This window comes from Opisthocomus hoazin, chromosome 9 (genome assembly GCF_030867145.1).
Source record: "Opisthocomus hoazin isolate bOpiHoa1 chromosome 9, bOpiHoa1.hap1, whole genome shotgun sequence".
Classification (NCBI taxonomy): Eukaryota; Metazoa; Chordata; class Aves; order Opisthocomiformes; family Opisthocomidae; genus Opisthocomus; species Opisthocomus hoazin.
Window position 1 is genome coordinate 34,605,701 of NC_134422.1, and position 143,464 is coordinate 34,749,164.

A 143,464-nucleotide genomic window follows, 5' to 3' on the forward strand; every position below is an offset into this window, starting at 1 on the left:
CTGGAGGAAAAAAAAATCCCTTCATTTTTTAGTCATTACTAGCCATAAAACATCAGTGAGATGATTTTAGAAAGTCAGAATTTGTCCTGTTGTGACCGGAGACTCTGATCAAGAAAGGTCAGAACATAAAGAAGGGATCACAACTGATTATGAACGCAGGGCATAGAGGATAACAGCCATTCAGAAAGCACAAGAAACTCCTGGGGAATGCAAAGCCATTGAGTTTTGAACACAGAAAAGAAACAACATTTATTTTCATTTTTTTCCCCCCAATTCTTCATTAAAATGTTATCCATGTTTCTAAAGCCAAAATACAGTGACCTGGTCCAGTTTCTTGAGAGAAAAAAAGGAGTAAGTGATCTACGAAAAAACATTTCACTCTTTCCTTCTGTTTTTTTTGTCATTAAAATTGGACCATCTGTAAAATCAGCAAAAAGTGAAAATGGATGAATTGCTGCAACTAAGAACATCTTATATTAGAATAAAATTATCTGGCAGTTAGAGACTGCTCCAAGCCTTCGCTGGCTGTGGCACTGACTGCTGTGTGATGCTGGACATGTCTCTTCATACAGCTCGGAGTCTTTTTCCATCCTCCTATCTAGCCATGATTTCTATTCTGATCACAAGGTCTTGCGGCAAGACCCATTTTTATCCTACATCCTAGCTCTCTGGGGTCTGGATCACAGTTAGCTCTAATGTAACACACATAAATAACCACGTATGACAGTCTTTCCTGGAGAGCGTCCTTGTGCTGTCTTTGGCAAGCTGCCGTTTTTTCAGACGTGTTGCAAAATGGCAGCTCTGTCTGCATTTGCTGCCAGGTCTCCTGCGAGGCTGTTAGCAATCTGACAGGGTTTCCTGGGTCCCCCAGTGAGCTGGAAATGAATACAGGGTCACACATTCGCCCTTCCCTGTAAGCCAGCTCCTGGATATAAGACAGAAAGGTGAGCAGAAAGTTTGATGGAACTAAGTGATGGAGTTTGTCCCGAAACCCTTCAAGGGCAACATGGGCTAGTCTTGCACTTTTTCCTCCCTGTTTCCAGAGCCTCTCTCTTCCCTAGACAAGTCTCTCACGGATTACATGAACCAAAGATGACTGAGGCTGGACTGCTATATGAAATGCCTGTGTTCCTTCTTAATCTGTTGCAGGTTCTCTTGCCAGGCTTCACTAATTTCCAGATGCTTCTTGATGCTTCACAATCAGCCTTGACTCTATTTGCATTGTGTACTAAGGAGAACTCCTCGATGGTGATCTGCTTTCCTTTTTGCTGTGGACACCCCTCCACAGCAGATGATGCCTGGTAGACAGTAAAACTATGTCACCTATCCCTCCAGGCTCTCGCTGGGAGACAGAAGTGCACCCCACCCAGGGAGCATGTCGTCATCTCCCAGATCCTGTCGGAGCAAATTCCAAATATCTGGGGAACTACAATGAATTAACATGCAAATTGAATCCTAAGCCAAGATTCATGTCACTGTCATCTTTATGTATTAGATTGTAGATCACGAAAGGAATTATGCTCCAGCTTGCTAATTACGTAAACATGAAGCAAAAGAGAGCAGATGAGGGTTAGGGTCTAGGAAACTGGGTTCAAGTAGTGGCTGAGGCAGAAAATTCTTGTGTGATGATGGGCAAGTTTGTTAGGGGCAATTCTGAAATGCACAAATGACAACAGGAGGCCATTAATGGGACCCTGAGATGGACTCTTCTCCTTGTCAAAGTACAACACAGATTGTAACTTTCTCTGCCATACATAGCAGTTAGCTAAAACAAGGGCACTGTGAGATGAGACAAGTTAAATAAAAGGCTTGAGAACAAAGCTTCTCCCTGCCCTCTGTGTACAGCCTGGGGTCCTCCAAAAGGTCTTTCCCAGCACTTAGCCCAAACCTCAGTGCACTTGAGCAGCTACAGCTGGCTTTGCAGCACACTTCAGCCTCATCCGGGGAAACCGTAGGCAAAAGACGAGGGAACTTGCCAGATTCCTTTTTTTTTTTTTTTTTTTAAAAAGGTGCCATGTCTTACATAGGCGTTTTGATGGTTCCACTCCGATGCCAGAAGAAAACCATCCCCATTTTAACTGTCCGAGCGCGCTCTAGTGGGAGCCCGTTCGCTGCAGAGCTGGGCAGCATCCCAGCAACGCGGCTCTCCCAGCCGCAGCCGTCCACGCCACGGCACAAAGTTACCCCACGCGGGTGTCCAAAGAAGGGGGGGGCGAAGGGAGACGACTGTAAAACCAGCTCTGCTGGGAAAGGGTCGGTGATTTCCATGGTCAAATTAGAGAAAAGGTAAAACAGCCTGGTATTATTTCAGGATAATGCCGTTTCTTTGCAACCACACCAAAAAAATCCCCAACTGCAAACCCCGTATTTGCAATTACACACAGACCTGTTCAGCCACACCCTTCAAGCGTCATCTTCCTCCCACAGCTGCACCCCGTACATCAGTAATGTACCACCACCTCCACCTCCATCTTGTCCAGCTGAGGCTGTTCTGAGGGCACACGACCTTGCTGTGCAGCACTGCTTTGCCCCTTTGCTTACACATCATAGGCTGCTTCCTCACCCACCGATACAGGGTTTCATGGTCTGGGATTCATTGTCTCACTGCATGGCAGTTTCAGACAATAGAGGAAGAACCAATTCACCAACAAGAGAAACTATTTCTTGCCTTTTTATTATTATTCTATGTTTGGATAGGAACAAGCCCCTGCGAGGAAAGGAATGGGGACATTTAGAAAATAAATTGTTATTCGGTTTATGCACCCTTGGGTCTCATTCACAATCCAGGGCATTACGAGAACAAGTCAGGTTGAAATCCGCAATATTTATTCTATTACGAGGAAATAGTTTCTTTTGCAGGAAAAACATGAGACAGTGACATCAAAAGGTTTGGCAAAGCTGACCGCTTATGTTGGTGCTTGAAGGGGGGACATAACGTCCAAACCTCAGGTCAAACTGTAGATGCAAAGCTTTTTGGTGTTTTTGAACCTTAGCTAACAGGCTAGTCATCATCTCTGCAGCTACATGGGTCCCTGATCACAGATTTACAAGCTGACAGACAGTACACCAGCCCAAGTTTGTGATTTAAATGGGACCTCCAAGGAACACAGTAAAACAAAGGCTGCTCCAAGCTGATAAGGGCTGAAAAAGAAACTCATGCTGCATCAGAGCTCTTGAGTCTCTCAGTTATTGTGGAGTACTCCTGGCTACCCCGTTCAGCAGCGTAGCTGCTGGAATTACCCCAGCAATTTGGTAACTAGTGGCAAGTGACACGAGCAGTCTGATGCAGCTGTCAGAAAAGGTTCAACAGAGCAATACTTAGCAGCTCTTTTTCTCCTGGAATATACCAAACAGATTTCATCCCACAGTTCTTATGAACACTTCAAGCAAAAGGCAGATAAACCAAAAGACTGGACATAGCACTAACCCATTGAGAAGTAGCCTGTACTAAAGTCCATTCCCATCTCTACCGTTGTGTAACATTTGAGACAGGGTATTTGAAGCCTGCTTGAGCATACACCTCCCCAAGTACTCAACTTTGCAGTAAGTAATCCCATAATACTGAGCATAGGGGTATATACAAGTGCTTGCAAGACTGTGGTCTCTGCAAGACTGGAGAACCTGAGGCCCACTGTCTGGCAAACAGCATCCTGATGGAAGATACCAAAACAACACAGATGATGGAAGTGCCCCTTGTAAATGTAAGATCTTCCTCACTTATACTTCCTCTCTTCCCATTTAAATAGCTGTCAGTGAAGAAAACAGGAGTTTGGGTAGGACAGAGATGTATTTGTCTTACATCATGCTAACTACCACCATGCCGAGACACTGCAACTTTTGCTTGAAGACAGCTCGGAAAGAGCATAAAAGAGGCAAGGGGTTATTTGCATGTGAATAGGATGTGGGGAGATATATGAGTGAAAGCAGGGCCTGGTTAAGGAAAATAAACTTGATATGATGAAGAATTTCAAAGTTGAAGACTGTTTTTATACAGGCAGAGGTGCCCATAATATCATGCTTTTCCAAAGCAGCCTCATGGCAACGAGACGCATTTCCTGGGGTAGGGCAGATCCAGATCAGACTGTTGCTGTAACACTCACCACGGATGCCACTTCATTTCTGAAGCCAGGGTTGCCCCAAACCAGACCAACCAGGGACTTACACTTTAGTTTCCTCCATTTTGGCTGCATCTTCCTTGGTGTACTGCCAGGCCCAGCCCACTGCTCTGCTAGCCCCCGCGCAGCTCCAGTATTAGCTGGAGAATCCTAGCTTGTTGGCTTCCTACCCTAACAAATTAATACATGGCCAAATTAACCTGTTTTCTCTACACTCACCTTGGTTTGCAACATGGAAAAAAACCCAATAGAGAACAGGCTTACAGCAGGGACTCACAGCCACCCGAAAAAAAACACTGCTACTACTCCCTACACTCTTAAGCGAAGCATTGTCCTTACAATAGCAAAACCAGCAATGCCACCCCTTTTGTATGTCTCTAATCAGCTTCATCCTCTTTTTACATCTCTTTATTAACGCAACAGAGAACATTGCTAATTAAGCCTGATTTTTCTTTCTTGGATGTAGGCCCTGGTATGATTTAGAAATAACCTTAATCTGGTATTTGTAACACTAGTATTTACCTCTTCCCATGATTTCCAATATGATGTTACTGCATTCTTGGCTCAAGACAAGCTTCTGCAATGGTTTAAAACACCAGGCAAAACTCCAGCGAGACCTCAATCCTATTGAATAAATGATGGGACATGAGCAGAGCACGGGATGTTTGAATATCCTCTAAATATCACCAAAACCAGTTAATTAGTTAAGCTCTGTAAAGCAAAACTAAATCTTTGGGGAGGCAGACAGTTTGTTTCCCCTGCATGGCCATCCCAAAACCAGGACATTATCTGTCACATCCAAACTCATACACCCCTCTAGCACACAGCCAGAAATGCCCCTTCTCGGACTTCAATCCAAAAGAGGACACGGTAAACCCAAACTGCCCTCCTGCCACGCAAGCCCCTGTGCAAACAGAAACCTCGTCTCATGTGCCAAGGGACAACAAACTGCCGCAGAAGCTAAAAAAGCAAATGCCACTATTGACGCTGGTAACGTCCCTCCGACAGTCTGAAAGCAGTAGCAGCCCTGTCCTCTTGTGCATAGGCTGACAGGGCCACCTGCTCGCATTCAGCTTCTGCAGTATCACAAAACACCCTGCTTCACAAACAGCACGCGTGCTGTTGCTTAGCTTGTCAGACGCTGCACCAGAATACACAATTGCTCTCCAACATTGGATAAATATGCAGAGCTGTGTCAAATTTTTCATTTTCACATACATTAATCATCCCCAAAGCCCACCTCAGCTGTACAGATCTGTACTCTTTGTACAACTTTTTTTCTCTCAAAGGTGTGTATTTTCATAATGATAGTGCTCATGTACCACTTAACAGTATATTTTCATTAGGCCCCAGCCACACTTCTGAACAGTAATTTATTACTGCTTGTCACTAGCTGCTACTAAGAGTAATACATATACTGGGTTTATTTAGTATGTTTAGTATTTCTTGCTTGACTCTTTCTTACACAGACAATACTGCCCAAGCCTAGAGATTCACAAATCAAAACAGCCAAGTTTCTGGGCCTTCTGGTTGCAACTTATTTTGTGCTTCCCAGCTTTTTGTCTGCAATATGTAGAAACTTTCATTTATTTGTTCTTTCTTAAAGAAAGTGGGGAGCCTAATGCAGTCTGCCTGCTCCAGGAGCTGCAAGTGTACAGTGAACACCTACGTGGATGTATGTGGAGATGTCCAGAGGTACAGAAGAGGCCACAAAGATGACCCGAGGGCTGGAGCACCTCTCCTGTGAGGAAAGGCTGAGAGAGTTGGGGCTGTTCAGCCTGGAGAAGAGAAGGCTGCAGGGAGACCTTACAGCAGCCTTCCAGTACCTGAAGGGGCCTATAGGAAAGATGGGGAAAATACTTTCAGCAGGGCCTATTGCGACAGGACAAGGTGCAATGGCTTTAAACTAAGGGAGGGTAGATTAGACTGGATATATGGGAGAAATTTTTTAGAATGAGGGTGGTGAAACACTGGAACGGGTTGCCCAGAGAGGCAGTGGAGGCCCCATCCCTGCAAACATTCAAGGCCAGGTTGGATGGGGCTCTGAGCAACCTGGTCTGGTTGAAGATGTCCATGCTTGCTGCAGGGGCGTTGGGCTAGATGACCTCTAAAGGTCCCTTCCAAACCAAAGCATTCCATGATTCTATGATTCTGCAGCTGAGAAGCCTGCCCACACTGGCTTCATTGTTTAAGGACCTGACCCTACACCCACACACCAGGCGCCCACTACCCCAGAGGTAACACGCATCAGGGACGTGGATGTCACACGAAGGCACCCTTCTCCCAGCCAGCTGGACCTGATACCTGCAAAACGCCAGCCCTTTTGCTGGGCAGTGCTACCTGCCGGGCAGGGCAGCAGGCTGGGTGACAGCAGGGACTCTGCTGCCAGCCGCCTGCAAAGCGGCGCGGGCTGCTGCCAGCCAGCTGCTGCACCTCAACCCTGCCGGGGCGTACAGGGGCACGGCACAGACTTTAATTGGTGACATTCAAACCAGCGTGTTCTGTCAGTGCCACCTGTCACCCACCAGCCAGAACAAAACCAGGAAAAACTCTTTTGCAAGGAGTTCCAGGAAATTCGAAGGCCCAGAGGGGACAAAAGCTCCCTCCCGTTAATTTCCCTCACAGAGTAAAATAAAAAAATCAATAAAGGGAAGAAAAGCATCATTTTACTATTCGCTAGCTGAATTTTCTCCTCTGACTTGGTAAACGAGTGTTTCGCCTTTGCCCCTCACTCTTACCGGCGCAGCGCGCGGGTTTCCCGCCACGCCAGAGGCCCCAGGGACACCCGCCCCCGGCCTGGGGGCGCTCGCACGGCCCCGCCGCCCGCCCCGCCCCGCCCCGCCCCGCCCCGGCCGGGCCGGCCCCTCTGCTCCCGCCCGCCGTGCCCCAGGCGCCCGAACCCCGCCGGGCCGCTGCTCGCTGCTCTCCTCCCCGCGCACGCACCGACGGCGCCATGGCCGCCCGGCAGCAGCTCGGTAACGCGGGGGGGCGGCGAGGCCCCGGCAGCCCGCGCTGGGCTGCGGCCGCCGGGGGGAGTGCAGGGGGGGGCTGCCCTCCCGCCAGGCCCCGAAATGGCCGTCCGGCGAGTGGGCCGGGGTCAGCTAAACAGGGCGGCCCCGGAGGGCGAGGGGCGGCCGGGTGCCGCTGGTCTCGGAGCGGAGCCGCCGCTTCCAACCCGGTAGTTCCCGTGCCCGGAGGAGGAGGGGGGGAGCGCTTCCTTCCCCCAGGCTGGTTGTACCTGGGCTTCGGTCCGAGCTGGCTGCGTGAAAGGGGCTTAAACTCCTGGAGAGAGGGGGGGAGAGAAGCGGGAAGGACGGTGAGGGGCTGTCCCGCGCCCGGAGCCCTGAGGCAGAGGCAGCGCGCCCCCCCCCCCCCCCCCCCCCCCCTCCCGCCCAGCCCCTGTCTCGCCTGGGCTCGGGGGGGCTGGCGGTCACCTCCTCTCTCCCGCCCCCGGCCGCCTCACATCAGAGGAGATTCCCAAGTTACAGAACTCAGAAAGGCTTCCATCTCTTCATCCTGTTGGGTTTCTTTTTCTGTTCCACTTTTAAAACCAAAATACTTGTGCTCTTCCCACTGTCAGCTCTACTCAGCGTCTCTGACAAGACCAGCCTGGTGCAGTTTGCGAAGAGTCTGGATGCTCTTGGCCTGGGTCTGATTGCTTCTGGAGGAACAGCCAAATCCCTGAGAGATGCTGGCTTGCCCGTCAGGTACAGACACTTTCCTGGACATCTCCACCAGAAATGCTCATCTGGCTCCTGAGGTTGCTTAAATTGTTGTCTCCATCTGCGAGCAAAAATTATTGAAATCTGGTCTGAAAGCAAGTATTCCCTTCCAAAAAAAAAAAAACTGTCCCAAAGCAAACTTCAGAGCTTTCTTGGCCCAAAATTGGCTGACTGAGGCCGAAGAGCGTTACTGTGCAGGTCAGCACACAGAGGGGTGGCGGGAGCATTGCATAGGAGACAAGGCCTTGTCTGCCTTGAGCCGGCTTTTTCCCTGTGAGACAATCCGTTGTCTTGAAATTCATAATCTGACCCTAGCGCTGCTCTTCAGTCAGATGAAAGCTGATCTTTGCCTGGTCCTGGGACAGGACTGACATGTGTCAGGAATATCTTGAAGCTCACTGGAGATCATTTGTCACAAATAATTTTCCCAGCATGCTGGCCAGCTTTTTCAGACAGAGTGTGTAAGTGTTGTGTATCCATTGTTGGAGAAGGGGCACATACAGTCACCGGCTCTTTTGGCCCATGATTCCAGCGATACTTGGCTTAGTTCCTTCCGTGCTGTGATTAAAAAAACAGCTCTGGCTAAATAAAAATAATTTTCAGTACAGTGATGAAAAATTTTTCAGGAATTTGGCAGGGTGGGTGACTGTGACTGTTTTTTTAACTTATAGTGAGCGCAGTGATAGGCCCCTGGGACACATCAGCATCAATATACACTGCCTCCAGAGCTCCCTGTCCTCGCTGTTACCCAGCAGTTGGTTGTGTCTCTCTGACTTCTTTGCTTGGCTGTGCTATCAGGGAAGCCTGAAGCAAAGGATGGTCACATTTCCCCTTCCCTCTCCGATTTATTGTTCTTTTACCATCATAAACAGTCACAGGGAGTGGCAAAATTTTAATGTTTTGGCTACGCTGGGAAGAGGAGTTCTGAGGTATGGCTTCTTTTGAGGATGGTCTTCCATTCTCTCTGTAAACTGTATTGACTTGGGGTTTGATGATCTTGGTTATTTCAGTGTATTCGAGAAATAACCATACTGTTTAGTTGAGTGTGACCCATAGACTTTGTGCGTTTTGTAGTGAAATTTATACAATTTTTTGTTTTGGGTCACTGACTAGAAAGCAGTGTCCTGTCTTCTGTCAGACATAGCTTTTGCAGGAGATACTGATCAACATCTTGTGAAGAGTGAGAGAGCATTAAACCAACGTTTGGGCTGTTTCATGGAAAGGTGGTGTTTGTTTTTTGGTTTTTTTTTTATAAACAGATGGACCTAAAGAAAGCTAAGTTTATTTCACCTCCTTGCTGCCTTCAGAACTTCTAGGTTTTAAATCTTCCAGTAAAACAAACATTGCCAGTAGATATAAATTACTGCCCTGAATAAACATCCAACCTATAGATTAAGTCATATGGCACATCTGTTATCATACTGTGTTTTCTTGTTGAGCAGAGATGTTTCAGACCTGACAGGATTCCCTGAGATGTTAGGTGGGCGTGTGAAAACCCTTCATCCTGCAGTCCATGCTGGTATGTTTCTGCTGATACATTTTCAGTCTAAAAGAGAAATCCGTGGGCAGTGAGGGTGGGAAGAAGCGGTTGCCAGATGTATTTTTTTGTTTTTAAGGGTTATATGGAAGAACTGGGTAGTGAAAACAGATTTGCTCTAGCAGCAGAAGGAGGGGTGAAAAGCACACAGTGGAGAAGTGCACGGTGGCTGAATTACTTCCTCTGTTGCTATGCTGGCATTTATGCAGTTTGCAGAGCTTTTCCTCCCCAGGGCTGCAAGTAACAGGGCTACTCTGTAAATGCCTTTGTACATTCTTTGCAGAATCAATTTCAGACCTGTTCAGGCAGAGAGCTCTACTGAATTTAACCTGCGGATGAATCTGGTGTGCAGCATAAGGAACGCAACAGCCTGATCTTTAGTGGGTGATTTCTGCATGTCTAATCTTCCCTGGCTCCTCTTAAACAAGGAAGATGTCTGATAATTAGTCAATCTGCATATTCACCCATCTGCTTTCTCATCTCCTGTTACGGTGCTTGAGATCCCTCAAATTGTTCCTGTTGCCTGTCATACATGAGGGCTGGAGACAATCTCCTCTGACAGCCTGGAACCCAAGATTGTGCTGTTGCTTCCTCTGTACCAGCCAGTCACCTGTATGTTTCTCTGAGTTCCTAGACCTCAGCCAGCCACCTGCACTGCTCAGCTAGAGGTACAGCCTCTCTTGCTTCTGTTGGTTCGTAGGCTTTGTGTGTTGTTGGCTGACGAGCAGCGGGTACCCTTTTCCTCTCTGTGAACTCCTTAATGACAGTTTTAGTGTCTTAAGGGTAGCAGTTGAGTGCTTAGAAAGTACATTTTTGCAGTTGCTATTCAACACTTGGAATGCTCTAGGATTGAGCATTGGGTGGGGGGAAAGCCTGTCAGTATGGAATTTGAACAGCCAAAGAGTCAGTAAAAATGGAATAAAGGTAGAGGAGTAGGGCTGAGGACTGTTGTCTGAACTAGAATCAGCAAGCTTATGATAGAACATCTCTGAGGAAATGCACAGTCTGAAGGAAGATGCTGAATTAAAAAAAGTATTGGTGATTTAGTTCTTTTTTAATAAAGATGTACTGTTTTTTGTAACTAGGCATCTTGGCTCGCAATATTCCAGAAGATAATGCTGATATGAACAAACAGGATTTCAGCCTTATAAGGTAGATGTTGGGGAACATGATGCAATTTGTCAGTAATCAAAAATGAACATTGGAGACCAGTCAACACCAGTGAATGGGAGCAGCAGGGATTGTAACATCTGCACACCAGAAGATCTGCAATCTTCTTCCTTTTCCCTTGTCAGGAGAAACTGTGTTTTTAAAAATACAATTTTGTACAGATGCATCTTGATTACTTGTAGTAAGAGAAAACTAAAACAAGAAAGTTACACTGTGTTTTCCACAGGGAACAGAGGTTTTAATTTCTTCTGGTTATCTGGGAATTTTGACACTTTACATTTAGTCAATGTTGGGCCACATTACATTTCTTGCAAAGTCGAATTCAGTGCTTTAGAAGCTGGTGCATCTCCCCTCTACTTGGCTTTGGGTGTCTGATCAGATGACAAGTCCTGATTTTGAAATACTTGCTTAGTAAATATACCCTTTGCTATTTGCATGATATTTACTGAGTTTCAACACATAAATAAAGAGTAGATGTGAAAAGTGGGTCAGGATCACACGTTGTTTGTACAGTCAGAAAACACGCAGATAACAAACAGAAAGCTTACTTTGAGAGCCGTCACAAGCGCAGGTGAGCTGCAGCCAGAAATTGAAAGTTACACAGTTTCTGTGCTAACCTACCAAAGATTTTTTTTTTTTTTCTGTTTTTGTTAGAATGTAGTTTACTCAGTGCACTCACACAGGGCAGTCTGGGACTGTGTTTAACTAATTGGTTTTAACATCTAACTAGTGATTTTGAGTAACCAATTCCATGTCAGCGGGTAGCTCCCTGTTTAGAAATGAATGGCTGAATTGAACATAGTAAAGCCAGGATGGGAGGTGTAGTTTGACTGTGGCAATTGGGCCAGAATGCATCTTAGCTTTTGAATTACTTTTAAAATCTGATGTGCCTAGGATGAATGGATTTCCAGAATGAATTTGAAAACCTGAAATTTAAAACCACAGGAATCCTCATAGATGGCTCAGCAGTGGTGACTCTTCAGAGTGCACTGCATATTAAAACAGGCTCTGCTGAATTGCAGGGGAGGGACATGCCTTTACATCAGTGACTTACAGTGCACTTGCATCCAGAGTAATAATTTGGGTTTGGGTTGTCTGACGTAAAGTAGAAGGAGCTGGTCCTCAGCAGGAGTGTCTTTGCATAGTTGCATAAAATTTACAGACTGTAGTCAAGGTAGGAAGCCTTGATATTTATCTTGATTTCCACAGATAAGAATGTTAGCAGTGTTAAAGTCCACAGATTCCTGATGGTTTGTAACAGGTCAGGAGAATGAATGGATTGAGGGGCACGGGGTATTAGAAATAGAACAGACAGCAAAAGACATCATAGGATATTCAGACATGGGGGATTCTGAAAACCATGCTTGAAGCTGATCAGCCCTTCCACTAGAGTTCATCACACAGCGTGGAAACAAAGGAATATTAGATGTTGGACACAAGTCTATGCATCACAGCAATTTGCTGCCAGTACTGGGTATGCATTGGAGTTTGATATCTTAATATAATTCATATCAAGAGAGTAGATTAATTCTCTTGACTTAAAAACATTGTTTGTGAAGGTCAAAACATACTTCCTTTTACTACAGTTCATGTGGCGCTGGTAGGATGGGACAGAGCAAGTTATTACTTTATGCTTTCTGGAACAAAGACTGCGCCTTCTTCCAGATCAGATCAAGAAACTAAGTCCAGTAAGGTCCAGTCTTGCCTTGAAAGGGAAATTCAGTTCTGCCTGCTTTCATGTGCCGCAGAGGCTTTATGGGATCCAGTGTTAAAGATTTTACTCTCACGCGAGTGCGTTACACTAGGTATCACTCCATAAAACATTTAATAGAGCGCTCTGCTGGGCATCATTTGGAGTAAACTACTGCAAGAAAATTCAATCCCAATCCAGAATCTACGTTCTAGTTCTATGATTTTATTCTATTCTATAATCAATCTTTATAATCAATCTCTAACATCCAGGCTCTGCACTCAGGTTTCATGTGCTGTTGGTATTTTAAAAGTCTAGAAGGTGATATGTAGGTTGTTTTCTGCTCTTGAAGAAGTTGCAGAAAATTAAGACTGTTCGTGCTTTGTTTGCAGTGGACCTTGCTCTGGGTGCTTATTCTCTTATGAAAGCTGGTGGATGCCTATTTTCAGTACTGCTGAGAGCCCGCTTTAAAGTCCTTTGAAATGGCTCAAGCTGCGCACCAAAATCACGAAACATTTGAACACAGGCCCACGTGTTTAAAGAAACTCTTCTTTTTAACTAACTTCTGTAAATTGTGATTCTATCTGCTGTAACATCGTTTAATGCAGAGAGTTCAGTTAAGTTGTGTAATGCATGCACTGTTTCACCATTGTACCATCACTTGGCCTTTGGCTGAACACCACTGACTCTTAAGCCTTTTGAAGCAAGAAGCCTTGGCCACAGGGTTTTATGTTGGTTCCTGATTTGAGAGACAACACCATAAAAACACCGTTAGTACCTTGTGCATTCCAAGCCCAGTTCGGCCTTTTTATTTCTTGTTGAGTAACCCTGCTTTTCCTCTTAATTCTCAGAGTTGTGGTGTGTAACCTCTACCCCTTTGTGAAGACCGTATCTTCTCCGGATGTAACTGTGCAAGAGGCAGTGGAAAAAATTGATATTGGTAAGTTAAAGGAAGAGCAAATCCATTCTCCAGGCAGACTTGATGGTTCTGGTCTCTTAAGTGGTCTCAGGTCTTTTGTTTTTCTTTGGTGGCCTTGCACACCTGTAAAGGAAGTCTGCTAAAGAGCACGAGAGTTGCAAGGAGCAGACTGAAAGCATGATTGGGTAAACCTCACTGCTTTTAAGCTGACCTACAATTAAAACAGTGAGTGGCTGTAGTAACAGGCTAGCAAGCCATGCACTGCCCAAAGGAACAAGCCTGATGTACTATAGAAGGCTGTGCTAGGAAAGGCCACATGGAGCATTCTTTCTACTGAAACCCAGAGAGCAGATTAAACCTCTTTTGCAGCCTCTGGCAGCGTAATAAAAATGAAAAACATGAGCTTTGGAGAGAAAAAGCTGAAAACTGGAAGTGCTCTAGAGATTGCTGGAAACTTCACTGCAGGAAGCCATTTCAAGGAAAGGGGTTGGTCTGCATATGTGCGAGAGTAGTTAGTACCTGAATTTGGAAGCGTGGATGCCTGTATTATCAGCAGTTTTGCTCTTACTGCTAGTTATTAACCCCAAAAGGCGTGCTGTTCCTTCACTGCAGCATCTCTGCTTAGCAGCTTGTGAACAGTACAGGCATGGGTTTGTGTCATGAGGTTGGATTGGGACTGAATTTTCTTGCAGTAGTTTACTCCAAATGATGCCCAGCAGAGCGCTCTATTAAATGTTTTATGGAGTGATACTCTCTCTGCACGTAGCAGTGCCAGTCTCTACTTTTCATTTGCAATAGCCTAGTATCTTATATGATTTAAAGTGTTGTAATAGCTGTGCAGAGTCAGATTTAAGGGGGCAGTGTGGCATTTTATCTTACACAGGGGACCTGGGCAGGATTCATTAATATTTGCAGAGAGATTTGGGAACCTCAGTTGTTTGGCAGTGTAGAAGTAAATCTTCCTATAGACCCTTCCTTAACCCAATGTTGCAGAGGCTGTTGCTTAAGCGGTATGTGGAGACAGCCGTCCCTGCGGCTGTGCTGCTTGAAGGCATTCTTGCCCCAGTATTTCATCGCAGCCCGTGCATGACCTGTTTTCTTGCCCCTGCAGCTCTGCCTGTGTCTGCAAAAGCCGCATGATGTGCACCTTCACCAGTGGGTTGAGTCAGCCTCACCAGCTTTGTGCATTTTGAAGAGCACTCTAGCAGTCCCTCCTCATTGCTGGAGAGAGGGGGAGCGCATTCATCTGGCACAAATAATGGATCGGTGCATGTCGCTTCTTGGCTTCAGATGCAGATCTCTGCTGTGCTGTGTCTGGAAGGGAAACGCTTCATGCCTCCATCCTTCTCTTGCAGGAGGAGTTGCCTTGCTGCGGGCAGCTGCTAAGAACCATGCTCGCGTGACAGTTGTGTGTGACCCTGCAGACTACTCTTTAGTAGCTAAGGAGATGGCAACATCAAAGGACAAAGACACCTCTGTGGAAACCAGGTGTCACCTTGCACTGAAGGTTGGTTGTGTTTGCTTGCAGCAAAGGGCTAGGCCAGACTTCTTTGCCATTTATTCATTCACCTCGTTAAACACCAAATCTTCTGTACATTGATGTTTGTAAGTTGACCGGTGTCCTCCATTCTGTCCCCAGGCTTTCACCCACACTGCTCAATATGATGCAGCCATCTCTGACTACTTTAGGAAAGAGTACAGCAAGGGTGTGTCACAGCTGCCCCTGAGGTATGGCATGAATCCTCACCAGACTCCTGCGCAGCTCTACACGACGAGATCCAAACTTCCCCTGACAGGTGAGGCTAGGCCATGCTGGCCAAAAGGGAGCTCTGGGATAGCTAGGAAAGGAGGTGGTTGGGCATGTCTCCCGGTTGTCTTTAAAACTGAAATACCATCTTGGACCTTAGTCCAAGGGATGGCCAGCAGTGGCTGAACAACTACTTTATTGCTGAGTGGCACTAGCTTTGCGATTAAAAGGTTTTTTTCTTTTTCCAGTGTGAGACAGAAGAGCTTGTCTGCTGACCCCCGTAAGACTTATTGTAGCTCCACGTTCTCTGTTGATGTAAGATTGTGTGTCCACACTGCAGACACTTTGGGCAGATTTGCATGGTGCATCTTCTGCTTGACATCAGCTCTCGATTTTGCAAAGGAAAACCTTGTCATCCTTTCAAGATGCTTTGCTCCTTCCCATTTTCCTTATTTAGTACCTTCCCAATCTTTTTGTGTCACCATTTACTCTGTCTAGAAGCCAAGCTGTTGTTCTCTGGGTCTGAATGGAGTTGGTCCTTTTTTTCTCTTTGATGGTTTTGAGCAGAGGTTTATTACCTTAGTTTTCTAGAATGCTGCTTCTGCCAAAGGTGGGAGAGGGAAGGGATACTAGTCTCACTTGCAAGAGTTTGGGACAGGTCTGGTGTGTTTCTGCCATTTTACAGGGTGTGCCACTCATCACAGCATTGCTACAGTGAGGGAAACCCCTGTTTTGGAGAGAAGGAATGCCTGGCTACTCTTGTTCTTGAGATTGCTTTTAGTTTTGGTGAAAAGCAACTCTACCTTGTGTGCAGACATTGTCCTGTTGAACAGAGAATGAAGCTTTGTGTTGCAGAGTTTTTCTTATTTCAATTCTGGGATCTCGTAGGAAGCTTTTCCATGCCTGCGCTGGAAGTTGATTTGCTTGCAAGCCTGTCTCCCAGTATGGCAGCAGGACAACACTATGTACACTTGTTCTGGCCATGGACTATTGCTAAAATGACATTTTCCTTGTATCTCTTGAAATGCTTACAGTCCTGCCATGTCAGTACGAGGAGTTCTTGCAGGGCCAGGGCAAAAGGTTTTGAGAGGAGACTTTTGAATGACCGTTAATCTTGGCATGGATTTCTGATGGAGGACTACATGAAGCAATTTGCTAAAAGCTTGCGCCGAATTTCACGGCTGCAAGTGGTTCTGTTGACATCAGTTAGAGACAACATGCTTACAGGTTGGCTAGTGCCGGAGTACTTTGTTGAATCAGAGCCATAGTCACTATATGAAGTTTATTTACTAGATTTGTAAAGAAATCTACCCGCTAGGGAGCAGAGGATGTGCTCTTTGTGTTCTTTGCCAACAGCACTGCCTGTGCACCTTGGTCAATATGAAACTCTGGTAGGCTCCCTCAGAAAGAGATAGCTCATGTTCGAAATGGCTGCTAGTTGAAGAATGTAAGGGGGAAATGTTCTTTTTTTTGTTCCTCTTTCACAACAGGGGAGGTGCACGGGGTCAGTCTATGTCTTGCTCCGAGGTTGTGTCAGGACCTTCTGGTAGTAAAGAGAACTGTATTTGCATCTCCTGAGTCTCAAGCCTGTACATTCCTCACAAGTCACTGAAGCTTTTCAGGGCACTTAACCAGTTGCTGAGAAGCCAGGGTCATTTAACAAGAACAAATTTGTAGTGATTTCAACTCTTGGTGGGAGAAATCTCTTCTGCTTGCTCTCCAGACCCTGGGGAGAGAGGACTGCCTGCTTCAATGTGTGTATTCCTGTGCTGTGTTTGCAGTTGTGAATGGCTCTCCAGGGTTTATCAACCTGTGTGATGCTCTCAATGCCTGGCAGCTGGTGAAGGAACTTAAGCAGGCATTAGGCATCCCTGCTGCAGCCTCCTTCAAGCACGTCAGTCCTGCAGGTAGGGTGGCTTCTTGGTGCCATGCTTTTCAAACAGACTGGCTTTTGGCAGGCCCTGCCAGTGAAGTGTCTGCGACCCTTACCCTGGCAGTCTGGGGAGGTCCCAGGGGCAGGGACCAGTGAGAGGCTGTGGTCTGAGTGCCCTGGCTTGTATTCCCACTAGGTGCTGCTGTTGGAATACCTCTCAGCGAAGAGGAGGCTCAAGTCTGCATGGTGCACGACTTCCACAAGACCTTAACACCCTTAGCGTCAGCCTACGCCCGCAGCAGAGGTGAGAAGCCCGGGGATAAACTGGCGTGTTCAAAGAGCTGAGCTGAATTCTTGGCACCTGAGCAGCATGCTTACCTTAGCGCTTCGCAGGCTGTTCCCATTGCACTGGACTTCTCCTCCAGAGGGTTTCTCTCCGTGATGATCACACTAACTAAATGAACTGACTGCCTGTTGAAAATTGTTCTCCAGCTGAGCAGACCTGGTATATTGTTTCAAAGAGGCTAAAAGTATTTTGGATTCTATTCCTTGATGTACATGGAAGACCTGTAGACTTTTTTTTAATTTAAATGACTATACACACACATAAAAAATCTGGGGGGTTTTGGCTGAAGGATCTGGATAAACAGCTGTGCTGGTAGCACACTCAGCCTTTCAGTGCAGATGGGGTGCTCAAGAATGCTTAACTTCAGTAAAAATTTTTCTGCCTGATACTTGGTGGGTGGTTTTTTAATGCTTTTGTACTGCAGAGCTCACAGAAAAAGCTAAAAATAAGTAAATGTAAATAGCTTCCTATGCTTACCTAAGATACTTTCTCTCATTCTCCATGGCATTCCTAGAAAATTTGCACAGACTGTAGAAAACAAAGCAAATTTGTTAAGGGTCACAGAGGCTTGCATTCATTTTTCACCACTTTAGGAATCACCTTTGAACATTGCATGGTTGGTAGAAAAAGCAAACCTTTAGAAAGGCAGGAACAGAAGAATTAACCTTGCTAAGTAGTAGAGCATCTGTTGTGGGAGCTAAGTGCCATGAATTGTTCACCTTAGCCTATGCCATTCAATATAGAGAATATTTATTAAAAAAAAAAAAATTCTCTGAGCTACATTTCTGGAACTGGTTTCTTGCAGGAAAAGCCAGATGGGAGCACAGGCATCTAAAAGCTTTCCTCTTTTTCCAGCTGTCTCCCATCTAAAATCTTTCTGCATGATCCTTGCCTCTCTTTGTCCTCTTGCCACCATGGCAACAGCAGAGCTGCTTGCAGTAGTGGAGGTAGTCATTACAGAGTTAAGCTTTGACAAATGCAGTGAAGAAGGAAGAATATCTGAACTATGGAAATATTTAAAGGTGCATGTATTTGAGGTAGGATTTTCCATCCTAGTTGCTCTTATATGGCCTTTTTTTTTTTTTTTGCTGTGGGAATAAATTATTAGCTCTCTTGGAAATTGACTGGATTGGAGGAGCAAAGACTTTTCTTTATATTATGCCGTAGTTTGATAAGTTACTAAAAATATGATTTTGCAGGTGCTGATCGAATGTCTTCTTTTGGTGACTTCATTGCCCTGTCTGATATCTGTGATGTGGCTACTGCCAAGATTATTTCCAGAGAGGTTAGTTAAACAGCAGCAAATCATTCGAGTGGAAAAAAGCGAATCACACTAGATGGAGTCATTGGTTTGTAACAGCCATTCTGTTTGAATTTGACCCATTTACCAAAGACTGTTTATTGGTCCATTTGTGTAATTCAGTATCCGGAGTGCAGAATTTACGCCTATCTTTTGATGCGTTTTTCCTCCTACCAGTTAAAACCTGGCTGTGTGGGAGAGCCTGTGAAATAGCAGTGCTTGAAATGCTGCCTTGCAGAAGGTGATTGCAAACCTCTGCCTCTGAGCAGGCCTCCGGAAATGAACCCTGATTACGCTGTCACAAGCATCGGGTTGAACGGCTGCAATCGGACGGGAGAGCTGATGGCCGGCCTCTTGCCCGAGGCAGGAATGTGGATGTAGATTGCCGCCTGCCAGTTGATACAAGTTATGTGTAGGCTCAGCCACTTTCCAGGCTGCACTTTTAACTTCGCCAGATTCAGTGTTAATGCCATAGGTGAAGGCATTGCACAAGTCACTGGTTTAAATGCAGAGTTAAACAACTGGGAGTTAATGTTTTACCAAACTCGTTCATCCTGTTACACGTTGCTCACGATTTTTTTGAGAGAGGGAAGGCACGATGGAAAGGGCTGTCGTATATGTTGGAGACTTCTTTTCAAACAAGAGAAAGAGCACGTTTAACTGGTTTGTAAGGAGAACATTTGGTATACTATTACTTAAAAAACCCAACAAAACCAAAACAAACCACCCACGTTGTAGGATAAGAACAGGAAAGTTTTTTATCATGGCACTGATGAATGTAAACTCTTCTCAGTTTCAGTGCTGTTAACAGCTCTTCTGCCAATACTGTGGTCTCATCAGGAGTGTTGCCGTTGAAATTTTAAGCCACGTTTGCTGTTAGGGCTGAGAAGTGGAGATGTCCTGCACGAGCTGTTTCCCCCTGGAGGGAGATATTAGTTATTAGCTCTGTTCAGTTTAAAGTGATGGCAGGATAATTTTTACTAAATCCTGCTAAGAGCTTATGGTGCTCTACTGTTTCCAGGACGGAAAACAATATTGTAATGGTGCCTTTGGTATAGTACAGACCCAGAGAGATGTGCCTTCAGGTGCCTTTCTGGAAATGGCAGGTGGAGTTCTCAGTACTAGCCTCTCTTTTTTCATGTGGAAGCTGAAATGTGTGTGTGTTGCAGGTGTCTGATGGTGTAGTAGCTCCTGGTTATGAGGAAGAAGCTCTAAAAATCCTTGCCAAAAAGAAGAATGGTGGTTACTGTGTCCTCCAGGTTTGTACTGCTCCACTCTAACCCTCTGCTGCTCTTCTCATACCTGCTTTTCAGAGACCTTAGTGTTCAAATAGCTGGGGGGCTAATTCACGCTCCACTGCAGTGCATGGAAGTGTTTCCTTTGGGTCTTCGGGGTTTCTGAGGTGGAATTCCACCAGCAGTGTTGTGGTCATGTTCAGCCTATAGTCCTAGAGTGAAGTATTTTCATAATGCCTTCCTTGGCTTTCAAAGTGATGTGGATTTAAAGTAGTTAAATCTGTGAACCAGCAAGAGTACTTCAAAGAAATGGAATTTCTGGGCTCTCTTTCCACTCTCTGCCGGCTTTCCTCTCCCTTTGCTGAATTTGTTTCCTCCCTGAATTCTTTCTGTCTAAGATACAGTGCCTCAGTGATGTTGTGAGTCTTGGCAGTGAAAAGCATGTGTAGTGTATCACTGGGGGAAGCCTTGTTCTGGGCATGTGGCGTTTGTAGGGCAGTCTTTAGGACAGTCAGTGATGAAGGCAGCGGCACAGGCAGAGTTTGGAACTGGGATGATGCACCTTTACATGCTGCAACCAGGATGCTTGTCGAGGAATATTAATATAGTGTCATAAAGTCTGTGTTGGGTTGCCTTCCTAGGTCCTGCGGTGATTGTTGGGACCTCAGAACTGTCCGGTTTTGGTGAACATGACTAACGGATAACAATGCTGTCAGAGCAGCCAGACAGGTCCAAGTTCTGCCTGACTCTGAGAGACAAATAAGCAGAGAACTTTGCTATAACATTACAAAAAGAAAATCCAAGGCTTAGCTGAAGTTGCAAGCGTAGTGTTACTACCAGGGGAGCTGTAGAAGATGGCTTAGGAGCTTCAGGCAAGAAGGAATGAAATTGCAGACAATCTTGGCAACTGGTTACCTCCTGAATTCAATTAGCTTTGCGAGGATGAGGTCATATTGGTTAAGCCTGTATCTTCAGGGCCTGTCTGCAGAGGGATGCTAAGGAAGGTTGATCTGAACAAATGTAAATGGATTAGGGAAACTACATAAAGCGTGTGCACACTCCTGTTTAGAGCTGGTAGCCTTAATCCAGTTTACCTCCTGTCTCAGTAACCTGAACTGGGGCTACCAGATTTCTAAATAAGCCCCTGCATGGGTAGACCTGAATGCAGTTTAACAGTTCCATTAAACTTTACCCCTTACACTGGTGTAAATTAACTGTGCTGCATGCTTGTTTGGAGATGTGCCCCTAGAGAGTGCATCTCTGGAAATAATTGCATTCACTGTTTTCTTTAATGTCAAAGAGGGTTGGGAGTTGTACCTTGAGGCATGTATGAAGCAACTCAAAATATTTCTACCTTCCTGTGGAAGACTCTTTTTGTGTGGGTGCTTTTCCCTTTCTGTGAAAGAGTAGAAGACTTGGTAGATTGTTGTGGCTGGCAACACGGACATTTGTATATAAGCATCTATACTTTATTGCCTCTCTTTGCCCTGTAAATGTCACTTCATGCTGTTGAGACATTGCTGCTCCAGTTAATTCTAATTACTTCTGATGATTTGACATTGCTTTCTATAAATAGTTCACTTCTTTTGGGTTCTGTGGATAATATGTTTTAACCTACACTATTACTGGACATTGGCTTTGAAGAGCTCTAAGAATGTTTTATTGGCCTATCCTTTGGCTTTTAGATGGATCCCCATTATGAGCCAGATGACAGTGAGGTTCGAACCCTTTATGGATTGCACCTCATGCAGAAGAGGAACAATGCAGTCATCGACCAGTCATTGTTCAAGAACATTGTTACAAAGAATAAAAATGTAAGTGTCGGAAGATAAATGGCCTTAAAGATTGGTGGGATGAACTGGGTGCTTTCATCAAGGAAGTCATCGTTGTTCTATTTTAGGAGCTCTTAAAATATTTTAATGAGATTTAACTGGCTTTCAAATGCAGCAGACTTTCTGGACCGAATATGCTTGGGGAGATCAGGGTAGTTTGCCTTTGTTTTGATTCCTTACATAAATAATAAGAGCTGGACCTTGCCCTTTATCTCCGACTACCAAAATATTTGAATTTCTTATAAATAAGAAGCTACCTTGTGTATGTTCTTATGGGAGAGACAGCCATGTGCTAAGGATCCATCGTGATGTCATTCTGACTCGCTGTTTACTTCTCCCTTTTGTGTGCAGTGCACTGTATAAACTGGCCTTGCTGATATTGCTCATCATTTAGAGTTCACATCATCAGAAAGTTAGCATTTGTTTCTTTGTCTCAGATCTTGTTCTCATTAAAAAACAGATGTTGATGAGCACATGATTAGTCATGGGCTCAGAAGCAAGTTGAGACACTGAGGTAACAAAAATCGTTTTAATAGATTAGTAATGGAACGGACCTAAAAATAATACTTAATGCAGATATTGGGACCGGTTACTGTTGTTGTGGTCCTGTGTATGCTTAAGCACATGCTTAGCTGTTTGCCTAGGAGCACATCTGATGACAGTGAGCAAATACAGAAGGCTTTGCAGGCTTAGGGTCAGTGATGGAGCCCTCTTGACTTGGTAAGATTGAGTCTTATCCCTGTGAGCTGTGAGATTAGCTGCCAAGCCAATCATTTACAGTTTTTAATCTAAACAAAATTTACTGGTAAGTGAGCAAAACAGGATATTTTAGTGATCCCGTTTTCCCTTTCTACGATACAGTACTTGTGAAGGCTTTGGGGCCTTGCAGATCACTAGCCAGTTGGCTAGTCATGGTCGTTGGGATGGGCCGTTGACCATGGCGTTTTGTTGCAGCTGTCGGAGTCTGCGGTCCGAGACCTGATTGTTGCCAGCATCGCTGTCAAATACACGCAGTCCAATTCGGTGTGCTACGCCAAGGATGGGCAGGTAACCAAATCAGACAGCTCCGCGGAGTGTGCTCTCACAGCCAGGCCGGTCAGAGTGTGCTTTTGTCAGGCATGAGTTTTAAAATCATTTAGCATGCAGGAAGCTATTAAACAGGTACAGACAAACTGCCCTAACCAGTGCCGTGAAGAACAGTAGCTAAACCTGTGTTTCACAAGAGGCTGCTTCAAAACCTCGGTGTAATTTTTTTCATGGTAATGACAGGGCTGGCTCTGTCAATGAAAGGGTTGGAAAAGCTCTTAGGTGCTTCTGCAGGTTTGGCCCCGAGTCATTTCTTTCTAACTACTCTGTCCTTTAAAATCCTTTTTTGAGGGCATATGCATATGTTGTATCTGTATAGGGCCTTAGGAAATGACAGTATTTTTCACAGCTGGATTCTGACTGGACCAAATGGTTCTTAGTTTTATTTTCTTTTTTTATATCAGAAATATGGGATGTGCTTTCTTTTTTTCCCTTTGGGGCATTCTCCCTGTTTGTTTTGTTAAAAGCCTGTGATGGATGTTGGAATTTACAGGGGCATTATCAAATGCATAGTTGAGATATGAATCTTGAATTTAAAAAAAAAAAATACTTTCTTTCCATGTTATCACTAGGTGTTCAGCTTAAATCAGTTATCCAAAAGTTGTTGTAAATGTATTAAAAAATGTGGGTTTGCCCAGCGGCTCATTCTCACTATGCTGTTATGTAGCTGGTTCTCTGCTCTCCATTGTAACTTTTCCGTACACCTGGATTATGTAAAAAAAAAAAATACAGAAGAAAAAGATAAAGAATGTTTTTAATCTTGAGCTTTGGTCGATCATTAATCAGCAAAGCAGATCAAACGGTGTACTGACAGGTACACACTGTGAATGAACTGCAGCACTGTCCTTTTTGCATTGGTCCTTACCTGCATTTGTCAGATTGTTGTTACAGCCTGAAAACATTGCTGCGCTGTCTCACAGCGCTTTTCAGGGGTTGTGCGCTGTGTGGTTCTTGAAAACGTGCCTCAGGAGGTCTGGCATTTTTCTTCAGCTTTGGGGTTTTTTTCTTGCTTTTAGATGGTTCTCTGTACTCAAGAGTGTTAGTTCTTGTAGCCCCAGAACAAAGGTGTCACTATCTTTGCTCCTTTTCCCTTATTACAGCAGCAATTTCCCCAGTGCTTTTGCAAGTGTGGACTTAACGTGGTGCTGCAGATGTTTCTGAAATGTGTGTGGTAATGCGTGTACCATATGGAAGGGAGAAGGCATGAGGGAGGAGTGAAAAGCAGCGTGGGCAGGCAGGGATTTAACTAGCCGGGCTTCAGTGAGGTTTTGCGTATTTGCAGGCATACATTTTAATCAAATATAAATGTGGCTTGTTGTATACGTGGCAGGGAAGGCCAAGATCAGAGGTCTGTGTACTGCACTGAGAAACAACTGACTTTGTTAACGGTAAAGATCAGCAGCCATTACAATCACTTACTCAAGGAGGTGGTGAATCTGTGTTGGGTTCTTCAAATCAAAGCCTGATGTCTTCCTAAAGAGACTCATTACTGTCCATTACTGCAGAAAGAGCAGCGTGGCGGGTACAGACGGGGAAGGAAATAAGGTCCGCTGAAAACCAGCCTTACTAAGATAGCGATTAGTTCCCATTCTCCTTGGTGATGCTGTGCAGCACTAACTCTGGTGATACCACCTACCAAGACATAACATCAGAGGTGTACAGGAATAGTTGGGTGCAAACCGAAAAATAGCACAAATCAAGAACCAAGGGGTGGAAAGTAACTTCCAGACTGTTACACTTCAAATGCTTTTCCAGGATCTGACTTGGTTTGGGTTACATGAGCCAAGCCTGGAAAGTCCAGCTTGTGTGCAGTTCCATTGCTTTTGGTTTTCCCGGGGTTATTTCAGCCTCACAGCATCCCCATTGCATAGCAAAACTCTTACGTGTCAGACATCCAGAACGTTTTTGACAGCTTGGCTTCGTTGGGTTTGTGAGGGGATTGGCCACTACAGCAAGGGGTGGTGCTGGTGTTAATAAGTTCTAGGAACCAGGGAGTGGGAGGATGTGTTTATGGACTTGAGTGTCAGTTAATTTGCGGGAAGCCAGCTGCCACTAATTGCAATAAACACTTTCACTTGTTTTGTCTGACTCAGCACCAGCAAAGCCAGTCTGTAACATGTTGCTTTACACTTTCCTTAATGATACAATCATGTTTTAAATTAGCAATTTTAAGTTACTCTCTCTCTTTATTCTCTGCACAGTAGGATAAAACAAACCTGTTAATTTACTTTACTGTTTTCCACCGATGGTGCAGACATTTGTCAGTAACTTCATTGTTTGTTTGTCTTCTCAATTGTAAAGTCCTTTATTTGGTTTTTATAATTCCAAATGTATTTCTGTTTTCACTCGTTACTCGGGGTAAATCTGAGTAAATCCAGGCCAATCTGGATCATTTTGCAAGGATCCTGTGGGAATTACCCATCTCATCCACTCCATGCTTTTGCATAGTATTCCAGCTACGGGCCATGTTTGGCTCTCCTGCGAGCCAACGTGTTTTGGTCAAGTAGTTCTCAATTTTCACCGAAGTTTTTTTTATTAAGTGATGTTTCTACTCACCCTATATTACTGTCTCCTTTCACTCCTCACGCTTAATAGGTTCTGCTTAAGCACTTTTGATTCCCAGGAGATTAAACTCTGAAAGAAACGTGGTTAATTTTTTGTGTAGAAAATAGGCAGAAAATAGAGGGGGAAGGATTTCTTTGTGGAGGATTTTGAGGTTTCAGCTGTATTTTCGTGTGGGAGAAAGCCACCATTTGAGGAAGGGACAGATGAGGTGTAGGAAGGATTTTCACTTCACACAAAGTGAAAAAAGCGGAGAATGGGTACGTTCAGACAGGCCAGTGTGAAGAGAGATTCAGATACAAGTCTATAGTTTGCATTAAGCAGAAGCCCAGCCTTCCTATTTCTCCTCTTTAGACCAGAAATTCCAAGCTAGACTGAAGAAATCTTCCCCAGCAGTGTTGCATCAAAACACATTTTTCTACAAAAAAGTATTTTGCTTTCCCTGGATCAGCATTTTCCAGTGAAGTGCAGCTTACTAGCATGTTCTTCTCAGGCTGTAACTGTGAACCTTCTGCTAGAACAGTGTGGGCTTATCGGGAGGAGACACAGAGTAGCAGCTTTTATATCCTCTTGCCTGTTAAGCCATTATAAAATTGGTTCCATGTGTTGCAGATAGTGTATCTGTAGATTTGGGGATGCCTGTGAAGACTTCACAGGATACATCACCTTGTTTAACTGAAGTATGAAGCTCCTGCCATTTCGGAGTTGTTGAGTACAAGCCAAAGTTCAGTTATGCATCTTTTGACAAAATTCAGGTCGTAAAATATGTAAAATGTTTTGAGTAGATCATATAAAAAAAAGCAAATGTTCTTTTTGAGAAGTGTGCTTGGGTGCTGACAGGTAGGAGAGCTTGATTTCTGATGTGTTCCCATGAAGGAGCCGTGTGTGTTTGGGGCTGCGTTGGCCTGGAAACGCTCTCTCCAGTGCTGTTGCCCTTGCTGGCGGAAGGCCAGGGCTTGCAGCGGGCTGGCCAGTTCCATCACAGGAGAGCAAGGCCGCAGCTCACAAGGGCGTGATGAAGAGGAGGCACCATTCTGGCTGGGAAGGGGCACAGGGCACTGCACTTCGGGCACGTGACATCACATTTTTTAGAAACTTTGGAATGTTTCGTGGTATTTTGGCCCCGGCTACCAGCAGTCTGTCCAGTACCCTACTATCTGCATCACCAGCTAAAAATCTCTGCCTTAGCCTAGCCTAGCTTGCTAGGCCCAGTCTTAGGGGCTGGGTGGCAGTCCATGGCGTGCAGCGTATGGCTGTTTTAAGCCCTCTCCTTTGTCTAGGGAGAGAGGAAAAACCTCTGTGGAAGAGACGATACGATATAGCTACGTGCAGCTGGCGTTGAGCTCCCGTGAGACGCAGGGTCCCCTGCAAGTTAAACAGGGTGGATGCGAGAGTGGAGGTTGGACGTCAGGAGTGTTGGGGGGGAAGGGGGAAGGTGTCGCTAAGCCATGAGAAACTTTGCATCTATTTAGTATTTATGATAATACAAATATCCTTGGGGGTTTATTAAGCACTGATGGCTTCAGCTATAGCTGAGCGGAGGATATTAGACAGCAACCCAAGTCTTTCATTTGCTCCTTGGGGGAATAGTATCCAGCAACACGTTTTATGGTTCTGGTAAGAGGTGAAGTCATTGTGTCTTGATGAATGAGAAGACAAATGATTCATTCCTCTGAGGGCAGCCTTTGACTTATAGCTTTACCATCTGTTTCAGTATGAGCTGGAAACTGAGGCATTGGCCAGAACCGCTAGCCTCAACACAGTGTCCCTGGAGCTGCCCCCCCGTGCGAGCAGTCTGGTGAACAGTTCAGCTGTGGCTCCGTAGGAGAAGGAAATTGTGGGAGGGAGACTTGTTTTCCATCAGATCTCTGATATGAAATGGCAGGAGCTCTCTTTGGAAAGCAGGACTCAAGGCTCAGGAAGCTCTGGACAGAAGTTACCGGCTGAGTTTGACAGCCATGGTGGCTAGGTCTGGCCTTGGTGTGCCTGGTGTTCTGTCACAGCAGAGGCAAAGCTGAGGGACAGCAGATGGTCCGGAGCCCAAGAGACCTCAGCTCAGTCCCTTGCATTTGCGCATTGTGACTGCAGGCAGACCACAGCTGCAGGGGTTGTTCTGCCAGTGTCCCGTAAACAAGATGTCCCCAGCCACATTTCATCTTCAGTGATGTCAGCACCTAAGAGTTGGCTTTGTCTCTAGAGGCTGACCAGCCCAGGCAGGATGCAAAAGCTTGCTTGCATTGTGCGTTGAACTGTGACGAGTGGCTTGTAGAGTTACCTGACCACCAGACTCCAAGGAGTCTCTTCGTAGTTTCATCTACAGCGGACTTGAAAAAATTGACAGGGGTTGAATGTGTCTGATAAGAACTCCAAAGAAAGCAGTCTGAAAAAAGCAAATGGGAACTGAGCGAATACCATATTTTCATAGCAGCTTCCTTGAGGGGAAAAAATCACTGTTTGGATTTTGCTTCCGGAAGCACTAGGTCTGGTTGATATTAAGCACAAGTGCTATTAAATAAGCTTAGCAGCAGCTATTTTAAAAATCCTGGACTCTGGCAGATGGCAGAGTAGGAAATGTGTTGGTAGCTCCAGGGCCTTGATAATTCGTGCGATGTAGTGGTCCTGCTTGCCAGCCTTCCTGCTTGAGCAGTGGATTTACTTCATTATCAGCCTTGACAGACAAACCGCCCTGTAATCCACCGCGTATCACAGCTGATCTGTTCAAGCTGTGTGTGCCTGGCCCACCAGGAAAGATGATGATGTGCGGGTGACCTGGGCTCAGGCTTCACCCCTCTCACTGAAGTGCCCTCTCCAAGAACAGGTAGACAGCCTGCCATCTCTTAGCGGTCACGCTTGTTCTGCAACCTATGGGATTTTGTTTTGCCTTGAACAAAAGCCGTAACTGTATCTCTCCTGGGGTTAACAGTTTGATGGCTGGGGCTGTGTTACTTAGAAAGATGACAGAATGTGGTGTCCTCCTAGTGACTGTCAGTCAGCTCCGCAGAGCCGTGGAAGTTCACAGTGCAGAGAGCTGTCCCTGAAACCAGTTTACAGGATTGGGGTTGCAGGTATTTTCAAAGTTTTCCTCACTAAGTACCTACACTCTCTCTCTGCTTCAGTGAGGAGCAACTAATTAGTGGGAGGTCTTTCCTTCCTAATTGCATGGCTTGGAATGCAGCTCTGACTGTGATCTCTGTGCAGCAAGGCCTGATTGTGCTTTGCATCTATACGCCTCAGGTCATAGGTATTGGAGCCGGCCAGCAGTCCCGGATCCACTGCACTCGTCTGGCTGGTGACAAGGCAAACAACTGGTGGCTCCGGCACCACCCGCGCGTGCTCTCCATGAAATTCAAAGCCGGCGTGAAGAGAGCGGAGATCTCCAACGCCATTGATCAGTATGTCACTGGCACCATTGGTGAGGTAAGGGCTGGATGAGAGGCTTCCCCGAGAGTCCAGCTTCTGAGAAACAAAGTCTTGACGTAGTACTGAAGCCTGGCTTGAGTTCTGTGTGTGGGTGTCAGTAACAGATGGTCCCAAAGAGCCGGGGGATCAGGTGGCCAGGGGCGCAGGATGGTGACCTCCCCAAGGTCATTTCACGGCCCAGTGGCAAAGTGTCCTGACTTGCCCCTGCGGTGCTGCACCCACTGCCCCAGGAGCTGGCACCTGCCCTGCGCGTTGCTGTGCGGTTGGTTTCATCTGGTAGCTGCCCCCAGCAGTAAGGAAGGGCTAAAGCTGCAGTGAATGTTTCAGGGCAGCTGTCCTTCCCTGTTCACGTGGTGCTGTTTGCTTGTGTGGCATTTTGGATTCTCAGAACCGCTCTGACCTCCCTGTTAGAAGCAGTAGTGAGACAAGAAAATAGCATGTCCTTTTTAAGTATCGAAAGCCAAGAGCTGGACTGGGGACCTTGTGAATCATCTCTGTGAGCAGTTGCCTGTTTAAGGGGGTAAGAACTGGAGCAGTTGCTGTTTCAGAAGGTGAATCATAAACCAAGCTGCTGTTTGTCATGTGTGAAGTCATCTACCAGATCCTGTTTGTGTGTGCTGGCATTTACACAGAGCAGCACGCTGCAGGCAGGCCAAGCAGAGCACCTTGGAATTAACGGGGCGGGGGGGGGGGAGGGAATCCCTCTGGCCCTGGGGTGAGGAGGGGGAAGGAAAGGAGTTAAAAGGGTGCAAAAAGAGCTGATGGAGGCAATGTGTTCCCACCACCACTTGGGATTTTAAAATCCCTGATATGAAGCTTCCAGCAACAGAGCTGTGGGAGCAGAAAGCACAGCTGAGCTGCTGGGTGTCACAGGGATGGTGCTGTCTTTGCTCCTCGTTAGGGGCTCCTGGCAGGCGGCTGCCGGGAGCCCGTGCTTTGGGTCTGAGCTGGCTGCTCTTGTTCCCGCAGGGTGAAGACCTGGTGAAGTGGCAGGCGATGTTTGAAGAGGTGCCTGCGCAGTTAACGGAGGCGGAGAAGAAGCAGTGGATTGCCAGGCTGACCGCTGTCTCTCTCAGCTCCGACGCGTTCTTCCCTTTTAGGGATAACGTCGACAGAGCTAAACGGGTAAGGTCATGGCACGGCCCGGGTGTCAGGGTGGCTCCAAGGAGACGTCTGCGCAGCCTGGGCTTTGTGTTTGAGTTTTGTGCAGGCTGCCGAGGAACATCTCTGCTCTGCACTGCTGGCTGGCAGAGCACAGCCTGGGAAGGATATTTCTCGTGGTTACTGGTCTCGCGTGGATAGTAATTATCCAGCCATTGCTCAGTTTGTTGATTTGGGATGAATAGAGGATTACAGTTTATTAAACTGTTTAAGAATGTCAAGACAAGGCCTATTGCTTCCAGAGGAACCATTTTACACTTATTTCTGAGCTGTGGAGAGAACTGACTGCTCACGTGAGGAACTCCCCTGGGAATGCCTTTGGGCAGCGGAAGCCTCTTTTTGTTCAACGCTTGGTGTTGTGGGATGCGGATGCAGGGCTGGGGCTGCCAGCTCCTTTGCAGGGGAATTTTTGTTTTCCATCCTCTAATCCTTCCGCTTATCTCTGTCTTTGTTCAGAGCGGAGTACAGTTCATCGCTGCCCCGTCGGGCTCGGCTGCCGACGAGGTTGTGATCGAAGCATGCAATGAGCTGGGGATAACGCTCATTCACACCAATCTTCGGCTGTTTCATCACTGAGTTTGCTGTGGGCTGTTGTGGTCCATCTTTGGTCACAGTCTCACCAGGAGCAGCGACTGGAACATCACCAGCTTAATTGGGAGGCACCTGCAGTCCGTGCTTAGCAAGTGTTTGTGAGAGCTGTAAATGAGTTCTTCCTTGTGTTAACAGAGAATGAAGGCACAAGAAGTTGGCCTCCAATGTAGAAAATAAATCTCTTTTGCAAATAAATGTACGGTTCTTAGCTATGTGGAGTCTGTGGTCTTCTGTCACCCAAATCCTGTGTCCTCAGGAAAAAGGTTTAGTTTTGAGGTAAAATTTATGGTCCGGACTTCACTAATTCATGAGAAGGCCTATGGAATGGCAGGAAAGCCTGCCTTATGCCCAACTTCTTAATGAACTGATAGATTTTTTTTTTTTTTGAATCAGCAGGTAGTTTTCCTCGGGTGCTTCTGGTCCATTCTCCTCCTCCCCTGTGAGGAGAGGGGAGCAGGTCCTTTGTGCAAGGCAGATCTGGGTTTGGTGCTCCGAATCCTGCGCTAGATGACGTGCTTTGGGCTGAGAGGCAGTGTCAGGTTGCTTCCTCAGAGGTAAAAGACTCATTCCTGCGAGTTTTGAGTTTGTCATACCGGGGAGGGAGTTCGGTTTGGAGCTCGTGGGCAGGCATCTGGGAAGCATCTTGCCTGAAGCCACTTCCGTTCTCCATTGTGCTCAATTTGCATTAAGCAGATTTGAACTCTGATTAGACAAACAAAGTGAAAATCTGGAGCACATCGAGATGAATGAAGTAACAGCCCAGACACTTTTTTCTGGCAATCACTGGGACCATTTCAAAGGGATTTTTTTTTTTTTTTTTTGGTTCCATTTCATAAAATCTGTTCAGTTTTGGCACGGAATGGTCCACAGTTTTGCAATAAACGCTTCTGTCGCGGCTCTGCTCTCAGCTGGTACGGAGCAGCAAGCCTGCGTGTGTTCCCCTCGCTCAAGCAGTCTCAGGGGCGCGCAGGCGAGAGATGGGCCTGGCAGAGGGGGAGTTCAGGTTGTGTTCCTGGCTCTCCTGCCGACTTGTCTGACTGAGGGCATGTATTTTATTTTACCTGACTGCCTGTTTGATCCAGACTGGTTGGAACTGAGCAAGGCAAAGATACTTCCTGCGGGATGTGAGCTGTTCAAGAGACCATACTCTATGTGCTGGTTTTACCTGAACGCGTGCATTCATTCCATCGGCTCTGTGTACGCGTGCTTCCTTGTGTCTCAGGCCACTGTGTGCCCAGCGCTGCCCTGGCTCTGGCCGGGAAGGGAGCAGTCGTCTCTCTCTGCTAATCAGTGGATTATTTTTTCTTTTCTGAGCTCTGCACTGGGCTATTTCCAAGCAGCTGGTTTAGCCAGGACAGGGTAGAGAGGGTTGTGCTTGTTGGGCCCAGTAGTCCAAAATAAAAATGGTGCTTTGCTAGATGGCTTGCCTCGTTGGCTGTACTGACCCCAGCCTGGCCCTGGCCCTGGCTGCTTCTGTGCCGTTGCTTCCCATGGATTGTCAGTGTTTGGAGTCTTCTGTGGTTTTATTACCTTATACTTCAGAAGGTGAGTTTTGGACATTCTTTCTTCCACTGTTCTTCTATTCCTCACGTGTCTTTTCCATCATGCTGTTTTGACCATGGCTGGTACATACCGTGCTGTGAGGTGCTCTTGGGAATCTGTGGGCCTGTTCTTCACCTGCATGTTCTAAAGGCTTGGCTAAAACAGAGACTGGTAATACACATCTGGCTGCTCCTGTGCTGACGTATTCCTGCTTATCATTTACCCTTTGTTTGCTGTCCTTGGGGCACTGTTTACTGATGGGGGTTAATAGGTACGAATCTTCCAGCAGAGATCTCTGCATGAGATGCTAGTAAATGTCTAACTAAGTGGTATCTCTCTAGGGCCTCTCTGCTGCGTTACTTGTGCTGAGCAACTTGCAGTCTACACACGCAAGGTCTCACAGCGTCTGCAGAGGGATGCTTTTGCCTCCTGCTGTGCCCGTGGTAAGGCTAAAGGACGTACAGGAGTCAGGCAGAACTGGGGAAAGGCACCCAAGTGTCCAGCGTCCCAGGCAAGTGTCCTTGATGACCCTGCCTGACTTGTCTGGTCGATAAAAAACACTGGTCTAATTCCAGGTGTAGAGTGACCTCATAGGAATGCCCTTCAGGGTGGCTTGTCACCTGGGCTGTGGTGACCATTTCAACCAGCCTGCAGCTGTTCCCTTGAAGGAAACGGGCAGTGTGTGAAGCCCGGCACTCAATGGGCTCCTGTTCTGGGCACGGAGCCACGGGTGTCCTTCGGGCAGGAGCAGGCAGGTTTGGAAGCAACGTCTCCAGCACTGCTCTGCGAGGTCAGGTCAGGAGCTGCTGTCTGAAGCTGCTGAGAGATGCCCTAAAGAGGGGATCCAGTCCCTGAGGGTAGCAAGTCCCCGCTGACAGCCGGGCTCAAGAGCCGTGAGCCTTCTGCCCGCGCAGCAGGCCAGAGGGGTGGTTCTCTGTAAGAATGGGCTGTGTCGGTCCGAAACAGCTCCTCGTGAGGATGCTGAGCTCCTGCTAGTTCACTGAATGACTTCTCCCTTTGATGTTTACCATGATTAAAAGCGAACTGCGTTGCTCTGCTTGGTGTCTGTTTCCTGTAGGAAAGGGCCTGTCTCCTCTCACACGGGGATAGGTCTGCTCCCCTCAGCCGATGCTTTTTGCAGAGCGGGCTGCTGACCGGCTGTTCTGTGCCATCGCCGTATGGCGCCTTGCCCCTGGCAGGTCCCGTGCTGGCGGAGCGAGAACCGCTCCCAGAAGCGTGGAAGTAAAGGGAGGGCAGGGGGGAATCATTTGCAGCCTTCGCTGTCAGGAAAAGCCGATCTTTTTTCTTCTTTTTTTCCTGCATCCACTCCATTCCTTGCTGGAATTGAGTCCTGAGGCTGGTTGTTCCCATGCTCTAACCGAAGCTGCGTGTTAGCTGAGAAGACAAACCATGTGGAGATGTGTCTCTTCTTCCAGAAAAGAACAGCCAAGGGCTGAAATGCCACTGGGCTCGATGTAGCCGTGGGCGCCTTGTCTGGGAGCCTGAAAGCTCCACCCCAGATATAAATCCATCCGGTGTTTCGGGGTCCAGCTGCTGTTCTGTTGCCATTTCACGCACTTGGGCCTGGGCGAAGCACGGGAACCTTCGAAAACCTCGGTTCCTTTTGTTGCTGATTGTTTCTAAAGGGAACGACTTGTGGCTGGTGCTTTGGCTCTCACAAGTTTCTGCTGCCTTTGTGCTGTGCTCTGCTAGCGCTTTTCAGGTGTAACTGGAAATGAAAGATTTAGCTGAATATGAAATACCCAGCATTAAGGTTAAGCAGAAATTGCCAGCAATGTAAACCCTCCTGCTTTGAGGCCGGGAGAAGCCGCTACAGAGAGCTTAGGCAAACGCACCGTTTAAATCCTTTCGCCTCACGTCGGTTACTGCGGGGAGGGGGAGGTATTGTTGCTGTTACAGGCGATGGCACCTTGGAGTGGGGAGTTCAGATGGACTGCACTGCGCGTCCCCTTCAGCTGGGCGATCCCGCGTGTCTGTGAGGTGAATTGCTTAGGGGCAAAGTGACTAAGGAGGGATCTTTGCAATTGGTCTCTGGTCCAGAATATATACCCTCACATGAGAAAGACAAATGAATAAAAATCTAGTTTAACAGGAAATTATTCTTCTGTGTCTGTCTGTACCATTTTTAGTTCTCGTCTATTGTAGATACTCATTTGGCTCAAACATTGGTGGGACAGAACTGATTTCTGCTGCAATCATTTCACTATTTGCAAATGTTTTGGTTGCTCTATAGATAGCAGTCTGTGGAAACAACTGCCATGTGTGTTTCTCATGTCAAGAAGCCAAATTCTATTTTCATGCTGTGCTTTATTCAATCCAGAGAAATCCATTGACTTGAGTAATACAGTGCTTTTGTAGCCAAGAGAGGAATGTGGCCTGAGGAACCTTTTCCCTATTTGCAAAAGCTGTACAGGTTTTTGCAGCATTGGCAGCGCAAGCTAAAAGGACTTCTTGCTAACTTTGTGCATTCTAATTAAGACTGGCTTTGTTTTAAAAAAGGTTTTGAAGAGAATTTCATTTACCGCCCTCCCTACCGCACGAGGCAGAAGCACAGCAGACGTGGCGGCAGTGTTTGCCCATAGCATACGGGCAGAGACCCAGGTGTGCTCTATCCCCCTCTGGTTTTTGAGGCTTTCTATGGAGACAGGGAAGGATTCCTATGAGGGTGCTGGCACCCAGGCAGCCTGCATTCTGCGTTTTGTTACTTGAATTTACCACGTTGCAAACACAGATGGAACAGCTGAGAGCTGAAAGGAGGGTGCGATAGCCCCTCTGCAGCCCCTTTCCCTGGTCACAGGTAAGTGATCCTCCACTGCAGAGAGGGGTGACCTGTGGTCCGTCCCAGGGGCAAGGCTTGGAGCAGGGTCTCAGAGACCCCACATCCATCTGGACCTGTGGGAGGGTCACTGGGTCCCAGTACAGTTAAGCTTGGAACACAGGTGTGGATGGCCTCGCTAGTTTTGGCAGCTCAGACACCGAGAGCACATTTGATTCTGGGTACCTAAGCATCTGGCTGGATTGAGGACGGTCTCTACCTCAGCTCTTGTCCAAAGCAGGGAGTATTTTCCTCTCCCGTCCCCTTCCCCTCTCCTCCACCTGTTCCCACAAAGCAAGCCTCTGCTCCTGCAGCGTGGCATACATACTCAGAGTGTCTCTGCGCTCTACAGGGGCAGGGGGGCAGCTGGAAGTCTTTAATTAACAAGCTGCTCTACAATGATTCTCTTGAGGTTTACTTCACGCTTCATTGAGATGTTTGTTCCATCTTGTTTCAAGGCAATGTTACTCCAGCTCAGAATAATAATCTTCATCCTAGATTCCATGGTAGCAAAGAGAATCGCTTAAACTACATGTCTGGTTTGTAAATCTTTTTATTAAAAGAGTTGTTTTTTCTTTTCCACAGTAGTAAAGCTTTGGCACTTACAGTATAAAAATAATCACTGATCATAATTACACCAAATTCCTCTTTGTCAACTGCATACTAAGTGTCTTCAATACATTTTATTCCCATATAAAAACACTTGAAGGTCAGGGGAACAAAACTGATAAATAACAGTATGAGATATAAAGATACAGCTAGAAAAATACTAGGATTGTTGAGAAAGAATTAGGACTGTGCATATTTTAAATATCACAGTGATTGGATTTGCTGTTCCTATCTTATTGCTGGCTGCACGCTTATGTGAAAGCAGAAGTGTTTGGTGGACTTTCCTGTCACTAAACTTCAGTAATGTTGTACTCAAATGTGCTTTGCATAGCATGGGAACCTTGAATTTCTACACCCTCCCACCCCCTTAATATTTTGATCCCCCACCAATTTGTGATTTACCACCTCCCTCCCTTTTTTCTTTAAATTTGAGAAGCTGGGCTGGTATTCAACACTTTGAGCAAAACCAAGACAATCGCTATCAATCAGGAGAAAAGTCTGAAACACTCCAAGAGTGGCGCTTGGAGAAGCTGTGAGTTGAGCTTAAGCTGGGAAAATGGCTCCAGAGCAGAGGGCCATTCTCAAAAGATGCAGTTTTGCTAGCATCACTCCAGTTTGGATGGTAACCGTGGCAGACGGGTATTAGTACTTTGGCTTGTCTGTTGCCATGGCCGCAAGAAGTCTTGCTGGATGTTACTTTCCCCGTGGATGTTGTGTGTCTGCCTGTACATCTAGGGGCATGAAACACTCAATTGGGCAGTTGACATTCTGTCAGGAGGGAAGGAAATCAGTTAGCGCTCGGTCCTGTAAGGACGGACACTTCTGTGGTGTGGTTTGGGCTGAGAACTGTTGCCAGCCCGTGCGGCTGTTTCGCTTCCTCAGCAGAAAGCACACAGCCAGTGCGCAGCAGCAAGGGAAGACCATGAAACCACTACACACACTGCCGCCTCAGCCAGAGCATGCAGGCGCGTCCCGGGGCTGGCGCGCGAGGAGCCCCGCTGCCGGCAGCGTGCCACTGAACGTGGAAGCGCGAGCTCGGGCGTGCACTCTGTGCTCTGAGGAGTGATGGTTTGCTGGGTCAGTGGCTGTCATGCATTTCTGCCCGAGCAGAAAAAGCTGCACGCTACTCTCAGCCCTCGAGCCCTGTACAGACCCCACCTATCTGTGCCATGGGCCAGACTGACAGTAAGGGAGGGCAGAGAAGGAAGGTGTACTCACGGTGTTTGTGGCCTGGTGGTATCTCTGTGTAAACTGTGTGTAGGTATGGCCGGCAGAGCCTTCAGGGGCCACCTCCACGCTGGGTCTGCGGCAGTTGTCACAGCGCCAGCCCTAGAGACACAGAACACACACGCTGGTCAGACCACACTGATGCGGACAGCCGAGGGGCTGCCAGTATTCATACACGTGGGTACAGTTCCACCCACACCAGTGGGGTTGCTCCCATTTTATACCACGCAGGCCCCAACTCCAAGTCCCTGGAAGTACTTCAGCTCTCCTACTGGTTATTTTTCTTCTTATATGGGCCTGTTTTGGCCGGGCATCAGACACCATCTGACCTGAAACCAGCAGTCTTAGGACTGCACTGCAGCAGAGCCTCCTCTCCTCCTTCCCTGTGTTCAGCCTGTCAAGGCCCTGCTGCTTACCTGCTGTCCTCCGTAACAAGTGCAGGAGCAGATGGCCCCAAAGTACTCCTTCTGCCACTGCTCTCCAACTTGGTACATCTTCCCATCATCGTAGCACGTGGTCTCATCTGTGGAGGGACAGGCAGAGCTCAGTTGCATGGCCTGTGCTTGGCTTTAAGTGTTCGCAGCGCAGCTGGGTGATCAGAACAGGAGCCTCTGACCGGTTCGCTCTCCCCGTTTGACTGGAGGCTCGCTGACTGGGAGGGGCGACATCAATCCCTTTTACAGCTCCCCAGACACTTTAAACTAGAACGTGAGGGTATTCGCCTGACAAAAGCAGTGTGGTTTAATTCATAGTGTGAAGCCTAGAGGATCTTAGGGGACAGACCCTGCAGAAAAGTCCTGTATTGCTGATTAGGGTAATCTACACCACTTAGCACAGGAGTATGTCCCTCTTGTGTGGCTCCAGGGCCAAAGGCAAAGAGCTGCTGAGTGTGCTGTGACCTTAGCTATCAAAAGAGGGTTTTCTTCTTTTTAAGCTTGGGGATGCGAGTTTTATGCCTTCAGCTCTTGAGAACAGCTTCAATCTGTCACTGAACCAGACATACCGATAGTCTGCCGGCCCCCATGGCAGGACCTTAATGGGAACAAGCCCTGAGATACTGAAACTTCCTGAACAGGAGCTCAATTAAATTAACACCAGCAGGAGACTTACGAGGTTCACACTTGAACTCTCCTTTCCCATTTCCAAGGCAGGTGCAGCTCATCATCTGGCCATTCTCACCCTGCCGGTCCCACTTCTCCCCGATCTTGTAGTTTACGCCATTATCGTGGCACCACTCTGGAGAAGGCAGAGGAGCAAGAGAAGCAGGAGTTATCTATCCCCCATGCTGCAGTGACATAGTGGGAGGAGAAGAGCTTGGGGTTGTCTCAGGAACCAAGAGGGGTGGGAGAAAGAATCTTTTTATCTCTCGTAAGTCCCAAGGGGGAAAGGGGTCCAGCTCCTGCAGCTTTTAGCTGCTGAGGACTGCTACGGCTCTAGGAAATGGCTAAAGGCTCTGAGGAAAAGAGTAAATAGGATGTGACAAAGACTGGGGAGGAAAAGAGGAAGAGGAATAAAAGGGAATTTAATAGACATAGGGCAGGGAGAGAAGAATATTTTAAATGCTCTTTTTTGAGCAAATATCCAGTAAAACTGTATCACAGAGACTGTACAACACAACAGGTAAGCCATGTGTATCAAATGATGAAATATAAATACTAATCCTGTAAAATGAGTGTCTTCCCTGCAGTCACTCCTCTGAGTCTGTGCAAATTGCAGAAATACCCTCTTTGCTTAGCTTACTCCGCAATTTAAAAGCATAATTTAAATTAGTTGGATACGTGTTGTGTTAAACCACTCAACCACAGACTTTTGTTCCATTCCCTTACATGAAGGTTGATATTCTTCCATGTAAACCACAGTCCTGCAAAGAATAAAACTTAGTGCCCCGGCAGAGGTGTTGCCTGCTCGACACAGCTTCAAAAAGCAGTTGAGAAAACTAGAAAAAAAAACAGGAAAACTCGTTCCGTGAGACACTTTGCAAAGGCTGTCTGTAATGCAAACCAGACTTGGCACTGGCTGTAATACCCACAGAAATCCACCTAAGTTCTGTCTGGGCCACTGCAACGATGTACATAATTAGGAGATGAAGATTCAACCATAATTCAGTATTCAAAGCTGTCTTCTTAAATGGCTACTCAGATACTATCGTTTAGGCATCTTGCCTATCTCACTTCTACATGTTACTAGATGTGGCTGGCAAGGGTAGGGAACATAAAGAAAACATTTCACTTTGGTGAATACTTCATTCCGTATCAATACAATATTGATTGTTGCTGATGCAGTGAATGGCAATACTGGATAAGCTGCGCAGCTCAGAAGTAACCAAAGTTTTCCATCACTTCTAATGATGCAAAACACTGTTTTGATAAAAACTTAAGAGCCTGCATTCATTTGCATCATGTTTGGATTAGGTTGGTTCTGTCAAACATGCTGTTAGAGCTCAGGGAGCTTAGAGACAGGGATGGTCAAAAGCAAGCTACTCACTAGAAGAATCGCATCTGAAATGACCACTGCCAAAGCCTAAACACTGACACCAGAGTTTAAAGCCAGTTTCAGATAACCGCTCCCATTCCTCGCCAATGGAATAGAAGGAGCCGGTGTAGGTATCAAAGCAGGTATCGTCAGCTGGCTGGTTTAGTCCTTCAGACACTGGAACAGAAAAAAAAAAGAAACAGGCATCACACACAGCAATAGGAACAACTGAAAGACAGCGTGATTTTCACTGAACACGTGCTTTTTTTTACTTCTTACAATACCCTGGCAGTAATGGAGCTACCCCATGGGCATATACTTGATGGTTCTGTCAGCAGTCCAGACTCCCTGTGATTTATTTTCCATTTGCATGTGTCAGAGCAGTTGAATGATAAAAAAACCTGACACAAAGGCTATTTTCATTTCGATTTGCCAAGTTTCAAGCAAGTGTGAGTTCTTGTATTTGCTGCTGGAGAGCAAAAACCTGATTTAGCCTGCTTTTAAGAGAAATGTGCTGTGCGATGCTGGGAAACAGCACAGGGTTGGGGTAGCTGCACATGCACTTTTTGGGGGCACTTCAGATTCCAGATCGTGGCAGGGAGCTGGAAGAAGGAGACCAGACCTTGCTGTTGGGCAGAGTGATTTCCACCTTAGGTGCATGCCTTGACTGGATGGTGGGTGTTTCACAACCACCAGTTCAGTGTGTGATGATCAGGGTCAAGAGCTAACGCTCTTCGTTCCGTCTGCGACGAACACAAGGCAATTGGGCTGCTGGAAGGGGAGAAACAGCCTTATTTCCCTGGGAGGTGGGCACTGTAGGGGGATGCATGGAGAGGCCTACTGGGCAGACAACGTAAATCCTTAACTCTTCGTTTCTTCTTCTACCATCCTGCCCTCTTCTTTTTGACTTCAGAATACACACAGGATGAGACAGAGAGAGAGAAAAAGTTGTTGACCAGCCCCCTGTGCTGGTAAAAGCCCAGGTCCCACAGGGCGTGTGTGGGCTCTGGGCTTTCCAGCTGTGGCAAGTGCTGTCTCTGACCACAAGTACTTGTGGTTGGTCACATGGCTTCCAAGTGCTGCCTGTTTGTGCTTAATCAGCACAGGCAGCCTGCCCCGCTGCTGGACCTTCAGGATGGTCTAGCGGTGCTGCTGGGTAACCAACACAAAAGCAGTGGCAAATGACTGGCAGAGCAGTTAAGCGGGCCACCAGCACCTTCTCATAAGCATGATGTGTTTCTGTACCAGCAGATCCTCGCTGCTGGGCAGGAATCTGCGACACTAGCATGATCCCCAACTTCGAGACCACTAAATACCAGATCTCTCGGTTTCTCTCGGGCACTAACCCTGGACAACTGTATGGGGCTTCAAAGCACATTCTTCACGATTACACAACATATCAGAACAGCTCTAGTCACACCATCAGAATATCAGTGATCCAAAACCAGTGGACTTCACAAATCACTTGTCCCAGTGCCCTGCTATGAGCCCTCCTGGTCAGGAGAAGTTTCCTTTCTGAACTGTTCTCAAGCCTGGCCACCAGGCAGGTTGTCTTGAGTAAGGGAAATGAGGCAAGGACAGCACAGGTTCACCTAGACTCCATAAAGCTTTTACTTACCAGTATTGCCAACTGTCACCACCTCCTCCAGCACCTTTTGTCTCCGGTGATCTTTCAAGGCTTCCACTATGATGTTGTAGGTGGCCCCTCTTGTAAGACCAGTGAGCGTAGCACTGGAGGAAGTGCCGGGAACCCTGAACTGCAACAAGAGGCAATGCCAAGTCACCGGAAACAGAAGCGTGATTGCTCCTTAGGTGTCACCCCACTCATAGGAAAGACAGGGTGTTTCGGTTGACTTCTATGCTCTATACCATAAGGGAGCCAGCCCATTCCCCTCAGACATTCCGAGAACTTCAAACAATACCAAGTTAAACTTGACTACTCGGGACTGCGGTTCATGGGGGATATGTTATTGCTGCCATTTCAGGGAAACAGAGACCAAGAGAGACAAAGGAGAAGGGCTAAGGGAGTCTTCGGCTTGGAGAAGCAGCACCTCAGTCTTGTAAAACTCCCAATTGTTTCCCTGACTGCCCCCCTCCCTGGTGAAATGTTAATACTTTAAGGGCATTTCAAGGGCTTTCTGCCTCAGCAATTTTATCCTGTAGGTTTCTCCATGAAGCAGAGAAAGGAGGCATTTATCCTGCTCTCAGCTACGTGTTAGAAAGACTCTTCAAACCAACTCCAACTGCCACCTCCTTAACACAGCAATGGGACTGGACTCCCAAGAGACATCTGCTGCCACAGGGGAGGCTAACCCCGTTCCTGTGCTAAGACAGTTCAGTTACCTGCAGAGTGTCTTCATCCTGGCTGACTGGCTGACATGAGATGATGTATTCGGAGCTCTCCAGCAACGGCCTCCAAGAGATGGTTGTTTGAGAAAGAGCTTCTTGACCGGTGGTGTCGTTGCGCCTGGGCCCACGGGAGTGAGGGTATGAAGGTTCGACTATGATAGGCACTTGGTACCCAGGGATTTCAATTGCTTCATCTACATTTGGTGGTTGCCGCCTTGACCCCGGCCTAAGGGGAGTTGCTGTAGTGGGTACAGGCCGTCTGTAGCCGTGCTCCTCAAAGAAGACTTGTTGACCCTGGTGTCCTATTGTCTGTGGGTGCCCAGAAGTGCCTGGAAGTTGGATACCGTTTCCATTGTCATACCTATTGTTTGTGAGGTAAGGGGTCCCCTCGTCAATGGAAGGTACGTCGAGAATGTCGGGTTGGTTGGGATGCGGTCTGGTAATCAATGTGGGAAGCTCATCTAGCCAAAGAAAGGTTAGAAGCCATAAAGCAAAGCGTGGCAAATTAACAATGGTAAATTAAACAGCTAGAGTGAACGCTGTACATCACTCCAAGCATCAAAGATTAGCAACCATCCCAAGATGCAACACACTTTTTATGACCTCATTGTGATTGTGAAGGTATTTTCTATTGCTGTATATATTTATATATAAATATACAAATAAAAAATATATAAATGTGTATCTGTCACATATAGGCATAAGAAGTGTGTTGGTATGAAGTTTTCATACAGCTGAGCAACAGTTTTGAACACTGCAACCCAAAGAAGCCACCACTGCTCAAATTGAGAAGAAATTATTACAAGAGACATTCACAGGTGATCAGTTTAAGAGAAATCACTGGTATGCAGTGAGAAACTACCTCCTTGATCACAGTCACAGAATCACAGAATTGCAGAATGGTAGGGGTTGAAAGGGACCTCTGTGGGTCATCTAGTCCAACCCCCCTGCCGAAGCAGGGTCACCTACAGCAGGCTGCACAGGACCACGTCCAGGCGGGTCTTGAATATCTCCAGAGAAGGAGACTCCACAACCTCCCTGGGCAGCCTGTTCCAGTGCTCCATCACCCTCAGAGTGAAGAAGTTCTTCCTCATGTTCAGACGGAACTTCCTGTGCTTCAGTTTGTGCCCATTGCCCCTTGTCCTGTCGCTGGGCACCACTGAAAAGAGTCTGGCCCCATCCTCCTGACACCCACCCTTCAGATATTTAGAAGCATTTATTAGGTCCTCTCTGAGCCTTTTCTTCTTCAGGCTGAACAAGCCCAGCTCCCTCAGCCTTTCCTCATAGGAGAGATGCTCCAATATGCAGCTGGTATTTTGATTACTACAGATATCTCAGTCTTGCACTGTGGAGGGTGTAAAGTAAGAGAAATGCAACAGGCAACAAATGAATGGATTCTGCCTTTGATGCCATCATGTGCTAGACGGAAATGTGAGTGTTAACCCTAATTTAATTATCAGTTAGGTAGCCAGGCAAGAATCAAGCACCAAGTCACCAAGTGTGTTGTTCTGTTCTGTGTCCAAATGCAGCTAAATGTGGTTAATGTAATTTCAGAATCTTACCTCCTGCATCCTAGAAAGGCAAATCTCCTTACAAAGCCTATTTGACTCATAAAAACAGTGTGACTGAATGGTGTGAACAGAATATTTTAAACAACATTAATATTATATCAGTCCTGACATTGTATTCCCCAAGTGGAAGACATCATCTCCAGTTGGCACACAACAATCCAGAACTTTGTTTTACCTGTCCTTTTTCGGCCAACCAGTGGTTCACTCTTTTGGTTGTTCTTCACAGCAATGATGTAGATGATGTATTCAGTTCCTGGTTCCAAACCTAGGGAGGGAGGAAGGACATAAACTCTTAAACTCAAGAATTGCTTTTCTTTTTATGATTTTGTGGGGGACCTAAGGCAGAATGAGAGTGGGTATGGCTATAGTATGGGTATGTGCGTTTTCGATCTGAGGTTTTCAGGGCAGTACAGAGAGTCCAGCCTCCTGCTGCTCAGAGTTTGAAATCTGACAATGTCAGCTGGGATCATGGACACGGCAGACACAAAACATAATGAGCTTTCAGAATGTGTGACTGATGGGGTGCTGGAGTCATGGGCTTTTTTTGTTGAATGGATGACAGTTGTGGTGGCAGTGGAAACAAACATCTGTGGATTGTTCAGATCTGATGGTTGATCTGATCAGAGAAGTGCATTGTGTTAGTAGGACAGCTGTGTTTATAAAGCTGCTGTCTGTCATTGGAAACCACAATAAAGGAACAAAACTTTGTCTTAGCTGACCATCAACACATTTTGTAATTAGGACTTCCCCCTCTCTCTTCAAATTTAAGTTTCAGGCAAAGAGCTCCCAAACAAACCAGAGACAGGTACCAGTAATAGTAGCCTCAGTGGTGCCAGGCCGAGGGCGAGGCAGAACCTCCTTGACTGGTGAGCCAGGCTTCTCGTATCTGATGATGTAGCCTGTGATCTTGGCTCGTGGAGCCTGCCAGGTAGCCAGGAGGGAGTTGCTTGTGGTTGTAAGGAAGCGCAGGTTAGAAGGAGCATCAATAGCTAGGTGAAAACAAAAGGAAACAAGTCAAACGCAGTAAAGGCAAGCATATTCTTCACCTGAACTGCATCTTCTGACACCCCTCTCAAACTCAGGAGTAAAACCTATTGCTGTAAGTAAATACTACATATAATTAGGTAAAGACAACTTCTGCCTGACCATATGCGACTACTGTATGTTAGCATGAGCAGAAAAATCAGACAAGATCATTACCAGTGGAGGCATCAATCACTACTGGGGAACTGCGTGCATTCTCATTCAGAGTGTAAAGGTAGATCTTGTAGTCATTGCCAGGTTGCAAGCCTAAAACGAAATTGAAACAGATGTTAGCTAATCTGAGGTAGCCATCTAAAAGGGACATCAAATGACTTTCAACAGCAGCTTCTTGGAGACTAGTCTTTATGACTCAGATATTTTTTCTTCCCTTTTGTTCCCATACTATTTCTCATCAAGGAAATGCAACTACTAACTAAGATCCCAGCATACCTTCCGATACGACCCTGGAAGCTCCTGCACATGCAGAAGCCCTTCACTTACCAGTGATAGTGTAAGTCCTAACATCAGGGCTGATGGTCCTTTGAATGGGGTTCTGGCCACTTGCTGGAACAGCATCAACTTGGAAGCCAGTGATGGTCTCAGTCTTGGTTCTCCAGGTAATGGTGATGGTTGTCTCAGTGGCATCTGTCACACGGGCCCTGCGAGGGGGACTAACATCTGTACCAGAAAGAAAAGGTCTCCCATCAATACTGCAGGGATTGTAGATCTTTTCAGCTAAATGTTTGTGAAGGTCTTTGCTGGAGCTTTGCATGGAGCCCTACTCTTGACACAGAGTAGGATCTCGGACTCTGCACCCAGCACAGTACTAACTGGTCAATTGTGGAGGATCACTACTTACTTTCAAGGGTGGTGACCACTCCCTGGGCTGGTCGGCTGGTCAGGGAGTCCTTCAGCGCATACACGCTCACTTCATACTTGGTTGCTACCTAGAATGGACACAGTTATACCATGTTATGAGAAGAACCTGGCATAGTGGGGGATACTCCTGCCCTCATTCAGTGTTTGTTGGAGCCACGTTTCTTGCTCACCAGTTACTGAAGTATGAAACCTTAAAATAACTCAAATCAGTGAAGGATTGACTGGATAATTCTAATTATTTCCAGCTGTAATCAAAGAGTAGACATGGTCCCTAACAAACAGTGCTGTCAGTAATAATGTGCACACCCAGGAGCAGAAGAAATCCTGGAAGAAGCTTATTTGTCATCCCTCATTTTGGAATCTGCGCTTCAGAGCTGATTCTTCAGAAAATAAATAGTTTACATCCTGTTTTTTTTCTGGGGTTAATGGATGCCACTTGCTATGATAAAATGCTCTTGCTGTGAAGAAAAGAGAATGGTGGAAGTTACAGCATGGTCTTTCATCCATAACTGCATCAGACAAGGAGTCCACTTTGATTAGAATGTTTTTTAAGTCTCATTTTCTAAAATGATTCATAAAAATCCTTAAAAACAGATCAGGAACCATAAAAGCAGTGATTTTCAGCTTTTTCCAGTTCAGGAACTCCTGAAATGTTTCGAGTGGAGAAGATGGCTATGTCGCAAATTTAAGCCCACTCACAAAAGACTTGCATTTTTTACTTACATTTTGCAGATGACTTAAAAATAGGCAATAGACTGCCAGAGCTCCAGTATCACAGCTTGAAAACCTCTGCATTAGGTCACTTTATCTGACCTCTTTTGTGAAAGATGAGTAAAAGCATTTTACTGGGTTACTGTTGATTGTGAACCTGATAATTTGCATTTGATTAAGGCATCCAGTCTCTCTGTGCTAAATGAGGAAGGGGAAAGAATGCAGACTCAGAAAGCCAATTCCTTGCTTTTTAAAAACTATGGTAATGAGTAGTTACAGCTGATGACTAGTCAGACTTCAAACAGAGTCAGACTCTGAGGAGCTGTCACCTACTCCAGCTGAGATTCCTGACCCAGGCATTTGGAATCGCTTCAAGTTCTCAACATCTTCCCACAACACAGTCTGCATTACACAAAGAAAAGAGTTACCATTAATCCAGACACGACAGCAGATGTACTGTCTGGGGAAAGGTTGATCTCTTTCATAGGACCAGTCTTTTCTTTGGGGTTCACTCTGACTCTGTAGCCAGTGAGGCGGACGTTTGGTGCATTCCAGTTGACGTTAAGACTGGTGGGAGTTACCTGAGTAAACTTCAGGTTTGTTGGAGGTGGAATTGCTGCAAAAATCCGGATTGGCACATGGTTAGTTTAAAGAAGATAAGTCTTGGGTAAAACAATATGCTCTTCTGAACATGAGACAGGTTTAGGCCTGAAATACATGGGCAGGGAAGTGGCGTGCCTTCTGCATACACAGGCATAAGGCACCGTGGAAGGGGACAAGGTATTCATTCATTCTCAAATCTACAGTAACATTTTTCAACAGAAATAAGGAGATCTATGCCTCAACCTTGAAGTTAGGTGAGTAACAACACTTGCTGTGATGTAAGGTGAAGGCTTTGGGAGGCGCTTAAATCTGTAGTAGGCCACTCTGTTTAAATTCTTCTGCCTGTTTCTGCTTTTCATCACACAGCTAATAGTTTAGTCCTGCTTCACTCACCTATCCCTGTTCATTTCCAAAATATGACTGATGATTTACAAAAGTAAGTAGGAAGCAGGCTCAGAAATTGCATAGAGGATATAAAAATACTGCAAATGCAGAGGGGAAGCATTTTACAGCCACTTACACAAGTGTAAATTACTACACAGAGAGCAAGGCAATGGAAAAGCAGAGCTGTGGTGGCCATAAGGCTCATCACGCAAGAGTCTGTTCATGAGCTAACACATCTGATCTCTTTAAAACCAAATGTTTGCATAAAAAAGGAACATCCATTGAAACACTTTCTTGCCTTACTGTTGGTAATCCTTGGGCTGTAAACAGGGGGGAAAAGATGTACCTTACCATAGTGCCCACTATTATCACGTTGCTGTGAAGTTTTCTCATTTTATAAAGTGGAAATACAAGATAATTATCCCTGGTTGCTTTGCTCAGAGTTCAATCTAAAGCCCATGCAAGTCAACAGAAAGTCTTGAATGACTTCAAATACTCTTTTGAACAGCCCACAAAGGGTAAACCACAGAGAGCGGGGTTTAAAAATTACTATATTTGCATTTCTGGCAGGTAGTCAGCCAGCTGTTTCACTCATTACAGCATTTTGCTTCAGTTTAGTGTAGCAATCTGTACACTAGGAACCACTGTCTTTATTACATCTCTGGAATTATAGTGCAAACTTTTCATCCACTAATGAAAACGGGAGACCTTTATTACAAAGGTGCTACTTTTATAATAAAGGCACATCTGGTAATGCTGGAAGCTTTGCAATGGATTCCGTATTGCTGGAAGTAATTTTATCTCGAGCAATTAGCTTCCTTTTCTTTTTTCATAAAGGAATTTTAAATGTGTTCTACACAGAGTTGGATCAGACTGGCACATATGGGAAGGGGCTCTCCTGAAAAGAGCATGTCCTCTTCTTGCGGAGGTGATGTGAGCGCAGGGTATGGGCATGCACATGGCCTGCAGTCCTCAGGGCAGTGCCAGTAAAGGAGCCAGAGGCTCTGTGAGACCTGAGGGTTAAGCAATCTCCTAGCCCTTCACGCTGATCTTTTGCTCCATCCAACAGCAAGGACTCTGGGGGATGAAAGCTACCCTAATCTCTCTGGCTTTGGTAACTGCCTCTGCTGGCAGGTGCCCTATATCCCAAAGACAAAACAGCGGCGTTGTGAGAACGTGGTCACCACGAATTAAGCTCCATGACAAGGGACTGAACATTCCTGATCCACTTGAGGACTGAGAGGTGGTGATAAGGTAACGCCTCTCCTTTCTCTAGAATCTGCTCCTTCAATCCTGCTGATCTTTCCTGTGTTCCCTGCCTTCCCCAATGTGTATGCAGGCTGACTCCGCTGGCAGCCAGTTCTCCAGCATCAACTAAGCCCTCTCTCAAGCGCAATCACATCCCCTTGGCTGCCCCTGGGGCTTCCCCGGCACGGAGCACCAGTTGCACATGGAAGCACACTTTACCCAACAGGGCAGAAGCCGCTGCTGCCATGGCCTGCTGCGTGGTGTAGTTAAAGGTGTACCTGTGGACTGGGTCCCAGTGAGGGGCAGGCTCTCCATGTCATCGTATATGGCAACGATATTGATAGTGTACTCAGAACCTGGCCTGAGGCCATGCAGCTCAGCAGTGTCTTCTTCGCCACCTGGGGCCGGCAATAGCTCATGGATTCCATCCTCAGGGCTTGAGTAGGTCACCTTGTACGTGGTGACTTGCCCCTGCGGGCTTTCCCAAGCAATTTTGATGGAATCAACATCCACATCAGTGAATGTTAGTCCTTTAGGGCGGTCAATGTCTGTTAGGCAAATTAACGGTAAGAGGTTATGTGATAAAAAGCAGGTTGTGGGTGAGGAAAATAAAAAGCATTTCTATCACATGCAAAGCAGTTTTCGGTTTTGTGTGGGAGAGGGGCTACTTGATTCTCCTCTGTGCTGCACCTTGCACACGTGCTTGCACCCCTGCAGAGTCAGGCTGAGAATTTGTCGGTGCCAGACAGCAGGAAGGCGATCTTGGCCTTGCTGAAACCAAAAGGACTTGCATTACCACCTTCAAAGCAGCCAGGACACCAACCTTTACGTATTTTTTACTCCCCCTGGCACTGAAACTCCTTTTACACAACTCTAGCAGCATTAAGCTACCTTAAAGTCGTCAAGCAAAAAAAAGAAACAGGAATTTTAAGACCTGTTTCTACCATCAGTCAGTAACTGGTTCCTAGTGCTACAGGCAGCCAGATAACTCACCTGACTCAGTAAGTTTGGATTCATGCTGCATTCGCTTTTCACTATTGTAAGCTGCTGTGCAAAGTGCCAGTCCAAGGAGAATCAGTCCCACTATTTTCTTTCATAAATTAATATCCAATTAACACACTTCTCAAGAAAGCAAATTACTCTGTACATTGTATTTTAAAATCAGTTTGAAAAAAAACTTTTCAGTTTTGTATTGAGTGCACAGGGAACCTCCACAAGTGCAACTGGGTGATACGCACACTTCCTAATTAGACCAATTAATCAGATTTTCCTAGAAAGGTGGAAGCTCAGTGCTAGACAGCAAGGTAAGTGAGCTTTGCTCCACAGAAGTCTGGTGTGGCTAATTTCAACTATTTTATTTGCCGTGTTATATTAGTCCTGAATTTTCTACATTTTCCAGTTGGCAAAGGTGATTTTTGTCCAGGAATTTTGTTGGATTGAAATTGCTGTGGACTCTTTTCCCACCCCACAAAGCTTCAGAGAAGCTCCTGTTGTCTTTAGGACAATTCCGTAAGTATTTGGGGCTGAGCTGCAGTTTTGAATATAAGCCTGCACAAGCAAGTAATGTGCACACAAATCCCTACCCCAGAGGTGTCCCTGAAAAAGGCACTTTACATCAGAGATATCCCTCTGAGTTACACGTTCCCTCTTGCCTCCTCTCTGTGTCCAGAGCAGTACTGCTCTTTTGTACAGGCAGACAGAGCAACTCGAGGGCTGATCTGTCCTTGCTGTTGTAGTGCTTCATCCAAAGTTCTTGATATAACTCATGTGGTTTCCTTTACTCCCTTGCACAGGGCAAGTGCTCCCAAGCCCAGTCCAGTCCCTTAACAGTAATCACCTTTGCCACCTAGCTCCAGAAAGGAGATCTTTGCACATTTTCTCCACTGATTGGCTGAAGGCAAACAAAACCCAAAAACATTCTGCAGCTTTAGTGAAAGAAAATCAGAAGCACAGCATTTTGATGGTGTGGGGAATTGCATTTTGCCAGTGTTTGAGGGAGAGGGATTGCATTTTTGCTAGCATCTGCAGTTGAGGCGCATGGTACTTATCACAGGGCAGACCATCTTGCATTCCCCTGGAGACTAGGCACCTGCCACTTGCTTTCATGGAGAACGTGATACTGCATGGTAGGTCAGACATCAATAGATAACGTATGTTTTGTTACCGTGAAGTGAAATACATACTGGTGACAGCTGTCTCAACCAAGGGGAGGCTCTCTCCATTCTGATTCTGAGCGTAGACACTGACCATATACTCAACTGTGGGCTGCAGACCTTCAATAGTGACTTGTGTTTGATCTGGCAGGAAAGAACAACGTTCGTCAGTAAAATGAGATGGGATTGACATATCACGTTTGGCTTTTGCTTGCACTGTGCTTCTCTGGCAGTACGCAGGAAGGCGTCTGCCATTTGTGCCTGCTCGAAGGCCCCACAGCTAAAAAGGGCAGGTTAGCACAGTAGAAAAAAAGCAAGAGAAGATGATCAGCTTTCCTCATTTTCTGGGATAAGACTGATCATTAACCTAGCTGCATCACAAGCATCCCTGAGTGCTAATCTCTGCAGATCCCACAAAACGCACTGCGCTCCTGAAAGCAACCTGAGACCTGACTTGGCAGTGTGTATGGTAACAAAGTCAAGCCTGTAGCGTACGTGACTGAGTCCATGCTATGACCAAAGGTCACATTGTATGACCTTCAGAAGGATTTCAGAGGAAGTTTTGCTGGATGCTGGAAAATCCAATGGCACTTCTTTGAAATCCAGGTCCCTTACAGAGAGACTGAAGCTGCCAAGAACAAACCTTTGCAGCACAGTGTTGTCAAATAAATGTGAAGCTTTCGGAGCAGAACTTTGCCCTAGCTTCCCCTGGATGAGACCCAAGTGAAGTCAGCAGGATGGCAACAAAGGGTACAAGCAAGAGAAAGTTTGGCTTCCAGCATATGCCTAGTGCCTGATAGTGCTGATTCTAGTGGTTACATCTCGAATTCTTAACAGATCTGCTGAAGGATGTTATGTCCTCTTACCTGCAGGGACATTTTTAGTTTTTGTGGGCCCATGCCCTTTCTTGGGGACAGCTGTCACTCGATAGCCTGTAACTGGGGATGTTGAAGGGAGCCATCTGATGCTGATGCTGTTGTCCTGAACGTCGGTAACTTGCATCTGGGATGGTGTGTCTATTTCTGGGCAAAAGCAGTTTTTTCTGAGTATGTGGGTACAGGAAACCCTCCCTCCACTGTCACCTCCTAGCTGAATTTTATTCTGCTCTTCCTTTTCTAGGCTGTGCTTCTTAGAACAGAAAACACATGTTTCTATTTATTTGTCCCTCATGCTAGCCCAGAGCAAAAAAGCCTTAACCATGACGTGTGGGTGACTGACCTCGTATCAATGTTAGTTGCAGATTTTTGTTGTTTAAAAGGCTAGTAACTGCCTTTATCTGCAGCTGCAGTAGGATTAGGATTAAGTTATGTCCAGATCAGCAGTGAGATGACAGTCCTGGAGTTAGAAAGTCAGGTCTCATCAGGATCACATAATATGACAGTGCACCAGAGTAAAGCCAACAGTGACCCCGTGATATGAGAGCCCAACGGGATTTCCATTCTACAATAAGCAGTCAAATATTGCTTGTATCCCCATCTGGACTCCACGTGATCTCCCTCCTCCAAAAGTGCAAGTCCACAATCCCCTTCTGTGTCATGTCATTGTCACGCCGGGCCACCATGATATGCAGCTCCACTGAAAATGCTTACAACATAGCTCATGACTTCTAAAAGAAACCAGGGATCAGTGATACAAATTTACAGGGATAATTGAACACAAAGCTGTAGGGGTTTTTGTTGTAGGTTTCTTTGTTTTGTTTGAACAGGTCTTACCTGTTTTGTAGGTGACAGTGACTGGCTTGCTGCTGGCAGGGCTGTCTCCACGGCCAGTGACAGCATACACAGTGATGGTGTAGTCTACGCCAGGTTTGAGGCCAGTGATGGTAGCTGTGGACATGGTGCCAGGCACTGTAAACTCCTGCACAGGGCTGCTTCCACCTAAGGAGGGTAAGGTGGAAAAAACAAAATTTAATGGATCTCTAAAGTATACACTTTAAATTGTTACAAAAACCAGAACAATCCTATATGCATCAAGTTGAAGAGAGGACCTTGTTGATTTCAGTGGATCTGGGGTCAAAGTCTTTTTCAGACCAACCCAAGGAGAAGAATGACGTATGTACACAGAACCACCTTTAAAATGATTGGAGTGCTCCAGATGCTCTTTCTTTTTGGTAGACAAAAAAAGATTTGCTCTCCTTAGAAAAAAAAAACAAAAAACGCAGCTATATTTAACAATCTTCTCTAAATATGCTGCAAGAATCTCAGAGGTACAAGAGTTTGTCTGCTGTAGTCAAACTTGCCTGTGCTATTTTCTGTGCCTAATGGCCTCAGAATAGAGTTTCTGGTCTGTAACTGGCCATAGCAGCCTGCCCTCACCTGTTTCACCGTAAGTGATCCGGTAGTATCTGACTGTCACTGCAGGAGCATCCCAGGAAATCACAAGGCTGGTCGGGCTGGTAGGGGTGACTTCCAGGTCCCTTGGAACATCAGACACTAGAAAAACAGAGAACATAAAGAGAGTTTAAACACAGTTAATGTACATCAGCTACATATTCCACCTATCATACCATGCTTCTCTGCTACTCATCTGCCTTAGTTCTAGCCCAGTGCACACACTTCTACAAGTGATGTATCTGGTTAAAAACATCACACATTGGACTAGATTCAATGAAAAAAATTCTGCTGGCCCCAAAGACATCTGACTTGATCTGAAAGCAGCACGAGTCCTCCATGCCTTTTTCTAAATCAGGCCCTATCTCAGTATCACAGGCACTTTCCCCATGAGTGGCTTCACCAGCTGGCAGAGATCATCTGGTTTAACAGCAACTACTTTGCTAGAGGGCACCCAAAATCCTCGCAGTAACTTTTAGCCAGCATTCTCTCAAGGCTTACCCGTTGTTTGCTGGCCAACCAAGGGCACACTCTCCTCCTTGCCATAGATGGCGATGATGCTGACCACGTACTCAGTCCCTGGAAGCAGGTTGGTAAGGGTGATGGAGTTCCGTGAGGGAGGCACGCGGTCCTCCTTGGGCCTGCCACCACCATGCTCTGGGTGATGCCGGATTTTGTAGCCCAGAATGGTAGCACGAGGAGCCATCCAGTGGACAATGAAAGAGTTAGCAGTTATATCCGAGAAGTCAATGCCAGTGGGAGAATCAAGACCTGGGTATTTCAAAGAGACAAGAGACTGAGCTCAACCAAACTACCAGTCATCATCACCACCACCATGTTTCATTAAGCTCAATACAACGACGCTGCCAGATCCTGAGCCAAATACTATTCAGCCATGGAACTAAACAAATACATGTTCAGGATAAGAGTGAGATAAACAAAAGCTAGAATGCAACTGCAGGAAAAGCGTATGGCACACACAGACAACACAGCATAAAACAATGCACATGACCAGCAAACTCAGTGACACAGTTATGAAACAAGAAAGCCTCAGTGACAGATATGATAGGCTCTGCCTAGGCTTGTTCTCAGGCAGACACTGTTGGTACATTCACACCAGGGTCTACAATGCTCTACTGAAAACCAACATTCTGGCTCTCAGACATAATGAAACACAAAATTTCTTAGTGTTTCCCAAGATGTAAATCTGCATTGCTCTTTGATACCTTGCTAATGACCCATCAACGAGGTGGCAATACACAAGAGCAGCAAAGTCCTGTTAACAAATGCTTAATGGATGGCATTAATCGCACCTGTGTCTCAGGGTGCATCTAATTACCTGTTTTCTGGATTCCAGACAAAGGTGCACTCTCATGTTGCTCAGACACACTGTAGACTCTCACCAGATATTCAGTACCAGGGAGCAGATCTGTGGAGTTCAAGTACAGGAATTTAGACAAATTTCTCTACTAATAGTTAGAAGTCACTCAACCTACACAATTTTAACTGTGTTTCTTAAGGGAGGTACCCAGGTTTTGTTTTATGGAAGATCTGAGCCTCCAGGACAGTTAAAAATTTAGATCAGTTCTTTTTGTGGTATTATGGTTGCTTGCAATGTTTTCGCCCAGAGGAGCATGGTATCCCACACCATTGCTTCATTAGTTTGTGGAGACCAGCTAGAAGCAATTAGTTTTCTACAAGGTTCCTTATAGTTACCTAGTAGTTTAGTTATGCACCAGGCCAAATTTTAGCTGATGTAAACTGGAACAGGGCCAAGGATTTCCAACACAGCTATTCTAACTCAGATGAGCCCCAGATCTGGTCTCTTACTCTGAAAGCGGGTATTGTCTCTCAACCAATCTGGTGCTAGGACAGAGAAAAAAAAATCTGCAAATACAACACACCTTTTGCACAAGCAAAAAGTAATGTCAGCTTTTTGAAAATGAGCACGTTCTGTTGCCTTGTACTGTAAGGTTCCAATCAGTATTTATTTTCTGGTCCTGAGCATACAAAGCCAAAGGAGCAACGACCTTTTGCACATTCAGATCCTCTTCCTGTACCTCTGCACTGCAAGTCCTTGACATTTTTGGCAAACCAGGTGTGTAATATGTATTTAGTCTTAATACCTAACCAGGCTGCAAATCAATGCAATTGCCCCATAGTCTGATCCATCACTGTCCTTGGACTGATGGGAAAAGCTTTCCTGTGGTTTTGCTTTAACTTGTATACAGTAAGTGGCCAAACCCCATTTAGTGTGAGTTTGTATGAGGCTACTTCAGCATCAACTTAGATCCGCTGAGAATTTGGCCAGTTACTCTTCCAGCAAGCAATTTTTCTTTTGTCTCATCTTATGTCATATATAAGGGGCCCCATATATTTGTTTAACTTAAGTAGGTAATTCACTTACTTGTTAAGATCACCATGTTGTCTGAGGGTGAAATTGTGAGCTCTGCAACATCTTCCTCCTTCTTCACAGGTGAGTAGCGCACCAAGAAACTGCTCAGCACGATGGAAGTTGGTGGGGTCCAAGTCACTCTCATAGTATCAGGCCCGACGTTAGTGAAGCGGAGATCAGTGGGAGGAGGCACAGCTACATAGCAAAGAACAAATACATCTTAGTTCTCCGACTCGTAAAAGTTGATCAAGATGTACGTTCGGGGAATCACCAGAGAAAGTCTCTCATGCACAACAGACTCCTATGTCAGACCCATGCAAACAGACTTCTAAACTACATTTGGTTCTACTATAGTTAAGAGAAAAATACGTCTGTACTACTGTCAGGCTCCTTTACCCTCTTGGCAATTCCTGATACTTTAAAATATACCCTGTAGGGCTAATTTGAAAACAAGGTAGCAAGTTTCAGTAACGTGCTTCTTGCAGCTGGATTTTGTATTACAGATGCGGAGCCAAGAGAGGTTTAAAGTTGCCTTACAGCAGCTTACAGATGTAAAAGTAATCTCATCTAGAATTCATACATGCACACACAGGAGAGGAAAGGGTATATCACTAGTTTCCTATGACACTACTTCTACTTGTGTCGAAGGATTCACAGCCTCAGGATTTTCAAACACAGTAGGATTTCATGCAAGAACCAGTTTTCAGCTCGCCTTCTGCTCATGCACTATAGAGACCCTTGACGGTGTGGCATGGCTGTCAGTGGCATGTATTCAGGGAGTGACATTTCATTTGCATCCTTTGGGGCATTGTGGAAAGAGTGGGGCCACGACTGAAACAGACTGCTGGAAGCTCAAATAGCTATCAAGGCTGGAGGGTGTCTGCTGAACTGCTCTGCTCTTTGGCACTCTTATTTTGGGAAATTACAGTTTAAAAGTCTGGTAAATATACAGCTCACGTTTCAGGTTCTTGATTCCAACTGGATCCCAGAAATCTGATTAGCAGAAGGTGAATGAGCCTGGCAAGTCTGCAGCCATTCATAGTATTAAAATGCCTCAAATTAGAAAAGTGAGCAGCACGTATCTGTCCCCAGCTGCCATTTAGAAAAAGGAGAGAGCTGGGTCTGCCTGGCTTCCCTCCAGCAAGCAGCTCGATTCCTCTTTGGACAAAGCCCCGTCATCCCAACAGCCAGTGACAGCATGAAACACCGTCCATGTCACAAAACACAGAAGTTTTCAAAATTCACCCGTTTGCTGTGTCAGAGTGGTAGGGGCGCTCTCTCCGCCATTAATGAGCGTGATTACACTGATGTCGTAATCAATGCCTGGCTCCAAGCCTGTGACTGTGTAGTATCCTACTGAGGAGTCCACAAAATCTTCAAAAATAGGGACACTTTCTCCTGCCGCAACTACTGTGATACGGTAACCAATAATGGCGGAGGCATTTAGCGGGGTCCACCTCAGGCCGATGCTTGAGTCAGTTATGTCAACAAAGCTTAGGTCAGTGAGTTGGGGCACCTCTAATGAGTTAAAGAGCAAATGGGAAAGGCAAAGACATACAGAGGCAAAAGAAAGACAAGGGAGAAAAAAGCAGTGTTCATCACTATTAACATTGACAGAACTTTAGAAGCAATTGCGGTGATATGCAGAATTTCTCTCAGGGTTTAGGGGAAAGGGAAGTTTTGGGGGGGGTTGTTTTTTTTTGGGGGGGGGGCTTGTGTGGGGTTTTTTTTTTCTTGTCATATCGTACCCTTCAATGTAGTATCCAGCTGCCTCCCTGGGCAGACAGAAGCTGAAACCCCCATCTCTTGAGACAATGCACTTCCACTTTAGACATATAATTTTCGAAAACGCCTACAAGAGGCACTTAACTTGCAACAAATTTACTTTGAGCAATGACAAGCCATAAAGACACATCATTTTATGATGAAAATAGAAACAGAAAAAAACATACCCCTTTTCTTTTGCAGGTAGAAAACACGAGATCAAAGTCTGTGAACGTGTAAATAAATCAACTCCTCTGAAATAACAGTTGATTGACTGTCTAGAATTTTTGTCTTGTTCAAATGGTAAGTCTAACTTTCATCACTGGGATCATAAAAATATCAACTTGTCTGAAGGGACTAAATCAGCCTACATGCTCAGCTAGTGAGAACCATCAAAGCTTCAGGGTGGATCATCCACTACCCTAACTATTTACACTGGACTTGGAACAAAGGTCTCAAATCCCTTTAACAGCTTGAGGATCTGGCCCAGAATTCCTGAAGTTCTACTTACCACTAACTGTTGCAATGTATGTGCTAAAAAACAGACGATACAGAACAGTGAGTAATAAAACACTTTCTTGGAAAGACGGCAAATTGTTAAAAATGACCGTTAGGTAAGTATTCTGTAAGAACGACAATGTCCCCATATTCAGAGGTTATGCCCAGCACATCCTGTGGCCAAGAGTCTGATTTAATTTGTTGGCTAAACTGTTCAAAAGTCTCAGAACTGAGCCACTGAATTAAGATCATCTTCTAGATATTGCCTAAGTTTCTGTATGGCAAACAACCACAGCTGTGACTGTTTTCCCTAAGGATATTATTCCTGTAGCAAAGTTGTTCTTTTCCTGCATGTTAGGACCAACAGAGTTGGGCAAGGGGTGGTGAATGTTAGATGCATCTTTAATTGGCACTGGCCAAACCCTCAGCTGCTCAAGTCAAAAGCCACAAGATTTGTCTATGTAACTTTAGCAGGGCGATCCTGAAATCATTGGGAGCTAATGGATGCTGTTCCTCCCTCAGGATCAGACACCAGCAGGTGAGTGAAAGATGCAGGACTCTATATCCATTCTGTTGGATCATTACAAGTTAGCTTGAAAAGGAATTATGGGACAGTAATATTACAAAAGACTGGCTTTAATAACAGTGGTTATGTTCTCTTTTCATGTCTTTCTAGGAAAAGACTTATTTTACAGAACAGATGCAAAAAAAATATGCCAGTTTTCTGTAAAATCATTGTTTATCCACATGGAATGCATGTACCATATCACCTTTAAACAGTGCTAAAAGCCAGAGACATACATTCTTAGCTTTCCCCCACCAGAAGATGGAAAAGGGCTAAAGCTATTACTGCTTTAATTATGCAGTATCACGGTATTAGTTCACTCCCAGGGAGCACACAGCACTTCAGTGAAGCATAGAAATTTTAAAGCAGTGTTATAAGAGCAGGCAAACAGTAGCTGGCATCATTTCAGGGCTGAGCAGAAACAAAAACAAACAAACAAAGCCCTCACAAAGGAAAATGAAATGAAACCATTTGGGAAGATGCATATTAATTTTGCTACTGTGGCTACAAAGGTAGTTTCTGCAGTCATGTAATGTGAGGTGGCACATACCACTTTGTGTCCCAGAAGCGCTACAGTGATGGACCTTTCAATCCTGGCTTTCGTCTCCATTGTGCTGAATTGATCTTCTGCCACTATTGCTGCCAAAATTTCTCCTGTGCTTGCCTCCCACTCCTACCTCTCTTCATGTACTTCCCATTCCCACCAGCTGTGCTCCAGATGCCAGGGCACTGGAGGGCCAAGTTAAATCTCTGTTGCTCTTCAGCTCAGTGTACTGACACAACACATCCAGCTCCTTACCACCACCCTGTTGACAATGTAGGCTGCCCATGCAGAGAAGTACACGGGTATAAGAACTGCTCTGTCACATGCTGGCACATGGCTATTCTGCTTCTAAGTCTAAGCCCTCTGCCATCAGACTAATAGGAATTCTGCAATGTAGAGCTCTCGGGCTGAGCAATTTGACTTTGAGTAGCTACAACTGCTGCTCATCCTTTCGTTACCTTGTGTGATGGTTTCAGAGATAGGAATGCTCTCCTGGTCATCCTTGACTGAGTAAACACTGACGTTGTACTCCACACCAGGGTTCAGGTTTTCAAATGTGCAGGTAGTCTGATCTGCACCTACTACTTCCTCCAAGGTAGAGCCCTGCTGCCCATTGGTAGGAGCAGTGGTCACTCGGTACCCACTGATGCCTGAAATACAGATATACCAGTATGCAGCAATCCCATGCTGTATTGATTATATCACGTTTCAGTATAAACAACTGAAGCATTACATTTTACAAGTGATTTTGCCACCCTGAGCCCAAGCACGTAAGAGGCTGCTTTGTCAAGCACCCTGAAACGAGCTTCCCAGGAGATAGCCATGCCCTTCTCACAGCATAACTTCAGTTCCCTTTGAGACCTTACCAAACTGAAAATGTCATGACACATCAAGAAAAGATACATCTACAGACTGAGAGTGGGGTTTTCAAAAGCTTTCAGTCCTTGTTTTACAAAAGTCAATTGTACAGCTATCATCAGCTATTGTTGGAGAAGAGTTCATCTAGAAAACTTTCAGAACTTCCACGCTTACTTTCAATGACATGAACTCATTCTTCACTACCAGAAATCTTTTTGGTCTATTATGCTTTACTTCCCTTGGGCTTTTTTTAAACCACTGGGGTATTTGAAGAAATCCTTCAAATCCCTAAAACAGATGAAATGTTTAAACACATTCACACTCCAAAATTGCATTTTACATGGAATGTAAATCATGAAGAGTCCTATGGCAACCTATACTTCACTGTAAATTATATCCTTGAATATATCTAGAAATATGTACATTTTTCCTTGAATGCCTCAACAGCAAGCTTCCTATCAAAGTCTCCTTAACGAATTGCAAGGAACCACAGAACAAAAGTTAGCAATCCGATACTACAGGAGTTTTGAGTGTAGTGTGAGTTCACATAGTTACCTGGAGTTGTGCTTCTATCCCAAGAGACTACCAGAATCCCAGTATCAGGATTGGGTTCCAGGCGCAGGTTGGTTGGTGGAGACAATGCTGCAAGCATTCAAACAAATGAGTTAGTTATGGCACTGAGAATCACGCCAGCTCCCTCAGCATCCCTCCTCCCCAGATAGCAGCACTAGCTCATGCAATGCAGGGTCACAACTTCAGGAGAATATTTTTTAGCTAATTCTGCAGGGTGAGGATACAGTCAGCTATGCGCCAAACAGACACCTTCCATACCATGACAGGAGGAAAAGACTAGAACTGACTCCCAGAAGACAGACGTTCATCTGGCGAGCACAGGGGAAGCAAGCAGAAGAAGGAATAATTGTGGAAAAGCAAATGGGTCGTACGTGTAATCACTCTCCTGATGATCGGAGTCTCTCTCTCCTGGCCGTCCATCAGGACTGTGAGGCTGTAGGTGTACTCCACTCCTGGGGTCAGGCCAGATATCACGATGCTGCCAGAATCAGAGATGACTTCCCGGGGAGCCTCTCCACCTTGGCTTGGGCGCACACCCAGCTGCAGAGAAGCAGCAAAGTTTGCTTTTCAGTCGCAAATATCCCTATCCCAAGTAACTATCAGCATCTAGACTTATCACCAACATCAGTATCATGGGCCTGTACGCTTCACGCCGACTGTTAATTCTGTAACTTGTGTTTTAGATATCCCACTGATGAACTTGACCTGAAGCCCAGGGGACATGCTTGCACTGACTTCTGTGACCTAGACCTGCCCCCTGTAAGCTGCATGCCTTTTGCACCTCTTTCCTTTGTGCTGCTATCTTCACTGCAGGTCACAGTAACCAGCTTTAATCTGTCCTCCCTGTCACAACGAAGCATGAGGAAAAAGAAACATGAGACTTCAGTTTCTGCTACCTTGAAGCCAATCCTCGGGGCAGGTGTCCAGGTGATGACAATAGAAGTCTCAGTCACTTCTGTGTTAAAAGGAGGAACAGAGCCAGCAGGCTGATCTGTGAAGTGAATTGACAGAGTTGAAGGCTAGCTGCTGCAATAGCACCAAACAATTAGAAAAATTGACCTATCTCGATCCAAATAGCAAAAGGTATGTAATGAGCGCTGAACTATATTACTTTTGAAAATCCAGTGATTTGGGAGGGATCCGACAGATGACGTCTGTCTGCTGCTGGGCTTGACAGACACAGTATGCAAGTGGTCTAATCATATGCAGCGTTTTTGTTGTTCCTGAGGACAACTGAAATATTGAACTGGGCCTTGTAAGCCCTCTACATATCCAACCCCAAGAATGTGGGGAATATTGTTCTTGGCATGATACCTAAAGTGTTCCTCAAAAAGCAGATGTTTTTCCTTCACCCACCATATGCCATTATATCAGCAGAACACTACACACTTGTCTGTCATCCAGCAGTCCCAGCCAGGACCATCTCATCCCTCACCAACATCTTCAACTCTTTTGAAGACAGCAGAGTTAAAGGGAGCTCAAAATCAATCTGAGGAATCTGTGGTCTCACTGACATCTGTCAGGAGCATCATGCAGAAGCCAAAGCCTTTATGTACCCCACAATCAGTCTAAATAACTCCAGTGAGTTTAATCTAAATTGAACTCATTATTAATGAGGAGACTTTGTTTATTAATCTATACTTAAACTGGACTGGTTTCATTCAGATGAGCCATAATTTGAAGGCAATATTCATCTAAGATATCCAATCACATCCTAATTGTGAAATATTTATAGATAAGGCTGTCTGTCAGCAAAAAGAACCTTGCCAACGTCAACAGTGTTACTCTGATTAAAAGGTCAAACCCTTATTTTAATTTCACATTGTTCTAAAAGAAACCACATTCTCTTTTGAAAAGAGGATGTGGTTCTGGGCTTGGATAGCTTTGAATTTTGTTAGTTTATATGACAGCTTCATCGTTATTTAAACAGCGAATATACTTGTTCTTTCTGCAAGTATGTGTGAGTTCTTACAGAACTCCCTTTCCTCCCAAAATTTGCTTAAAATTTCTTCCAAGTCAGCAGCACTATTACAGATGAGTGAAATATAGGGAAAAAGAAAAAAAAAAAAAAAAGGGTAGAACGCAATGTTTGCGCCAGTTTCTGTAACTGCAGTTGAGCTGCCTTAGAAAGTATGATTGGGCTTGAGAAATGACTGCCTTCAGCTTTATACAGATGACAAACTAATTATTCCTTGCCCGTTTTAAGGGAGCTGTTTGCTTTCCTTGATTTGTCATGCCAAAACCAAACAACTGGAAAGATCAAGTAAAATTAAGTTTCTTTGTCGTTCAGTTAAACAAAAACTGAGGTACCAGTAGTAAGTTTTCCCTTTTGTTTTTAATCACCAAAAAGCTGAAATATATTTTACTACAAGCTTTTTGATGCAAATAACGCTCTTCTTCCTGCCAAACAGTTCAGAAAGAAGAACAAGGAATATTTCCCAAGCAGTTCTGCTGGAATGCTACTTCAAAAGGCTTCTTCTGTAAACTGATTGACAATAGCCGCTTTGAGCACAAGTTCTGAAGAAAGGCCAGGGCATTAGGGAAGAGGAATATGTGTCTGTTATACTTACAAGTTGTGAAGACTCCAGTCTCTCTGGCACTTTGCAAGTCATCTTTAACTGCCACAAGGTACACAGTGTACTCAGTGCCAGGCTGCAAGTTCCTGAGAAGGTACTTGGCGGCAGAAGGTCCCACACTGTAGGTCCTTGGTTGACCTCCTCTTGTGGGACCTGCAGTCAGCCGGTATCCTGTGATCACAGCACGGGGCCGTGTCCACAACACTAACACTGAATGCTCCGTGGTATTGAGAAATCTCAGGTTGGTGGGGGCATCGAGCTCTGGGGAAGAAAAAGCACAACATGCATCAATTTTCCAACTGAAGATCTACTTCACCCCCTACTTCCAAAGCACATCCATTACCATGCGAAAAATACGGGTGTACAATGAGGTTGTTGAGCCTGTATTTCTCACAGCAATGAGTGCAACAAGAGGGAAGAGAGAACAGAATAGAAGTGAAATAATCCATGCCTCAGTGCCATCCAGTAATATGCTGGGCCAAGCAGACCTGCGCATTCTGGGCTGCGCTGATTTGGGTCACTGCTGTATGTGCTCATCCCACGGGGAAGTCAGGCTAACAGCTGAGGCAAGACAGATGAACCCAACAGCACTCAGGAATTTCAATGATTTCTCATGAATGCTGAGCATTTTTTAAAAATCAGCTCAGTTTAGACTTGTCAGCATAAGCATGGAAACCTAACTTTAGCCCTTTTTCGTTAAAAAGATTTATTCTTTTAAATCGTTGCCCAGTCCTACTCCCTGCCCTCTCAAAATCCCTTTCCAAAACAAAACACCCCCACCATGTAATTTTAATGTAAAAATAAGTAACAGTCAGCGACTTGCTGCAGAAAACAAGTTCCTAGATCTGCTTAAAAATAATCACGCTGTGGAACTGACTATACAACAGTTCTAAGCACGCTCATCTCTCCCATGGGACTCACGCAACAGCTCTTATCAGACTTCCTCCCCTTATTATCACTGCCCCTGGGAAGCTGCTGAAACTGATAACCCAGAAAACTACACAAACAAAAGGCTGAGGGAACACAGCTTCTTCAGCACTGCACTGGAGTCCGGTGAATGGCGGTGATGTCACTACCTTTGCCCGAGACAAGATAAGGCTCAGAGGAGGAAAGACACTTCAGCAATTTGCCCCCACAGCAGATGAGGTAGCACTGGCCACAGGAAAGAGTTTATAGTGTCTACATGGAGAGCTCCCACCTCTTCTAGGCCCCAATTTTATGTTGAAATTAAGAGCAGTGAGGAGGTTCCATCAATGCTCTTTTTTGATGGCAAATGCTTTTTCCCCTTCCCTTCAGTAAACAACATTTTAGTGATAAAAATTAACATTTTCATCACTCTCTCAGGGATTCAGCGGGAAGCAGTTTTTGCCTTTTGTTTTCTCCCCATCTGTTCTCTCCTCTTTTGAGGAGGGAAGGAAAAGGAAGTGAAGATTTCCTTCTTCCACCACTTGCAAAGATGGGGAAGATAGTTCTAAAAGACAAAGGATGAATGTGACCCTCCTTAGGCCCATTTCCAATCCATGGGCTGAGAGTCAGCTTTATCTCTTCTTGTTACTTAGATCTGTGCTAAGTCTCATCTGACAAGGATTGTATCTCCCTCCAGTTTGTAGCCTACAGTCAGTTCCTTTCTGCACAATTTAATTTGCCAGCTCTATTAGGCTTTTATCACTTCCTCTCCCCATACTAAAGGAAAAAGGGGAAGATTAAAAGCCACACATGCACTCAAAGTTTATTTGTAGACTGCTCTTTAACAGAAAGCCAAAAAGAGAATCCCATTTACACCGTGGGAAGAGACTTTTGCTGCAGGGTTTTCCTTGGGAACTCTGAATTATTTCTGTTTCCCAGGACTTTCGATTACAGGATGTAATTTATGTGAATACTTTCTGAAATGTGGTTTAGGCAAAGCAGTTCAGCGGATGATCATAGCCTATGGAAAATGATTCCAGACATTTGTAACTAGCCCTGTACTGTCTGAATCAAATGTCTATGCTCCGATGTACACTTCTGTGTGTGGACTTTCAGAGAGGCTCTACATCTAGCCAAGGCTCCTGAAAACCACCACAAAAACTTACAGATCTAACTAGGAACTGAACTCTTCTTGTTCTAAGTGCTTCCAAGAGTTCGGACTCCTAAGTCGCATCCTTTCTTTTGAAAGTCTCACTTGAAAGAGGAGGGAGGGTGTTCACATCATCTGTGTTACACTCAAATCAAATACCTACGTCAAAGAGCAAATATAAGGATCCTTTCTCTTTGCATAGTCAAGGGAGATGGTAAGAGGGAGAGGCACTGTTCATGGCTCCTAACTTTCTGGATGTAAGTAAATAGTATTTCTCAAACAGCATGGCTATATTCATAGATTATTCCATTTCACTTCCTCCCCCCTCATCTCTGTAAGAGTTGGGCTAGATTATCAAAAGTTGCTCTCATTTACTGAAAAGTATCAGAACAGCAGCAGACGTGCATAGCTGAGTTTCAGTCCTTCGAATAACATGACCCACTCAAAGATGACCACAGACACTGAGTCACCTTTCTATTGCCCAATAAACAGGATTGATTCAAGTGAACCACATCCCAAGTTCTGTCTGATCTGCTTCTCTCAGAACAAAAATGGAGACAACCACTTGAACCCATGCTAAACTCCTCCTCCATCTGAAAGCCTACATCTTGCCCAGACACTACTCCTCTCTTCTCTGCATTTCTGCAAAGCAGAAGTCAATGTCTGACAGACTGCATACTTTGCTTGTCATCTTGCCTCACACTGGTGATGTGTTGCTCTGCCACTAGATCATTAGCAATTGGGTTCCGAGAGATCCTGCACGACCCTTCCTGAATCACAGAATGTTTGGGGTTGGAAGGGACCTCTGTGGGTCATCTAGTCCAACTCCCCTGCCGAAGCAGGGTCTCCTACAGTAGGCTGCACAGGACCTTGTCCAGGTGGGTCTTGAATATCTCCAGAGGAGGAGAATCCACAGCCTCTCTGGGCAGCCTGTGCCAGTGCTCCATCACCCTCAGAGTGAAGTTCTTCCTCCTGTTCACACAGAACTTCCTGTGCTTCAGTTTGTGCCCATTGCTCCTTGTCCTGTCGCTGAGCACCACTGAAAAGAGTCTGGCCCCATCCTCCTGACACCCACCCTGCTCCCCATGGCTCTTGTCAACAGTCCATCAAGGTCACTGCAAACCAGATTTCCAGGTTTCACTGGGATGACAGTGAAATTTCTAGGGTGGTGAGACAGCCTGTGGAAAGCCAGGCCTGACACGGCAAAGCTGGAATGCAGTCCTTTTAATGACAAGGCCTGTCCTTACACGTGCTGACAGTGGATCCAAATCGGTATGTAGCTGTCAGAAAAGAGATTAGAATTTTCAGAGCAAGCTCAACAAGGTTCTTAAGCCATGCTGAAATCTACCCGAAGGTATCCTCAAAGAAAAAAAAAATTAAAACAAAAAAAAAAAGTCACAGGCTGTGATCTGTGCTGTAAAAGAACTGCAGGGCCCATCAATTCTCAGTCAGTAATAAAAAAGTTGAATTCCAGCCATACGAAATTGTTTTAAAGTGCCATGAGAGTTAAACTCCCATTGGAAAGCCCTAGAGGAAGATAAATCTGCTGAAGAGATCATTGTCTGAGCGAATGAATTCCCAGCCCTGTCATCCTAGTTATGGGATACCTCCTGGGCTATAACTGTTGCACTTTAAGTGCTCTGTGTATATATTTCTCTAAGCGACAGAGAAATATGCACTTCAAAACGTTGAAAACAACATGAAGGAAAGACACTTACTGGTGGTTTGCTGTCCAGTCAAAGGTTTGCTCTCCCTGCCGTGGCTCACGGCAAAGATCTTAAAGAGATAGGTTGTTCCTGGGAGCAGGTCAACAACTTCAGCAAAAGAGCTCCTGGTAACAGGCAGTCTCTGGCCATGTTGGCCAGGGCGATTGACAGGGATCACTTCCACTCGATAGCCAGACACTTGGCTCTCTGGTGGGGTCCACATGATGGTGATCTTGATATCAGAAACCTCCACAAACTGCAGATCTTTGGGTGAAGGAACTTCATCTGAAAGCAGAGCAACAGAACAGTGTTAGAGGGAGTCCTCAGCAATCAGCAAGACAAGCTATAGGTTTATGTGGGGAAAAAAAGTGAATTTTGATTGAACAGTGGATAGCCCAATAATATTTACCAAATCAAAAATGCCATGGTAACGTTACCTTACAACACATTCCCAGACAATATTCAAGCAGACTACAAATTAAAATGTAACTACAAAGTTAAGTATTTCATGTCTTCAGCCATAGAAGGTATCTTGCTATCACAGAAAGAGAACTGAAAGACCAGATGTAATACACTACAGAACTTCAAGTCTATGCAGAACCAAAAGCTTGGGGGGAAGGGGCAGAAATCCAGGGGCTGGAAACAGGAATCTCATTTTAAAATTAAAAGAGAGAGTTTTCAAAACCCATGGCATGTTCTGAATGTCTGTAATTAACTTAAAAGCCATATTTTATAATTGAACAAGTACAGGGGCTGATCTGGCCTTACTGAAGTCAAAGACAAAATCCAGTTCCCTCTCTGTGTTGGTCCACAGCACTGCATCCTTAAATTCCTACACTCAAATTAAGTTTCTTCAGATTAGGAGTGATACTGCCCTAAGGTTAACCAATGCACATTTTTGGAAGATACAGATGCCAAACCATAAAATCACTGAGCTGAGTTCATTCCTGGTAAATTCCCATTTGCAAACACGTGCTTGCAACTTGCAGGACCATCAAATTCCAATGCTACCACATCAGATCCCAGTTCTTTCACTACCCTTTCTTTTGGTTTGGCTATTCAGCCCAACTGGATACTTCAAGAACCCTGAAACCAGTAGTTTTTTAAATTGTGGGTGCCTCAAGAGATCATATGGCGTTATTCTGGCACATCAGTCAACGCTGAGCAATCTCCCTTCCCCACTGACTGCAATGGGAAATAATGGCTAGGACCGAAAGGGAGAAGGAGAAGTCAGGTGAACGATTTGGATTTGTGTTGTGGTGTCTGAGTGCATAACCTTAAACATCTGCAGGCCAAGTACAGAGGCAAAATGATTTACCAGGCTCTTAAGAAGATCTCTTAGCAGAATCCCCTTAAGGCAACTTAGGAAACTTCGCTCTTTTCCACAGACACAATGCAAGACCAGCCTTTTGACCTGCCTGCAGTCTGATCCCTAGAAATTAGTCCAACCCTATTAGTGCAGAGTAGTGGCCTGACTGTGTCAATTCATAAGTGAGTGTGATTTTACTCTAGAACTTCAATGCCAGTGACATATATAATTAAAAAACACACTACAACAGTGACAAAACCCAGAACTGAGTCCATTTCAGGATTCATTTAGCTAGAGCAATGTAAGTTTGCATTGTCATTTGGCTCTATGTACTAACAGAAAACTCGGTGACTGGTATCCAGAACATGCTGACCATTACCTGTGCGTGGGACGCCTGTGGTTTCCTGTTGGATGAAGACAGGAGTGCTCTCCTGATTCTCTTCCACTGCGTAGATGCTGATGTTGTACTGGACACCTGGCATCAAGTCACTGAGTGTTACAGAGGTTGCAGTGTCAGGCAGGTTGAGCTCTGTGCTGCTGCCTTCCACAGAGGGTGTGTAGATAATTCTGTAGCCTAAAGCAAGAGAGATACATAGTCCTTAGCCACAATCAGTAAGCCAGCACAAGGAATGCTAGAAATGAGAACTAAACTGATCTCCCTACTGAGGTTTCATAAAATAGTCGTGAACTTCAGCAGGACCCGAGGCTTGCCTTTACTCGCGTCCTATCTACAGACTGCACACTCATAATGCCTTACAAAGCATAATCGGACTTGGATTAGAGTATTTCTGAGCTTTGATGTGTGGATTCAGGGTCTATACAGTTCTCATGCTTGTTATGGGATTGTCTGGACGACAGATACACAAAGAAGATCATGGGGCTTGTTTTTATTTAACCAAATCCAGAAGGAATTGTTTTGCATCCAGCCTCCTGAATTGCTTGGTTCAGGCAGTGAAACCAAGCAAATGTTAAACTGCTCGTGTGCTTTCCAGCTGGTGTCTCAGACTGGGCAGAATTATGCATTAGCCCTCTGTCCCAGGGTTATACTTCGTCTTCTCTGTTACCTAAATTTCAGTTTCTACCAATAGTGCAAAATAGGTGCACTCTAATTAGACAAACCTGTGATTGGAGCCTGCGGTCTGCTCCAGCTAATGACAATTGATGTGTCATCCACACTTTCCACGGTGTGATCAGGAGGTGCATCAGGAGCTGTTTAAGCAAATAAACAGAGGAAGACAGCAAGAATGAGGAAAAAAGGTAACAAAAATTTATTAAGCAAACAATAAAAACAGCTTTCAAAGTGCAGCAACATACATCCACACATACCTGTAGTCTGTGAAGTAGATAGGATCAGGTTCTGCTCTCCTTCTTCAGAGATCTGATAGACATTAACAATATACTTGCGACCAGGAAGCAAGTCAGGGATGTTGACAGAAGTGGCTGTGCTTGGAAGATCTAAGGAAGGCAGGAAAGAAAAAATTGCCTTAGCAATTCTATCTTCTTGCTTTCTCTCCAAATGAAATAATTGAGACCTCTGTTCTAATCTAGGCTGAATCAACAGTCTTCCTGCAATAAACCAGCAACTGTTCTGCACTGTGTCTTTAGTCGACATCAGAAAAGTTGTGTGGAGAGTTGGGACAGGACTCCACACTCAGTAAGCAGACAACATCTAGGACAGCAAGGCTTGATGTGTGATATGGCAGGGCAACTTGAGCAGCAGCCCCCTGCACGCTGCTGGCATGTAGTCATCTCAGCTGAGTACTCATTTCATACTGTTGTATCTTCGATACAGAAATACATGGAAAAATTTTCACATTAATAGGTTATGTGGAAAGACTGACTCATGAGCAGAGAACAGCAGCATTATGAGAGCTGATGAACTTCTCTCCCCCCTCCTTTCCCCCAGATGTTCACCTACATGCCAGATGTAGGAAAATCCCCATGCAGCAGCTCCTTACTGGCCAGACTGAAGCCAAGTATCATAAGGGAAACTGGGAATTGCCTTTCAGTTTGCCTGTAAACCTCTGTCTGTAGACAGATGAGCTCAGGAGCTCCTTCACAACACTGCTCAGCTGTCTGGGCAGCCAGTGTGCAGACACGAAAGGTGGTGACAGTGCCGGCAGTCCCACTGTAAGCCACTTTTGCTTATGAGTCCAAGCCTGTGAGTTCAGGGGTGCAACAGTCCGGGAAGAATTATTAGGTCAGAAGACTACTGTTCTTTTTCTCATGTTGTTCTACTATCTCACTCATGTCCTAATAGCTATTATAACCTCAAATCCTTATGAGATATTGCTATTACCATTGTTAAGACAGGCAGTTAGGGAAAAGAAGTTAAGATGAAATTACGTGTGTTGACACAGGCTCTACAGTAGATGTTGGAAAAGTTGATTCAGTTCCTAGGTCTGAGTCCAATGCCTTTAACCACCTTCCCAACTTAGCTAATTGTTGCACTATCAAAGATGAGTAAGATCCAATCCAACAGAGTGGACTGGAACAGACATCCATGAGATGTCAAGAAGCCAAGAGACGGCATTTGGGAAAGATTTCTCTCTGTCTATACAAAGGCATAGCAAAGGGAATCAGCCAGGTGGCAGGTTTGAAAAATAGATTTGATTCTCTTCTCATCTGCACTGCAGCTCACTTCAGGATGCTGTGGAAGGTAGTAAATTTACATGATTTCAAAAGGAAAAAAAGACTGGACAAATTCAGGGAGCCGAAAAGAATAAATATATCTACCCACTGTTATTACAAACCAACCAGCCCTGGCTCAGGGAGTTTTCCTCTGCAGGATCCTGGGGCAGTATTCTGAGGGGGTATTGCTATATACTTGCCTTGTTCTCATACTCTTCCTTTGACATGAACTTACAGCCACTAACAGAGAAAGAACAACAAACTAAGTGAGCTTTTAATCTGAGCTAGTCCTGCCACTCTCATATCCTAATTTTTTAAAGAGATAGCGAGACCCTCACTATTTACACTAGCTATACCAATTGTCACAGAAAACAGTGATATACTGTTAGCAATGCTTTGGTCTAGTAGACTCAAATATTGTCTCACCTAGATACTGTGGCTCATCACCCTCCTCACTCAGCTCATACTCAACGCGGAATCCAGAAACTGTGTCTGAAGCAGAAACCCAGGAGACAACAAAGCTGTTGGCTGTGATTTCAGTGACTGACTCTGAAGTAGCAACCACAGGAGGAAGAAGAGTTGTCTCTCCTGAAACAGTGTTGCCTACAAGAGAGAAGAAAGAGAGGTTTAATCAACTATTGCTACTTCTGTGTTCCCTGGAATGCACAAAAGGAAGACATAGGTGAAGGACATGTTTTTCTGGATGTCTCGCTGTTCAACTTACTTGTCACTGCTGTGGTGCTGGTTGTGGTAAAATCAAAGCGGGTGACTTCTTTGTGGCCATACCGCTGAACACTGATGAGCTGCCCCTCATATATCACACCAGGCTTCAGGCCTGAGATTGTGTAGGAGTTCTGGTAGCCAGGGATGGTGGCTTCCTTCCACTGCCTTCCAGAGTTTTTCTGCAAGAACAAGGACAGCCAAATAGCAAAAGACTCCCTAGCCTGCAAGCAGGGGTATCTAGTGACCTAACCTGCTACATCGTTACCAAGCACTGGAATAGTCAAGCACAGGTGTGACTCAAACCACTAATGCACAGATGGAATCAAGTCAAAGGAGATGAGCAAGGTATGCCAGGAAGCAAGGCTAATGACATCTTGGGTGATTAAGTTTTACTGGGATAAATTGAAAAACAATCTAGCTTTGAACTTTTTCATTTAAAAGCAGCATTATTTGTAACATATACACTAAACTCATTCCTTTATCAAAAATGCATTAAGGCATGAAGGAATGGCTGGAAAACACACATTTGAAGACTGCTCACAATAACACTCCAAGCTATCATCTGAAAACAATATACAGAAAAGTTCCTCCCTTCTACCCTGCATTTGAACTCTATGGGAAGCTCTAATGTAATGCTCCATCCTCTGAGGTTTGTACTCCAATGCTTTAAAGTCCATTTCATTCAGGCCTTGATCCAAGATACACTGAAGCCTGTGAAAAGACTTCAGTGTCTTTAACGGCTTTGGATCAGGGCCTTTGTTGTTCTCTCAACAACAGGCAGCTTTGAGGTACTAATGTTCTTAATCATGGTGGTCTTTTGTGAAGCTGTAGTCAGGGGAACTGTAATATAACTCGTCTACGTTGGTTAAACCGAATCATTCCTCAAATACGAACGAGCCAACAACCAGTGGACAACCAGCTTTGGTTTAGACTTTAGAGAACATGGGAGATGACTGTTTATTTAATCCTATGCTAGCTGTTTATACCTTCATTATCTTACTCATTTTTACCTCCTCATTAACAGGATAAAATCTATCCCGGTTGTCTCCGGATATACACATGGTACTAAAACAATGTTTCTTACGATGAAGAAGCTTACATAAGGATTTACATTACTTAAAGTGAGGAAGGATATAAACTTGTCTGCTTACTGTGCTAGTGCTTTGGTTAATAAGAAACTTCATGAACACAGTGACCAGTAAAGTTTGGGCAGGAAAACATGAAGTGTTTATATCGCACTGATGGTCTTTCTTTGACCCTCAGAGTAACTGTTGACCTCGATGGGACAAGGACATTGAATTATCAACTGAAGTTTGCTAAAATTGTGTCAGCCACTTCTTTCAGACATGAGAAAAAGCCAGATAAAGTATTTTTGATGAATAAATGATGATGAATGTGGCACTCACCGGTCTCCAGCGCAAGATGTACTTGGTGATGTGAGATCGTTCAGGAGCATTCCACTGGATGGGGTGGGAGTTTGGCTGGTTTGCACTCTCTGTGATGATCACCTGCACAGGTCCAGCCGACCCTGAAAAAAGAGAATTGCCATTTTTAACATACTGGGGATGCTTTTCTTCTGCATTCATTGTGGAGTCATCAAAAAGCAAGAAAGTTGTGTGGCTCATACACTATTTCTATACATGGGAAATTAGTTACATTGTCTTTCTATCCTTAATGCTTCATCGCTATTTAGAGAACCGATGAATTAGAATATATTCTGTGGGGCAGTTAACATGCACTGTTTGGGTCAATTTTGTGTGAATTAGCAATGAAATAGAAAACCAGAGTGGTCTAGTATAGAAAAAGTCTGCAAAGCAATGTCATATTCAAAGAGAGGGAGCTTCTCAGCAACTAACTACTTTAGTCAATAATATCTTTGCAATGGGAGCAGCGAAACAGATCAGAAATGTCCACCCTATCCAGGTCTAATCTTCTGGCATGGTGAGGGCAAATTCCTGATCTGACAATGAATACACCCTGCAAAGAGACACTGGTCTTTTACTATTTTACTAAATTTCTTCATCAATTGATTTGAAACACTGAATTTTTGTGACACACTCCACAGGTAGTGAGGCATGCCTTCTGCAACAAACCACACCAGGAGCGTTGGTGGAAGTCTTGAGACAAATCAGACCCATCATAAACTCATGAAAATACAAGTTCAGCAGTGCTCTGATGCTTAAGACTACCAATTGCATTTAGCTTGATCAGGCTCAGGCGTATTTTTTCCACAAAGCTCTCTAATAGAGAAGGAAAGGTTTTGTGATCCCACGGTTCTGCTTTCAGTCCCTCCCAGCCTTGCTGGGGAGGTTTCACTGAAATCTTAACACAAGCACTGTCCTTGTGTTAGTTCTCAGAAAACCGCAGCAAAGAGCACCCTGGAATCTGCAGGAAAGTGTCTCATTTTAGCCATTAAAACCTTCACCCTCCCCCCACTCCCAACTTTTCTAATTATAACTTATTTGGACAACCATGTTACATATACACCTGCTCCATATTTAACGGGACTTCCGGGCAAACAAGCCTGTGCCCACAGACAGAAAATTTCAAAGCTCCCCTATCCCCAAACCCACATCCAGAAACATTAGATTTGGTTTATTTACACACTGTCAGTCACTCTTGTGTCTAAAGAAGCCCAAAGCCCTGGTCTCCAGTCTGGAGGCATGCATATTTCACATAGCTCAGGGAGATGCTTGTTTAAGCAGTCTGACAGGAGTCAATGAAGCTCAACAAGCCCTAGTAAGAAGCACAAGAAAAAAAATCCAAAGAAGGCCTGCTTCCTATTCTCGCCCTCCTTAATTTGCTGCCCCAAAGAAAGGCAAGTCCATAGTTCTGTCTGCCAGTTGTCCTTTTGCCTTATCTCTGGCTCACTAGCTGTACGGCCATGGATAGAGATACAGTCAGTTCACTGACAACACTGCTGGGTATCACAAAGACCTTCTATATGAAGTGCATGAAGCAAGTCACAGAGAAGAGGTACTCACCTTATTTACATGAAGCATGTAGTTGCAACAGACTTCAAAGGGGCTAGTCCCCTTCTACAGCAGGGGCACCTATATAGAAATCCTCTTTCTGAACGAGCCTCATATACCCTTTCTTACCTTTCAGGGCACTTAGGGGATAAATACACTGCAGCTAGTGAGTGGACAGACTCTTCTTAACCTGTCTTGATATAAAAGCAGAGAACCACCTCAGCACTGAAACTGCTACATCCAATCCTTACACAGTTCCTCCACATGTATGCTCAGAGATGGACTGGGGAACCAATGACATGAGCACAGTATTCTCCTCCCAATAGCGAAGCCAAAACACAGCTTTAATATTTTGTCTTATTCCGACTAAGACAGTGGCAGTTGCAACCTTGAACAGGAAAGTAGAGAGGTTCCCCATACCATGTTCTGTTCAGGGAACTGAAACAGAACCAGCCAACAAGCAGGCATTGCCTGTCCCTAGAAAGATTTCCTGGAACTGACTGGGCAAACGGAAGTTCAAATATTTAAGTTCTTCAGGGCACTGTTCAGGCAAAATGTTTCATTCCATGGTGAATTTTGCTTCTGTAGCGAGTGGAAAAGACTACACATGTAAGAGTTCTAAGCAATAGAAACTGAGAGTTGCAGGTGTGGTATCACTGAATACCAAGAGACAATGTAAACCCAAGTTGTTGTGTGAACTCACAGTCATTCTCCAAACTAACCCTGGCCTCAGGAACAGCTGTTAACAGCCTGGACCCCTCTTTATAATCACGACACCTTGTTTGTGTCTGCCAAGGGAGGAGGGGAAATGGTTCTGTTCGAAAAGGAAAAAAGTACAGAAAACGGAACAGGCGAGGAGTGGAAAGATTGCTTTCCTCATGTCTTACTCAGCAGAGTTAGTTATCTGTTATGTGTCTTACCAGGATAGGTCTGCAGAGGCTGGCAATGCCATTCTCCAATACCACGACCATAGCAATAGCACTGGTATCTGACACCATGGACATACTTCTCCCAAGAATCTCCAATTTGGTAAAAGGTACGGGTTTCTGAATCCTGGCACTGATCTAAAGGCACAAAAGAGACAGTTAACCACTGCATGTTACTGAAACTATGGCAAAAAATCTACGCCGAACACAGAAGAGTAAGTCACAAGAGACTTTTACACATAACGAAATGTAACACCAATGTTTATTTGCAAATACAGCTATATAAAGAGAAAGTCACAACAGAAAATGAATCTCAGATCAAGGTTCTTGATATATCACTGCATGTGTCAAGTCTGATACTAGGGGGCTAATTCAGCTGTGATGCATTTCTTAAGATGCTGTTAAGTACAGGCCGTCCACCTGGCAAGCTTCCCAGTGAAGTCAACAGGATGTTCCTTCAAGAAAGCGTCTATTTTTAACTGTCTATTGTGGAGACCATTCTGCTCCAATCAACTAAGTTCATCTCTCACACAAAGCTAAACCATGCTGCTCTCTAGGAAATCAATGCCAAAATTCCCACTGGCTTCAACAGAATTCAGTCATACTTTGTAAGTCCAAAGTGACCCATTAATTTTCAGCAGTCTTTCCAGATTTACCATTGCATAAACCAAAGGAGGACAGATCAAATCCTGAAATCAGCTTAGCTAGTGTAAATACAACACAGTACCAGTGCTTCAGACACTCTCTAGTCTGACCTATGCCTGTGTTTCCGGCTCAATGGAAACTTCCACTGAGAACTAGCATTATGCTTACTTGGATAAACAGAAGCCTCGTTTAGAGAGAGCCAACAAAATTAAACCTATTGCACCATTACAGATAGCTGAAATCATCTCCCCTTCTTTCAAAGTAGTAATTTTCAGGAGCTTTACAATCCAAGTTCCTCCAGTAAACCTGTACAGATATTACTGTAAATAAACCAGAATTCAACCACTGGTACTTTCTAATAGATTTTCTTGGCAATAGGTCAAAGTTCTTTTGGATTTAGTAATTGCAAACTAAACAGTCAGGTCTTATCTTCCAATGTAGGTTCACTAGGGATGGGGGGGAGGCAGAAGAGATGAAATCTCCTCATTCCTGCAGAGAACCATGATGGTTTTAGCTAACCTCCAGAGTGCTATTAACAAGTGTTCTCATCCTGAGCTTTTTCTCTTTGCCAGAACAAAGGGCAGCCAAAAAAATCAATTTAGTCCAAGGTAAGTTAAAATATGCTGGTGCTCCTTTTCTCAGTTCAGTGAGGAGACCTAAAGATTTTAGGACAGACAAAGGAAAGAAAACTGATCCTAGCATCAGTGCCTAGTTGCATATGGTTTTATCAGCATTCAGACTAAGAGCCCTGCCTGCTAGACCAACAGCTCAGGTACCAGATTTCAGCCAAGTCACCTCAGACTGGGGCTAATGTGCCCTGTTACCACAACCTGTTACATTTTAATATGTATGTTGCCACAATCCATTACTACTGCATCATCACTGAAATCTGTGGCATGTCTGATAACCCAAGTTTAGTCCTTAAAACTAGGAATGCCCTTTCACTTACCCTCCAGCAAATCAGCGTTACTTCCACTTTTGCAGTTGTGCAATTCAGGGCAGAAAGTGGGCAAAGACTGGGTCCAAACTCACACACCAGTTTCACCATACCATAACCAGTTCCTACTGTATTTGGCAAGCGGGAACAGCTGGTGACTTACCAACAGGATCGCACTTCCATCTCCCCCGGCCCTGGCCAAAGCATGTGCAGTTCAGCATGTGCCCCTCATCATGACGCTTGTGGAAGGTCTGGTTCACATCATAGGTGATACCGTCCACAATGCACTGGTCTGTTTGAGAAAGAGCAGAGTCGGTTTGTCAGCAACAGCTCTAAGCATTAAGACAAAATCCTTCTGCTTGGCACATCGTTCCCTCCAGCTTACAGAGACTGACCATGACAAGCTCCATTCACGCAAAAGAGAGCCCTCCTGCTATCTGTGATCAAAGATTAGTGTTGTATACACATCACTGCTCCCCAGATCATTTATCAGCCGTGTGCAAACAACACTTGCAGAAAAAATGTCTGCAGGATGCAGTCCAAAGCACTATACCTTACTCAAACTACAGAATTGCCCGGTTGTTCCTTTCAACAGATTCCACGTGTGAAAGAAAATCTAAACCAGCACACTAATTCTCTACCACCTCCTCTGAGGAAGGCCTAGACTGAAACACCTCCGTGAGTACTGTCTGAAACCATTAGAACTATGCAAGGAGAAAAGGGCTACTCCAAAATCATAAAGGCACCACGAAGAAGTACAAACATCCTCATGATGTTATTCTGCTGGGCATCTCTGCTAAACTTTGTAGTAGTCTGAAGACATGAGCAGATCTATTACACGTCCAAGATGCTACTGGTACCTACTAATCTACTATTCCCTCAAAACATAGTAACCAGACCCCACACTCAAGTACAGTCTACTAGGTTCAACAGTGACATGTCAGCCTGAGATCTGGCCCAGAATTCCTAACTCTAGTCTAATCACAGTGAGGAGCAGAAAGACAAAACAAACATGAAACCACCCCAGAAGCATGTTGTTTTGTTAACTGGGACCCAAGAGACCCACGTTCAGTTCCGGAGTCAATCACAGACTATCTGTCCTTGGGGAAGTGACTCAGTTAATCCTGGGCCTTCAATCCCCATTATACTTTCCCACGCCACCGATATGGCATCAGGATAAACCAAGCAGTGCTCAGACCCACCTAAGGGCTCTAAGGAGCAGCTCTGGCTGCTATGTTTAAATAGCTCCACTTGGATAACCTTTGCCTTTTGAAAAGGCAAAGTATCTCTAACCACCCTCATCAAGAAAGACCACTTTAATTCCAGAATGAAACTGCAGAGAACTAGCTGTGTATGTGGAAAAAGGAGTTTCACAGACCAGAACTTTAAGCAGAGCATTTCTCACTGTTCTGAAGGAAACGCATTAAAAAAAAACCCTCCCAAAGCCCTTGAGTGAGCCTTTCCCTGTAAATTATATCTCATTTCAGCAGTGGTGTTAAGAGTCCTTTCTTGGCCGCTTGACAGCAACCACCTTGCCTTTTCCAGACATGAAGCCAATGCTGTGAGCTAGCTGTAGGATGATCAAATGTCTATGCTTTTAAGTCGCCTTTTTTTGGTATTGCTTAAGCATTTCTCCACTTGGACCACTCATATAAATAAGTAAATAAATAAGAGTAATCTCTATGCTGTCCTGCCAACTTTTCATATAGATTAGCCATCAAAGGGCTAATCCAGCACAGAGGGACTGAGAATTACACAGCAGAACAATAAAACAGAACAGCTCTGCATTCAAACTTCAGTCTAGTCTGGAGTTTTGTCTGTTCTTGAGGAGGGGAGGTGCCTCTACCAAGCTCTCCATAAAGTCACAGTGGTGCTGGTTCCTAAATGTAGACAAAAGGAGGTAGGGATACCTACTGATAAAGCTAATCAAGGTTTGCCTCTGCTTGCTAGCCTGCAAAGGCTGAAACAGTAGTTTTCTAGCACATAAACAAGACAGGAACTTCACATAGCTCCTCTGATTCCCTTTCTAGTCCAAAGAAAAGCTTGATAATATATAGTTCTTGAGCCTGGGCTCGAACTTACAATGATGGAAAAGAAAACCAGTTCTCCAATCCCCCAAACACTTACACTAAACTGGCAATACCAACATGAAAATCAGTACCTCTGAGCTGTGAATAGGCAATGCAAGTCCATTCTCCGCGGCCATTTCCTACACAAGTACATCTCATCATATGGCCCATGTCATGTTGCTTATCCCACTGGTCCCCAACACGGTACATGACACCATCACTGGTTGTGCAGATTTCTTCATGGGCTGGTTGAGAAGCAAGCAAGACGATAATTTATGCGGCCAGAATCAACAAGATCTTGAGGGCTTAGACCATTTGAAATGCCCCTTCATACTGTGTAGTGGTTTCTGCATCTTAAGGAAGCTTTACGCACCCACTCAATTTTGAATAGCATTTTTGCTTGGTGATGACATTCTCTAAGCGCAGATCCCTTGTAGGGGTTCATTCATTTTAATTCTCATCTGAAAGCTACTAGAAATAGCTTCTGTACAATGGCCAAGGGGTGCTACATGAAAGAATCAGTTCTTCTTGCACACATGCCTTTACATGAACAAAGCCATCCGAAGACCCACGTGTTCCACAAGCTGTTTAAGGACTCAGGTGCCACATTGCCATTAGTCACCAAAGGCCTTTCATTTAAGAACTGGTAGTCACATTCCTTCCCACATGTCCCCTTCTGACATCATGAAGACAAGCATGCATTGTACGAATGGACCACAACATTGATTTTGACATTACTGCCGTTTTCAGGGTAACACACTGATATTATAAGCACAGACTTATTCCTAACCACAGATCAGGTAAGAGGAAGTGATGAGCCATGAGGGAGAAGCTTTGGTAGATGCAAGACAAAAACCTCACTTGCTACAAAGCACTACCATCCAGTGCTGTCTACTGGATCTACACCAGTTTGCACCAGCTGGGAAGCGTGCCTACCACCAGCTTGTAGCAAAGGAGTAACAAAAATTGCCTTCTCCTGGCACTGCCTAAGTCTCTGCCAGAGGTGATCAGTGGGGAAAACAAGACAAAACAAAACTTCAGAAATGCCTTAAATGTTTTTGGGCTGGGATGCAGCTCATTAGAAGTCATCAATAACTGACCAATGACAGACAGCTCTTTACTTTCCAGCTCAAACAACCATTTATAAATACTCCATCATCCCTTTATGGTTCTCAGCCTTACCAGCCATAGGGCAGAAACCAAATTTCTGGTCAGCGTCATAGTTCTCAGTGGTTCCACACCACTTCATATTGTCTCTCCGTCCCTCAGAAGTACAGTCAGTGTAGTTGCGGTTGTTGTACAGGAAAGGGAAGTGGCACAGAGCACCATTGGAATTGCCACCACGTGTCTGGACTAAAACTGTACAAAAGTGAAAAGAAAACACATGCAAATGAAGCCTGCACTCTCCCTTAGCATGCACGGAAGAGCTTGGAAAATAAACCACTAGCACTATTTTTTCCCATGTGTACCCTGTGTATCATCCACAGGCCTCTTTTCTTGGCTTTAATTAATTCAGATCTGGAAATATAAGCCTTGCACAAGGTCAATTCAGTTCAAACATTGCTTTGGAAAGAGTTGTGGAGCCAGCCATGGGAATTCCTGGGGAACAGGGAAAACCAAAGCTTAGTATGTTTGGGAAGTGGCTTTGCAGACCCTTTGAGCCAAGGCCCAGGGAATTAAATAAACTCACAGTTCTCAACATACCTGCCTTATCTCCCTGAGGCTATTACCCAGGTGTGCCCTTTGGCTTAAAGTAAAGCCATAGCCCTCAGGAAAGGGTTACGATTCAGTTATGTAGAACAGGACAAGTCAAAACTTCTCCGCAGGTTAGAAGCTTCATGTTTTGCAAGCAGCAGCAGAAAGAGGGCTGTAATCTACCTGAACTACTCACCTCTTGAGCAACCCTGCTTTACAAATAATGGACAACAAGAAGGCATTTGTTGAGGTTTTTGTACATTGATATTTCTCATTCTCCACAGTATATTACAAGAAGCCTCACTAAAACAAGAATGCGTGTGTGGACAGGGACAGTGGGTTTTTTGGTTTTGGGTTTTTTGGGGTTTTTTTTCAAAAGGAAGAATATTGTATGCACTGCAGAGAAAGGCTTGACTTTTAACAACTGAAGTAGAACAGAGTTAGGAAAAAAAAAAAATCTGTGCAGCGTAAGCAGCAGTATTTTCATGTGGGAATGTGAAAAATTCTCTCTAAGGTCAAGTCCCAGAGAAGCTGCCTGGATACCGTTCTGTGGATGTCTGATGGACTTTCCAGGAAGTGCAACCACACAGGTAGATCTGTGCTGTGAAGGGAACATTGACCATCCACAGACAAGAAGGAATGCTGCTGCATTAGTCATGCACCAGCTCTTGATCAGTGATCACAAATCACATTAAGATTACTGCTATATATGGCAGCCTGGCTAGATAGTCAGGACGGAGGGAGGGAGTGACAGAGGACTGCATAAATTGTACTCCATGGATATCCTCTTTTTCACAGCCTAATATGGGCATTGCCCTAGCAATTCAGCCAAGCAAAGGCAAAGTCTAAGTACGCTTTGGGCCAAAGCCCTAGCCTGACAAGGTACTCCCATTCTAAAGTCAGGTCAGAGAGAGAGGACAGGACTCAAAGGGCACACCTGTATCACCCTGAGCACCCTCTTCGAAAGATGCCAAGAGCACAGAAGTGCCCTGACACCAGGCAGCCTTCCATTCACAGCACTGCCTTGCTGCTGAGGCCTGCCTACAGTCCCTCCAGACAGCCAGAAATGTTCAGGCAGCCTGTCCCTGTGTTCTCTGCTCCTTCCTCCATCTGTGCACAAGGGTCACATGCATGTGAAGATCCTCTAGAAGAACTTACTGTTCTGCTCAGTACAGAAGGAGTATCTCCTGTCCTGCTCGAAGTTGGAAGTGGTGCTGCACCAGAGGTGTCCATCTGTGCGGCCTTCGGTGGTGCAGGAATAGAAAGTCCTTCCATCGTAGGTGAAAGGCAGAACACAGGCTTCTCCATCAGAATTGCCACCATATGTTTGGGTCACGGCTTTAAAACAAGCAAATCACAGCATTAGACGGTGGCTTAAAGCAATCCCCAAATCTTAGGGCTCTAAAACGGCAATAGTCCCTTTGGGCCAAGTCACCGGCTGCTGCGAACCCACACTGACTGCCATGGACCTGGGCCAATACACACCAACAGACAACTTAGCTCCACAGCTGTGTCATTCTTTTACATTCTTTTCCAAACATATATTATTGCAGCTCGATTTGAATAAAGTTATTAATGCTGCTCCCCAAGGGCTCTGTTTTCCCTCAGCAGGTTATATATAACTCACTGGGAAATGCTTCTGCCCTACAGAACCAGGCTTCAAATAACCTAAACAACTTTTTCTTCACCCCTTGCACGTTCCTCCAGTATGCATCTTCAGAAGATATTTCTGATACAAACACAAAAGCATTCTACTTCAAACTTCAACCACAAGGCAGTCCCAAAGATCTCAAAGGACTGAATAGGTCATACCTATTTCCCGGCAGCTGACTCCATTGCCCAGGCAGGTACAAAGCATTTGTTGGCTACCCTGTGTCTTGAGCCACTGCATACCCACTGAGTACACCACTCCATTATCAGTTATGCACTGGCCATATGGCTGAGGCTGGGGCTGTTGAGGCTGGGGCTGGTACAATGCAGTCTGTACATTTGTGAAGCTAGGAGAGCCAGATCCTGCAGCAGAACATGGGAGAGAATTGAGACATTACATGTAAAGCTAAAGAACTGTATACTTCAATTAAATGCTGAGATGATAATACCCTAGGCATTCCACCAGATCAAAGGCACAACTCTGTAAGTTTCCCTAGACACATTTTAATTCTTCCACTTGGAAAGCTTCAAAATTAAAAGAACAACTCCCAGTTCTGCTAACAATAGCCTCTGGTTTCTACCACTGTAGAACGGCTTTAGAAAGGATTAAGAGCGTCAACTGCTTTTCACAGGAATCGTTTAAAAACAGTTTTTTAGGGAAAAAAATTTCAGTTGAAGGAAATCTAGAACAGAAAAATCAAGATCACTGACAATAAAAAACTACCAAGGAAGTAGGGAGATAAGGCAGAAAGGATAAATTTTGAATTTTTCATTGAAAAAGAAACATAAACCACAAATGCATTTATTTACTCTAGAATTTTTAAACTTTGAATCAAAGATTTTGGTCCATTATCATTTGGAATAATACTGAAAGACAAAGAGGCTTGTTGTGTGGTCTATGGAAATTTTTGCTCATGATTCCCACAGGAATCTCCACAAATTGAGCCCTGCTGAAACAGGGGTAATAGTAATGGAAACAAAATACCAATACCCTTGCAGCTTTGTGCATTTTGAAGTTTAGACCTTCTGAGAGTTCAAAGCTAACCTGCTGGTAACGAACAGTCAAAGGCCGTTTACCAAGAAAAATTTAGTGTAGGTACTGCAGGAACACAGCAAAGTTTTACATTACACTCACCAATAGGTAACCTAGATTCTTAATACAGCAAAAAATAATTTAGAAGCTGAATACTTTAACAAATCATGGGCAAAAAATATATGCTATCTATAAGATAGGTAGTATTTCACACCAAAATAACAAACCATCTAACGTACATGTATTAAATAGCATTGTATACATTCCTCAACATTTCTGGTTTTTAAAGCTCAACCATTAGTAGGTGCATTTATCTTGTCAAAGAAACCAGATGGTCTCAGTGGAGTTTAAACTAAGGACATTTCAAGGAAGTTACCCTGAGGCGAATGCATAAAGTTCAAATATCAGCCTGAAGTGCCATGCTTCCAAGACAAAGCTAGTAAACAGCTCCTATGGATGCATGGCTCTAGATGTGATTTACTGCACTGTGATTGTGCAGGTAATCAGATCTGTCATATGAGTCCCATTTGTGAAAGGAAACAAGGTATAAATTTATCTTCTCTACACGTGCACAAACAAGGAGCATCTCCTGAACTCTGACCCTCTTTGTTGTCGATCTTTCCCTGACAAGACTCTTAAATACATAAATTAGGATGGCACAACTCAACTCCAAGTCCTAGCCACTCAAAATGTGCCATTCCTTGTCCCTTCCCCTACTTTACACACTAGGATGCCTCACTTACCAGTGCTAGTCGTATGCAGGGACGTATGTCTTTCACATTTCCATTCACCTCTGCCGTTACCAGTACAGATGCACTGAAGCAAGTTTCCACGGTTATCCTTCTTGCTCCAGGTGTCTCCAATTCTGTAGGAAGTCTTGGTGTCATGGTCATTGCACCTATCTGCATAAGGAACACAGCTGTTAGCTATTTCTGCATTGGATGGCTTCACCATACAATTTCTAGTACTGAACCACCAACACTGTCAAATAAGCTGATAGTCCAAAGTCTTTAATTGAAAGCCCATCTCATTTTCTGCAGCCTGCTATTACAAGTGCTATATGCACTAAAGCCTGCACTAAACTGCGTAGGCTGAAAGCATCTGAAAATCCTGATGCTTTAGTCTAAGGGAAAATTCCCATTTGTTTCCAGAACTGCGATTTCATTTTGTAGCCACTGTCAAAATCAGCATCACTACATTCCCAGTGTGAAGATGGTAAGCTATGTTCAAAATCAATGTGAAAAACCACGTTCTGAATTGAAAACATTCCTGCTAGTTACTTTTAAAGCTATTTTAAGCCCTCTGTCTCGCATACACCTTTAAAGCTTAAACTTGTTCTAATATCCTTTTTTTTTTTTTTAAAGTGTAGCTGGGTCATTTCATACTATGCACAGGGCACAGTTCAAGTTCAGCGCTCTACTTCAGCTGGAAAAAACTAAAACCTGTTTCAGAACAGTACGTTAAATTCCGTTTCTTCCAAAAGAAGTGTGCATGACCACCAGTAAAGTTCATATAAGCTGCTCATGTCATACTAGGCATATTAGACTTTCCAAATCTCCCTGTTGTCTTTAATAACGCATAGCCCCTGATGAATTGAGAAAATGGGTTCAAAGGACAGCATAACAAGCTACTTTTGTCTGGATGCCAGATCCACATGGATTAACCAGTTCTTCTTCCATTACAATATTTTACCTTCTCATTCAAGTGCAACTTGATACAGTGGTTCAAATATAATCATGGATCAATGAACATGGATTTATGAAGAACTGTGGAAGAACATACGCATCATGCCAGATTGCCACTGAAAGAGCACACTGGATAGAATATGAACGTGGAAAACACATTACTAATTCACAGCAGTTAAAACAACCAAAAACTGAGTATTTGCCAGAAGAGTGGTAAATTGGTGAAGTATTCATAATGTAGTTTGGCAAATGTGAAAAAACCCTATCTTATGGACACTCAGATTCTCAACTTAGACAACAAAAAGCTGAAACGTCCGTCAAGAAATCAGCTGTGATTCTGGAAAACGGTGGCCATAACAGATATGTAAAAGCAGCACACACTGAAGCATAATGCCACTTTGCGAGCTACAGCTATCATTTCACATACAGAAATTTAAATTTCTCTCATTGATTGCATTTCAAAAACAAAATGAAAAAATGAATGGGTCATTTTATTGCAATTTATCCTACAACACAACAATGCAGATCTGAGTTACGGGAGGAAAGATACTGCCAAATCATTTTTATTAGTAATAATAAGTCTTTCAAAATTCACGAACAACACATTCTGTTTTATTCATTCCTATTTGACAGGTAATGATTTTTCCCCATGTGTTTTTAACAGACTTAAATTTGTCAAGGCTAGTTTGACTTTTACAGCTTATTTCTTGACCAAGTCTCTCCAGATCTTCAGTTTTAATCGCAACCCTCCTTAGTGTTTAAGTTCTTTACAGGTCTGCTGTTTATATCAGCAGAAAGCCATTATCTGTGTGCCCCGAGGCAACTGAATATGAGGCAATTTAGAGGCTACAGAAGAGTTTCTCAAACCTTGCATAACAAAGGTACAAGGTACAAAGTTAAATTTTATTGAGGCAACTGGTGTAAACCACGATAGCTCCACAAAGCAGCTCAGTCCTAATAAAATTGGAACAGAAGGTAGATAAACAAGCAAGAATTTGGATTTTAAAAGCCCTGTTTGCTTCGCAAATACAAATAAACTGGAATATTTACGGTAGTGTTCTTCAATGATGTAAAAACTAAAAAGTCACCTGCGCTGGTGAAGCATGTTTACACTGAAGACAAAATGGTGGGAAAAACTAACAAGCGAGATGGGAGAGCAGATGAAACAAACCCTGTTTTAGTTAACATACATAAAATAGCAATAAAGAGAAGAAATAAGAAGACATTTTAATCTGGTAGATCCTGCTGTTGGAGCAGGTAACTATTTCTCTTTAAAAGCACCTAGTTCTCCCTCAGGAGGCTACTTTAAAAAAAAGAAACGGAGATATTAGGCCAAACTCCCCGCCATTTTGCAGACAAAGCAATTCCCCCCACTTCCTGGGAGACTGTGACTCAGCTGGCCTGTGGATTTCTTAAACCTTTCTCTCTAAATCAGGTTAAAACCCCAAATAATCCAGCCACTCCGTCACCAGCCCAGACCACCAGCAATCCCGCGTGTCCCCAGACGGCAAGCGGCAACCAGGACATGCCACCGCTCCCCTCTCACCTCGGAGGGGTCTGTTTCCCACCCTGCTCAGCCAACGGCCACCCCTCTAAAACTACTGTTGCTTGCAACAGGGCAGAAAAAGGAATACCTTTTCTTTCTGACGCAGGACAGATTTGAAAGATATGTAAGATGGATAAAGCAGAGCAGCCGGCGGGCGCCAGGCCAGCACTTACTTCTGGAGGTGCAGGTGATGCGGCCGCTGCCCTCCCCCAGGCAGGTGCAGTCCACCATCATCCAGCCCTGGTAGGGCTTCTCCCAGGTCTCGCCTACCACGTAGGATGTCCCGGCCGCGTTATCGTAGCATCGCTCAGCTGTGTGAGGGAAGGGCATCAGAGTCCGCCCAGGGCGATCCCACACGGGGACACCTCAGGGAGGACAAGGAGGGAGAGGCCACACACCTGAACCGAGCCGGGGGAGAAGGTAGCTGCCACCTACCTACGGGCTTGCAGGTCCACTCGCCCTTCCCGTTGCCCAGGCACACACACTCCAGCATGTAGCCGCCGGTCTCATGGGGCCGGCGCCAGGTATCGCCAATCTTGTAGGACTGGCCACCCTCATGGCAGCGATCTGCAGCGTGAAAGGGGAGCTGAGGTGAGGGACCACACCAGGGACAGCATCGCAGGGACAAGGTAAGGGCCACCCGGCCAGGGGTGAAGGGGGTCAGATGGCAGGCGGTGAGGAGGAGCGGTGCAGGCCACGGCCTCCTCCTCTAGTCTACAAAATGGCACCCACCATTTTCCATTGGTACCTGCCCTTTTCTGACCCTCTCAGGCCCTGTCCCCTCTCCTCAGCTAACCCCCTCCAGATTTCAACCACAGCTGAGACCTGGCCAGTGAAGGGGGAACACTGGGGCCTGAGGACATGCTGTTTCTCCCTCCGGCCCTGCTCACAGCCTGAGGGCTGCTGAGGGAGGGTTTGTCTCCATCTTGTTCTGAGGCGGTACCGCTTGGGCCTCTCTGTAGCTGTGTGAGGGACACAGTGGCCAAGCCAGCACACGGAGAATAAGGAGGTGCTTGGTGTGACACCCTGGTGGAGCATCAGTCTTCTTTGGTTTGGAAACCCTGCCCTGGAAAGGCAGATTCCCAGCCCGCTGGTGCCCCACAGGCCTGAGGCAGTCTGGACCCACCACTTGGCCCAGGCTCAGGGAGGGAAACGTGGCAAGGGTCAGTTTGCAAACACAGGGTCTTCTTCCAAGTGGCGGGGGGGGGGGGGGGGGGAGGGGGGGGGGCAAGAAACATGCATCCAGTCATTTATTAGGAGCCACTAAAAAGTTTCATTGGCTCATTTATGAAAGCAGGGAATCTAAGAGTTACGAAGATTGATTCAAAGCCAGTTGCAGTCAGCAAAACTCTCCAGCGAGCTCTAAACCAGGCTGATGAAGAAATGAGACTGCTCTTATGTTTGCAATTTCCTTACTGACTCTTTCTTTTCTTACAACACTTATCATCCCCGCCCAATAAAATGCCATTAAATTCAGAAGGGTTTCACTTCTACTTGTTAGATTCAATACACTTTTTTCCATGCTATAATGATGGCTGGCTTCCGAGTCCTCTGTGGCAATGTTACTAGCATCAGCATGTGTGTCTTAAACAAGAAACTGGATACTTTTAAGAACATGACTTTTCGAGAAAAGGTGCCTCAGGGACTTTGAAACCTCAGTCTAAAAGTCCTGACACACACTGATCTTCATCTGTGCTCACAGAAAGTCTAATTATGAACTAAAGGGAAATTGTGAACAATTCAGTGACTCAATAAGGAAAGGATTTCCAGACAGACGTGAAAGGGAGAGCTGGAAAGAAAGGACCAAGGAGCGGGAGGAACAAGAGGAAAGTATGGGTCAGGCTGGTGAAAAAGGAGTTGCAGAAACACATTGAGCTGGTTTCTGCATACCAAATCACAGCTCCCTCAGGGACAAGTGTTGGCATGACATTTGTGGAGGACACGGGACTGGCTCTTAGGTGGTATTTATTTATTATTGTTTATTCAGAGTAGTCCCACTAATACTGAAGGTGTTATTCTGATACACCAGCTGCAGAGCAGACCCTCACTCTTTTTTCCATTCAGAAAACTACTTCTATAAATGTGCCTGTGAAGACGTAACACACTCTTGTATATAGTAAATGTACTAGCCTGTATGGCTGGACACTAATAGTAATTTTCAGCCTATGTTTCTACACATAGCAGTTTACCTCTTAAATAAAAGAATTTGGTTGTGCAAATGTATGTACCTGGGTCAAGGACTTCCATTTCCAAGATTTTAATGGGCTTTGGATTACCTCCCCCCAACTGTAGCTAATGGGCATTGGGAATATTGTGTTAGCTGCTCTGGAAAATATGACACTAAGGAACAATAGCTGTAGTAATAGGCTCTTAGTTACATACTGGCAATGGTGCAGCTGATTCTCCCACGTCCAGCTCCAATGCAAGTACAGTCCCAGATCATGGAGTCCTTGGGGCGCTCGTATGTCTCCCCTACTCGGTAAGTGGATCCAGTGTATTTGTCAAAGCAAGTCTCTTCAGCTATGACGGGAGAAAAATCAGTTTCATGTAACCACGCCAGTAACATGTACAGTCAACAGAAACACATATTCCTCGCCTCCTCACACAGATAACTTTTTTCTGAGGGAAAATAAAAAATTGCACTGGCCTCCGCTCTCCTCCTGGGACAGGACAGCAGAGAGGAATTTGGGTGAAATTCACCCCCTCCAGGTCCCCACGAGGCTGAATAACCTCGGCTTCCCTCCTGCAGTGAGCCAGAAGCTGAGCACGGCACATGGGCAGGCATGCCCTGAAAGGATCAATCCCAGCTGTTTGAAGTGCAACAGTACAGCAGACAGGAGAGCGCAAACATCCCCTAGAAGCTGTGTGCTTTGTCATGCTAATCCTGCTCATTCTGACCTGGCAAAAAAACGGAGTGTATTAATCCCAAATTCTACCGCAGTCCCACCGAAGTTAACAGCACGACTTCTGAGTTGTTCACACTCGCACATGACCAACTACAGAACAGTAATGTCAGTGCTGCCACCAGACTTGAGGTCCACAACAGAACAGCCTCCTTCATCACTATCAGACAGATAAAGTTAACTGTACCGTAAGGGAAACTTGCTATTGGACTTCAAAACTGTTAAACTTGAGAATCCCTGCAGGGGAAGGAAAGCTAGATTAAATCCCCTTTTATGGAGGAGTAAGGGGACCGAGTACTCCTTAAAATACTCTAGCCGTGAGGCAGGCACCACACAAGCCTTGCAAAACAGATTGCTGGGACGCTCCCATCTGTCTTACATGAAGACTGTCAGCCAGGAACCAGTTTTTCTCTTATATCTCCAGTGCAACATAAAGGAGTTAGGGCAAATCAGTGGCTTCAGACCAATAAATACAGATAGATCGCATCTGATAATCTAAACTGCATTGCATCCCAGAGAGAGGTATCTTCCAGCAGACGTTGCATTTAAAGTTCCTTCTGTTACCTAAACTTTTTCTGCAGAAGACTAAACAATCTCCTTTTACACTCAATTATAGAAAGCTCACAGCATGGCAGGGGAGCTGTGGAAAGCTGTAAATTGAAATATTTTTAAACAAGCTGACGACACTGCACAGCTATGAGAAGTCGGGGTGAAGCAATCGAACAGCACAGAGCCAGAGCTGCAAAGTGACTCCAGATTTGAACTTCCCCGTGCGGGTCCAGGAGTCAGTTCAGTTCATTATAAAGAAGAGGTTGGCTCCAAAATTAATGTTTAGATCCAATCCTCCCGAGAGATGAGTGATGTTTGGCTCAGGGTTCTGGTGGCAGGCCCATCGCTAATGAAAAGCATTTCTTAAAATCCCAAGCCAGATCTTCAACGTAATGGAGCGTAGATCCGTTACCGACCCCAAGTACCAAACTTCAGCTGAAAACCCAGTCTGGCAGTTATAACTCTGTACAAGGATTAGCTTACTCGGCACCAAAAGCCATTCTGGGGTCTTGATGCAGGCAAAAAAGAAAGACCACCGACTTACGCTCAGGCTTGCTTTCGCAGTTAAACCCTCTGCTTCCACCATAGCAGGTACAGACCAGCGTGTTTCCCAGGTAAGTGCGCTCCCACTGCTGGTTTATCTGGTAGTATTTTCCATTATCAAAGCAGGTCTCTGGGGAGAGAAAGCGGAGCGGGAAAAGAGAGAGAAGTTTGGAGTCACGGCAGGCCGAGGCAGGGAGGGAAGGGGCCGGGCGCAGGCGAACGGTGCCTGCAGCCTCGCACGTGTGCGGGTCCCGCCGAGCCCAGTGGCAGCGCAGGGCCGGGGAACAGCCCGGGGGCTCACCCAGCCCCAGCGGGGCTCACCCGGCGGGGGCACGGCGCTGCGGAGGGGCCGCGCCGAGCCCCCTGCCCCGCCCCGCCCAGCCCGCCGGACCCCGTCCCGGCGCGGTACTCACGCTTGCCCTGCGCGGGGGTGCCCTGAGGTACCGAGGTGGTCTGCGCCTGCCGCCGGCTCTTGCCACCGCCTGCGCGGCGCTGTCCGCCGCCGCCCCCCGCCGCTGCAGCCCCCAGGCAGAGGGCGAGCAGCGCCAGCTGCCACGCGGTGCGGCCCGGCATCACGGCACGGCACGGCACGGCACGGCACGGCACGGCACGGCACGGCACGGCACGGCACGGCACGGCACGGCACGGCACGGCACGGCACGGCACGGCACGGACAGCTGCACCGCTCGCAGACAGCCCGATGGACGGGACAGCGGCGCCGTCCGGGCGCTATATAGCGCGGGCGGCGCGGGGAGGGGGCGGCCGCCGCCGCCCCGGCGCCCATTGGCCTCGGCGCCGCCGGGGGCCGGGCGGAGGCCGCCACCGCCCCGCCGAGCGCAGCCGGCCGCGGCCCCGGGCCCGGCCCCGGGCCCGGCCCCGGCTGCCACAAAGAGCCGAGCCGAGCCGAGCCGGGCCGGGAGGGGTGGGGGCTGCGGGCGGTGGGGGGAGGCCCGACCCCGCGACGAGAGCGGGCTGCGCGGCGGTCGTGCCATTTTGTGGAGCGTTTGGCTGAACAAAATGGCTTTTTGGGGGGGAGAGGCAAACTTTTCCTTTGAGCAGCGCAGCCTGTAAGCTGATACCGCTCCGTTGAGGAGAAGTAGTGTTCTGTGCAGGGGAGAAGGTGAGGCGTAACATGCGTGTGCAGGTTGGAAACAGGAAACCTTCTGTGATGGGTTATGTACTGCTGGCGACTGGAGGTTAAAATCTTTCACATTTCATACAGACAAAACGGTGTAGTCACATTCCGTTCAAAAGAAATTTAGTAGCCTCTTTCTCTGACTTCATTTCTTACTTTCCAAAGACAGTTCTGAGAACAAAAGTGAAAAAAAGAAATGCTAGGCTTTGAACCACTTTTACGTATATGGGATCTTCAGTGTGATTATCTAATGTAACCCTGCTGTATACAAATTTTGTCATCCTCTTTCCTCTGTCTTCTTCCCCTAGCCGTCTCTGGTGTGTTGGAGTCTGTGTGTGTCTCTTTTCCCTAGTTTGAAGGAATACTGCAAAGCAGAGAGCACGCACTGTAACTGTGGCTCTCAAGCAGGAAGCTGCTGGTGAGCCAAGCACAGTGTGCCCCATTCCCGTACAGCTCCTGGACCAGCACTCAAGTTCAGATCGTATAGCAAGGGCATGCTGCTAACGGTTTTCGTGCCGCTTATACGTAGTCTGTCTTGGCAAAGGGGTTATTACTCTAAAAGTCTGCTGTGGTTCCTGGTCTATTGAGGCAACTCTTCAGACAAATGTGGGCATGAAGTCGTCTACAGTGTTTCCAGGCATGTCAAGCTGAACATCCACAGGTCTCCATAAGAGTTCTTCAGCAAGTTGAGCACCAAACTCTAGTTCTACTTACCGCAAACCAATTGTATTATTTTTACTGAAATGCAAGCAGTAATATCTCGATTGGGATGAAGACTCTCTCAGTAGGCAGCGTACAGATCCACCACATGCTTTGTTCCAGGAAAGCACGTAGCTGTGATGTCAGGTATCTGTTTTCAAAGAAATTTCTATTCCTCTGCATGAGGAATGCCCACAGATACATTAACACAAGCTCGCCTGCTGAAAACTTACTGGAAATTGAAACCTGACCTGGCAACTGAGGTGAGCTGTGGTGAGCTAATTCTCATCTTTCCTAATTTTTATTTTTGGATGTATTGCACTGCATTTTTTTTTGAGTTACTGGACACACGTTATCCCTCAAAATAATCACTGAACTAAGGTGGCCATAGTGAGGCAGAACATTAGCTTTTGAAGTGGGACACATCATCATAAACTAGCAACTATCCGGTTTCTTAAAACGAAAACCTGCTTTCAGAAATTGTTCCTGCTTTTCTAAGACTTAAGAAGTGTCATCCTGGAATTCCAGCTTACAATGTATCTGGAATTCTCTGATAAAAGTAAGGTGAAAAGCATATTGTCAGAAAATGGTGCTATATGACTATAATTGGGATGTACTTTACCTAGCCTGCTCCAAAGGAAGCATTATTGAGTGGAAATCAGTGGAAGAGTTTTCGTTCTAGGAAACACGTAAGTGCAACAAGAAGGCAATTTTTGGTAATTTTACCAGTTACTGTGTATAGGTCTTGGTGAAATTTTCAATTTCTTTTGTGCAGTATCCAGTGTAGCGCTGCTTCTGCACAGTGCTTGCTTCTGCTTACCCTTCCAGTGAGTCTGTGAACAGGTCCTGCTGCTGCTACCAGCTGCTAATTAAGCTATTGACATGGAAAACGAAAGAGTAATGAGGAGTCTTCAAGTACAGGAGGTTCATAATAAATAAAAATTGCTAGGGGAAACCTGCCTAAAATGTAAGAGCTAAGTATAGGTAGTCCGCAAGGAAGAGGCTATGGTGGAATGAGCAAACATGAGGAAGCAACCAGCAGTCCTCACTGTGGAGCAAGAGCCCATGTGCGCTAGATGCTGTGCAAACATAGCCAAAGAGTGCTCCAGGGAGTTTATAACCTCTGTAGGTCTAGGTACATAGTACCTCCTGGCTCTCTGCAGGCATTAGAGGAGGAGAGACCCTGCTCCCAAAAAGTAAGACTTTAAGATCCATTTCCAGGATGCTGCTTTTAGTGAACCCCCTTTTCCAGCATGCTGCTTTTAGCAACTGATTTGAAATGTCATTTAAAGGTTTCTTGTACTGGATATACTCCCCAGGAAGGCTAAATGATCAACATTGACCTCATTTATGTCTGCTTTAAGTGCAGTTCATGTAAGTTTGCACTGCACTTAGGTCTCCAAGGACAGTATGACTATTTACACAAAACTGAAAATGGAATTCAATCTGAAAATTGAATGAGAAATACAGTGTTAGCAAGTGTGTGACTGTGTCTAATGCTTTCCACAGCATTAGTTACATGAACACAGGGACAAATGTAAGGTTCTTGTTTAAGAAAACATTACTGGAAGAACACAAAACAAAAAGATAATTTTCAATGATGCTCAAATTAGTTTCTTGCATAGCCATCATTTATTAGCAGCCAGAAATAATCTTACGAGTTGTATTTCAACACAACTGGAAAAGCCTGGTTTCACTTCAATGGGAATCTCTGACAGTAATTATGACACAAACATGTAGCAATTATTATATTGCTTGCTTTTAGACTTTTTGAGACGTCCCTTACTTATTTTGGGAAATGAATGTAACTCCTTTGTCTGTCCTGCTGTCAGTTTGTCCCTCCAGCTAGCAGGAAATGAAAGCAAGATTCACCTGAAGCTTTGCTTAGGATGAGGTCAGTTTGAATTTATAACCACCCTACCACCCTTAAGTGGTTTTTGCATCTCAATAAGGATGAAGAATGTCCTAAACCTCTGCTTTAGCCATGGGTATTCTGATTCATGTTCTTGGTCTTTTCAAATGTCTTTTCTACTGAAATCCTAACTTTTCGATGCTTCATTAGAAAAGGCACATGCCCTTATAAGGTTCTCCTGACTTTTGCTACTCTATTGTATTACTCTGCAGATAAACCTCTCCACTGAGTTGGCTTGATTTCCTTTACTGCACACACTCGTGGGGTGCTAGACATATAACTGGGAGCACGGTCTGTCCCTGTAACCGTTCTCATGCAAATTCTGATAGCAAAGAAGGAAGATGAATGAGTACAGAAAGGACCAAGCCAGGTCACTTGTTCTTTTAGCAACCTCAGAAGAAAGGCCACATGGGCTTAATCATCCCCTTCTAAAATTATCACTCATAGGAACAAGAGCCATAAAGACAAGAGGTCAGGATTCCTCTCCTTGACACAGGGAGACCGTTAAACACTTCCTGCAGTTCCCAAATATTTTGCAAGAACTCCTGTTGTGAGCTGAAAATTTCTGAATCATCACAATTTTAAGTCTGTGGTTTTTGTTAGGTCACAGCAAAATTCATTTCAAGGCTGATGAGGCTCTGCTGCACAGTGCTTCATTCAGTCCTGAGTGCCTCGTCCAGGAATCTGGAACATCACTCGTTAAATGAAATTTATTCCTTCTGCTGGTTAACTGCAACTTCAGTGGTACGTAGCTTTATGCTGGCTCTCAGTGTAGGAATGAATTTCATTGCTTATAAATGGTGTGTAACAGGGTCTACCCAAACTGCTGTAGTTTGCCAGTGGTGAGAAGTTCATAGCTACATCTCTTGTTTTGCAGTTGGGTCTGCAGTACTGTCAGCCCCAGGCATTAAACACTTGTGAGTCAGACCCCGCAGAATCAGGGGAACAGCTTTGGAGGGCAGCGGGGGAGAGATTTTCATTCTTTTCCAGGTGGAGGGGGTCTTTTGGGGTTTTCAGGTTGTTTGTTTGTTTGTTTTCCTGATTCTTTAAGGAGGTGTTTATGTCACATACAAAGTGATTTAAGAGTGGGAACTGAGATTCTGACATGCTTCCTGATGTCAGAACTTCAGGAAAAAAGAGAACCCTCATGAGATCCATGACAATGTGAATTGGCAGGCAAGTAGCGTGGGTCAGACCCTCATTCACAGGAGAAGCTTTTGGAAGGACAATACCAGCTTGAAAGAGCTGAAAACATGTTCTTCGTCACATTTTGAAATGTTTGTTGGAGATTTTCACAGATGCCTGAATCCTGTTCATGTTGCCCGAATCCTTTGGAAATCCCAGCCTGACATCCTGCTGCGGATGTTCTGCAGCACTTCTGGGAACTTGTCAGGGCAGCTCTGGAAGTCTGAACTGACATTTCGGGATATGTCGTGAGCACAGTTGAATGGGGCTCTGGGACCTGGCTTGGGACACCAAGCACAGTGTTGCCAGCTCTTGAAAGATGTTACTTCAGGCGGAATTGGAGCTATTTTATCTTCATGAGGGATGTTCCATCTCCCTAGTTGATATATACCCTGCTGAATGGAAATCCCCCACTAACTGGCTGCTTGTGCCTTTTGTTTTCCTCATTTCAGGGGTTAAGCAGTCCCCAAGGACCACTGCAGGGAACGGGCAAGCCGTCTCTTCCTCCAGCTCACAGACCAGTACTCCTTGCATAGAAAGAGACAGGATCCTGCAGCTTCTCCCCAAGGCAAAGATGAGAGAGCTCCAAAAGGCCCTGAAATGAGGCTACTGGGACAAAATGCACTGCAGAGGCTGGCTGCGAGGAGCTTGGGCAGCACGAGGGTTTGCATTGCTGAGCACAGGGGTGACAGATCAGCCGTCAGGAGCCAGAAACCCCCTCCACAATTAACAGCAGAGAATTAACAATGCCTGCAATCGTGTGCAAACCTGTACACATTAAGCATGGACAAAGGAAGGAAAAAGATTATGACAGCTGGAAAAGCGCAGTTTCTTGTGACTGTTATTTTCTTTCGAATTTTTTGTGTTTTGGCCAAAATCCCACCCAGTGGTGGTGATGGAGGAAGGCTCCTAATTATAGTGGCTGTTTTTATTTAGTCATCACAGGTTTCTAACAATAATTTGACTTTTGAGTAATAGAGGGTTTTTTCTTTTAATGGAAGGACAACTGTTAGTAATGTCCATATTGTTAGCATAACTTGTGTCTCCCTCAAAGCCCAGAAACAGAATTGAAACCCTCCCTTTTCCACAACAGTCTTTCAAAACACCAAAGCAAAGTTAAGTAATGATGATATCACCAGCAGCAGCATGAGGCAAACTTAGCCAAAAACCCTGGTGTTTGAGTGCAATTGCTTTTATTCTTTCCCAGTGAATATGGCAAATCACACCGAATCTTGTTTGGCTTTAGGCATGCCTGGTCCAAATGCAGAAATAAATGCTAGTTCTGGGTTGAGCTTGGCTTGCTGCGAGGAAGTTGAATACACTGAGCAAGCAAACAGCTATTTATTATGATGATTATGGGGGAGTGCGTAACGGGTTGAAATTGAGAGTCACAAAGGGCTGAACTGAGCCAGGATCATCCAGAAAGAAAATATTTTGGCTCCAAGCTTCAGTTTGTCCCCTGTTTCCTTCTTACCCCTTCCACCCAACCTTACATGGAGCCAAGGAGTGTGGATAGCTCTTTGCTGCCAATTTTGAAAAGTTTCTTTTTTTTTTTTTTTTCCTCTCTTTCTTTTACTGTTGGTAACCTGATTTTTTGGCTGCACTTTCAGAGATGAGAGAAGCTCTCACTTTCACTCATTTTTCAGCCCTGCCCAGAAGTTCTCATGGGCTGCCTTTTATACTTTCCAGCTTCTGGGAAGGAAGTTGGGTCTTCTCCCTGCCTTCGTTCTCACTTTCTTTTCCTTACTCTTCCATTCTCTCGCTTCTCGTAGCCCAGGACTCCTGGCCAGCAAGATGTTCCTTGGTTTCTGATGTATTTTTTTTAACTTCATTTTTGTTGTGGCCCAGCAATAGTGTCACTTCTCCTGTGGGACTTTCCCAAGTATTTCTCTTCTGTGGGTGGGAAACCAGCCCAGAGAGAGGCCCAGACTAAGGCGTAAGGGCTGTTTCTGACTTATTCAAACCCTTTGTGGAAAATGAGCTTCTAGCAGGAAATTTTAGTAAAGCAGGCTGGAGTTTCATGCTGTGTCAATCAATCAGCTCATACTTAGTCTGAAGTCAGGGCCCCTTACAGGTATATTTCCCACCTACGGAGCTATGCTAGTGGGGAGTTTTGTTCCTATATAGGCATAGGTTTTGATAAGATTTTTTTCATCCCAAGTCACTTGTGTTGGAAACCTCTAACTGTGGAGTCAAACTGAGAAATGGAGGTATCTCAGTCCTACGTCTCACTGCTTAACTGTTTCTGGTGTGGCTTTATGTTAAAATCTACATGTGCTTTGATTAATTTTTGGTTGGAAGCTGGACCTCATGGCAAAGGACTTTCTATACTGACTCAGAAAATTTCTTCTCTGTCATTAATCATTTGAATTAATTCCTTACTTTCAAATGTTGATTGTAGTGGGATAGCATTTTTTTTCTTTGCTGGGACTCAAAACTGATAATAGTCTGCATATGTTTTTTTATTATAGTCCTTGTTCTGGTTTTGGGGTTACTTTGCAGTGTGGACTGGCTTGGAGTTTGTATTTTCAGTCTATACTCAACTACCTATCCATGAACTCATACAGATTTGGAGCTGATGCTTTCCAACAGTCATCACTTACTTCGTTTACTTTTTTGACAGTATTTACAGTTTGCAGTGTTCCTCATTCTTGACATTATGAATTATTGTAATAACAATAGGTATACACTGTTTTCATAGGCCATTTTACATACTTCTTTCTCCCATCTATATCAATACAGTCACACCAAAGGCATTTCTATGTGCAAGTGAAAGTTTTATCACTGACAATATTTAGCCATTGACATATGTATGATTGGCTTAGCTGGATACGCTGCAAGAGGTTTTCCGTTGACAGGTCACCACTGAAAACAAGTCAGTTTGCCCAGAACAAGGAGTCATGCCCATGTTCCAGGATCCATTTCACTACTTCAAAGCACTTACACACTGATTTAAAGATTCAAAGCGTTTGCAGGAGAGCTGGGGATTCGGACACATCTCTTCTCTTGCAGAATTCTCCTCTTGAGACCAGCAAGAGCCTTTGACTGGTGCATGCAGAAGGGATGGCATTGCAATTTAATCTACACTTTCTTGGCTGCACCTTGCCTGTAAAAGCATAGGAGCATAGAATCAGAGAATCATAGAATCATAGAATAGGTTGGTTTAGAAGGGACATTTAAAAGTCATCTAGTCCAACCCCCTTGCAATAAGCAGGGACATCTTCAACTAGATCAGGTTGCTCAGAGTCCCATCCAACCTGACCTGGAATGTTGCCAGGGATGGGGCATCTGTCACCTCTCTGGGCAATCTGTTCCAGTGTTTCACCACCCTCATTGTCAAAAATTTCTTCCTTATATCCAGTCTACCCTCTTTCAGCTTAAAACCATTACCCCTTGTCCTGTCGCAACAGGCCCTGCTAAAATGTTTGTCTCTCTTTCTTATAAGCCCGCTTTAAGTACTGAAAGGCAGCAATAAGGTCTTCCTGGAGCCTTCTCTTCTCTAGGGGCAACAGCCTCTACTCTCTCAGTCTTTCCTCACAGCAGAGGTGCTCCAGCCCTCAGATCCTTTTTGTGGCCTCCTCTGGACCCGCTCCAACAGCTCCATGTCTGTCCTATGCTGAAGGCTCCAGAGCTGGATGCAGGACTCCCAGAGGGTCTCACCAGAGTGGAGCAGAGGGACAGAATCACCTCCCTCAAACTGCTGGCCATGCAGCCCAGGATACGGTTGGCCTTCCGGTCTGCGAGCGCACATTGCCACGTCACGTCCAGCTTTTCATCCACCAAGTCCTTCTCGGCAGGGCTGCGCTCAATACCTTCATACCTCAGCCTGTACTGGTACCAGGGCTTGCCCCAACCATTGTGCAGGAGCCTGCACTTGGCCTTGTTGGACCTCATGAGGTTCACATGGACCCACTTCTCGAGCAGTTGCCAGTCAGGCACTTAGGCGTGTAATGGATGAAAAATTAAATCTTACCTGATTACAATGAGGTAATTGCAGTCCAGCCTGTTGAACTGAGCAAGGAAATTAATGTTTTTCATAAAACGAGCAGGATTTGGGCCTGTTAGCAGGTTGGTCTAAGGCCCTTCTGAACTAGGTAGCTATCAACATTTCCCCTTCAGGGATATGGAAACAGAGAAAAAATGCAGGTTTCAAAGCAAAGAAAACCCTAAATAGTTTGACACAGTCTAGAGAAGAAAGCTTCTCATTAAGTTGTTGAGGATAGCTTCTGGCAACACCAAAAAAGCTGAGAATAATTCTTAAGTGAAGTAGGAAGTTTTGCAAAGATGCATCATATCTTGTGATCATATGCTAAAAACAAATATCCCAAAGCTCTTGATGATGCATCTGGTGTTTATAGTCATTGAATATGTCCCAAGCCAGCCATATTTATTGAAGGCACATTGTTGCTTAGCCAGGTCATGCAGAAGTTAAAGCAAACATTACTTAAACACGTGTCATCAGATCGGGATATTAATCTGACTAGATTAGTATAAACCCACTTGCTGTCCATTCTGTAGCTGAAAGATTTGTAGAGGCAGGTAGAAGCTTGAGGGTCTGAAGATACACATTGCTTCTGCATTTGATTATACTCCCCAGATTTATACACAATGTGGAAAGTGCTCATAGCTTACTTTCCAGGAACAGCATTCATGTTTTCCATAGAGTGCATTAGTATAAAATGCAGATCATGTGTACATTAAATGAAGGGAATGTTTTTGACAGTATGGTTCTTCAATTAATTTATAATCAGAAATGTCATGTGCAATATTGAAAGAAGTGCTATGCGTGGCATTTATCTCCTGACTGACACTTCCTTCTCAATGTTTTCAGGTTCTGTTTCAGAGGTGTGCAGGGAGATGGAAACAGGAGGCTGTAAAGGGTCTGTAGAAGTCTCCTGTCTTTGTGCTGTCTCTTCTGAAACATGAAACATACCTTCTAAAAATCACTCATTTTTTCCTCTGGCAAATAAACCAACCTGAAATATTACTTATGTGGGAAGTCTTGAAGGAGAAAACAAAAAGGGGAAGAGAGAAGCATACCTTTAATAGGAATTTTTCATAGAAGATGGAGCATCTGTGCGTGGGAAAGAAATATTTAAGACAGTGAAATGCTAAGGATCACAGGAAAATCAGTAGTATTTTACCAATGTTGTTGTAAAATGGCTATGTGGTAGAGCTTAGAGTCTGGAGCACTGGTGTTTAAGTACCTCTGAAATGCCTGGGGCTCAGGTCGACATACAGATGTCTACCTCCCATGTGTTTGAGACCTAAGATTGTTTGACAGGACAGCTCCAGGAGCCTTGTGAGCCTAAGTTGCATTGAAAGACAGTACGATTTAGATTTCTTAGCACCTGAGACTACAGATGCGTCATTTAGGCCCCTGGCTTCCATAGGTGCATAGTGTCTGGCAGAAACATTGCCAAGGGGAAGGTTGGTTGGTTGGGGGAAGGTTAGAGACAACCCAGTGCACTGAATTCATTGATGTTGGCTCACAGCTTAGAGATCTATGAGGGACTGCTTGTAGCTGAAAGGCTCAGATCCTGATCCTGCAAAGATTAATTAAAATGTCTAGCTTTATCTGTTGTAGTAATTCCACTGTTTGATTTACCTTGGCAGTCACCTGAATAAAGCTAGGTATGTGCTTTGTCTCTCTGGAGCCCACTCCCTACACGTCTGTGAGTGGCATTTAAATACATCAGTATCCTCAGCCTTGCCACTGGGAAAGTGTGTATGAATAAGCTGCATGACAAGGTCATAAATTAAATGGAGAGTAGAACAAATCTTGGCAGCAGATCATAGCTGCTGGAGAGATGAGAGCTATGGCAGACACATGAGGAGAAAAGGAAAGGAAGACTAATATTTAAGAGGAAGGGAGAAATTTTACTACTAGACTCTGTTCCATTGAAATGAGACCATTTCTGACCTTGATTTCTTTGGGAGCAGGCTCAGTCTCCTAATTTCTGTTTAATGTTTTTCTTTTTGTCTGACCTCTCAGGGAAGGATTGATGCTTTAAGACCATTAGAAATTCTGCTGCCTTTGTAGAAAAGCCAGAATCAAAACCATAAAGTGCAACTGATTTTTAAGCAGGCCGGAGCAATCCCGCAAAACCATATACACTGTGCATGCCAATCTCTAAATCCATGGACTGCAGCTATATCCTTGAATTTGTGTGCCAGCCTTCGTGGGATAGGGACCTAAATATTCTTTCCACATCTAGTGCCCATCACAAAGTCTAAACACTGTTACTGTGTAAAATTAATTTTTTTTTTATATTTCATAACCTTATAACACGCTTATAAATGTGTTTGAAAACTGTAGTGTGACTTTAAGACATGCTTGGAAAACCTTCAAACGATTACAAATATGTACACAAAAAAAATCTGTGCTTAGATGAGGTAATCCACAAGAGGGTTTCCAGTTGGCCTTTGGAAAACCAACTATTTTATATATAAATGTCAGTGTTAATTAAAAATCAACACAAAACAGGAAGTAAAAAACAATAACGCTGTATTGGTTATGATCTGAATATACTGATTAAGTCCTACCCCATTACTAAGAGTTCATTCCCTTCCTTGGAGGAGTTCATGTGTTTTAAAAGAAAGAAACAGATATGCACCCACTGGAGGATGCAGCCCGTCAGATGATTTCATATTGAAACGAACGTGTGGAGAACAATTTTCTAAGACATTGTGGGTCTTTGCGTGATGCCTGATTAATAATGAAAATGGAGCATGCTAATCCTCTTGGCATCTGTAAAAATCCTTCCCATGATTTAAGCATGTTGGCCAAAGTTGCCTCCCTGGAGAGCTGCAGTTGTCTGCGTAGGCTTATAACATGAATCAGTGAGACCTCCTGAGTTAATATTTGTGTGCTTATGCTCTTAGCTGGCTTTTATGAGTGGTACTATATGGCTTTTTAGATCCGGTCCTCAGATACACAAGATGTGCCTTCCAACACTGCTGCTTATATCCAAGCTACTGGAGGGAATAGGAAATGGCCTGAGTTTAATCCATGTTCAAGACAATCTTAAAATGATTAATTTGTGGTTGTCCTCAAGTGCCACATAGCAGGTTTCACTGCTACTGAGTTTTTCCGGATATCTGCTTATTTATTAATGATACCTATGTTACTGCATGTTTTTAGTGCAGTGGAAATATATGCCAGTGCATTCAGGGCACACTTCGCTGCCTTGCTAGTGGGGCAAAGTCCCCAAAGTATAGCACTTTAAATCAGAAATCATATGCAGATAAAATTAATTTCAAAAACATGCCCCATGGTTTGTCCAGCACTATGTGCTCCATTTCTTTTTATGAATGCACAGGCATACTGCAAACTTGCCCCTGCTAAGGGTGACTGCTTACATCTTTAAGCTCTGTTAGGTCAAATTCTCTGCTAAATAGTAGACAGAACATAAACAAAAAGGTGAACTATGCTCACCTCCTTCCCCAGATGAATTATCCATCCTCCAGACAGGATGGGGTCAGAATGGTGTGTTCACCCTTGGAAGTGGTGGGAGTGTGTTAGGTGAAGGGGAGCCGCAGGGTTGAAAGCCGGCTGGCAGAACGAGGTTCCCCAGAAATGAGGGCAGTGCTCAGGGTTTCCCTCATGGGTGCTGCCATACATCTTACTGAAGTTTGCATTGCTTACCATGTGAGGTTTAGAAAGTGGAAAAGATACTGGTACATCTCAAACAAGCTAGTTTGCATCATGTTCATAATTGATTAGTAGCCTTTTATCCTTTCTTCTACTGTAGGGTTTAAGGCAAGGAGGAGCTTTGCAAACTGCCAGTCCACACACCTCCTTGAGAAAAGGTTCCATGTATAAGGAGAGATTTAGACCTGCTGTAGGCTGCTGTAATGAACGTGACTTTCCCAATGTTTCTTTCTTGCCCATTTGATCTCATGTGCTGCCTGGACTAGTGACCACAGGTAGATAGCGCAGGGCTGAGAAAGCAGCCCTGTGCTCCTCCTGCCCTGTAGAAATTATCCACTAGATCTCTGAGGGTCCTTTTTAGCACCTGTGTGTGAACACAGCCAGCCGTACCAGCTGAATGTCACCTAACCCTCCTGCCACGTGGCTGATGTCATTGCCAGTGCAAGTTATGTCATCCTATATGTGACTATGGGCTGTGATTATGTAGTTCTTAGACAAGCATGTGCTTATTTGCATATATAATTCCAGCAAGGTATGTGTTTAAAGAAGAGATTCATCTCCAGGGAAGGTAACACTTTCTGATGTTCAAATGCCACACTAGATATCAGTCACTGATTTGTTTTGCCTCATTGAGAGAAGAAACTTGGTTTACAAAACTGAAGTTTTGATGTTGATTTTAAATCCGAGCATAGCTTTAGGGTGTTTTGATCTGGGACTTTTAAATCCAGATTCATATTCAAATTTACATTCATAAGTATACTAGATATTCATGTTGTATAAATTCTGTATAAATGAACAAATGATATAATGTTCATTGGGTGGAAACTAGAAGACATGACTCCCCAAAAGTAAAGGGTTTTGTAGGGAAAAGGCTCAGCAAATGCCTGTAACTGCCTGGAAATTACTAGAAATCAGACTTCAGTCTTTGCTGCTGTGAGGAAATCTGAGTGAGACCGCAAGCAACTGCTGAATCCTGCAAAGAAAGGAAACTTTTCACCTGTCACCATTTGCAAGTTGCCAGAGGCAATGAAAGTATAAATACAATAACTCACTGCAGTAGCAATAGCTTTGCAGTGAACTGCACAGTCACCCTAAACCCCCGTGTTATATTATAAGGGTATGCTGAGCATGATGAATGCTTCTGGCTTAAAATATTCCAGAGAGAACATTTTTTATCGCTCTCCTCTTCCAGACTTCTACCAACTGCCTTTGCGTCTAATAAAATCCAGATGCTTCTCGAAATAAAATTGCTGCTATATTGGATTGCAAAACTCCTTTTAAAATTGAGGTTGTGATATTCTTAGCAAATGTTTCTTTTCGCTGCAGTGGACTCAGAGAAGGAAGCAGTAGATTTTATGACAGTGAAGCACAGATAGAAGGTGTTTATTCTTATTTGCTAACAGCGGTGTTATTGCTCTGTGGTGCTCTGGTGGACAGTTTCTAGCACGGCTTCTATCTAATATTTGCAGACAGCTAGATTGTGGAAAAACCGTTTGCTGAGAAAAGTCTGATTTCTCCTAACATGGTGTATACTTACCTATATGCAGCTACATGACATCTGAAAAATACTATAGGGTGTAAAGATGACCCGAGGAATTAAAATAACAGTATACATGTGGAAATTTGGAGATATACTTCCAAAGGAGAACATTTTGGGATGCTATGTCAAGGAAGGCTATGAGGCATCGTTGTGATGGTTTGTGACATTATGACAGAGGACCAAGCAAGGCAAAAAGTGAATTTACAGTGCGTTTATTATGACTACAGTAATAACCATCTTTTATGCTGACATCACAGCCTGTTTTCATTTTGTTTAAAAGACCAAAGGCCTTTATGTGCAAACCTTGGCTTTCACATACCTGTCTTAAATCATCTCTGCTACTGCTATGGCAAAATACCTTGACTTCTCATGTATTTTGTATTGTCAGTCATCTCTGTGCGCAAATTTTCCTTCCAGGAATCCTCCCTTAACCACATCTCTGGTACGCACAGATTGTCCCCAAGCCACTTGCAATACGAAGAAATACGTTCCATTTTTTTTAAAGAACTGAAATATTCTGGCTGCAAGAACTGGTCCCCCTGTGTTCAAAAGGAATTCACGTGTGGCCAGATGCTTCTGAAAGCCCGTTGCCCTTTCTGAAACAAATGCATCTCAAATAATCACTGACTGCTTTTCCCTAGGGTTTTCTCAGGTCAGGTGCTACATGGAATAGCATGATGCAAACCATGCTTTTTTTTTTATCCTCAAATTCTTTTCAAGTCAGAAAACTTTGGGAGCCCTCCCATTCGGAAAACTGAAAGTTTACAGGGAGAAAAAAAGTTTGCAAGTTCATATATGTAGGGAAAAATTCTGTATTTTGAACAAACTAAATGTATCATTTAAGTAAAGAAAAAAGTCAGAGAAATGTTTCAACTTAAATGTAATGGCAAATTCTAATAATAAATTTAAAAATAAACCAGTTAGATGTTCATGAAAGTTTCTAGTTTTCCTGACACTGACTGGAGAAACAACACTGAGGGAATTCAGAAAGGACAGCTGTTAATGCAAGGATTGTTTCCTGCAAAATGTATTAAAAGGCCATAAAACCAACTGTCTGTTTCAGATTTCAGAAGTGGAAATGACATAAGGTACAATAAACGAAAGACGGACATCTCTGCTCTGCAGATCCTAATGTCAAATGCTTAGTCTGCTAATGTGTCTGTGTGTATGCAAATGCACACTAGTATGTTTTGAAGGTATTACTGTACAGAAGACAAAGAACGTTCAGTATCTCTAGTGTATTTAGATTTATAAAAACACTTACCCTGACAGCAAACACAGAAGATGAAGTGAGTCTTCAAAATAACTCACTGCATTTCCAAAAAAATTATGCCGTTCTTCAAGAACTGTCATTTCTGTCTCCAGTTAAACATACGCTGGGCTTCATTGGTGAAACACAGGCGTATATCGGTGCATGAGAGTCAAAGCTTGTATTTCATACCAACCATGTATCTTGGCGAACCATATCTGAGGAGTACAGCTGACCTGCAATGGGATGGACCTAAGTACTTTGCAAGGCTTTACCAGAGAAAACTTCAGCCCATGAATTTCAGTGGTTATTGTCCTTCAACTTCACATTGAAGATGTTAGCATTCAAAGTTTGAGATCTGGGCTACTTTCAAGTCTGTGCCAGAACTCCATCAGTTCTAAAAAGTTCAAGACTTCAGCTATTAATAAGCTTGAATGCAGAGAGGAATTGTATGTAGACTTCTTTACTGCTGGCACTTGTAATTGTTGTAAAGTAAGATTACAGGACTCAAAATATCACATGCTCCAATCCTGGGCTTGAATATGTCAGAGGTGTAGACTATTCCACTAGACATTGGCCTGACCTTCACTCCAGCCCCTCCTTTGAAGGAGGTTGCTTCAATAACCTTTCTCAGAGCTGCACCTTGCTAGTTCAGAAAGTTTTTCTTAAACCACCACAGCTGAAAACTATGCCAAATTCTTCTCCTGGTTGATGTTCCCCAGAAGCCTTAGAGGGTGACTAATCTTGATTTTCTTAAACACGTCTGTGTACGTGCTTTAGGGCACTGGCCTGGTGACTCTTCCTTTTTTTTTCCCCCCCCAGATAAAACCCAGTTCATAGTTCATGTCTGATCACTTTTTATAACTTTCCTACTGCTCCCTCCTAGTCTCTTTCCAATTTGTCCCTACCCAACGCTTTGAAAGGTTGGACCACCAGAATAACAGGAATGGCATCATCAGGCAGAGCATGAGAACCATCCTCTGAGTCTTGCCTACACTATTCTACTGGTTTTCCCCACTCCTACAGCCCAGAAAGAGAACTGCAATTTACGGCAACATCCCACTGATTTTTTTATAATCTGAAGTTTTCCTTATCCCTTAATTCTTTGCTAAAGTTCTGCTGCTGAGCCACATAAGCTCTCTTTATCGCTGGGTAATCTCCACTTGTCTCTATCAGATTTCATGTTATTGATTTCAGAGGTGATGTCAAGGTCATTTTGGCTTCTGATAACGTCCTTCATGTTCTTGGAAGTTTTGGCAACTTTTGGCCACACACGAATGTCCTGGTTACATTCTGTTTATTCTTGACAGCTCTACTAGGGAACCATGCTTTAATTGGAATAATTTGAATTTTTATCTTGAAGTCAGTCCCTGAAAAAAGGCATTCAGGACTGAAGGAATTCTAAATATAATCATATTTAATGCAATACTTATCCTACCTTATCTCTTCTTTCTTTTGAATTTTGAAAGAGATCAAAGAAGTGATTTATTTGTAGTCTTTATAAGTGAGCACTAGCAGTTATGTTCAACATACTAATAATGTGCAACAGCAATTGAGAGGTGGAAACTGGATTATGTGGCAAATGTTTCTTTTTTCAATGCATTCCAATTACTTGCTGTGGATGTAGCATCCAAATAAATATGTAAAGTTTACATATAGAGTAACAGACGGAACAACTTTCAACAAAAATTCCAATCTTGCTGGCTGAGCTGTATAAAAACAGCAGTTCTGCGCCTAACACGAACTGCAGTTTACGTGCCTCACGTGCATGAGTTTGTGTATATGTGTGTGTTTTGAAAACAGGCTGGGCTGAATCATATAGGAAGAACTTCACAGACTCGTGTTGTTGGCAGAGCCTAGAATAGCAGCCTTGCGGAAAAATCCGTTGCCGGCAGGCAGGTAGGGAAGGAAATTATTTTCTCACTTGCATGAATCAGAAGGAGGCTTTTTTTTACCTTTGCTTTATATTCCTAACCAGTTGTGTCTGTTTCTGTATTCACATCAGTATAATGAGGACTGATGTTTTTCTTTCATTAACAGGCTTTTAATCGTAGATCAGCCACACAACTGGTTTAACCGCACTGTCTCTACTGCAGCCCATAAAAAATGAGGGATTAATTGGTAGGTTTTCAGTGAGGTAACTACTTTAGCTTGCCAGAGTTTCTACCAGTCTTCTTGATTATAGAGACCAGACTTCCCCAGTACCCACAGCCACAAATAACACCAAGTATGTGATATCTTCTAATGACTTTGCAGGGAATTAATATTGGTAAAATCAGGACATTGCGAAGACTGTTGCACTCACTGGGTAGGAGAGTGCTGCAAGAGAAGCAGTCCAGCCTGCCTTTGGTAGAAAAGCTGGCTCAGAGAGAGTTTGCATGGGGTGAAGCTACTGCCTGATTTGCTCAGTTTTTTGCTACCCTGGTGTGATGGCAATTGCGAGTTTAGTAGTGGTGGTGCTTTTTCTGATGAGCATGCTCAGCTTCTAGGAACCCCATGGGTTCTTCTGGTGTACCCAGGCTGCCTCCCAGGATGCATACTCTGTCCTCTGACCCACCCCAGCCACCTCTGAGCATGAGATCCTGCTTGCTCCTGTTCCCTTCTCTGAAGCCACACTCATCCTGCCTATCACACCATCCTGCACTCTCTCCTAATTTTGTATCCTGACTTTCAGTTTTGGAGGATGTGCCAGAGGTCATACTGAGCTCTGAGAGACAAAGAAAGTATGTCTCTCTCCTACAGTTGGCTGAAGGATTTGCAAAAGCTTTAGGTGACTGACAGCATTTTGAGCTGTACAGAGGTGTCGGTGGAGGACTTACAGCATGTAAAATGATGCAGAATTGAACACCCAGGGTATTTATTGGATCTAAGCTTAAAGCAGATGATTGTCCTCTACATTTTTTTTTTTTTTACTAAACCCTTATTTACTGGCCTAAACCCAATCTCTGGAGGAGCAGATTAGCAGGACTGTTATGCCATTTGCCTAATACCCCTCAAGATATACTCCTTCTGGGAGCTATAAAAAAATATCGTGTAACCTCCTCCAGGTTACAGAATACACTGGACACATTGGCACTCACACCTTCTTGATATCAGGATCTTCATTGACTACAGGGCTGGTGGATGATACTATAGGGACAGAGAGAAACTTACTCCTTGGTGTATCATGAGTCTGATTTCAAAAGCAGTAATTTCTACACAGAGATTAAATGTAGAAGCTTGCAATTGTAAAACACATTTATTCAGGGAATCCATGCTTTGACTGTCATGAGCGTGTGAAACCCCTTATGAGAGGCTCTGCAATTAATTGCCCTAATTAATTCTCTTGCACATTGGCATTTCCAAGCAAATAATTTGACTCTCTTTTTTTTATTAAAACACATATTGTAAAGTGCTCAGCTAAAGAGGAAATTAAAATTTCCTTTCACACCCAAGACTTTTCCTGGTAATACAAATACCTTGATATTACAACAGCCAGCATGTTGTGTAGACAAAGCAGGGCAAAACAGTCAAAGAAACGTACTTTGCAGAGCGTGTGCTGAAGGGCATTTGTCGTGGCATGAACTCCTCTTGCTGCAGAACTGTGGTGAGACGAGGGAATGAGACTAACCTGAGTAGGTCTTTAGCTGGTGCAGGTTAGTGTAATTTAATTGATTCCAGAGGACCCACTCTCCCTGACACAATGTGGGTGGAAATCCTCAGAAAGGCTTGCACTGAGGACCTAGCTATTCATACGCTGTCTTTTACAGAGCTTTATTTTTACCCTAGGCAGCTCTGCAACAGGCTTGAAGTGAAGGGTTCAGGAGAGAGGCCAAGGGTACAGCTATTGCAGCTGTCCCACTCTTGGGATGGGGGATGTGCTCTGCAATGTATTTTGATCAGAGACAACTCCATCCTATAAGATCCTTTTAATTATTCTCTAGAATAATTATTCAGTGGAAATACTTATTCAAGGGAAATAATTACTCAGGAGAAAGCAGCCATGATTGGTAAAAATGAAGCAGCATATCCACACACCATCCGTGCACAACAGCATTTACGAGAACAAGAAGGAAACAACATCTTTCCTGGCTGAAACCACAAGTGAAATTATAAGTAGGCAAAATTGCATTTGAAACTGAGCCAGGGCTGTGGGCTATCACTCCTACTCTTGTGGCAAGTGTGGTGGGTTTTTTAATGATGAGATACAGTCGAGTGCTGCATCCTGTGAGAAGCAGGAGGATCCCCTTCCATTGACATTTTCCACCTCCTCAGTGGACTTTATCCTATGTCCTTGTCACTAGGTGACTCATCAAAAGTGCTGTGCAATGTCTTGTACATCTCTTAGGAATCTGTATCTTTGTTTTTCTTCAACTTAATAGTTATGACTTTTAATTCTTTCATGATCCCAGTGCACTTGGATGTTGAGTACACTCCTGGATGAGGGACTCAAATACCCTGACAGAACATTTTTCCGTTGGAAGGTACTTTTATCCTCAAAGTCAAAACTTCGGAAGTACAAACAAAACGTCCATAAAATAGACAATCAGATGCAGCATTTATGATAGTATCAAATATCCCCAAAATTGCAGACAATTTGATTTTAAAAATTTACACAAATTCAAAAATTTTAGAGAAAAGTTTATTTTAAAAGCTGGTATAAAAGAGAAACATGGGTCAGATTACTTTTGTTTTGTTTAGAATTTGAAAAGTCATATTCCTGTTTAATTTGGAATGAAAATAAATGCTGAAATTGCAGGGCTTCTTAAATGCCTTGGATGCAATTCTGCTCTGATTGGAAATTAGATTGGTGGTTTATTAGCTCAGACACAGGTCTGTGTTAAACCTCAGTGATATTCAAGAAATTCTGATGAATTAGGGCTAGTTTTGCTTTTCTGCACAGATATGTCCCTGATGCCTGTTAATTCCTGCTTCTGCGTTACAGTCTTGGGGAGGCCACCAGATCAAAGCAACTGCTTCTTCCCTCTATTTTTTTCGGGTCTTTGGAGTGGCACGAACAGGAGATCCTCTGGGATTTTTTGCCCTGCTCTATTAAATAGGAGTTGTAATGTAGGATAAGGCTGCTTCCACTGAGACATTTTATTCTGAATTCTTGTATGGGGCTTATCAGCTCCTGACGTATTTGTGCATGGTTGGACTTCTGTCCCACTCTCTCGCAAAACCTACTATATTCCCCACTTAGGGAGACAGCTGGCAGTTCAGGAGTGGGCTGATTTGAAAAACAAGGATGGAATGTGCTCTGAGCTGGGGCGGTGGTAATGGTGGTTTGGATCGAAGGCAGAGCGACTTTACCTTCTTAATCATCCTGTTTGCTGAATTATCCCAAAGTATGTCTTTCATTCCCCTGCCACCTCTGAGAATGTGAGACAGGCTTGTTGTAAGTATTAGGAAGTATGAAAGGTGAATTTCCCCTTAATTTAACATATTTCCGAGCTGCACACTCTCCCTTCAGAACACAGATGCTTTGAGTGCTGTTTTTTTGTTTGCATTTCTTCCAGCAGTCTTACCTTTCGTTGGCCTGTTTTTCCATCTTCTCCTCCTCCTCTTCTGAGTCATATGTTGACACAACTTGGTGTTGGCCCTCGTTGTTAGAGTGGGGTATTGTTGCTGTGTGTAGGTACAAAGAGGGGTTATTTTAATGCTTGGCATGTGAATACCAAAATTCCTTTCACTTCTGTTTCTTCGAAGTCAGGTATTTACTGTCAAGATGTTCAGCTGATGCCAGTTCGCTTTCATAGAGCTATTCTGGTGGGCACAGTTGGAGTTGACAGAGACGACTGACACTGTATGAATTAATTTTTCCTGTTGTCAGCCAGGACCTGCCTTCTCTGAAGTGATCTTTGTTCACCTCCTAGACTGACCCCAGTGAAATCTGGTGTCATAACTTTGAAAGGTTCCTTTTACATGAGTGTCTTATTGCCCAACATGTATCAAAACTATGTAATGCAGTGCAGTGACAGCTGGTTATTTATATCCTCTGGTTGTGATAGAGAAGAGGACCATTTGTGTATCCTATGTTGAGGCATATATCGTGTCCTGGAGTGACCTGAAACTTGATTTATTTTTTCCAAGATGTCCTTGTTCTCCTCCGTAGGCCTGTTTTGAGTGCTGCATGAATGCAAAGTGTTTCCAGTAACATGCAAGTATGGAAAACCCTGCCCTGATGTTGGGTTGTAAATGAAAGATAGCTGAGAACTGCAACCGTGTTGTGGCATGACCAAGGTCATATCGTCACAGCACTGATTCCCATCTCAGCATAGCTCAGCTGGCAATCTTGTCCTGATCTGTGGACTGGATCATTTTGGAAGACCTTAGTCACTGTGACCACAGGAATGCAGCTTCATTAGGCCACTCCTGTACACTGGGATAGCCTCCTCTTAGTTTTTTCCTGCTACCTTTCTTACTGTCCTTATTGATACGAAGACATCACTGATGAGAGACTGAGCTGATGGGTTTACAAAATAGCACTTCAGATTTTGTAGTAAAAAGAGTTTTAAATTATGAACATTTCTTAAATGACAGAGATATATTCTTCCCCCAGGAAAATAATAGACTAGGGAGTTGTTGCACAGGACATTTAACTGGTGGCAGGGGAATCAGTGTGCTGTTCCCATTCCCTCTGCTACAACCCTTTGGTGCCTTGATTTTCTTTTCCTCTGCCTCTTGCCTTCCATGCTGAAGCAGTAAATACAAGGCAAGGTCTCTTTTATAGTTTATTTTACAAAACATCATGCATTAGAGTTCTTGATCATCATTTTAGGCCTCGTGGTCCTAGCATAAGAAAAAAGTGAACACTGCTGTCTCAGGTATTAGAAAATGCATGTTTAATGGAACTTTTTTCTCCTTTAATGATCTGCTTTGTTTTTAGCAGCATGTCTGGCCTTTCTATTCTAGTGCTATTCTTTTCTCTGTACTCTTCCTTCTCTGGATGATGGGTCAGCATTGCATGCTTATTATGTCGGTCTTCACTGTGCTCGGAAGACAGTGTATAATGAACATGGGTTGTGACTTGCTGATAAAGATGGATGAATCTGTGTTTATTTTTAAAGAGAAACCTTGAGCCATTTCTCCAGCTGAAAACAGGGCTGATTTTGTTTTGATGGGTTTTGTGAGCCCTTGTCTTTCTTTTTTGCAAACATCTGTCCAACCATTTTTATTTACAACAGTATATTCATGGAAAAGAGCATGTCTCAAATATGGGAAGGAAAAAATGTGACACGCTCTGAAAGCATTTGCTCAGCTGTTTTGGAAGTTCTTTGTGGGTGTTGGAGTGTTTTAATCATTCAGTAAAAACAATGCCATGTAATTTAGCAGTTCAGAGGCCATTTAGACAGCCTACTCACTATTCTAAAGCTGGAATACATTCAGCTGGTCTTGACCACCAAAGATCTACTTAATTCCTCAAAAACTAGCTTTATGAAGTTGGGTGGTTTCATTAACATGATTTCTAAACAGAGCCCTTCCAGAATAGCTCTCAAGCAACTCACGTTCAGAAATACTGTCATACAGCATTTTTTTCCCCTGCGAGTCTTTTTAAAAGCATGTTGTAAAATGCTTTACCATCAGTTCTTACATAGCCTAATTTAAAAAAAGACTTTGTTTTAGAGGAAGGGATTCAATAACAGGAGATAGAATCCCAAAGAGATGGACACACACAAATGAAGTAACAATCCTCCACTGGGGTGAAAGTACTGAGATGAGTCTCTGGGGGACCAAGTTAAAATGAGGTCAGAGCAGTAGGATGAGATGAGTACACTAGAGATCTTTAAAATCCAGGGAGTGTCTCTTAATTGGATTAAATGCTAAATGAATGGTTAGAAGTATAAAACCACTCAATGTGCCTGAAAATGGGGGAGATTTACTCCTATTTCTTACAGCAAGAGATTGTTCTGTTCATGGATTTGGGATCCTTACAAGTTTCTGAGAGCAAACTTGGGAATTTGTCTTTTACAAGGTAGAAATAATTTCAAAAGGCAGGGTCAGAAATAAGGACAATTGCTAAACACTTTCTGTAGATGAAGATGGGTAACATTTCTGAAATGGAAAAAGCCCCGGGCAATAATATCTTCCTTTCCAACCACAGGACATTAAACAGAGTGCTTACTTAGGTAGCTGGTGATTAATAGAAACAAGTAGGGTTTTATCTGAAAAAAAAATAAGGTGATCAGAGAAAAGACTGGGTTTATCATTCGTTATAGAGAATATCATTCAGACATGAAGGGCAGAACTGACAGCAGAGAGAAAAAAAGGGGGAGAGATTTGTAGAGAATTTTGTTGAGACCCAATGCTCTGAAAAAAAGTATTGTTTTAAAACATGACACATCAGCTAGAATTAGATAGCTGCTTGTGAAACACTGCTTCATTGGAAAGCCAGTCACAAGTGTCTCTTCAGCAACAGGAAACCGGTATATAAATCATTGCAACATTTATTTTTTAGTTCAATAGTACGTGGGTTAATCAGCTTTTATAGAATGTCTGTACTTAATGTATTAAATAGGTGGTTGTGCTCTCAGCAGCTGTTTTCCATGCCTCCTACTTCCTAGGGTAAAACATGATATCATCTGTCTATACACCCATACCATAGTACTAAAACATAACACATTTCACATTTGAGCCTCCTTGTGATAAATTCTGCTCTCAGCTTTCGCCTTGCTTTGAGTCTTTCTAGTTTGCAGGGACAGGCATTTAAAGAGGGAGTCATATCCCTGAGAAAGACGAGGTTGATTTACAAAATGTGAGATTGTTTTAGCTGTGTTGCCTACGCTTTGTGTCCTTACATGATCATACTCCTCTCCCCTCAACTTCTGAACCCGCTGACTAATGTCAGCCAACTTCACCAGAAGGGTAGAAATGTCAAAGATAATTTTGTTTCTGTAAGTGTCGGCAAGAAATTGTGGAGTAGGAGAGAGAGAGATCTTGTGACTGAAAGGAAAGATTGAAGTGTGAGTTCAGGCATGAGTAGGTCTGAATGTGCCCAGGAGAGATGTTATGAAAGCTCCACTAATGGGGAAATGATTGAGAATCCACACATCTGATGTGGCTCGGTAGCAAACCAGCTTTCACTGCATGTGGAACTAGTAAAATTAATTGGGGCTGCTTTTAACTTGTGGCCCTTGAATTTGTAAGGTTCTCTGTTCTGCTTTCCTCTACAATCTGGCAGGTTTTTTTAACCGTGAGTGTCAGCATTGTTCTACAGCTCTATGTCTTTAGAAGCTGAGCTGTTAAGAAAAATGCCAAATAAATTAAGATTAATGGTGAAATTAAAGGTGTTGATGGCACAGCAGAGGTCTTTGGAGAATCTTGGATTGTAACACTATGGAGGCCCAGAGGTGATGTGCCACAGGAGCTTCATGAATCTATGAACTCTCAGGAAACGATTTCATGGCCATTATGCTGGGTAGGATTGATAGAAAAAATATGCTTCCATATATACACTCCACTCCATTTCCCTACACCTTCCCATCAGCTGACTTAGTTCCGCTGCCTCCGTGGATTAACTCTGAGGTCTCTTTGTGCTTCCTGAAGCAGCTCAAGTGGCTTTAGAAGTATTAAAAACTCACTTAGACAAGGACTTGAACAGCCTCATCAAAGCTGTCCCTCCTCTGCAGCAGATGCAGGTTGCACCACATGACCTCCAGATGTCCTAGAACAGCTGAGTCTGTTATTTCTGCTGAAGAGGAGATGGGGATACATAGGGTTTGGCTTTTGCAGGAGACAAGAGTCTGTTGTAACAGCAGGCCTTTTCCTCTCCGTCCATGATTTGTTCCCTTGTTCCACGTGGATATGAAACCAAGCTTTCAAAGTTTCAGAGGGAAAAAAGAGACCTGGAAGCTTCCCACAAGCTACAAGTTTCCTACCCAAATCTCTCTTTTTTATCCCAAAAATTTTAACAAGAGTCATAAAGAGAAAGCTAGATATGAGATAGACCCTAGAAGTAGTCAGAGTTCAGAGAGTTGTGCCTCTCAGCCAACTGACTCATGAATCAGGCACCCTCAAACCATGAAGCTGGCTTAGCTATCGTGAGGTTTTTGTACACAATAAATCCTGTTCTTCCCCCCTACCAAGTGTTTTTAGGTGATGTCTTTAAAGATGTTACATTAGACTCAAGTTTTATTATGTATCTTAACAAGAGGAACAGGCATCTAACAACAGGACCAGTATTTTGCCAACAGGAGCAGGAACTTCCTAAGTATTGAAAGTGAGTCTGGAAATGTTATGCAGAAGCTGGGGCATTATGGAAAATAACCAAATGTTGAAAGACTCATTGAAAATGGCAAGAAATAGTTACATGTTTTTTTGGTAGGCGTTTGATTCTCTGTTTTGCTAGCGAGGACTGTCTGTGAGAAATGTGACAGAGTGTCTCTTTGTCTGACCAGGGCCTCTGACATTTTAGTTATAACTGAGAGTAAATGCCTATTTCCAAGATAAACTTCAACTCCTTTCCATGTGGTGATGGTGGATGTTACTAAAATGATATACCCTCCAACCAAAACGAGGGGGAACAAGGTGAAGAGGACACATGCAAACTCTTGGTGGCTGTGAGGAAAAATGCTGACTGAGAAAACTTGTCAGTGTAACTTCATTAGACACAAAGCATGAGCTTCTGTAAATCAGCATAATTTAATTGATGCTGAAGTAGTCATTTTGCCTTGCACCAAATGAGTCACTGGTCTTGGTCCTCCCTCTGGTGAGGATTTCTTACATTCTTCTGGAAAAAATCGTTACTGCAGATCTGAGGATGCATTTTTCTTTCAAAGCCCTTTCATACAGGTGGGCACAGGAAGGGCGCTACGTGCAATCTTCGTTTGGCCATTCTTATAGCACATTCTGGTAAAGCATCATTTTTGTCTGTAGATTAAAAACAAAACCAAAGAAATTCTCTTCCATGACCTATTGACCCTGGAAAATCTACAGATAATTAGGCTTTACATACTCCCTGCCCCACCATCTGACCCATTGCTTATGGCAATGGGATACTTGCTGGTAACATGAGAAAGAGGTGAGACACTGATACTTTCGCTGCCACTGATACCTTCGCTGCCGCTGAGGCCACAGCCATGAATTGTGTGGGTTCTCCTGAGCTATTACTTTTCAAAGGTAGCTGCTGCTTTGCTCAAAATGCTAATGCTTCCCTCTGATGCTGTGTAAAAAAAGATCATGATATAGCTGCTAATGGAGGAGAGCGTGGTCCTTGTCTGGTGTGCCCAGGCTCAGGAGCTAGGGCCTGCTGCCATACCCTGCCCTGCCTGGGAGCTCTCTCTGTGTAAGATGTGACTGCCCTTGAGCAGGAGGCTGCCACACCCATCTGCTACAGCTGTGTAGCAGATGATGTGGGATGCTCCTGGAGTAACCTAGAAATATCACCCATGGTTCCCGTCCAGCCATGAAATCCCCGTCCATGCACCACTGAAACAGGACGAGTTTTGCCATTCACCTCCCTGGGAGCAGGACATGCTGCACGTATGCAGGAGAATTAATAAAGCTGTTTGTCATACATTGTCTTGGTGGATTTCTCTTTTCCAGCTTTTCTTAGTGGGGTGATAGTGGAAAAGCTGGCTGTACAGCTGGTTTTTTTCATAAATGAGGGATGTCAGTTCACAAATTACAATTTAGTTAGGCCACACTCTTCCTGTAACTGTGTAATAATTAAAATCAGATTTAAAATGGCTTGTAATAGAAAGAAGAGAAACACTGATGTTTCTAAAGGGTTGGATTAGAAATAGATAAACAAATAGGATTAAAAAAAAAGAGGATAGTTTGGTAAACTTAACTGTTGAACTGGATGAGGAGTGTGATTTGAAACTGAAAGCCCCTTCCTGTTATGATCATTTGCCTCTAATATGTTCAGGGTAAAGGAAAAGTAACCGCAAATTTCCGGTCAAAGCAGTTTCAATGGAAAATGCCAACTTTTCTCAAGCACACATTGTACAATTTAGGTGGGCAAACCCCTGTGCAGCAGTGAGGTGGGGCTCTGTGTGTGGTGGGGGTCTTGGGGAGCATGGTCGAAGGGAGGGAAGTGCAAGAGGGACTGACTCCTTTCCTCTGGAATACATCATTTTAGCATGTACTTAGCGAAATTTGAACAAAATCAAGCTTTGAATTTACAGGACCTTTTTAGTTCTGTGAAAAGGAAGAGGGAGAAAAATGTAACCTCAGAGTTACCATCAGATAGGAGTCTGGCATTTGTGACCAGCTGCAGTAGAAAGCTGATGCTCGTTAGTGTAACAAGCTCGTTGCTGGTGTAGTAACTGGAGGGGAGGGAGAGGGAGGACTGCAGGGGTGTTCTGTGGTAGGCACCAAATGATTGCTGTTTGTACCCCTTTAACTGGAGCAGAAGCTCTTTGGGTGGTGCTTTATATGGGAGAGTCCCTAGAAGGTGTGCTGGAAGGGTGAAGTTTGCAGTGGATATTGGCTTTCAGCTGTTTGGAAGAACTGTTCTTGGGTATGCTATGCTGTTCTTTCTGCTTGGTTTTCTGTTGCTTGACCCAACTTTGCATAATGTTGTCTCCAAGCTCAAAAGGGTGAAAATTTGTTATATTGGACTGTCCTCTTCTGAAGAAGAAATCTTCTGTTGGAAGGATGCTGTGTTGGTGGTGAAGGTGGGCTTCTAAATGTTGGCAGCTTTGTTCTATTCTAGTTATGTCCCACTACCCTTAAAAGTTAAGAAGTCTTCTGGAGGCTGAGCCATCTTAAATCTTCCCTTTGCACAGGAAGATGTTTAAAATGAGGAATAGTCAGTGTCTTGCTGCTTTCAGTGCTGCTTGTGTGTTCTGTTCCTACTAACCAATGGTGACTGGAATAAACCATTGTATTCCTTTTGCCCCTATATGCTTTGGGTAGCTCTAAAGTGTGAGACTGGGTGGAAAATATCATGAAAGACCAGGCATGAAGATGACTTAAAATGTTTTGGGGTTTTTTTGTGTGTGTGGTCTCTTTCAGCATTGTGCTTTCCTGTGGATGAACTTACCTTTAATGCCAGCAAGTGGTCTGCTGCTGCTTTGTGACCGAGTTGAGATAACAACAGCTTCTCTGTGCAGCAGGTAATGCCTTTCATTTACCAAGTTGTAGGTATTCTTTGTGGGTTTTTTTTCCCCTGTGTTTCACTGAGTTTTACAGGCAAGACAACTATTCTTGGTACTGATGTGCAAAGGAGTGAAAAAGAAGATACAGGTGTAGAAATATAGGTATGCTGAAATAGCTCTTCATATTGTCATGTGGAGAAAATCAAGGGCATTCATGTTACAGAAGCTTAAATACAGCATCTGTTGATGTGTGTGGGAAATGCAAAAATGGACAGTAAATGGTTGACCACGATGAAGAAATACTGATTCACCTGACACATCGCCCATGATATTCTTGAGAAATAATATCATAAATACTGGGGTTTTCTTTCTTGCTTGCTTTTTCCCTGGCCAAGGTAATGGAGTAGTCTTTTCCCTGCATCCTTCGGACAGTGTTTGAAAAAGTCCAATTAGCAAACAGAATAAAAATAAAATCTACTTTTTGTCCTAAAAAATTAATTTTGCTTCACTTTTATGGCTTTTATGACAAGGAAACAAATATCTTTTAAGAAGAAAATGCGTAGGGTGTAAATAAACTTACTGTATTTTGTCAGTTATCCCAATTCTAGTGTTTTTTCATTTTAAAACTACTGCTTTGTTCTCATGAAAATGTTAAAAGTCTTGTTTTCTTATTTGAAGAAGTGTGAATATTTCTGCAGAAAATATTGAAAGTGCTTTTGTAAGGAGGTCTAGACAGAGTGATATTTCCTCGATCAATGTGCAGAAACGCAGCCTGAGACAAAGCCTGGCTTGTTTATGGTGCATGGCACAGATAGCAGCTGCAAGCAGTTAAGGGTTAGAGGAATCCTTTCATAGCTGTTGTCTTCCCCACACAGACCCACCCATTTCATACACTCCTAGTCCCTGGGGATCAGGCAGAGTAAGGTATTAATGTAAACCACTATTTCTTCTTATTCCTGTTGTGAACAACAGTCTGGTTTGGCAACAGTGTATGTTAAACTTAAATAGATAATGGTCTGGGAAAGCAATATTTGAGAATACTTTCTTAAAAATGTGGGTAATACTAGTACTACTAATTCCCCCAAAGTTCTTAAAAGGTTCTCTCCTTGTTTGGACAGTTGTACAACTGAGGAAAGTAGAAAGGTTTTCTGGTGCTTTTGGTGTTCCTTACAAAATGTGTTTTCTTCTGTGTGCCAGTTTCTAAAAGCCAGGTATTACTTTGGTCTTGAGGGTGCTTGGATTTCTGTCAGCCAACTTCTTTCAGCTTTTGCTAGAAACAGATGTTCATTTGAGGCGAGCCTGTTCCTTAGCATTTTGCTGATGCCTTTGAAACAAATGGTGGTTGGCCAATTGTTAGAAACAGCCATTCTCCTTGAAGTGTGAGAGAAGCGTACAAAAGCAATGTATCCTTTCCCTATGCATCTGATGCTCTTACCTCTTGTCTATCCCATTTTTCCTGGTGAAAGAGCAGCATTGCTCCTCTAAGGTATGTTGTCAGCCTACAAGGCATATTCTGAGTGTGGGATGAACTGGCTAATCTCCATCTGGAGTATCTGTGAACAAGGAGCTGTGGTGCAATGTCTTGTCCAAGTTAATGACTGTTTTCTGGTGTTATGTTTGCCTGTGATTGTAGGTATGTAAGCTGATGGGAAACTTACCTCAAAACTAATAGATTTTGGGAAAGGGCTATAGTCCAGCCTGAAACACTAACTCAGACACCTCCTGTCTATGATAAAGGTGTAGGATCCCTCGGGGGGACTTGTGGCCTCCCACTGCCTTGCTCCTGGCTGATACAACTCTGGCAAGGATGGCTGTTGAAGGCTCAAGAAGTGAAGTCATTGTCATGTTGAATTTCATATATTTAAACTGAAAAATCATATTGGTATTTTTATTATAGCACACACAAATCCGAATTCTTGCACTTCAGTCAACTGCTATCATCAATGCCTTTGGGCTTCACTCTGCGCTTCTTTCCTATGGTAAAATTAATCCCTTGACCTGCTGCTAGGATGGTGGTGGTGGGATGTCAGCTTTATGCCATCTAAAGCAGCATTCAGCTCACAGCTTGGGGAGGTTACGATCTTGATATAAGTATATATTAGACAGGCTGGATCGAGGGGCTGATGTCAATTGTATGAGGTTTAACAAGGCCAAGTGATGGGTCCTGCACTTAGGTCACAACAACCCCATGCACTGCTACAGGCTTGGGGAGGAGTGGCTGGAAAGCTGCCCAGCAGAAAAGGACCTTGGGGTGCTGGTTGACAGCCGGCTGAGCATGAACCAGCAGTGTGCCCAGGTGGCCAAGAAGGCCAACAGCATCCTGGCTTGTATCAGGAACAGTATGGCCAGCAGGAGTAGGGAGGTGATCGTGCCCCTGTACTTGGCACTGGTGAGGCCTCGCCTCGAGTACTATGTTCAGTTTTGGGCCCCTCACTACAAGAAGGACATTGAGGTACTGGAGCATGTCCAGAAAAGGGCAATGAGGCTGGTGAGGGGTCTAGAGAACAAGTCTTATGAGGAGAGACTGAGGGAACTGGGACTGTTTAGTCTGGAGAAGAGGAGGCTGAGGGGGGACCTTATTGGTCTCTATGACTACCTGAAAGGAGGTCGTAGTGAGGCAGGTGTTGGTCCCTTATCCCAACCATCTAGTGATAGGATGAGAGGCAATGGCCTCAAGTTGCGTCAGGGAAGGTTTAGATCGGATATTAGCAAAAATTTCTTTACTGGAAGAGTGATCAGGCATTGGAATAGGCTGCTCATGGAAGTGATGCAGTCACCATCCCTGGAGGTGTTTAAAAAATGTGTAGATGTGGCACTTCAGGACATAGTTTAGCACTCATAGTAGAGTTGAATAGATGAAGAGATAGAGTGTACCCTCATCAAATTTGCTGATGACACAACTGGGAGGAGTGGTGGATACACCAGAAGGCTGTGCTGCTGTTCAGTGGGACTTGGACAGGCTGAAGAGTTGGGCAGACAGGAACCTGATGAAGTTCAACAAGGGCAAGTACAAGATCCTGCACCTGGGAAGGAACAACCCTATGCACCAGTACAGCTTTGGGGCGCACCTGCTGGAGAGCAGCTCTGTGGAGAGGGACCTGGATGTCTTGGTGGATGACAAGTTGACCATGAACCAGCAGTGTGCCCTTGTTGCCAAGAAGGCCAATGGTATTGTAGGGTGCATCAAGAGGAGTGTGGCCAGTAGGTCAAGGGAGGTTCTCCTTCCCCTCTACACTGCCCTAGTGAGGCTGCATCTGGAGTACTCTGTCCAGTTCTGGGCTCCCCAGCTCAAGAAAGATGAGGAGCTACTGGAGAGAGTCCAGTGGAGGGCTACAAGGATGATAAGGGGACTGGAGCATCTCTCCTATGAGGAAAGGCTGAGGGAGCTGGGCTTGTTCAGCCTGAAGAAGAGAAGGCTGAGAGGAGACCTTATAAATGCCTGTAAATATCTCAAAGGTGGGTGTCAGGAGGATGAGGCCAGACTCTTTTCGGTGATGCCCAGAGACAGGACAAGGGGCAATGGGCACAAACTGAAGCAGAGGAAGTTCCATCTGAACATGAGGAAGAACTTCTTCCCTCTGAGGGTGACGGAGCACTGGCACAGGCTGCACAGAGAGGTTGTGGAGTCTCCTTCTCTGGAGATATTCAAGACCCGCCTGGACAAGGTTCTGTGTAGCCTACTGTAGGTGACTCCAAGGGGGCTTGGACTAGATGACCCACAGAGGTCCCTTCCAACCCCTACCATTCTGTGATTCTGTTGGACTGAAAGGTTTTAGATGTCATTTCCAACCTTAATGATTCTATGATTCTAAGTAGTATTTTTTTAATTAGCTGAGAGCCCAGTCTGTGTTGACACTTAGTTAAGAGTATCTGGAATGTAGACAGTAGTTGGCTAGAATAAGACAGAATTAAAACTTGCACCGTCTTTGCAGGGAGGGCAAACTGTAAAATCTTCCTAGCAGCAGGAAACTGGGAGGCAGGTCTATTGTGATCCAACATATTCCCTCTCTCTACTGTTGCCTATGGCTTTACACTCAGGCAGTGGATATTTCTTTTTCCAAACAGTGGCTGAAATCCATCATCCGTGCACCACATCAACAGCACAGGCCACAGGCAGAAAAGGCTGGAGACTGTGGTCCAATATTCCTCATTTTCCTTCCACTTCTTGGATTATCCACCATTACTGCCACTAAATCTGTGTGTTTTTTCTCCTGGCCAGCCCTTTGTTTTTTAGCTTTGACATTCTTTCTGGCTCGTTTGATTATGCAAGTAAAATATCAAGGCTACGTTTTCTCCACTGGATTGCTGCTTTTGAACAAATATAGCAAATTCCATTTACTGGAAAGTTACCAGTGCAATTAATTTCTGTAGCGCATGTGTCTGAAATCTACCTCTTGGAAGTGCTTCATTCTCTATAAATACAGAAAAGCAGAACAGTGGTATCTGCCATAACTTCTCTGATCATAGTTATTTTAAGGACTTGTCCCAAGGTGTGAGTTTTGTGCCTGCGCTCGTGCAAGTACATTTTACCACCGATTCCCTAGTTCCATGTGGAAGAGAATTGGTTATAGGAGCTGTTATTATTCATGTGCATAGTGCCAATGGTCTACTAAGTGGGAACAGCTTATGAGTGAACGTTTTGCTGGTTCTATTCTGAAGTTACGAAAAGTCATTTATTAAATGTTAAATATCTCTTTCAAAAGGCTGGGTGGAAATATCATTCATGGGTACATGGAGTGAGTATTCTTTATCTGGCTGAAACCGCCAGGGTATAAAATTGGAGGCTTCCATGGAGATGTTGCCCAGAGAATTACCACCCTGAAGTATGGCTAGTAGAAATGGAGATTGGAAGCGTTATAAATGATGCATTTACAATCTTAAGACTTTTTTCTTCATTTGTTAATCTAAAATCACTATGAAGTGGGGAAACTGCAAAAATTGGGCTGAAGCAATAGGCAAGGAAGAGAAGGTGCGGTCAGTTTTAAGCAATATAAAGCATGTATTGCTGGACGTTGACATGTAAACAATGCTCTCAGCAGTATGGAGATGCTGATCACTAGTAGTCATGTCTGTGATCCACTGACTCCTCTTCACAGGGTGCATTGCTCAACAGGGCCTTGTCATGACGGTAAGGGAGGCAGGCTCTTGAGACCAGATGTGGTAGGAAGTTCTGACAGAAGATTTCCACACAAAGAAAACTTGTTTTAACAAATTCAGAACATTTTATCATTTTATGCTAAAATGCTGCCATTAGTGTAGCTCTGTCATATAAGCAAATGAAGATGGAGGACTTGGTTTCAGAGTAATGCTTTCACAGAAAATGTTGAGTTATAGTATTATCAAACTTGAAAACATCGTTGTTTGAACAAGTTTTCTCAATTTTATTGAAATAGAACAATTTTTTTACTCCAAAAGACATTTTCCTGTGATGGCGATTTAATTGTTGAAACATGAAACTTCTCTAATTTGGGATGAAAACTGACCTCAGAGGTTTTCAGTAAAATTGAAATGTCAGTTCCTATGTCTGTAATTAGGAGTTCTGAGTATGTCCAACATATGGAAGGAAACTTCGAATGCCAGAGTAGGGGAAACAGCAAACTGTTTTAAATGTTTACCTCCAAGAATGTGACCTTCATGAACTAATTCCCATGTAATCAATGACTCTGTAGCATGATGTTAGAAGTAGTTCACAGAACCTCATTAGATGGTTGGTGGTGGAAGAGGAATTGTAGTCTGCTCCCTTCAGAGATCTTTGGGTGCATACCTGATAAGGTAAAATAATGATTTAAATCTTTAAAACTTATTCTAACATGTTTAGCTGTCTTCTGCAGTTTGGAAATGTAGCCTGTAGAGAATTCAGTGGCTGTGAAAATGGCAGGGGAGAGTGGAGTACAGAGAAAGTGGTTTGCTTACTGTAGTCATGGGCTGGGGACACATTGTGCTAGAGAAGGCGGTGTGGAGACCAGCTCACGCACTCCTCAAAATATTGAGTGCCAGTGCTATGGACATGAGTTTGCCGTTCAGTTGAGCTCCTGTGTGGCTGAAGCTGGGGACATTGTGTTGAACGGAGACTGTGAAGAAAATACCTATAAAAGGAAACAATTTAGAATGCTGCTGGCATGGGAATATAAATGTAAGATGTCCCATGGAGATGACAATTTTTAGTGAAGTCTGCCTCTGGAAGCTATTGAAGGAGGCCAAAAAGGTGAACAAAAAAGGCAGACAGCTGAAGTTAGAAACCTCCAGGCTGGAAACCTTTGCTGCTGTCAAAGATTTCTGAGCACTGCTCCCTGTGGCCCTCTCCCTGTCTACCACTTGTGTCCGTATCCTGTTGCCCCAGGAGCTGTGCTATCAAACCAGTTCTCCCTGAGGTGTGGCCAAACCTGCCTGTTAGGAATGGCCAATAATTGAACCTGATGCTGTGTGACTTCTTCCTTCTCTAGCTATAGGATGAAGGTACTGGCTGTTGCTTCATCCCAGAGCAGCTGACTGATTCTCTTCCAGACCATCATGGGGGGCAGTAAAGAAGAAACACTTCAGCTGTGCTGACTCAAAATCAGACTACTGACTCATCATGAAAGCATGGTAGGAGAGATGGGAGCCTAGTACTGCAAACCAAGCTCCTGCTGCCCTCCAAGTATTGTGAGTCAGTGCTAAGGAGATGATTCCCTTTCCTAAAATATCCTGTAATATATATCTGCTGCCTTGGCCAGCTCTCTGCCCTGGTCTCTGCTTGTTTCAAGTGGAAAGACTTATTCCCCTTTGGACAGTTTTCTCCAAGGGGTCAGCTGTAGGGTTTTATAGTTAGGGGGACAAGGGCCTTTGCTAGTTCCTGAATAATGACTATTTGTTTTGAGGAAATAAAGCTTGTTGATGCAGGATGCTTTTGCAGCAGACTATCTTTCAACTACCCCCAGACAAGAAACAGTTTTTAATAGTGACAGAAAAATGTGAACCAACAGAGAAAGTAAAGGCAGAAGGCACTTTCTGTTTGTTGAATATAAGGGTATCTGCTCTCTGGGTTATGATGTCCTTATGTCAGACTGATTACAGAGGAGGCAGTAGTAGATGAGGTAGTTTGGCTGCTAGCACAAATTAGAGGAGTTCTGGCACTGTTCCTGCCCTTCACTGTAGTCCATAGAAAGGCAAGTTAATATCGGAGCTCTGTGATGCGCAGGGAATGGCACATGTTGAGAGAAGTATTTGTTACCTGGGAAGTTTATTGCTTAAAGCAGGAGATGACTGTTGCTTTTTTACTGATGACAGGCTTTTCAGACATAACTGGAAAGCAACACTAATACATCTTACTGATGTTTTGTCAGTCACAATGTGGGAGGAATTTTGTACCTCTAGGTCATATGAATAAACCATGAGCTGTATCCTCCCTTCTCTATGCTTGTCTTCTCCAAAGTAGCTTGAAATAGATAAGAAACCTTTTGAGGCAGAGGGAGAAAACAAGATCACAAGGTAGGTGGCAGACCAGAAACAGACCTCAGAAACCTTGCTTTGCAAGTCAATGTCCTCTCTATCTGTCATAGAGCTTTGTGTTGGTTTGGGGCAAAGAAAATAAGATCTGTGTGCCCTCCAATACTCCTAGTGATACTTGCCTAGAAATAGTATTTTCCACCTCATTTTGCCCTGGCTATGCCCTGTACTCTGAGCACTGTGAAGAGGGTGGAGTAAGTAGTGATGCCAGTCCTGCAATAAAATGTTTCCCCACATTGAAAGTATTGGTACTTGGCTGGCTTCGTGTGGAGTTTAGGTCACCAGAACAAATCGGTCCTTACGGGACCGCTCTTGATGTAAATGTCTGAGTGTACTGAATGGAGTCGGTAAATGGCAAAAGTTCATAAGTGTTTGGATCAAGCCTTAAATGGTCACATCAGTAACAATCCACTCTCTGCCAGGATCATAAAACCATGTTAATTCTTCGTTTGCCAGCTCTTGATAAAAGAGCAAAACTGTCATGCAAATTCCTTGCAGATAAAGCTGTATGTTTAAGTGCTTCTACCCTATAATTTAGTATTTTTTTAAACTGCTCAAAATTGATGACTTTGTTGCAGCAGACACAACTTCAGTAGATAAATATTATTTCTAAGTGGTGTAATGGTGGTTTATTATCCTAACATTCAGGCAACTCATAATGATCTACTAGCTAAAATAGTGGAAATTCACTTCTTACAACTTTCTTTTAAGTTTCTAAAACTTTCAGGATTGTGTTTTCAAGCATGTGTGAAGCTGGTTACTGAAATTGTAGAATAACTCACTGGGCAAGAAACAATTGCACTAATGATTGAGGATGGACTCATTTCAGAACACTCGGTGTTTGATACTCCTTGTAGGAGAGCTACATCCAGTTTTTCACAGCCTCTACAAACTATTGCTGTAATGCTCTGGAAACATATTTTTGAATGAAGATGCTTTTTACTACTATTCTTTTTTGGAAGAAATTTGAGAAAGAGCTTTCTCACACTCTAAAAACAGAAAGTAATCTTGAGTCTTCCAAGTGGGCAAATGACAAACATTTGAATTTGGGGCTTTTTGAGCCTCCAAATGGTTTGGCTCATGTTCTGCTCTAGGCATGGCTAATATTTGAGGTTGTCTGACTGTTACAAGTGTGTGTTGTTCCTTGTCACCGCAGTATTCATCCTCAAGTGATTTCTTTTGACCACCTGGGGTGGGGTGGGAGGAATCTATTGCTATTGTACTTATAAATGGGCCCTCACCTCTTGCTTTAGTGCAATTAATTCTAGGTTTGAACATGCAGTGAGCCATCAAACTTGGTGCAAGCCTGACAGTGAAAGAAAATGGTAGGTACAACACTAGGCAGAAATGTGCAAAAGGGGTTAAACAGTACTGGAAAATGTTCAATGGGATGAATGCAAAAAGCTTCAGTGGCATTTCAACAGGAGCTCATGGAAGAGAAATATGTCACATCAAGCATAAATTTCTTTAATACAAAATAAAGAGTAAAACCAAGGGGTCGGAAGAAGTTGATGGGGATGTCATTGATTAGAATTAATGCACTTTGCATCAGACACTAAAAGCAGCGGATCATGTATGGTATTGACTTGAGTTTGTCACAAAACCCAAAGTGTTAAAAATCACTTGAAGTCTGATGCTGACATTTGAAGCTTTGTTTTCAGTTTGGAGTTCTTAATGGCTTTTAAATTGCTGTTTATAATTAGCTTAAGAGTCTGTAGTTTCCTGTGTCCTTTACACCAAGATATGTCACACAGCAAATCCAACATAAACAGAGTACTGATTTTTTTTGCAAAAACACTGCCTGGAGTAAGGTGTCTCACTGCATGGTACTGGGGTTTTGTCCAATAGCCATTAGAGTGGGACTGTTTCTGAGGCTGGATCTGAAATTCGGGCTTCAAAACATAACAAAATGTCTAATCTGAAGGGGGGAGAGACTTCCTATTAGGGTGGAGTGTTTACTTTGCTCTGTGAAGTGTTTTTGTAGTGTTCTTTATTTCTTCAAAGCTCTCCTCTCTGTGCAATCATTTAAGAAACCAAAATGCTGTATGCCTTGTTAAAGGCAAGTCCTGGAAGCATTTTTCAAACCACCTCTAATTCATCATGCCAGTTTTCTCTCAGATATCTAATATATATGTAAACAGGTTTTTTTTAAAGCTTCATGCTAAAAAGGGTGCTCCTGCATGTACTTACATCTTACACTTCTATAATGAAGAGATTTAAGTGGCACCAGTATAGTTATATTGGTGCTCTGCCAGTCTGTGTAATCATAATACTTTCTGCTCAGAACTTTTCCTTAAACTGCTTTTGGCTTTGCTATGTAAGGCATTTAGACCATTCAACAAAATTAAGGACTGATTTAGCTACATTCCTGTTGACATGAAGGTTTGTACCTACAGTCCTGCTGCAGGCAAAGCTTTGAACAGTAAAAGCCCCAGCACCCACAACACTGTCTTGTATGATTTTCCATTATATCAAGTGATGATGTTTTCATAGGTCATTCAGGATTTCCATCACATTCCCCCTATTCTGTAGGTTGCAAAACTGACCCCAAAAAGACTGTGGCTGAAGCCTACCCACCCAGTTCTTGTGCAGTCACCTCTTTGCCTCTGTCTCATTCTTCCTTGATGGGATCACTTCCAGGGTGCATTAGAGAGGATGAGGTAGAGCTGTTTTCCAAAGGGAGTATACCCAGCAGCTGCTCTGTGGGAGTGTAGCCTGGGCAGCAGTACATTAACAAGGATGTAGTCTTTATTTTGTATGAGCAGAAGATGCAGTCCAGTTGTTCAAAACACCTCCAATAAATATTGTAAACTCCAGATTTCTGGATCAGCTGATCCTGTCTACCGATGTCCTGTTGATCTTCACAGGCACTATTGACTGTTTAGGACTTGCCCAAACACAGTGTGAGGATACAGTAGGTCCTAGGACCTGGTGAGACTTGGTTTCAGGTTCCCCTGGATGTAGCAGGACCACAGTGAGTGTAATTGCTTCATAAGCTTGGAGGCATGCCAGTCATTCAGAGCCTGCCACTTCCAATAAGCATGTATAGCTCAAATCTACGTACAGTTGAATTGTGGGCTTGAGTTAAAATGAAAATCCAGAATGAAAGCAACAAATTCCACTTTGAAATTGGACAGGAGACATTGAGGTTGCTAAAAGGAAACACATTTCTACAGTAATGTCTCTTTCCATCAAGACTGCTAGTATAGCTCAGTCCGCAGGACTGCTTAGATAAAGCTACCATATGCTGTGGGAGGAAGTTACTGTTCAACACTCCCTCTCAGAAAGGTGCCTTTTTGGTACAACACTACCAAGAAGCCGTGTTTGGATCTTTGTGTGCTCCCGGATCATTTGTGTGGCAGCTCTGGTCGGAATGCAATGTGGTGAGCCACAACTGTGCCTTCAGAGGGTCTGCTGCAGGTTTGCAGTGAGTCCTGGGGGAAATCTACAGTATATCAGATGCAGTTTTAGCTTGCTGAATGGATCAAAAGCTGCAGGGTTATTAGCTTGAGTTCAGCACTAAGCTCCCGGAGTTTCTGGGTCAGCCCAGAGCAAGCAGTGGTCCACGTGGATAATATTTGGTGGACACAGTGTGTTAAATGGTGCACAAGCAGTTAAACACATCTGACTACCGAGCCTAGGACAGTGCAGTAAACAAGTACACCTGCTTGTCTTGGTCTTTCTGGCTTTACAAGTAACTCCTGCAGGTATACCTTTAAAGAACACTTGCTTCCCCTTCTTGTTTTAAGATCATAATCTTTTTTGCCTTTTTGTTCCCATAACTGCAGGGGGGCTTGGCTTTTACCTGTGGGCAATATTCAGGCTGAGATTAGCATGGTGATGGAGGAAAGAAAATCTGAGGGAGGCTTAAGCAGTGCCCAGCTCTTGTTCTGACCCTTGATTTCCCCTACCTGATAAGAGCTAGCTTCCTCCTCCCACAGAAAACTTGCAAACAGCAACTAGTTATACAGTAATGGAGATTAAGAAAAAGGAATTTGCTGAAGACCTCAACACCCTGGGAAGTCTCTTGTTTAAACCCTGTTTTGCACTTTGCTGTCGTCGTTTACGTGAGATATTCCAAGTCCAAGGAAGGAGAAGGTGTGCTGTCATTAATTTGTAAACCATGCTGAAAGGTGCAGTGTTGAGCATGTTTTTCTTAGTGTTTTACTGACAACAAATATTTGTGTTTGGAATATTTTTGTGAAGAGCAGAGACCAGGACTGCTCACTGCTTTGGAGCTGCTCATTGCACTAATCTGCAGTGTGGTATTTGGCAGACCTTAAGGCTTTGTGGGACATACCTGACAGGCCATGGCAGTCAATCACAGCATAAGATTTACAGGATGATAATGGATTCTGAGTTTGTCAGCTGTATGCTAATACTTTTCATTTAGTAAAACTTACCCCCTCCAGTTACTCAGAAATTCTTCGCCCTCCAGGCTGTGAAATTTTGGTGTATGTTCCCCTCCAGCTCTATTTAAGCTTTGTGCAGTATTTCATCTCTTGCAGGTGATGATAATGGTGCTCAAACCAGTGGCACTCTTCTCTGGGATTTGCTAAATTAGGATAAACCATCTCTGGTAGATGCTAGATTTTTCACCAGATGCAGAGGCAAGGTTTTGACTAGTGAACAAATTGCTAAATACCTTCATGGTATGCTTTTTGTGTGGAGAAATAATGTAAAGTCCAGTCCTTGTCAAGTTTTAACTTAGTCTGTTGCATTCTGCCTCTGTCTTTTCCTTGAACTCTCATTCAAATGTGACTGTTTTATTTCTTGGTGCCTTCTGTGGTATAGAGCTGCTGAACAATTTTGTCTTGGTTTAGAGGTGTCTGTATTTCAATGGTGTATAAGAAATCTTCCATGCAAACTTACTTCTGCAAATACATAAGCTGGTGACTAATTTTAAATAAATGAATAATCTCGGTCAGTTGGGAATATTCATATGAACAAAAGTCCTCAGAGATTTCCTAGGATTTGAATCAATCCCACATGTAAAACTTCTTGGGAAGAAAGTTTCTGTATGAAATACAATTCTAAATGCTTGTTTGTATTTACACAAAACTACATTCCTTCAAAGTTAAAGGAATACTTTCAATTTGTAGCTTAAACAGTGTAAATGATTTGTTGTAGGTAGCTTCAAATATTCTATTTTCTATGCCAATTTTTATGATTTTGCAATTATGGTTTCCTATAGTTAAAAAAAGACTTTTTTCTTTGTTGCTAAGAGAAAAACACACAAACAGAGAGGCAAAATAAATACAGTCCATTTCACTATTCAGAAGAAAGCTACATTAAATACTAAACCAAATAAAAGCCTTTCTCAATTTTTTCACTCGCAGTGTACATACTTCAGAGCAATAGTAAGAAAGATTTTTGGACAGGAGTATAATTAAGACTATGCACTTTAAGGCAATGCTAAATTTGGTTTGTGGAGTTGCATGCTTAATACATGCCTCAAAATGCTGTGACTGCAGAGCTGTGCAGCTTTAAATCAGCTCTGTGCATTCAAAACCATACCCCAGGTTTTATTGTTTGATCTTGGATACTATTTCAGCTATGACAGTGTTATATGATACACATCCACAACACTGTTCTTATGAACGTCATTATAAACAAACATAAGGAATAATTATTTTAAGTCTGAAATGTGCAATAACAAGTCACCTGCCCTGATGTCTTTGTTACGTTATAGGCTGTAGTTTTTCAGGTAACGCAGTCCGAAGCGCTTGGGGGGGGAATGTTGCGTTATCTGTAACATGGCTTTTATCTGCGTTTTGTGTGCTTCAGTGTTAGTCAACAGTGAGATACTTGGTGCTTTAGGAATTCCTATGCTTTTTAAAAATAAGTGTTAAAAACTTGAAACCCTGATAATTTAGGGAGCTGAGAGGAAGCCCTCGAGAAAATGGTGTAAAGGATAAAAAGAAGAATATTAGTTTAATGAAGTGAGTGTAGATGAGAGCAATGTATACGCTGCATGTGCTTGTATGCAAACAATACTAGGTGTGCTTGCAAAACAGGTGGCTATGCATTTCTGTGTGCACATTTGATCTAGTTAATTCTTGCGCACTGCTTCTAGACTTAGACTTTTGGAAAAGTAAAAGACAAAAATCACTGTCCTGAGTTGCAGACACAATGCACTCTAAGACACAGCAAATACGACCATGCAGTTCACAGCCATTCTTGCTACTTCTGCTGTTTCAGATATTCATAACTTTCTACTTTTAAGCAATAGTGTAAAACAGAAAAGGTATCTCTTTGTATGACTGGGAAGACTATCTCCTATGATTTCTTGGACAAGATCAATCGCACTTTGCACAGAACTATTTTTTGCTACTGGGTGACCATCATTGTAGAGACTAATTTTTTCAGTAGGATAATCTGTATTACTGGGAGGAAGCCTTCCTAATAAAATTCATTGTAAACATACCTATTTTGATGAAAAGTTTATTCTAAACCACCTCAGTTAAGGTTCTGCTTTAGAAATTTATAACAAGATCTGTATTGAATCAGCAGTCCTGTATATGAGACTGGCACGTAGGGCACAGCGAAGTAGAGCAGGGATGTGAATAAAGATTTCGCATATCCCTGAATGCCCTATCCACTAAACTAAAGAAAACAAGTACACTTATTACTGTCTTTTTGATAAAAGCCTTCCTTAGGTCCTTGCTGCTTCTTCCTGCCAAAATGTCTCATCTGGGTTTAGTTGTCACTTATGACTGTAAGACTAAAACTTTTATCTAAACGTTTCTGCATAAAGACTTTTATGATTGTTTTGGTATAAAGAAAGGTACACAAATTCAGATTGTCTTTTTCTAACAAAGCATACAGTCCTCATAAAAGGACCAGTTAAAGACACTTTAAAATAAATACTGAGTTTCTCCTATTTACCCTGCAGCAGTGACAAAACCTCTCCTAGCCCTGCCTTTTGAAACACAGCCAGCTTCTGCCTCCCTCTGTGCTTCCAGGGTTGCACCTTCACCTGGGTATCTGTCATGAGATCTTTGCTTTTGTCCTGTTTCACAAGCCTTCAAGTGACCTTGCCTGAGACTTTGCACTGCTGCATGTCACATGGATGCTGCTCTCCTCTTTATTTTATCTATCAGGGTGTTCATTCCCCAATTTGTCATTAAATATGATTCTAGCAGTTTCAAGCATTTCTATAGCTCCAAATGCTTACAGAATTGTCTGTTTTCAATAAGTAATCCAGAGAAATGGTGGGTCCTGTCTCTGTTATCATTATGTAAGGAGAAAATAGATAAATATCAAGAACTATATTGTCTTGCTTTTTAGAACATGTTCCTGAGGATTTTGATTTCTATCCAGCTATGGTCAAATAATCCCTTGTTCTTGCAGATGAGCAGTGATTTTCCAGTAAGGATGGTCTTAGGAGACTGGTAAATCCACATGTAGTTTCATCTCTTCCAGGCACTTCTCTGGGCTTTCTGTCAGCTGGTGTTTCTTTTGAATGCTTTCATTTTCCATAGAAAGCTCTCCTTGTCCTATTTCTAAGCTTCTTGTTTTTCTTCCTCAATTTCCGAATGTTTTTTCTCTTTAACCTGGATATTAAGTACACTGTCTCTTTTATTGGGTGCTTAAGTCATGAAAGAAATCTCAGTTCTAAAACTGCGTATAATTATCAGATAATTGAGTTTCTGGTATCTGATTGTGCTTACTTTAAATTTGAGTTTTGAATATTGCTCAACATATGTGGAGCAACTGTGCTGTGACCTGTAACCTCATACTCACAGGATATTTGGGAGTGCCCACCACGGAGAGGTTTTTTGTAAATGGTCTAAGCTCAAGAAAAGCTGCAGTTGAAGCTGAAGCTTGCACTTTTGGTTTTTAGATTCTCAAGCTAATCAGGTGTGAGGATGCTCCTGAACACACCTGAGGACAGTTAGTGCAGCCAGATATGCTTGTAGTATGAACAACTTCACCATTATCTTGAATGCTCTTTGAAACACTTTGGTCTTCAAAATATTAAGAAGGTCGTTTCCATATTATGGTTACTAGTATGGGTAAGTCCAAACAGCATCAGCCTAGCTAATATACAAGTGACCAAGGGAGGACTATAGATCATACTTGAAGAAAGATGATACAAAATCCCTGGGCCACCTAGTGGGTTGTTTCCCTGGACTAAAGAAAGTCTATGCTCCTGCACACCCATGGCTACTGCTAGCAGTGCTGGCTCCCTGAGTCCACTTCTTTTGCACTATGATTTTTGCATTAGTATTTGCTTTGTATTTAAGAAATATGACAGGCAGGCCTCTTTTGGTGTGTGTTTTTTTTTTTTTGTAGCACTCATGGTAGACAAATTGTGCCATATTCCAAGCATGTAGTCTTATTTACAGCAGCTCTGTACCAATAAATCCCTGGTTGATGCTTAACTTATAATTAGGAAGGAAAATAGCATTCTTTCAGTAAATGCTGTCAGAGTGGCTGCCTAGCTGTTATATTTCATGAAAAAAAACCTTTGTTAGTGGGTGGGTGGGCTAAATAGTTCTGCTTTGCTCAGCTAGCCTGCAAGTTACTTTGCTGCCTGGGATACCGAAAAGGATCGGTGCTGTTTTGTACCCCTGCAGGGAGGCTTTCTACACCTTCATGGCACAGGCAGCTTAACGTTTGAAAGTGAGTTACATCAGATCTTGATGAGGATGGCAGAGCTGTCTGTACCATCCCAACAGCTCTGCCTTAGGGGTTTCTAAATGCACTAGCAATCATGACTATTCTTCTGGCTTTGCATTAAGCTGTTCCTAAATGTTTGGATTTACAGGGATACCATCCAGCTGTTATACGCCCTCTTGCAGAGCAGCATGTCTCTCCTCACCACATCCTTTTTTGACACGATATCAACAGTCTGAGTGCAAGAAAAGTGTGAATGTTCCAGATTCCCCCATTTCTGAGAAGAATTTTTATGATAGTACACTTGCTTAATATGGGTACACTGGAAGTCTATAGGGTGTTATCTGGTAGCTGCCTTCTAATTGTTCTGAAGCTGGAAGGGTAAGAGCTCACAAATGGTATAGGATGATTTCATCTGGCTGTCAGGAACCCATTTGTGTCTAGCCCATCTGCTTACAAAACCCTTGGGTAAGAATTATTAAAGAAAACAAACGGCAGGGTACCCCAGGATATGATCTGACTTTGTATGTGGGAAACAAAGCAATCAGTAGGAAATAACAAATAAGAAGAGCTAGAGCTTCTAAAACCACACCAACTTTACTGGGAGAACTTTCCAGACTGACATCAGCTCTCAACTCCTGTGACTTCAGTTGTGAGAAGATGTGGCAAAGAGGTCAGAGTTTAGATTGACAGTTCTTAATAATATCAAATGCCATACCCACTGCCTGCAGTACCAGATTAAAGATAAGGCTTGGGATTTTAACTCTCCTTATTTTTCAGTTTTTGAGCTGAATTCCATTTCTGTGGAAAAAAGCAGAACAACAACTAAAACCTAAAAAATTGCATTGCTAGATAAGATGGGCTTGAAATAAGATTTTGTTCATCAGATCTTGATGTCTTCAGTTCAGATGCCAGAACAGCAGACTTCAGCAGGATGAAACTTTGTGAAACAACTCTCCAGGGAAGCTTTGCTTTGTGTAAAAACAAAACAAAGAAACGATTAAATATAAGTAATCTCAACTGGCCAGGAGAACAGTGAGTGAGTTGATTTTAGTGCTCAATTCTACCTTTATTTTACACAGAAGGTTGCTCCTTGGGAGTAAATGATGCTGTAGCAGACGAAAGTGATTTGCCTGTCTGGTAGAGAATATAGGGAATATTTTTAATCTGAACAAAAACATGATAGTTTCACTGGAAGATCTTAACTCTGAATCAAGGAATTAATATCATCCTGCTTAGCGTCTGTCCAAATACAAGTGTGCCTGGTTTTGAAATGGAGAAGAAAGCTCCATTGTGTTGTATTGGATACATTGGAGAGATGGGTATTGTGGGCTGAGGGACTTCCTCAAGAAGTCTGGACAGATATAGAGCAAAAACAGTTTTGGGGAGTGATGGTTTATCTTGAATTCATCCACTACTTTTGGCTTCTATTGCTGGAAATTCACTGCTTGCTAGAAGAGGCAAATTGTTGTTTCCCACAACTGGGATGTGAACAAACATGCTTAGCAGTAAAAATCTTAACCCATAAGAACGCTTGGTTTATTTTAACACCTCTTCCCTCCCTCATCTTAGGTACAAATAAACCTATTTTTGTTTCATAATTCCAGCAGAATAGATTGCATTACTTGCCCTTCACAAGTATCTCTTGATGGAAAAACATGAGCTGAGGAACAATTTTCAAGAGAGCGAACTGATTATGTAGATCATATTTGGCAAATTCATCAAATCTCTAATTCTAATTACATCCAAGGTATACAATGGAACACCACATAACACTTGACAAATACAAGGACTGATGAGTGGATATTTTTCCGTGTTAAACTTCTTTCCCACCTCACAAGAGCTGTTGAATAAAGTCTGCAACAGTGCATGTGTCTTAGTACAAGCTGAGTTGTTACAAATACTCTTTAAATCAGATGATGGAGGATAATGCAATGAGTAGTGGCTGTTGGGAACAGTTTGAGTACCATCATGTCTTTATATGTAAATTTGATAACCACTGTGAGACTGTTCTGATTATTTTCTATAGCAAAAATAAAAATGGAGGAAGGGGAAACTTTTCCGATCAAATATGGAGGCAGAAGCAAAAGTTGCTCTGTGGCGTGGGTGTCGGGTGCTTGTTTGGAGCCACAGAAAGGCAAGTGCCACTATCTCTTGCAGTGCTGAGCTACCACTAAAGCTGATGAGACCTATGTTTTTTAGATGTCTGTGGTTTTTTGAGTAATCGGTTTGCAGCATCTTGAAGGAAAAGGGATTTTCACAGGTGTAATATCTGAACTGGAACTGAATTTAGGCACTGGAAAAACTGATAGTAAAAAAAAAAAACCACATCAGTACCAAAAACTTAGGTCAGTCTTGCCAAAGCTTTGAAAGGTGTCGAAGGATTCAGGACTAATTTACATTGAAATTAGTTCAAATCTTTTGGCTTGGATATTCTGTCTGCATTTCTTCCCTGTAATGACATTCTGTTTCCAGTTGTATCTCTATGTAGTCCTTTCCTTTGAAAGATATCATTGATTTGAAGAACAAGGTGTCATAATCCATGGGTCTTCCAGCTAAGTCTTGAGGCTACAGCATTGCAAATGGCTACAGCTTGGAGGCTGAGATACATTTTTCTGCTCTGTTAAATGTCTCTCAAAATGCAGGTGTGATGCTGTTTAAGTGGGAGCAATGCACGGTTTGAGGACATCTGGTGGGTTGCACCACGGGGGAGAATATTTCAGGTACTGGTGAGACAGCAAACATAAGAATTAACTGAACTTCAATGTGTCCTTTAGCCCTCTTAGACATACTAAAGCATCCTAATTCTTCTTGCTGCTACTAGCATCTCTTAGCAGTGTGCCAATGGTAAGGTATGAACTTTCTTTAACATAAAGAATGTTTTCAAAGAGTGCTAGATATTTTGCAGACACTGGGTTGGGACAAGCCCTCTGCAGATGCAGAAAGGAAGTGGTGTTGCAATATTTTCTTTCTCATCCCTACATTTCCATTAGGGAAATGGCAGGTTGGCTTCTACTAGATGCTGTGAGCACTTACTCCAGTAGACTTGAAAGGGATGTGAGTAGTTTACAGGTCTTGGGGGAATTTTACATGGTTGAATATTATGCACTTTCTCCTCTAGGAGATATATCATGATTTGATTACTGAAGGGTAAATTAGCTACAATATTGTGGTATCAGTCATTGGAGGTATGAGCCAACCGTTGGAAATGCTTACAGTAGTGCTGGGAACATTCTGCTTCCCTGTATGGGAATGACACCATTTTCTCTGCTGGAGCAGGGGACATGAATTCATGCCCCTCCTTTTGATGTGTGTCAAAAGAGACTGCTGGGACTGACATGGTCATTTGTTGCACTTTTACTAAAAGGGTGTTGTGTCCTAATTGGCAGCAACAATTTTAAAGGATTTTATTTCTTAGTTATCTAGTAATGATAATTAGAATGTTAAGCAATGTCATAATGGAACTACACTTACTGTTAAAATTCTTTGTTTAGATCTGGTGCTTTGTTTGCTTAAACTGAGTAAAGCAATGATCGCTTTGGTCCACTAAAAGGAAACATTAACTTTGAGGAAAACAACCAATTATTTTCCCCTTAACAGTACTGTCTTGGTTTCGGCTGCCGCCGGCAACAAAAGCGCCACGCGGCCGCCCCTCCCCCTGCCGGCGTGCGGAGGAGAATGAAAAGAAAGAGGCGGAAACTGGTGGGTCGGGATAAGGGCAGTTTAACAGAACAGCAAACAGAGGGAAACAGGAACAACAACGATACAAATAAGGAGAAAAAAAACACAACAACGAACCTTACGACCCAGACAGCACTGGCACCGCGCCCCGCCAAGCCGCGAGTGCCTTCCTGCCGCGCCGCCCCCCCCACCGGAACCCAGCGTGATGTCACATGGTATGGAATACCGGGCTCTGTTTGGCCAGGTGGGGTCATTCCCCACCCCCCGGCTGTGCCCCTTCCTGGATTCCGGTGAAAATTAACCCTGTTCTGGCCAAACCCAGGACATTATCCATCCCTTATTCCATACCATCTACGTCATGCCCAGGTGCCCCATTGTCCAGTTGATCACCACCACTTCTCCTGTCTCCAGATATCATTCCCTTAGTCTATGGATCATCACTCTAAAGTGTCCGTTGAGTTCATTTAATCCATGACTTCGGGCTCCATCTGTCATAATGGTCTTCCGTGGCAGGAGAGGTGATGCGTGGTGGTGGGCGGTCACTTGCTGCATCCGGAGCTCACGGCTGATGTATCTGGTGCGACCCGTGCCCACAGTCTGCAGGAGATGTTGATCTTGATGAAGTTGCTGGATGCCAGTTGTTGAAAACCAGGTCCAGTTCCATCATCGCTGTGCTCTGCTAGGTTTTCATCAAAAAGTCCATCCTTCTTTAATCTGGACGATTCTCACTATGCTACTACTGGTACAAAATATAACAATTATAACAGTGATAACAGACAGTGACAGGGTTATTTAACAATTAACTTTATGCAATTTATTTATGGACTATTCTCGCCCAAAATTAAATCCCCATGAGGTACACATCGGACTTCCCCATCCTTCCGCATTACCCACCAGGTACACCCAGATCCTTGAGCAACAGCAATCCTGTGGACGGGCTTGCCTTTGCCCGAGGCAGGACTAACCCAAACCGTCTTCCCTAACATGTTCCGCATGTGCACTACAGGGACTTTATCTCCTTCTACGGGGCGCTGAGGTTTTGACTGGGCAGGACCAGCCCGGTTGGTGGACCCTCTGGTGTTAACCAACCAGGTGGCCTTTGCTAAATGGGTATCCCAGTTTTTGAGAGTCCCACCCCCCATTGCCCTCAAAGTGGTTTTTAGCAGCCCATTGTAACTTTCGATCTTTCCAGAGGCTGGTGCATGGTAGGGGATGTGATACACCCACTCAATACCGTGTTCTTTGGCCCAGGTGTCTATGAGGCTGTTACGAAAATGAGTCCCGTTGTCCAACTCGATTCTTTCGGGAGTGCCACGTCGCCACAGGACTTTTTTTTCCAGGCCCAGGATGGTATTCCGGGCGGTGGCATGGGGCACAGGGTAGGTTTCCAGCCATCCGGTGGTGGCCTCCATTGTGAGCACATAGCGCTTGCCTTGGCGGGTCTGTGGCAGTGTGATATAGTCAATCTGCCAAGCCTCCCCATATTTATATTTTAGCCATCGTCCTCCATACCACTGAGGCTTCACCCGCTTGGCTTGCTTGATTGCAGCGCATGTCTCACATTCATGGATAACCTGTGCAATAGTGTCCATGGTCAAGTCCACCCCTCGGTCACGAGCCCATCTGTATGTCGCGTCTCTTCCTTGGTGGCCCGAGGTGTCATGGGCCCACCGAGCTATAAACAGTTCACCCTTATGTTGCCAGTCCAGATCCACCTGAGCCATTTCAGTCTTAGCAGCCTGATCTACCTGGTGGTTGTTTTGATGTTCCTCAGTGGCCCGACTCTTAGGGACGTGGGCGTCCACGTGACGGACTTTTACAACCAACTGCTCCAGCCGGGCAGCAATATCTTGCCAAAATGGGGCAGCCCAGACAGGTTTGCCTCTGCGCTGCCAGTTGTTCTTCTTCCATTGCTGCAGCCACCCCCACAAGGCATTGGCCACCATCCAAGAGTCGGTGTAAAGATAGAGCACTGGCCACTTCTCTCAACTGGCAATGTCTAAAGCCAGCTGGGTGGCTTTCACCTCTGCAAACTGGCTGGACTCACCTTCTCCCTTGGCAGTTTCTGCAGCTTCTCGTGTAGGGCTCCATACAGCAGCCTTCCACCTCCGCTGCTTCCCCACAATGCAACAGGACCCATCCGTGAACAGGGCATACTGTTTCTTATCTTCTGGCAGCAGGTTATACAGTGGGGCCTCTTCAGCACATGTCACCTCCTCCTCTGGCGATGCTCCAAAATCTTTGCCTTCTGGCCAGTCCATGATTACCTCCAGAATTCCTGGGCGACTGGGGTTTCCCATTCGGGCGCGCTGGGTGATCAGAGCGACCCACTTACTCCACGTAGCATCGGTGGCATGATGCATAGAGGGGACCCTCTCTTTGAACATCCAGCCCAGGACCGGCAATCGTAGAGCTAGGAGGAGCTGTGCTTCAGTGCCGACCACTTCTGAAGCAGCTCGAACGCCTTCATATGCTGCCAGAATCTCTTTTTCAGTGGGAGTATAGCGGGCCTCAGATCCTTTGTATCCCCGGCTCCAGAACCCCAGGGGTCGACCTCGAGTCTCCCCTGGTGCTTTCTGCCAGAGACTCCAGGTTGGGCCATTCTCCCTGGCTGCAGTGTAGAGCATGTTTTTAACATCTTGCCCTGACCGGACTGGACCAAGGGCTACAGCATGAACTATCTCCCGTTTAATCTGTTCAAATGCCTGTCGTTGCTCAGGGCCCCATTCAAAATCATTCTTCTTTCGGGTCACGTGGTACAGAGGACTCACAATCTGGCTGTAATTTGGGATGTGCATCCTCCAAAAACCCACAACACCCAGGAAGGCCTGTGCTTCTTTTTTGCTGGTTGGTGGAGACATAGCTGCTATTTTGTTGATGACATCCATTGGGATTTGACGGCGCCCATCCTGCCATTTTATTCCCAAAAACTGGATCTCTTGCGCAGGTCCCTTTACTTTGCTTAATGGCGAAACCGGCTTTCAGAAGGATCTGAACTATTTTCTCCCCTTTCTCAAAAACTTCCTCTGCTGTGTCACCCCATACAATGATGTCGTCGATGTACTGCAGATGTTCTGGGGCTTCACCCTTTTCCAGTGCAGTCTGGATTAGTCCATGGCAAATGGTGGGACTGTGTTTCCACCCCTGGGGCAGTCAATTCCAGGTGTACTGGATGCCCCTCCAGGTGAAAGCAAACTGTGGCCTGCACTCTGCTGCCAAAGGGATGGAGAAGAATGCATTAGCGATGTCAATTGTAGCGTACCACTTGGCTGCCTTTGACTCCAGCTGATATTGACGTTCTAGCATGTCTGGCACGGCAGCACTCAGCGGTGGTGTGACTTCATTCAGGCCACGGTAGTCTATTGTCAGTCTCCACTCTCCAGTAGATTTTCTCACTGGCCATATGGGACTATTAAAGGGTGAGCGAGTTTTACTGATCACTCCTTGACTCTCCAGCTGGCGGATCAGCTGATGAATGGGGAGAAGGGAGTCTTGGTTGGTACGATACTGTCGCTGGTGCACCGTTGTCATTGCGATTGGCACCTGTTCTTCTTCAACCCTCAGCAACCCCACAACGGAAGGATCCTCCGAGAGACCAGGCAAAATGGACAGCTGTTTAATTTCTTCCGTCTCCATAGCAGCTATGCCAAAAGCCCACCGATACCCCTTTGGGTCCTTGAAATACCCTCTCCTAAGATAGTCTATCCCAAGGATGCACGGAGCCTTGGGGCCAGTTGCAATGGGGTGCTTCTGCCAGTCCTGCCCAGTGAGGCTCACTTCAGCCTCCAGTACACTCAGCTCTTGGGACCCCCCTGTCAGTCCCGAAATGCAAATGGACTCTGACCCTTGGAAATCTGATGGCATTAAAGTACACTGTGCACCAGTGTCCACTAGAGCTTTATACTCTTGTGGATCTGACGTGCCAGGCCACCAAATCCACACCGTCCAATAGACACGGTTGTCCCTTTCCTCCACCTGGCTGGAGGCAGGGCCCCTCTAATTCTTGTCAGAGAATTTGCTGCTCACCTGCTGTAAAAATGACTTGGAGGTCCCCTCCAGAGGATCGGAATCAAGATCAAACTGTCTACCTGGTCTGGAGAGCTGGCTTCTGGAAACTGGAGCGGCATTTTTCCTAACAGAAAATCCCCTTTTGTGATTGTTTTACCTCGCAACTCACGCACTCGTGCCTCTAGACTTGAGGTGGTTTTTCCATCCCACTTCCTCATGTCCTCTCCGTGGTCACACAGGTAGAACCACAGGGTGCCCCAGGGTGTATAGCCTCTGTATTCCCTCTCCTGAGCAGAGAAACACTTGCCCCTAATAGCTGAGACACTGGCCCGTACAGGTGGGGATTAGGACATATTCCTGTCTAGTCGCTTGACCAGTTTCTCCACAGCTGAGACAAGGGAAGAAGAGAGACTTTCCTCGTATTGCCGGAGTCTGACAGCCACCTCAGCCACTGTTGGTGCCTCTTTACCTTTCCAGTTTACAACTGCCAGTGAGTTGGCATGCGAGGAGGGTGCGCTCCACACAAACTTCCTCCACATGGATTGTGAGCACTGGAGTTCATCTGGGTCTGTGGGTACCTGCTCATCGTCTGTGTCACAGTAAACCAGCTCCCGCACAGCTAATTCCCTCAAGTACTGAATACCCCTTTCCATATTGGTCCACTTGCCAGGATAGCATACAAAATCATCACTGAAGGGGTACCTCTCCCTCACACCTGACAGAAGTCTCTTCCAGAGGCTGAGGACTTGTTCCTTTTTCCCAATGGCCTTGTCAATGCCCCCATCCCTGGCCAGGGATCCCAGCTGCTTGGCTTCCTTGCCCTCTAATTCCAAGCTGCTGGCCCCATTATCCCAGCACCGCAGCAGCCAGGTGGCAATGTGCTCGCCTGGGTGGCGGCTGAAATCTTTCCGCATGTCTCGCAGCTCGCCCAGGGACAGGGACCGGGTGATGATCTTGGTCTCTATCTCCCGTGATGACCCTGGCTCATCATCATCCCTCCCAAAGCGATCTGCTCTCTTTGCATCTTTCTTTAGTTTTACGGGGGCAACTGCTACCAGCACAGGTTGGTCATTGGGCTCAGCCGCGCTGCCTGCAGCTGGGGCTGGAGCAGCTGCTGTGCCCGCTGGGGAAACCGAGGCAGACCCTGCAGCGGTGGCAGCGGCGGTGCCAGTCTGGGGGGCTGTGACTGCCTGCTGGGCTGGAGGGGCTGCAGGGCCGGCTGAGGGGGCAGCGCCAGTTGCAGCGCCTGCCGCTTCGCTTCCCCCCCTTTCCCCTTTAAGGCACTGAACAGTGTTGAACATGGTTCGGTAGGCATGGGCCAGACCCCAGCACGTTGCAGTGATTTGTGTCTCTCTGGAGTTCTCCGGGTGGCAGCACACTCTTTGCAGATATTTTACTAGACTGTCTGGATTCTGTATTTGTTCAGGGGTGAGTTTAAAAAACACCGGTGGTGCCCACTGCCCTAGGTACTTGCCCATGCTGTCCCACACACCTAGCCACTCACAGCTATCCGGCCCTGGGGCAGGTCTCTGCACGATGTTCTTAACGACTTGCTTAACCCTAAACAAAACCTGCAACCCATTCAGGAAGCATAACAATAGAAACCCGCTGGCTGAGCATCCCAGGGGTACTCGAAATTCTCAAAAGAGACCAGCCTGAGGGAGAGAGGGGGGGCAAA

At 44.4% G+C, this 143,464-nt stretch overlaps 2 protein-coding genes across 6 annotated transcripts; one reads left to right on the forward strand and one right to left on the reverse strand.

The window, feature by feature from the left end:
- The first annotated feature begins 6,980 nt into the window (after window positions 1–6,980).
- ATIC (5-aminoimidazole-4-carboxamide ribonucleotide formyltransferase/IMP cyclohydrolase) lies at window positions 6,981–30,518 on the forward strand. The gene is made up of 16 exons (XM_075430665.1): window positions 6,981–7,090; window positions 7,696–7,822; window positions 9,280–9,356; window positions 10,460–10,526; window positions 13,086–13,174; window positions 14,509–14,660; window positions 14,793–14,949; window positions 16,682–16,807; window positions 16,970–17,077; window positions 18,319–18,404; window positions 19,589–19,678; window positions 21,340–21,468; window positions 22,441–22,533; window positions 28,369–28,551; window positions 29,524–29,679; window positions 30,172–30,518. Exons 1-16 carry the CDS (start codon window positions 7,069–7,071, stop codon window positions 30,289–30,291), a joined length of 1,782 nt encoding a protein of 593 aa, XP_075286780.1. The 5' UTR covers window positions 6,981–7,068; the 3' UTR covers window positions 30,292–30,518.
- Window positions 30,519–34,156: 3,638 nt separating this feature from the next.
- FN1 (fibronectin 1) lies at window positions 34,157–90,189 on the reverse strand. 5 transcript variants are annotated; one of them, XM_075430485.1, is made up of 46 exons: window positions 90,008–90,188; window positions 89,596–89,724; window positions 87,982–88,119; window positions 86,035–86,166; window positions 85,773–85,910; window positions 83,112–83,270; window positions 81,498–81,698; window positions 80,844–81,023; window positions 79,173–79,349; window positions 78,083–78,235; window positions 76,085–76,213; window positions 74,334–74,477; window positions 71,848–71,969; window positions 70,443–70,620; window positions 70,145–70,321; window positions 68,414–68,542; window positions 68,207–68,296; window positions 67,467–67,661; window positions 65,791–66,063; window positions 62,011–62,277; window positions 60,337–60,431; window positions 59,812–59,980; window positions 59,423–59,509; window positions 58,468–58,659; window positions 55,884–56,156; window positions 54,651–54,833; window positions 53,583–53,672; window positions 52,745–53,014; window positions 52,229–52,345; window positions 51,626–51,790; window positions 50,780–50,935; window positions 49,944–50,057; window positions 48,039–48,308; window positions 45,954–46,141; window positions 44,795–44,882; window positions 44,437–44,613; window positions 44,113–44,202; window positions 43,722–43,901; window positions 43,088–43,177; window positions 41,336–41,802; window positions 40,611–40,749; window positions 39,005–39,169; window positions 37,631–37,756; window positions 36,937–37,043; window positions 36,512–36,622; window positions 35,220–36,061 (listed from the first exon to the last, which is right to left on the reverse strand). In XM_075430485.1, exons 1-46 carry the CDS (start codon window positions 90,165–90,167, stop codon window positions 35,987–35,989), a joined length of 7,455 nt encoding a protein of 2,484 aa, XP_075286600.1. In that variant the 5' UTR covers window positions 90,168–90,188; the 3' UTR covers window positions 35,220–35,986. The 5 variants fall into 5 exon arrangements, with proteins under 5 accessions (XP_075286597.1, XP_075286600.1, XP_075286598.1 ...); XM_075430482.1 differs by lacking the exons at window positions 35,220–36,061; window positions 55,884–56,156 and adding an exon at window positions 34,157–35,178 and having other exon boundaries at window positions 90,008–90,189; XM_075430483.1 differs by lacking the exon at window positions 55,884–56,156 and having other exon boundaries at window positions 41,336–41,670.
- Between the last annotated feature and the right edge of the window lie 53,275 nt (window positions 90,190–143,464).

Excerpts from the sequence above, each read along its gene's own strand:
- FN1 (XM_075430485.1), bottom strand. The coding sequence starts at position 90,167 with ATGCCGGGCCGCACCGCGTGGCAGCTGGCGCTGCTCGCCCTCTGCCTG. Across the intron at positions 86,167-87,981 it reads AATCAGCTGCACCATTGCCA|ATCGCTGCCATGAGGGTGGC; the intron begins GTATGTAACTAA and ends TTCACGCTGCAG. Across the intron at positions 85,911-86,034 it reads GTGGACCTGCAAGCCCGTAG|CTGAGCGATGCTACGATAAC; the intron begins GTAGGTGGCAGC and ends TCCCTCACACAG.
- ATIC (XM_075430665.1), top strand. The coding sequence starts at position 7,069 with ATGGCCGCCCGGCAGCAGCTCG. Across the intron at positions 9,357-10,459 it reads TCATCCTGCAGTCCATGCTG|GCATCTTGGCTCGCAATATT; the intron begins GTATGTTTCTGC and ends TTTTGTAACTAG. Across the intron at positions 21,469-22,440 it reads TTGTTACAAAGAATAAAAAT|CTGTCGGAGTCTGCGGTCCG; the intron begins GTAAGTGTCGGA and ends GTTTTGTTGCAG.